This window comes from Pempheris klunzingeri, chromosome 15 (genome assembly GCF_042242105.1).
Source record: "Pempheris klunzingeri isolate RE-2024b chromosome 15, fPemKlu1.hap1, whole genome shotgun sequence".
Lineage (NCBI taxonomy): Eukaryota > Metazoa > Chordata > Actinopteri > Acropomatiformes > Pempheridae > Pempheris > Pempheris klunzingeri.
The window spans coordinates 11,418,578-11,552,527 of NC_092026.1; the positions used below are offsets into that span (position 1 = coordinate 11,418,578).

Below are 133,950 nucleotides of genomic sequence, written 5' to 3' on the forward strand. Positions count from 1 at the left end.
GTTCCGGTTGTCAAATGAGCCCATAATACTATTAATGAATAAAAGAAATTGCCACAACAAAGTCAGTCATACTCCAACCTAGATGTTTTGGGCATTCAGCCTCCGGAGGGTTGAAAAGTACTTGTAAAATATGTGTTGCTTCATAGTAGCTGTGTCACAATAGATTTCAATGGTCATAAGTTAAATTTAACTTACAGTGATTAAACTTATATATACAGAGGTAGACACCAGCTTTAAAAGACAGTTATCACCTTTATAAAATAGGTAAAAAAAAAAAAAAAAGGTACAAAAACAGCAGTTCCTCCCCAGGCTAACATCTAGAGGGAGCAACTGAAGCACAGAGTGGAAATTACCCTTCTGCTTTCTTTATCCCCCAGTGAATTGGATGATTTTAACTGCAGGATCACTACAAGAAATAACACTATCCATAAAACATATATTGCTCACTATTGAGGTTCAGTGTTTAGTTTCTTCAGCCTTGTAAAAACATGGGAATACTGTGTCTTATGGTCCATAAAAAAAAAGGAAAAGTACAGTTTACTAAAGCAAAGTTTGATTCTTTTATTCTGCCACATCATAATTTATCATTCTATACAGGATAAGAGAAAACAGTGTTGTGAAATTCCCATTTAAGTCAGAGACTGTACAGTAGTGTAGTTATTAATCATCACAGTCTGACCCAGTTGGTCCGCTTATATATTTACATACATAAGATTGTAATAAAACTAAAGAGAGTGCTGGCATATGTACTTGACATGTTTTACATAATCTATCTGTTCACACAAGCCTTTCCTATAAATTTCATTTAAAAGAAATTCCATCAATCACTGAAGTCTTGTTGTAAATCTACAGTAAACAAATTTGTGCGCTCATTTCTGCCCTTCAGCTCTTTGTCTGCGGATCAGATCAGAGTAAAGTCCTCCTTTGCTCAGCAGCTCCAAGTGAGTCCCGGCCTTGAAAGGAAAGAGGAAGCTGTTAGATGTAATTAAGACTTATATTACACAGTCAGTACATTGAAATGGAAACGACCAATACACCTGTATGAAGCCAATTCCTTTCAGCGCTCCTTTGAACTTACAAGGTAGTCCAATAAATTAGCCGAGACTTTTAACGGGAGATAAGAGCACCTTAATTTCTCTCAATACTCTGCTGCCTCACCTCCACAATACGGCCATTGCTCATGACACAGATGAGGTCGGCCCCTTGGATGGTGCTCAGCCGGTGGGCGATGATGAGCACAGTGCGACCCCTTGTGGCCCTGTCCAGAGCCTCCTGCACCACTCGCTCCGACTCTGCGTCTAGGGCGCTGGTGGCCTCATCCAGCACCAGGATGCTAGGGTTCTTGATCAAGGCGCGGGCGATAGCGATGCGCTGTTTCTGGCCACCCGATAACGTCACACCTCGCTCACCTGGGTTTAGAAATCTAGAGCTTAGTATTTAAATGGCACACACCTTTTCATAGGTCTGAATCCCCAAATGAGAGCACATACCAACCACGGTGTTATAGCCGTCTGGGAAACTTGTAATGAAGCGGTGAGCGTTGGCTTGCTTGGCTGCATTAATGACCTCAGCATCTGTGGCACGAGGCAACCCAAAGCGGATGTTCTCCATGATAGATGATCCGAACAAAACTGGCTCCTGCAAAGATACACGTTTATAATTAATACATTTGACTAATTATATCCCTGTTTTCAAAATTGGTTGTGTATTTATGATGAACAAGCTCTACCTGATTGATAAATCCAATGACTTGCCCCCTGAGCCAGGACAGGTCCAGAGTTCGAATGTCAAGTCCGTCCAGCATGATTACACCACTGGTTGGGTCGTAGAAACGCTCCAGCAAAGACGCCACAGTGGACTTTCCTAAAATGTGTTGCAATAATCATTTATAGGGCCATCACATTGTTTACACGTCACACGTTTACAATCAGAATCATTAAAGAAGACGTCACCTCCTCCAGACTCTCCAACGATGGCGATGGTTTTAGAAGGTGGCAGCGTTAAGCAGAACTTATTCAAGATCTGATGGCCAGGTCTTGTTGGATAACTATTAATACACAAAAATAAAAAAAACAGACAGAATCCTCTGATATTTATGTTCTGTGAATGTCTAGAATTGTCAAGAAATCTACTTTTGATTTGAATTAACCTGAATGAAATGTTCATGAAATCCACTCTTCCTGTCAGGGAATTGTACGGGATGCGTCCTCCTCCAGACAGTGGTATGGTCGGCTTCAAAGACAGGTATTCAAAAACCCGGGCCCCAGAGCTCAGTCCTCTCACCATCTGTAGCAAATGTTGTGATTTATAGCTTGATTTCTCACTATATATTATTTCACATTCCTACATGTGCACACACAATAGATGAAGTATTTACTCACCTGTCCAAAAAGGATAGAGATACTGGCCAATGACCTGAGCATAAAAATGATGAGTGAGTGAGTGATCCCCTAACATTAGCTACATTTAAACTAATACAATTCATTGTAAATGGTAATAAAGATAGACAGATATTGTGCAGCAAGTTGTGTCGTTTACCTCTGAACAGTCTGGGAGGCAACCAGGAAAGACATGAGGTCTCCAGGGGATATTTCATTGTTTGAAATTAAAGTCCCTCCAGCGAAAATAGTTCCTAGGACAATGCCTGTATTAACAGAAGACAACACAAAAACATTACTGTGCTGGATATCGTGAGACGCAGTGCCAGTCCGACGTTGTGTTTATCAGTCGCTAAAACACACTCACAGTTAAGGGCAATGTTCGACAGTCCTTGAAAAACTGCGATTCCAGCACCAAGATTTTCATTCATTTCACACGATTTGTCAACCTCATATCCATATAACCTGGAGCCCAAAGAAAAAGGTTTTGGAAAGTAAAGCATATTATCTCTGACATACAGGATACCATGTCTCTAAGTCCTATGGCTGTTAGAATATCAGCATATACTCTCACTTACTGGAGCTCCCTCTCTTCCATCGCAAAAGCTTTCACTGTCCGCACGTTGCCAAGTGCCTCATCTGCCACTCCAGTTGCTTTTGCTACCTTAAATTAAACACAGACAAAATGAAGTCAAGACACAGCCAGACAGTACATGGATTTCATTGTGTCTCAAACTGTACATGCTGTACAGTCAGATACTTTAGGTGAACAGGTTGAGTTTTCTGTGTAATAACATACTTATGCTTCATGGTAGCTGCGCAAAGATTGAGAGAGAACAACAGTCACTTCTGACTTCTTCACTTCTGCTTATTTGGTGTATTAATGACATATCTGTCTGTTTGTACGTCAGTCCTCAAAATTATGAGGATCAGAGTAGGAGGCAAGAAGAAGCTGCAAAGAAACAGCATCTTAACTTTTATGAGGACATGGCATTTGAAAACAGAGATATATATATATATATATATCTATATCTATATATATATATAGTGCTTAAAGAGGAAGATACAGGAACAATATGTGTGCCACCTTCCTTACAAAGGTCTGTTTTGCTCATATCTACGGCTTTTTGAGATTATGGATCTTGTTATATTGCAGCTTCTCTGATGTGGCAATAAAGCCCAAGCTGCGTACAAGACGTGCAGTAAATAAATATTCTGAGCAAAAAAAAAACAACATTCAGGATCACCTGTTCTTGAGCCAAACGAGATAGTTTGCGGAGAAATGAGCCAAGCAGAGCCCCGCCTCCCACTAGACAGGGGAGGACCACTACCGTCAGACCTGTGAGTTTGGGGGAGATGACGTAGAGGGAGACGAAACATCCAACTGTCTGTGTAACACTCCGCAGACCCTGTAAATATGCAACAACAACAAAAAAAAGGAATTACAAGGCTAAACCTATTTACAATATTACTCACACACAAATACAGCACTTTATACCTGAGAGATGACCAGTTTAAAGGATGACTTGAACTCCTGAATGTCAGCAGTCAAACGGTTCACCAGCTGCCCGGTTTTATTGGCATCGAAGAAAGCCACATCTTGCCTGAGACAAAGCGGACAATGTTAACAGCGCTCATTAGACTGCAGATGCAGTCCAGCCTGGTGACCGTTGCTCTCACTGTATCCATGCATTTACATTTTCTGCTTTGCTCTATGACTGGGTAATATGTACCTGAGTAAGGATGCAAAAAGGGTCTTCCTCATGTCTGCTGCCACTCTCTCCCCCACCCTTGAGAGCAGGATGATGTAGCCACTTGTCAGCAGGCCCTGCACAAAGGATAATCATTCACCTTTTCATAATGAATAATGAACTTGAGATCTGCAAGCGATAACTGAATGGGCCAAATTATTGAAGATTAAAATACAGTTAAAATTCACGATGTAATTCAATATGAAAACGCGCTTACTAACAGCCTCAAAAGTGGTGTTATCATTGAGGTGAACAACACTTCCATGACATAGTTTGAGAAAAATATAGTATAACAGCCCTCATAAAGATGGTAGTTATTTAAGAGCTGCTGTGGAATGCATTTTATTGGCCAGCTGTTGCTTTTTTGTGTCCGTCCCCTGCATTTCTTGTCAGGTAACTGATACTTTGCAAATCACTGGTATAATAAGTTAAGTTAGAACATTTATATTTCTTGTGTACTTACTTGGACAGCATACAAACCGAGCAATTTCAGCGCAGGACCTTTTATCTCTTGGACATAATTCCTAGTATGATCTCTCAAGTAAGATGCCACAACATTCACCAGATCCCCAAGCATCAAAGGGATTTGAATATTCAAGATGGCGGCACCAAAAGCAAGCTGAAAAGAAAAACAATCAGTTCAGTTGATCAGAGTAAATTACATGTTGTCACATCCAAGTTTATTTTAGAAACACTGACGTACCACAACCGCTCCGATGAGAGCAAACAGTTGCGGTTTGACAAATTCCCACAGGATATGCCATTTGAATTCAGGTGCAGGGTCCTTGGCTACAACTTCCACCGGGATGTTGTTATTCACATCTGCCTCGCAGTAAGCTACATGGCAAAACAGCCTTGCAGAGACAGCGAGAACTGCTGGTCCCAGGATGAACTTCAGGGCCACTCCCGGAGGGCTGGATGTTCGGGGGGTGGACTGGCGGACAGCTCTCTGAGTGAGGCTCCACATACGACTGACAGCATTTCCAGGCTGCTGTGAGGAGCCCTGCGCAGTAGATCCTTGGGATGAGTACCACCTGGATGTGACAAAAGAATATCAATAATTTTAGGCATCCAATAAGCTATAATTAAAGCCTTATGAAGGTAATGTAACAAAGACTATATATTTTAGGCTGTGTACGTTCAGATTTAGCTGAATTAAGGCTGCAACCTGTATTCGGCTGATGATTACGTCCCCTGTTAACTATTATGAATTAATAACTTCTCCATCTTACATTGCCTCACATGCAGCATGAACAGACGCGATGACTACAGACCAATAACTCTTCACATTTAAAAAACTGGAGCAGCCAGATATTTGGCCATTTTTGCTTGGAAACAATTAAAACAAATACTGATCAAAATTCATACATCTGATGTTTTGTCAGTGTTGCACTCTGGACCTGAGGAAACATTATTTCACTTTAATGTTCTTTTGCAGTTGAAAAGGCAAATCAACTTAAGCATGAGCATTGGTACCTAATTTTCTGTTGATCTAATCGATTGATCAAATGAAAAACACATATACACTAGTACATACCACTGTACCTATCTATTTATATCTGAACACATGAGGAACAACCAGCTGTACTGTAGGCCAAGCTCGTCAGTGTTGGTTATCTAACATATGGCTTATGTAGCAGATACAGGTCGGCTGTCATTAGCTAAACAAGGTACCAGGTCACTTTACCCTACCGTGAAAGTTTCCACAAGTCTGCTGTGTTATTGCACCGCGGGTATAACGACAGTGACCGCACTGGAGCAGTGATGCTTGCTCTACAACACAGTAACTGAAGCATGTTTAATGTTTATTTCACTGATAGCAGGCTCGTCAGGTTAAAATGATCGTTAAGCTCTATAATAATCCACCAACAGCCTGTAGGCTGCCATGTTGACTCTGACCCAGAGTGCATTTCTGTAGCTACAGAGAAGCTCGTGCTTACTGTGAATATTGGTTTGTGACAACAGTGTGCGGGTTTATTTCACAGCCAGCAGTAAAGTGGTGAATTTTGAGTCATTTGTGCAACACTGTTAATACGAAACACGACAAAAATCGGACTTTATTTGGGAAAAACTCGAGAGAACTACAATTAATGCCCGGAAATGACGTCGAGTGAAACCAGAAATGACGTCAATGACGTTTTTGTTGACATTTGTTTGTGAAAGACAAAAACGGTGGACACACACGCACACATATATAGATACATTAACACACACACACGGAGGATAGTGTGTTTTTGGAAACCACCTAACGGACCTCCAACCAGACTGAAGACTACGGTGTCGTGAGTAAAGCACAGCTGCGCGTATCAAACGAGCCTCGTCCAAGATTGGACTGTAAAGCAAAAGAAGATCAACATCAGGACCAAGTCGGGAACAAAACAAACCGTGTCACCCCGGACTACACGAGAGGCTGAATCATTCACAGGCTAAACAGCCAGCAGCCACTTCACTTAGGTTACCTAGTCTGCTACGAAGGTACCGAACATTTACTAATTAATCTGCCGGGGATTTGTGTACTTTAATTCTTCGCTGTTACCTTGAATATTACGTGTTACCATGGTAGTGTAGGGTTACACGAGCCTTGTCCGTCAGACTAGCCAGTTAGCATGCTAATGCTAGTAGTAGCTAACCTTATCTGAGCTGCTGTCTCAGGATGTACTGAGTCTACGGGGCTGCACTCGTTTCGGACAGTGTTTACAAGTATATCAGTCAGTCGGGAGTGACATTAAGAATGTGAAGCACAATGGCCAACTTTGAAGCTTACCAGGAGTATCAGAGAATTGAGGACTTTGAGGAGGACTCGCCACCAGGGGAGGAGGATTTACTGGTGCATGTGCCAGAAGGCCTGAAAGGTAAACATGTCATTGCTACTAATAGGTAAATGGTCTATTTTATAGTTGCACATTGAAGATCTTTTAGCTAATAATTAAGTTGAAACAAACTAGCTCAAAGTGATCTAAGGTCTCTAGCTATTTAATTCTTTCATTTATGTTCCAGATTCATGGCACCATATCAAGAACCTGGATAACTTCTTCACAAGGATATCCTTTAAATTACTGTTTTGTTAAATAACAGGTTTCATGCAAAGTGTGTTGTCATTGCATATGTCACTGGCATCAAGCCATAATGACACACAAACTGATTAAGATGCATGTCAGTAGTTGTATTTAGAATCTGCTGAATTACGCAATGTTTACTTCTTCACTGACACATGTTTTTACAGTGTTACTGCAGGGATCAAGTGGGAAACTGAATTGTGTTTGTGATATCTTGTTTCTCTTGTTTGTGCTTAATCAAGGTACTTTCAGTGTCAAAGTATAAGGTCGTGTTTCATGTTTTCAGTTAATGTTATTTTAGATTTTCCTTAACCGGCCTGTCCACATCTACCATTTTCATCAAAAGAATGGCTTTGCTTGTATGATGCTGTCAGAGTTCTTTGAACTTGTGTAAGTATGAAATGGTTTAAAACACAGATTTCAGATGCTCTGAAGACATCATGAGATATAGTAATGTGTTGATAATTAACAGCTTCAGGCAGATTTTGCAGTTCCAACAGGATGCTTGTTTTCTGTAAGACTTGGGCCTCCTTTACGTCGCTGGTCATTTTTCTTGTTGTTATGACAGTGTGCCTCAGGCTTCAGCATGAACAGGTTCAGCCAGATGAGTGCAACAACATCTGTAGTTAAAGCTCATGAAATCATTTCTCCAGCACACTGGATTATTGCTTTATTTATTTTTTACTTTATTGCTATTATTATCATCACTTACTTGGTACAACATCATTTCTCCTGGTGAAATTTATTCTGTTAGTCTTAATCCTGACACCAGGCAAACATGTTTATTTTCTGGTCCTGTCGCCTGAGATCCTTCTTGGCTTCTGACCCAGTATGCCATCACTGTTATTTGGTCCTGGTCTTGTGTCTGTTTGAATCTGGCTACAGCTGACTAATTATTAAGGGGCCCTTTCAACCATCAGCACAGAAAATGTGTCCTTATAACAACAACCCAGAACAAACCGCAACCTGTCAACATATTTAATAAGGGAACTGCAATTGATCTGTCCTAACCACACTATTAATCACTTGTCAGTATATGCAGAATGCACTGTCTGGCGTGATGGTTATAGATTAAATATAGTCACATATGTCAATATTATGTCAATATTAATCTCCTTTGTTGCTAATATTTTGGGTTTTCTTGTCTTCTTTTTTTCATCTCATCCTAACAGTCAGTTTTTGTTTGTTGTCACATTCACAACGTTTCTCGTCAACTGCGTGGAGTATGATGTGCTGTTTGCCAATCGAGCAGTCAACCACACCGGGCCGGGCCAGAACCCCTTGGACAGGAACAAAGTCACTCTTCCAGATGCCATCCTTCCCAGCCAACAGTGCACTCAGAGGTAATCATGTTCAGTACAGTATAATGGAGAGCTTGAGTGTGTTTTTCCCTATTGAGGAAGAAAATTAATGGAAAAGTCAAGGTGAATTAATTGAAAAGGCTATACATTCACATAAAGTGATGTGCCTGGCCTCCCGTTCCAGCCAGTTTGATTAGATACTTTGTTCTCAGGCAGACATGGTCTTGGTTATTATTAGAGCCCGTTTAGAGACAGGCCTTCAGAGGGATTTAATTTGTCTGGCTTAATACAGTTGTAATCAGCCTTTCAGACTTCATTTCTTATTGGATAGTGTCAGATGTGGCTGCAGACTGCAAGATACAGTCACATTCACAGAGAAGGAGTATGGAACAGTAGCCAACTTAGCTGTACACTGTGGGTTTCTTTATTTACCCCAGAAAATCATGAGAACTCTCTTGTAATTTGTAATGGTATGAAATGACTCTTTAAGCTCTTTTATTAACTTTCAGTTTCCATTGCTTGTTTTTATTCTTAAAAAAGTGTCCCAAAAGAATCAACATTAACACACATCCAATATATAACAATATTATGCTATATTTTTAGATTTCATTTTTTAAGACATCCGCCAAAATAAAAGTTAATTATTGTGGAAAAAGGTCTTAATGTCTGTGGTAATAGCAGATTATCAGTCAGTATTAAAAGTTGGATATGTTGGATATCTTATTTTCATGTTTGCTTTTAAATACAGGTGACTTGTCATTCTAGGAAATGTATTTTTTTCTCAGTTTTGTTGTTTATTACAAAGTGGAATTTGCAGCTTCGAGTTGCAACATTCCTGCAAGTGATAGTTACATGGAGGAGGGTATTTGTGTACGGTGCTCAGACTGGTTCAGGGAACAGGACAATGTAATTGATAGCTTTGCTGAGGTAAAACTGGCCCCCTGAAATACTGACAAAGTCGCCTGGGCCAACCACATGACACCACACTAGCTGGCTGTGAAGGGACAGACCTCCCCCTACACACCCCCACCCAACAGCATGTTGTCATATTTTTTGCCCAAGATGTGGCCTAGCCCCTCCTTGTTTTCTCCAGCTAGTCTAATAGTCCCTGTCATAAATTTGTTCCTGATTCTGACTGTGGCTCAATAGTCATTTATATCAAAGTCAACGATGTGCAACCACATGGAATTCTAATTTGGGAACAGCTTGTCCCACCATTGGGAACATCTCTGTCCTCCTCTCTAATTTCCCTTTTAAAGCTAGATGCTTGTCCTGAAAACATGCTAATATTTTGCTATTTATATTTATGAAAACAAACGAATGTAGAAATAACATAAAAGAGCGTCAACAATTGCACCGATATTGGCTAATGTATTTTTTATAAATGTGTGTTACTAATGCCCAGTGTGCTCTGAGTTGTGACACATAATACTCAGTTTATTCATCTATTAAACTGTGGTTACTGTGAGTTTAGTAGATTACAACATACACTGAGAACGACAGTTGCTCATTTCAAGGTAACTTCATTGCATGTTGAATACTGAATAAAGGGTCCATTTTCACAGTGTCATTAGAGAATAGGAGGTCACATGCGTGCCTCTGAATATTCACTATAGACAGATTACATTTTACATAAATTTCCCAGGAAGTCTCAGATTTCAAATTGGCTTCTCCCTTAACCACTCTGTCAGGTTGATTATATGCTTTTTCATTTGCGATCTTTCCCCTCCCTTCCGAACATCATGTTTGTCGAGTCGAGGCTCTTTCTGTAAATGTCCTTACGTGTCTGAAAGCAGCTGTAACTAACGTCCACGTAGTCAGCCATGTCTCAAAGACAAAAATCCATGACTTGAACAGATGCAACATATAATGCTAGCGATATCTGAAAAAGGTTTTTGTTTCTGTTTAGGATTCAAGAGAACAGCTGGATTATATTCCTTCTCATCATGGCAGCCATCTTCTGGATCTATCGACTTGTTAAAGTCTTTTGCAATGTTCTGAGCTACTGGGAGATCAGGCAGTTCTACATCAAAGCATTGAAGATCAGAATGGTGAGTGTTACACCTGGATACCTTATCATTATATACAGCAAAAAGTAATTCAAATCATGTTGTGTCAAACGTCTTAATGACATGACAACAGAAATACATCAAATGATGCGTTGTCATGTGTTGTCATGTGTTTTCTCTGAGGTATTAGCCAGTTTACTCTGTGCTCCTTGCCTTCTTGTCCCAGGATGAACTATGCAACTTCACATGGCAGGAAGTCCAGGATCGGCTCATCAGCCTGCAACGAGAGCAGCAAATGTGCATACACAAGAAAGAGCTGACAGAACTGGACATCTATCACCGCATCCTGCGATTCAAGAACTACATGGTGGCCATGATAAACAAGTCACTGCTGCCAGTGCAGCTGCAGCTCCCCCTGCTGGGCAATGTGGTGTTTCTCACCCAGGGGCTCAAATACAACTTTGAGCTCATCCTCTTCTGGGGGCCTGGCTCTCTGTTTCAGAATAAGTGGAACCTGCACCCCAAGTACAAGCGGAGTGGAAACCGCCTGGAGCTCGCACAGCAGCTTAGTAGAGTCATCCTGATGATGGGTTTGGCCAACTTGCTACTGTGTCCCTTCATCCTCGTGTGGCAGGTCCTCTACGCTTTCTTCAGCTATACCGAAGTGATCCGCAGAGAACCTGGAAGCCTGGGTGCACGACGCTGGTCCCTGTATGGTCGTTTATATCTGCGACACTTCAACGAGCTGGACCATGAGCTGCACGGACGTTTAGGCCGTGGCTACAAACCCACTTCCAAATACATGAACTCCTTTACATCACCACTGCTGACTGTGTTTGCTAAGAACGTTGCCTTCTTCTCAGGCTCAGTATTGGCTGTGCTCATTGCACTGACAGTCTACGATGAGGATGTTCTGACAGTGCAGCACATCCTGACAGCTATCACGGTGCTGGGGGTGGTGATTACTATCACCAGGTGAGTGTTCAGAGCAGCTTTTTTTCCTGGAGCCATTCCAGGATCACTGTCAGTGGGTATAAAACTTTAGGAAGTTGTCTGTACTTGTTAGTCTTGCGGTTGATTTTATGTTATAAAGGCAAATGTAGACGATGTTAGATTATGATTCGCAATTGTTTTTATTTTATTAATTCATTTCTGTCTTTTCAGACAGGTTGTAGAGTAAAGTTAATTGTAAAGGAAACTATACATCCTGCTATCAACATTTTAAGGGCATTATTATCCCCTAATCAGTCACAGATTTTCAGTCAAAAATCAAGCTATACTGTACAAAACTGTTACGTTTTCCTGATTCATCTCATATGCATTGGTATAGTTGGGAAATGTACAAATTTTGAACCTGTCCTACACCAGGTCCTTCATCCCAGATGAGCATATGGTGTGGTGTCCAGAACAGCTGCTGCAGTGCATGCTGGCACACATTCACTACATGCCAGACCACTGGAGGGGCTATGCTAACAAGAGTGAGACCCGCGACGAGGTGGCGCAGCTGTTCCAGTACAAAGCGGTGAGGAGTGGAGAGACTCTGCAGATAAGAACACATTTGTCACAGTCAGACTAATGTTATGGATGAGTTTCAGTCGTGATTGATGAAGTTTTTAATGTAGCGCCAGGTCAATGATTAGATGCTGTCACACTGGATACAGTCCATTGGCAGAATCGCTGGATTTACTGAAGCATTTTGGCAGCTTTTTCAGAATATGAATATTTAAAATGTGAGAATTTATGATTAGTATTATTTCTGTCCAAATCAGGTGTTCATCCTGGAGGAGCTGCTCAGTCCTATTGTCACACCCTTCATTCTCATCTTCCTCCTGAGGAATAAGTCTCTTGAGATCATTGACTTCTTCAGGAATTTCACTGTGGAGGTGGTCGGGGTTGGAGACATCTGTTCCTTTGCACAGATGGACATCAGACGTCATGGAAACCCAACAGTAAGACTTGCTCCTTCCATTATATTGGGTTCAAGCCAATCAATTCATTAGCTTTTATCCAACTGGAGAGACTATGACCCTCAATGAGCAAAGGTCAAGTCTAATGTTGCGATGTTGCTTGAATTGATATATATCTTAACACGTTTTTTGCAGTGGATGTCAGAAGGCCAGACGGAGGCTTCTGTATACCAACAAGCTGAAAATGGCAAGACAGAGTTGTCTCTCATGCATTTCACCATTAAGAACCCACGCTGGCAGCCGCCTCAGGAGAGCTCAGTGTTTATCAGCCATCTAAAGGAAAAGGTGCAGCATGATGCACAGGGCGGCCCCTCCACCCAGCTGCTGCTCTCTGAGGCTCCTCTCTGCACCTCTCTGCAGTCCAATGAGTCTGCCAGTGGGGTGAGAATCCCTGACTATCACACAATTGCCTTGTACCACACATTAAGTATAAAAGTCATGTAAATACTGGAAGATGTATTTACTCAGCTGATATAAGAATCAGTAATACATTTTCTCAAAAGACTACATTTTATCTCCTTTACTTAGTTGCTCTGTATTGATGCATGTTGTTGTTTCCAGCCTGATAATCTGTTGGCTAGTGTCCTGGCCCACCCCATTCTAACTGCATCCGGACTGCAAGGGCGAGACCATCGCTTCATCCCACCAAGCACCGCCGCTTCTGCTGCTGCCAGTGTCCTGGCGTCTTTGTCCACCTCCCAACTCGCACATACCAGCCGCGGCCGCTCGCATGGCCTCCTGCCCTCCTCCGTCCACCCCGAGAGCACCATGTATCGCAGTGATCGCACCATCATTGACAGGTAGTCACCACACATTACATTTTCTTTTACTGCATTATTTACATACTGTAGCTATTAGAAATTGATAAATAAGGCTTGTTATCAACTTTGGTTAAACTGTTTCTCTTTCAGTATGACTAACAGTGACTCTCGCATCCGGAGCAATACACTACACTCAGAGTTTGCATCAGCAGAGATGAGTCTCCATGCCATCTACATGCATGAGGTAACTTCCTGACCATGAAGTGCAGCCTACAGTTGACATTAATATATCTGTCCTTTTCTCTGCTGTGTGCTTGCAATTTAAAGTGATACACCCCAGATTGTATTTTTTGCAGTATTAGACTAAAACCTTTGTTGTTTGGTCCCTGCTGCTGCCGTCGTCAGCTTGAATTCATGTTGGTTACAAGACATCCCAGTGGTGATCAGTTTTTAAGATGAAAAAAGCATTCTCTTTCAAGTCCCCATGTCTGGAGTGTAATCGTGATACACTTGTGTGGGGGATACAGCCCACAATAAGTAGAAAGTATCGAATTAAATGTGAATGCACTTAAATTTGAGTTCAAAGACTGCAAGGTATTCCGTGGCCTTATTTTTAAAAATATTTAAAAGTTAAACAGCGAAGTGATGCTGGGGTGAGCAGGTTCTTCACTCTACTTTTAGAAGAAAACAGCTGGCTCTAGCTTCAAGCTGTCTCTCAAACTATCGCAAGAAATTTGCAGTCTCAACAAAGCTAGTCTCTGATTTAGCCATGACCCCGAACATTCACACCTCGGCCGAACCCGTGTTTGACATAGTAACAATAACCATGAAAGGGAACAGTGACATCGGGCATAGCTGTGTTTCTATGGAAGCTTCTTATAGTAGCCAAATGCTGCTCCTTACAGCATGTTCACTTTGTTATAATCAGGCAAAGGAAAAGGAGAAAGGAGAAGAGCTAAATGGCAGCAGAGGAGGCATGGAGGTAAATAAGAAAGGATCAACTTCAAATATCAGCAGCATGAAGTAGTTTACCAGATCAACTCATGTTGACTCTTGTGGACTTAGTGGACAGAGAGGGAGAAAGAAGGAGTAAAGGAAGCAAGAGAAAGGGCAGGGACATGTGACTTGGAGGTGGTGAGTGAGAGTAGTTTTATTTTTGGAAACTCTTATAGAATACAATGGAGTAAAAGTCTATCATTACTCTTTGGCCACTTCATATAGCTCAATAGACGCATAACCCAATAGATGGTATGAGATGACCTACCACAGGCAGCTTATTACCAAAACTTAGGTGTGAGTTAAGGCATTGGGGGAATGTGAAAAACATCATCTCAAATTGCATTACTTGGATAAACAATCTTGTTTACAGAACTTTTAATGCAGTTTGACACTTGAGGATGTGCTGTAGCCTTGTATTGGCAAACATGCTGTACTGTACAGCTGTGTAGCTGTGGCTAGCCATCATTAGCTACATATACTGTTGTGGTGACAGCCCGAAGAAACACATTAAACATTCATCATTTCAGTGTTTCCCCTAGGATGGAGTTGCAGCAGCAGGAGGTAATGCCCTGCTGGGAGGTTTCTGTGTGTCTGTCGGCACCAGAAGGGCTCTTGAGGCTTAAGTACATACAGTACATTTGTGGACAGTAATGAGTAGGGGAAATCTGAAATAATTCATATTTAAAAAAAAAAAAAAATGAAATCTCTGTATGTGGGATCGACTCAAAATAAACAGTGCCCAGGTTCATTGTAAGGAAGGAACATTTTATCCAGTGCTATAGTTTGGTTCTTGTTTGTCTTTTTAAGATTCTGGAGAACAATAGAGCTCTGTCATATAGAGGAATACGATTCATCAGGATTCTTACACGTTTCTACAAAGATGCATGTGATGTAGATGTCCTCTGAAAAATGAGGAGTGGGAGGATTTCAGTAATGGGACTTCTATTCTGCTGTAGTAGAGTCCTACTATTGAATAATCAAAGGGGAAACACTGATTTTAAGTCTTTGATCATAACTGCTAAACATTTGGCGTAACATTACTTAGAAACAAAAATCGTAGCTGATTTAAATGGTCAGTTTAGCTGCTAAGTTTCTAAAAATGTCTCCTGCTACAGTTGGTATATATTTGATATTGCTGTTGGGTGCAGTTAGCACTTTTCTGTACGTGTTCCACACTATTTTGACAACTGCTTGTCTCTGCAGCTCCACCAGCAGAGCTCCCATCCGCAGAGAAGTTCAGGGCAGTGGCAGAACCCAGTGCCAATGAGAGATCTACACACAAACACTGGTAAAAGGAAAATATTGATTTTTGAAGAACCTTGCAAGTGACTTTCACTGTGTAGTTCAGTTTAACTTATAGTGATTTCTTTTTTTAAAGATGATATTTAAACATTTTGATGTGTAACACCGAATCAAATTATGTGTGTAATACAGAAGGTTGCCTTTGGTCCTGAAATCATGGATGTGACCTAAATCTGCAGCACTTTATTACACACTCCAGTCAGATCAACAGCTACAAGCGGAGCCATAAAGTGTTTTAAATTAGATTAGAATTGATTTTTGAAGCCATTATGCCTGCTTTATTAAGTATTGTCTTTATACCACATGGGAATGTAGTACAGAAATTAAGCTGCCATCGACAGCTTGGCAAGCAACATAACTTAGCATGAGTGCAGATATGAAGCTCCTTGCAACTTCTTACACGTTTCAAGTCTGTTTAAGTGGATTTTTCATGTAAAACATTACAGCATGATTCAAAAAATGTAAAGCATATGTACATGATTTGTAGAAAATTGGCTTAAATATGCAGAAAAACTGGTAATGTCCTAAAATTGGAGGTAGGACAAGACTGAAAAACGCAAATCATTTTGATTCCTTGGATGAATTCCTTGTATTGATTAGACTCTGACTTGACTCTGTATCAACACTCTTATCAGGTTTCCAGGCACATAGTGGCCTTGGTTCCAGTATTTCCATGCCCACCCCTGTCCACCTTGGCGGGTGGCAAGAGGAGGAGGAGGAGGAGAATGAAGATGATCAGGAGATCAACAGTGGATCTACTCCAAAACCAGGCACTGGGAGTAGTTGTTGAAGTGCCTTATGTCATAAGGTATATGCTCTCTTTTAAACTGTGTATAGGACACATGTCACTGATCTATGCTTTGTGGTTCTGTATCCTGTGACATACTTATTTGCTGAACCTAACTAACGATGGCCTTTTATCCTACAAGGGATACATCGCCATGATAATTTCTCCTTCTCTTTTTTTTTATAGAGTTTACATTTTACTTTCTTCTATGAACATTGTGGCCTTAGATGATCTTCGTGGAGAATTTAGCATGGACCTTTAAAACACCATTCAGCGTTTGTTGTAGGAGGGGCTCATTTAATAACCACTGTCTCTGCACCTCCACGCCTCATCCTGTCACATCAGGCAGACTATGGCATCAGGGAAACCATACGTCTTCCGTCCGTTTCACCCTGATTTTTATTTTATTTTTTTTCATAAACTTGTACAGACAAAAATACTGTGTGTCGAGAGAGACAGAGAGACGATGGAGTGTATTCATAGGATCACCATGTGATGGTGGGTGTGTCTAATTGTATTGTGGAATGCGAAAGGCTCATCACCACTTCTGCTGATCCCAATTCATGCACAATTCGTGTATTTGTGCATCACAAAGTTTTACAGCGCGAGTCTAATTGAAGTTTCTCACAGGAGTGGTGTCTTGATCTGTGCTACAAAGGCTGCATGAACAATTTTGATCACCTGAATTCAATATTTCAAGTTGTGCTGTTTGACCCTGGTGATTTGTAAATACACTTGTACGTCTTACTTTTCTTTTAATAGTCCATATTTTTTACTACCAGGTCCGATCCTTGATACAAAGTATTGGTATGATAAAGAGCTGGCTGTACAGTAGCTGTACTACTAAAACACCATTTGTACCTGGCAAAAGCCCCGTACACATGCTTTGATGCTGCTGTCTGTGTTTAGTTGTCCTAAATACAGATTATATTCAGTATTAATATTTCCACAGCTGATGTATCAAGACATTACTATTTCTCAAAAACAGGACTGAAAACATGGTCCCCAAATACACTTGGCATCTAAATCTGATGCAGATATAAGATTTTTAAGTCTATTTAAGCTGGACACAAAGTCAGCTTTATGCCTTAACATCAATATAAAAACATATGTATTCAAATCCTAGTTTTCCGTAATACCTCAGTGGTGGTGAAGAAAAACTTATACTCCAATCAATACCTCTACAGTGTATTTGCTCTGGTGTAAATATATACATATATATGTATGTGTATGTGTGTGTGTGTGTATGTGTATGTGTATATATATATATATATATATACACACACACACACACACACAGTGCATAAAGGTTTCTTTGCAGTGTACAGATGCATCTTTTAACTGCATTTAGATTTTAATGGCAGGTGTAAATGGAATCTGTTTCATTTTCTGTACTTATTTCATAGCCAGCAGGCGTTTTGAGTCGAGCATCGATGTCCCAGAGGAATCTTTTTTTTTTTTTTTTTGGGTTTTAAGAACAAAACAGGGTGGTTTTGCTTCTCCAAATCTTTGTTGTGCACATTAACATCTTTGTTTGTGTCCCTTTTCCAAAATGCTCACATAAAAAGGGCTGATTTCAGTGAAGACTTTCAAAGTAAGAGCGCGAGGAGAAAAAAAGCTTTTCCACAATCGGCATCATTTGTTAGATTTATTTATTACATGCCCCCCCCCCCCAAATATTTAATTAATGTATGTATATAACTTATTTGAAAAACATTTGAATATTTTGTCAAATAATTTACTTCCACAAAAGCTTTTGATCTTGTTAGTGATGTTAATGAAAGAAATGGCACATGCCCCCCCCCCCACTAAAAGTAGCTTAAAAAATGATTTTGAATATCTAATAAAAAGATTTTACTAATGCAAAGAAAACATGTCCAGCTGCATGATGTTGAATGTGATTTACACTTAAAATAAACTGGGACTAAATCTGCTTGTTGATGCAGTGCACATAATATCTTTTTTTTTTACCCCCCTTTTTTTTATTGCTTTCTACATACAGTAGATCACAGAAATGTAGATCTCATCCTCCACGACTGCAAGACCTCAGAGGGTGCAAATGTGCTTCTGCCCTCTTGTGTGTTTAGGAACTATTACATATTCTTTGTGAGCGTGTCTGTGGAGGGAATCTGTTTAGACGCCTGTGTGATTATGCTAACATGAACTCAGAATTTTTGCACTGATAGAAAAAAAAAAGCATTTAAAAAAAAAAAAAAAATGTGCATATTTACAGTACTTGCAACAGTTGCATTTTAGAAAAGGCAGGTCTCAAAAGGGACACTGACTCAGTCTCCATCCTGAATGACCTCCTCTCGTTTGCATCTAAGCATCAGCATGTATTGTATCATCATTGTCCACAGCAGACCACCTGGAAACACTGTGGCCAATCACATAAAATAAGGTTGTTCTTACCTCTGGTCAGTAAACATTCGCCCTGTAGGGGTTGACACGTGTCTCTGTCACACTGTTAAATATGCTTACGTGGGTGTTGTGGTCACTGGCCATGTGTGCAGTGAGTTTATGTTGTAGAGACACTGGAGCTCAGCTTTGTGCACAGAGTTGATTTCTTTTGACAGTCTCCACATTTACACCTCACTTCAATGTTTGTTGTTTTTATTTGAAGCAGTGCCTTGGTATTAAGGATTAGTACTTGCTCTTAATAGAAGCCACTTCGTGTTAATTATAAGATTTTACTTTCACAGATTTAGCAGCACACACAATGTACAGTATTTTGTTTTGGTGAGTCATCGTGTATAGCATCAAGTATGTAGTGAAGCTGTGGATGTGACTTGTAAGATGAGTTGCAAACTGATCTTGTGTCAGTCTGTTGTGTCTGACAGCACACTTCTTCCTATCATGGTGTCTATATTTGCACTGTCCTCAATATGTTATGGAAGCAGGAGTATGCCTTGTAATTGGCGGTGTCATCATGGCCAACCTTCTCATCATACTATGGTTTCTTATCCACTCCTCACCAGTCTAAGAATCACAGTGACTGGAACAAGGTGCTAAGTTTTCATCCTGAAATGTTGAATATGTTTTAAGACCTGTTTTGTTTGTTGTTACATAGGTTTGTCTGTTTGTTTTAGTTCTGTAAATTAAGAAACGCTAGCTGAAAAATGAAACATGCCAAAAGAACTTGTTTCCGGCACAGCTTTACAATACATGTGTTTTCTGTGAGTGAGTAGAGAGGCAAATTTATTTTGAGTGTATTTAATCATTTCATGTGTGGTTGATTATATGATGCTAATTTGAAATAAAAATATATTTTAATTTTCTCTCTGTTTTGTATTGCTGTTGCTAGATCACAGTGTGAGCTTGTGAGATTACGAAAAACGTTTTTTTTATATATTATAACGTGGTGTTTATTTAACTTGGCTCAGTGTCAGACTGTTAGCCCAGCATTTTGATCCAGAGTTAGACATCCTCATAATTATCTCATTCTTTAAGCATGCAGTATTTGCCAACATGTCAGTTAGCTGTTCTTAGTATGTTAACACGCCAACTACAGGCAAATGCTTCGACCTGTGCTAGCATACATTCAGTCAAAAACACTATCACTCTAAGTGTGTCTGAGGCTGATAAAGTAGAGCCTGACAGGCCGAGTCTGAGATGTCCTAGAATGGTCACTGACCTGAGGACGCCCACTTCTGTGCAGAGACTAAATAAACCCAAGGATACTTAAAGCCTCTTTGTGTGTGACATTAAACTGACTCCTAGTGGTAGTATGAAAAAAGACACTATGGAAGCAATGCAAGGTGCAATGATTGTGTAACATGGACAAGGGGACAAAACAGACAACCGTCAATGGGAAAAAAAAACTCTTAGTCCACCTTGCGTTTAGGTGCAGGTCTATTCAGAACACATTCGCACTTTTTAAACTTGTCTGCTTTCATGCTGTGTGTCTCCTCTGCTCCCCTCCCCTTCCTGCTTGCTCAGTCGCTCACTGTCTCTTTCTCAGATCCTATAATCAGCTGATCCCTCTCACAGTTTAGACCAATCTTTGGTATGAACACCAAATATGAGGCCATTTGTGTTGACTGGTAGTGCAAGGAAACTGTAAATCTTGAGGTAATCATGGTGAACTTTCTGTTAAACCCCCTCATTGTAATATTTTGAAAAGGTCATTTTAGTTGACAAATGTTTTGTTTGATTACATTTTGTGGGTCAGAACCGTTAAGGTGACTTTTGTTTGTTCATTTGCTCTGTGTTACCCCTGTTGTCCTATTTAGTACATTGTCAGTACTGTAAATGCTGTCCACATTGTAAATAAACACATTGTTCTATTTTGAGACACACTATTTTGTCTCATCTTGTTTTTTTCTAGCTGGTTGTTCTCATTGCTGAAGCTCCCACTGAGCATTTTAGGGACATAAACGCCATCTGCTGTTCGTTCCTGGCTATGTGTCCTTGGTGCGACCGACACTTGCCTCACTTGTCATCTGCTAATGTTCTTTTGAGGTAACACCCATGTGTTTCGTCTGTAAACATGATACAACCGTGACCTTTTTCATGAAATGGCTACGAGGTCATTTGGAAGGCCGTGTAGGTCAGATATTGGAGAGTGTCCATTGCAGCCATTTTGTGAAAAGTGTCTCATCCTAAAGAAATGTTTCACTCGGGACGTTATCCAACTCTATAGCTGCTGAAAACATAGCCAGGTGCTCTGTGCCTGTCTTCTGCTCTCTGCTAAATTGTGCTCCAGGTGCCATGAAGGGTTAGCTGCTGGCTGAGAGTGACTTCTGGATGATTACCAAACACTGTGGAAATACCACGATGTGATTTGATGCTACTGACCGATTGGACGTCAAGAATGTAAGAGCAGAAAGAGCAAAGGAGGGGAGGGGGGGGACAAACAATTGGAGGTAATTAAATGTAACATCATGTAAAACATTCTTTTATTTTCCCCACATAGTACACATTAAGGATCTAAGAGGTTTGTATGAATGTGGAACAGAGATGGACAAAAACGTTATCTATTAATCTTTTTTGACCTTCTTTTTCTCAGTGTACTTTCAGGAGTATGGAAACCAAACACAGTAGCCAGAAGAAGATGAAGCAGAGGCAAGCAGCAACAGAGGATTACTGTCTGCTAGAGTTTCGGGAAGTTTAAATCAGGATCCAGACGACCTGCTGCTGTCAGTCATTGGCAACGGGGGGAAAGCCCAGTCTGGAAGACCAAGAAAATACCACGGGCGCCAAAGAATAGGGAAGAAAGGGGTAAGACTTGCTACCCCTTGTTTCAAGACACTATAAGCATTAAATAGAAGAATTACAGGCACATGTTTAAATCTGTGATACAATGGATACAACCTCAGGATTGCTGTGTCATGCTGAATGATTGCTGAAATGTCTTCCTCATTGTGAAGATGTCATGGGAGAAACATTCAATGCATTACTGTATTTTAAGCTTCTGTATTATATGAAGTCATACCTTAATTATGGGCTTGACCAGCTGGGCAAAGCAGCTGTCAGCATGGTGATTGTGCAGTACAGTGTGCCACAAGCCGAGGGGCAAGTTCAAGCAATCCCTCAGCTTACCCCAATCATATTTACATTCAGTCAAAATGTACAGCAGGATTAGCACAAACTGTACGCATGTGAATAACGTGAATTTTCTGGTCTTACTCAGAAATATACTCTTCACAGGAAAATGGACAGAGGCCGAGGAGACAAACTGAGCAGTGAGCCAAAAGACGATGACTGTGGACTTAGAAATAATGCATTATTATTGCTTAGAAGATGAGAGACAGATCGTCTCTCACTGCATGCTGGTGTGACTCTGCACACTACTGCGAGTGAAAGTACATAAAGGTTTTGCATTAAAAAAAAAAAAACATTCATCTACCTCCTTGGACAAAGGGTCAGTTTGATAAAGTCTGGACCATAACTAACATTTAGGACACATGTCCAGAAACTAAGGAATTCAGAAAAAAAAAAAAATAATAATACTTTTAAAAAAACCTGTGTCTCCTCTGTGTTTTATTATGTGGAGAAGTTAATTGAATAAATCAAAAATGAAAAATCCAAACATAACATTTTGCCTTTCTTTTTGGGGTCTGGTCAAGGTGCCCAGAGGGGATTTGACCTCATGACTACAATATATAACTGAGGCTAAAGCAGAAGAAAATCAGCCATGATGAAATTAAGAAATGGTGGTTCATTGATGCATAATTATTAGTAGGCCCGTCAAATGTGACTTACTTACATTTCACTAGTGGTAACATCACTCACATTACAAGTAAAAGCCCTGAAAATGTTACTTAAGTAAAAGTACGCAAGTACAATCAGGAACATGTACGTTCCCTTTGACTGTTATACTATTATGTATCATGTCATTAGATTATTTCTTTCTCATGTGTCATGTAAAAGCAGGATTTCACTGTTGTATTTTGAGCTATTTGGCATCTGACTGCATCTAATGAAATAAAGTGCCATCACAATTCCCCCGAGCCTTGGGTGACACCTTCACAACGCTACACATAAAAACCTCATAATTATCAAAAACAAAACTTTTTCAAACAATTATAAAGAAAAGCAGCAGCAGATCTTTTGATGTGTGAGGCTGGAGCCATAAAATGTTTCTGCATGACAAACCTTCCTCTGCATTCTCCTCCTCTACATTGTCATATAGACTATTTGTAAAAGTGTATGTATTTAGTTGAGTATGTAGTAACTGAAGCTGTCTAATGAATTTACTTAAGTAAAAAAAGTACAATATTTCTGTTTCTTTTAGAGGAATAAAATGAAACTACTAAAGTAAAGTACCTCAGATGTGTGTTTAGGTGAGGCCCAGGTATAAAGGTGTCCTACTTAGTAAAGTCACACCCCTCCACCACCACCTGTGGCTCAGAATAATGCTGCTACTGAAGGCTTCCCCCCCTCTCTGCAGCTTTGGAGGTAAAATTCAGTATTATGAGTTGTTTACGACCCAGCTGTAGTGAGTGTGCAGCCTGCTGCGGCCAGTGTGCTCACCAGCAGGCTATCTCCTATCTCCACAGTAAATGACAAGTCTATTTTGGAAAGGAGGCTGCGCCAAAAGAGGCATGTCAGCTATTTGGCATCATGAGGTACCGCAGAAGAAAGGAAAAATAGGTCCAGTCAACCGCCCACCGCGGGAGACTGGGGGATGTTCCGCCATCCTGGATTTACAACCATTTCAAGGATATCTGAGCACAAAGAAGACATTTTTGGAGGGATTTCCAAACCCCGGAGCAGGCTACCATCCGGAAGTCTTGACGGCCGGCTGAGGTTTTATCCCACATGATTCAGCGGCTGTTTTAGTGGCTGAAGACTCAAGGTGAAAAAGTTAAGCTAGGCTAATGAATGATAACAGCATTAACGCCACATGTTACTTTAATGGTTATACCAAGAACTTGACCGAAGTTGTGGCAGCTTTTTTTTTTTAATTAATGTTTAAATTAGTGTGGGTAAACAAATACTAAACTTTTCCACCTGTGGCGGTAAAATTAGTTTGGAGCTAGCGTTAGCTAACCTAGCTAGCAGTTTGAGCCTAATGTGGATTATAACTGTGTTTGCTCCAGTTTCCGCAGTTTTACAAACCGCGAATTACTGATTGAATTGCAGCATAATTTTGAAAGGGGTTTAAGTCAGTTTACGGGAAACGGACTGAGTGGGAAATTAAGAGTGTTTGTTGAGTGGGAGCTTTATCTAACAGCTGATGTCCCGGTCGCTTCTACAAATGGCAATGGACAGAGACGGGGTCTGACAGCTGAGGTTATTTTTGGGACAGGCAGTTCAAGCGACAGAGGTGACAAAGCTGGCAAATGTCAGTCTTTGAAAGGCACATATCTGCTCCGTTTGACCTTGTTACAGGGGAATTCAGTTGTTGTTGTTGTTGTTGTTGTGTTCATTAAACTGACGTCCTATTAAACAGGCTGCGTGGCGTGGAGCTGATGAGTAAATAAAAGGGTTAATGAATGTCTGCAGGGACAGGACAGGTGTGTGTTGACTGGCACTTGCTGTGACTGTCAGCCATAAATATGCCCTTCTGAACTGTGGATTTATGTCTATTTTCACAGCATAACATATTTATTGAGGACACTTAAATTGTCCCACAACTCTTTGGGTGCATTTGACAGGTTTCCTTGTGATTGAATGTGTGGTCCAAAAATAATTAAAAAAGAAAAAATGAAATAACTGAACCATCCTTTGTGTTAATATAGCTGTGTTTTTACAGCTCAGCAGAAACTTGACTTGTTTTTCCTAAACATTCATTAGCTTCATTATAAAACTATTATGTATCACTTCAGGATTGTTCCCAAATTAGTGACTGGACCATTATTTTAGTGTTTGGTAACTAATAGTAAGCATTGTCAAACTACAGCTTGATGTTTTTCCTGCTATAAAACTCATCAGAATCAGAAAAACGAAATTGAAATAAAAACAGCAGCTCTCATGGGCAAAACAACGAAAAGGTGCAAAACAGACAGAATAACATACATATAGATATATATCTATATATATCTATATATATCATAATATATATCAGAAGGATTTAAACTAATGTGACCCCGTCTGTTCACTGTGTTGTGTATTATGCCTTGTAAGCGCCATCTTGGTACCATTTTGTAATATTCATCTTTCTTTTGATGACAGGAACAAAAATAAAGATGGATCAAAACTTATTTGGAGGAGCCCCCAGGTTTCTCACCCGTCCAAAGGCATTCTCTGCATGTGTAGGCAAGGATGCCACGCTGAGCTGCACCATCGTGGGCAGCCCCACTCCACTGATCACCTGGGAAAAGGACAAGCTGAAGCTGACATCAGGGGGACGCTTCAAAACCGTGGACGATGGAGATGTGTACCGCCTGACCATCTATGACTTAACATTGGAGGACAATGGACAGTACATGTGCCGGGCCAAAAACAATGTTGGGGAAGCTTACGCTGCTGTAACCGTCAAAGTGGCCCTGCCAACAGAGATGAGTCAGAGGGCCCCTGTTTTCATGGTTAAGCCTACCTCTATACGTGTCTGTTTGGGAGGTGATGCTCTTTTCCACTGCCGGGTTGTAGCTTACCCTGAGGCCAACTTTGATTGGGAGAAAGATGGGCGCTACCTGGGGGAGAGTAACCGCATCAAGATTGTTTCCGACAGTGTCGGCAGCACCTTAAAGATCCAAAGTGTACGTAACCTGGATAGCGGCACCTACACCTGCAGGGCCCAAAACACTGTTGGCCGTGCACACGCTGCCGCAGCTCTTGTTGTAGACGCCCAGGACTCCCGCCACCTGGCTGCAGACAAGAACACCTCCCTCCTGTCACACCTACAAAAGCGCAAAGAGGAAATGAAGAAGGACATCTCGATCTATCGCACGGAAGAAAGCAGCTCTTCTGTTTCTTCCTCCTCCAAGGCCAATATCAGAGATGGTTTGACTTCTTTGAGTCTGGAACACGAGCTGAGGGCATCTGCGCTGGCAAAGCTGCCCAAAGGTGTATTCACCCGTACCTGCACGGTGACTGAAGGCAAACACGCCAAACTCAGCTGCTTTGTGACGGGTCACCCGAAACCCCACATCATCTGGAGGAAGGATGGGACAAACATCAGCGAGGGTCGCAGGCATGTCATTTATGAGGACCAAGCTGAGAACTTCATCCTCAAGATCCTGTACTGCAAGCAGACTGATAATGGTCTCTACACCTGCAATGCTACCAATATGGCTGGGCAGACCTACAGTGCTGTGTTGGTAACAGTCAAAGGTAAGATGCTTAAGAAAATGCTACATACAGTGCAGTGATCAATTTGATCTATAGATTTAAGAGAATCCTCTACAAGTAAGCTATCATTAGAGACATAAATGCATAAATTATCCGTACCATATGACATTTACAGGATACTTCAAGTAAGGGTTAAAGGATAAGGCTGGCATGCTTAAATTTTCCTCTTGATATTGAGAAATCCTATGAAAACAAACAGTATACTGTACTAGTCTGTGTCTTAATACTTTCCAACCTCTTTACCATGTCTGTGGCACCCACTCCCAAGAACTCAAGCCAACTGGTTCCCACTGAAAGCATAAATCTAGCCATACAAATAGCTCACAAATACTGTATATATTATACAGGCTAGGTAATTTCCTAAAACAGCAGGGAACAATAAATTGGAGCAAATAGTCATTCGTCATAGTCATTTTTTGGGGAGCTGAAAATTAATACACATTTGGTGCTCTAGTGAGTATTTATAATACCAGGATGGTGTATTTGTAATTTACTCAAAATAAACTGCAGTGCCTATATTCATTGCAATGAAGAAGCAGGTCTCTGAATGTAGCAGTGTGGCTCATGTATGTGTTTTAAATAGCAATACTAATAGAGGTATATGGCACAGAGGAATAGGCTTTATATCTGTAAATTAAACTCTTTGTAGGCAACTGCAACAACTGAACTGAAGCCTCTTTTAAACGTCTCAAAATGTGTGTGGCTTTTCACAAGGTTGAATTCTGGCTCATCCTCTGCAGGAGGGTGTTGTGTTGCATCTATTTTCTGCTGGTGATGAGTAGTTCACAGTTGCTAAGATGGACACTCACTTACTGGAGCACTTTGGCACCACTGAAAGTGTGACTTCCCTTAGGAATAAAATGGTCCTGGGGGATGAAATTGTAAAGTTATGTTCATTTATGTTGGTTGTTGATCTCTGATCAGTGCGATAACGAGGGCTGATGATCGTTGGTGCAGAAAGATGGGTACTTCTGATGTTTGCCATGCAGTTCATTAGTTTTCTGGATTTAAAGGGACAGTTTGCAAAGGAACTCTTAGTGGTTGCATTACCATTTATCAATTTTACAACAAATACACAAAATTACATTAAAAAGTAACCGTAACGGTAATGGTAACAACTAACAACCCCTTCTTCCTATGTAGTTTGGCTGTAGACCAAAACACAGAGACTTTGTAGAAAACATTAAATCAATGGTAGATTGGTAGACTGTATTTCTGAATCTACTGAAAGCTTCTGAGACTGGTTTAACTTCTCCTCTAATTCACCAACGCTATGCTAATGATACAGTTGTCTTTGTATACGTGAAGATAAAGTTGCATCAAAACATTTAGCTGTAATGGGAGAAGTTACCACATAGCTAGTTCAATCCTGCCTGCAGCTTAACATTCAGTCAGCATGTTCTTTTCAAAATTACCAACCTCAGTACTAGATCCAGACATCACGGTCTCTGGGGAAAAAAAAACGTAACCTTCACATCACTGTTGACCCAAATGTTCATGGCACATGAAAGAAATGTTTCAAGGAATGTTAGATTCAATCTGGCAAATTTCAAATGCACAAGAAACTGCAAGTCCACTAATGCAGCCAAATTGTTCATCAGTACAATGATCCTCCAACACATCACGTGCTGTCTGACAAGTTGGAGACATGTCAAGAAAACCACGCTAAAGACAATAGAATCCTTGTATGAACAAACATTGAAAATCGTGTCTCGTCTTCAAGGTATTACACAATATGGTTCCTCCATCGCTCTTCACTTACACGCTGCCTCTCAGGCTCAGTGTATAATATCCACTCTTCGCAGGACTAACATTGTGCTATCATACTATTCGTTGATTGTTTTCATGACTTTTTCTTAATTTTGTGTGCCGTAAAAGCTGTTTTTCTTGTCTCTATGTAGTGCAGGCTCTGTTTGTATCTGTGCATTTTCACTGCTTTTATCGTGATTGTATTTTTAATGCTTCTAGTCTTAATATTTATGCTTTCAACTGTCGCTTGCCCGGGTTCCACAGATGAAAATTAGCCATTAGAAAATTTGCAAATAAAGTAATAAACTAAGCTAAGCAAATACAGTCCTGGGTCCTGCCAGGAAGGTCAGCCAGTCACATTCCTGCAAAGATAAACCATGAAAACACCTCTAAGGAATAAATTACTTAACTATTAAGTTAATGTGTAGTATGTGCTGGTATGTTCTTATCAAACCTCTGACTGAATTACAAGCTAAGGTTCACTTTTGGAGCCACTCTGTATCTCACCAACTTTGATACTCTGTAGTGCATGGCAAGTGCCTTTGTGCAACCTGATACAATACAGTATTAGTAATAAAATTCAACTGCCAAGCTGAAAACGGCTCATTTATGGTTTGGATGGTACATTACAGGAAAAGTTGAAACTATTACATTTATTCTACGTAGATACTTTGAGTGATTTACTGAACCCAGTGGAGTTTGCCCATAACTCAAAGTGGAGTTCCACACGTTTCAACACTTGATTCCTAAAGTTAAAACTGTTGGCTTGGATATGGATACTCTTTGAAACTATAACCCTCATTTGTGGTGCAGAGGGCAGCAAGAAAACTGAGAAGGTCTATCTTGTAGGGGAAATGTACAAAATGTACTCTGAAACCTCCATTGAAACAGTGGGTGTGGTAACTATAGAAACTATTTTATTCTACATACAATCATATCTAAGTGTTGCTTGGTTGCTATATTGTCAGAAATTCAGTCTAAAGAATATACAATCATTTAATGATTTTAGAGCTTTTTGCGTCCTAAAATGTGGCTGAATAGCCAAGTCTCAAATATTGGAAGCTTAAGTTTCCTTTAACACACCACACAAAAATTTACACAGATTAAATATTAAATGTAATAGATCATACATGTATAACAGCTGAGATCACGGGAAAATTGATGTTGAAAGTTTGGAAAATGGAGGACAGTATTGTAAAGTAAATCCTGCAATTTGTAGACTGACATATGCAAAAACAATAAGTTTGTATAACCTGAACATTCTGTTATTTTGCATTGTGTCAGAGCCTAAGGTGCCATTCAAGAGGAAGCTGCAGGATGTGGAGGTACAGGAGAAAATGTCAGCCCTGCTGATGTGTGAGGTGCCTTTGAGTGCCACCCAGGCCAGCTGGTTCATGGAGGAAACGCGGCTGGAGCAAAATTCCAAATTTCGCATGGAGGAGGAAGGCACCCAGCGTCGTCTCACCATACACAACGTCACCACCAACGATGATGGTGTTTATATCTGCGAGATGAAAGAGGGCAGCCGTACGGTGGCAGAGCTCACCGTCCTGGGTATGGTTGACACTTTTCTGTCTTTTCTTGTTAGATATTATGTGACGGCATTAGAATGCTACTATCAGGAGTAATTAATGTGACCTGAAATACTGCTAAAAGTTAGGAAATGATGAAGGCGTGTCTTCATGTAACATCTTCTTCCTCTCACATGCCAGGCAACATTACGAAGAAGCTTCCCCGGAGGACGGTAGTTCCTGTCAGTGACACTGTCATCTTCTGTGTGGAGCTGGAGCATCCATGCCCGGATGCCTACTGGACCCGCAATGGCGAGAAGCTGAAGGAAGATTCCCGTATTTCCATTGCCTGTATGCTCAGACAGTACACTCTCACAATTAGAGATTGCCAGGCAGATGACTCAGGAGAAGTGGCCTTTGTGGCTGGAGACTGCAAGACCTCCACTCGATTCTCTGTCACTGGTAAGGATGACGCCTGGTTCAAAGGCAAATTTATTGCATTGAAAAAATCACTCATCTGATCATACAAACAACACGATCATCACCCTTTCTGCTCTAGCTGCAAGGAAACATCCCCCTGATCCCCCAGTCGATGCTGTGGTGCAGAACAAGACTGACTCATCCATCACCATTCAGTGGTCCCCTCCCGACAGTGACCGCCCTGTGCCCATCAAGGGCTACATTGTGGAGAGGAGGAAGGTTGGCTCTAAGACGTGGCAGAGGATCAATACTGGAGAGGCCGGTGTTTCAACAGAGATCACCATCTCCAACTTCACAGAAGAAGCCAGCTACCAATTCCGTATCTCTGCTATGAATGACTTTGGCCAGAGTCCCTACCTGGAGGTACCTGGAAGCTTCTACCTTGGTAAGGCTGATGTCTCTGGGACATTTATTTCATCGATATGTGCTGTTGTAATGTGCAATTTGTTGCTCTTTTCTCATGCCTGGTTTGTCTCTTGTTTCCAGAACCCCTCGCTGAAATCAGGAAAGGCCTGATGAACAGCGCCGCAATCGCTGGCGAGGAGTTCTCTATCTCTGTGGAGCTGTCCTCTGTTTGCTCTGGCTTCTGGTCTCTTAATGGCCGCCTCCTGCGCAGTGGAGCCGACTACCTCATCACCAGGTCGAAGAACACACACACTCTGCTCATCCATTTCGTCACCATGGAAATGAATGGTGCTGAAATCAAGTTTGTGGGTGGAGGCTCGCAAAGCACTTGCACCCTGTCCGTGAAGGGTACGCGCTCATAGCCAGTGAAACTATCAATCATATTGATATATTGTCGTACATTTGCTTTTCTGCATTAAAAGTTTGTAGATTGTTTTTGCCTTGTTTTTGCCTTGAAGGCCATTGGTATTTACTGTATGTTTGTGAGAAGCGAATCAATAATGCCTTTTTACCTGACAACTGTATCTGTAGTTCCTTCTGTGAAGTTCACCAACAAGTCAGACACGGTGGAGGTGGTGATCTGCAGTGCCCAAGCCACCGCTCAGCTGACTGCTGAGTTGTCGGATTACGATGCACAGGTTTGTGATGGGAACACATATCATTTCCACCTTTACTTTTAGCTTTCACAGATAAGTTTAATGTACCATGAACATGACAATTCAGATTTTTTTGATAAAGCATTGCATTGTTCTCAGCTACTTTTAGAAACAGAGGAAGAATATTGGAATTGGTTTAATATGATATAAAATATAATTTAATAATAATGATTGAACATTCAAGCTTTCTTTTAATCTTCACTTTGTGTCTGTTCTGTTTTTTGTTTGTCTCTTTAGGTGGTTTGGATGAGGAATGGGCGGGAGGTAAAAATTGGAAAGAAGTATGAATACGTGATCGTCGACCGCAAGAGGATCCTGCTGGTACACAATGTTACAGAGGAAGATGTGGGCGTCTATGAGTGTGCTTTAGCTGAGGACCGAATGTCCCTGCAACTCTCTCTTAAAGGTGCGCTATTACAATCACTGCTATCACAGAACAAAGTCAACAATCTGTCTGATGATTTCCGAATGGGAACTGGGCTCAGCTCGTGGAACAAGTACCACCGCATAATACACACAGATTGTCTCAGACCATGTGATATGGTGAAATGTGACCTGCTCTGATGGCTGCTAGCATGTGCCCATGAGCCATCAAACAGAGGAAAGAGCCATCTGTCATCATGCTGTCAACTCCAGTGTGACTCTGCTACCCCAGCTTGTGCTCTTCTTACACATGAGTTGCTATCATAATAAATCTAAAGATATAGATTTTCAAAGGGATTTCAATTCATGTCAAAATGATGCTACATGTACTACTCCCTAACTCTGTAAAACAAACAAACAAACAAATGGACAAATAATGAATTAAAAAGTCATGGTTCTGTTTCCATCTCTTTTTCTCTAAGATGAACCTGCCAAGTTTCTGAACAAAGCCAGAGGTCCCATGGGATTGTCATCGTCCCTTAAAGGAGATCTCGAGCTGACCTGCGAGGTGTCTCCTGCCAGCGCGGTCGTCGTGTGGAGAAAAGATCAAGTTGAGATAATTGAGGACCAAAGAGTTACCATCATCTCCAAAGGGACTCAACGGAAACTCATCATCAAGAATGCCAAGAAAAGTGACGAAGGACATTATTCCTGTGAGACAGCAGCAGACAAAGTTGCATTCCATGTCAAGATAAAAGGTGGGACTGCATGATGCGTTTGTAGTGCTTTTCAACACTTTACTGCACATCACAAATATACATTTCCTCACTTTTTTTTTCTCCTCAGAAACTCAAGCCCTAGCTGTCTTCTCCAACAAGGAGTCAATCCAGAAGGAGGTGAAAGCCACTCTCTCCCAGAAAGCCACTCTTAGTTGCAATGTTTCAGACAGCAAGACAGAGGTGAAATGGTACAAAGACGGCAAGTTGTTGGTATCCAGTAAGACGATATACTCAGAGGTAAAAGGTAGTACACGTCAGCTGGTGATTGAAAAGGTGGAGAGGAGCGATGCTGGAGAATATACATGTGAAGCTGGAGGGGATAAGCTGGTCTTCAAGATATCTGTGTCAGGTAGGACTGGTTAATGTATATATAGAATTAAATATTTTTTTTAAGTTTTACACAATTAATATACATAGTGTCTGTGTCTTAAGGGTTTGGTGAAGGTTATTTGCTATACATTTAACTGTCTTTGTACATCACATTTATAGTATGTAGTACCAGTATTGTGATTTTAAATATCCCAAGAAGAGTTGATGAGGTTTGCCTGGGAAAGTAAATAATACAAATTTGGAATAAGTGTCTATTCAGTCAATGGTTACTGAATTTAACTTACCCATAACTAGGCTCTATTTCTCATTTTTATCCTCAGAGGCCCAGTCAGCCTTCTTCAACAAGGAGTCAGTCCAGAAGGAGGTGAAAGCCACTCTCTCCCAGAAAGCCTCTCTGAGCTGTGAGGTTTCCGATTCCAAGACAGAGGTGAAATGGTACAAAGATGGTAAGCTGCTGACTTCCAGCAAGACAGTCCACACCGAGTCGAAAGGCAAGACTCGCCAGCTGGTGATAGACAGCGTGGAGAAGAAAGATGCTGGAGAGTACATCTGTGAGGCTGGGGCTGACAAACTGGCTTTTAAGATACAGGTGGCAGGTAAGGGAGGGTAGGATTTTGAAAATGATAACATGACTTATTGGGTGCTTATTCATAAGCTCTGAATGAATAGCATCTAATATTTTCCCTGTCGTGTCTCAACCATCAGAGGCCCAGTCAGTCTTCTTCAGCAAGGAGTCAGTCCAGAAGGAGGTGAAAGCCACTCTCTCGCAGAAAGCCACCCTGAGCTGCGAGGTTTCCGATTCCAAGACAGAGGTGAAATGGTACAAGGATGGCAAGCTGCTCACTTCCAGCAAGACAATACATACAGAGTCAAAGGGCAAGAGTCGCCAGCTGGTGATAGAAAGCATGGAGAAGAAAGATGCTGGAGAGTATATGTGTGAGGCTGCAACTGAGAAGCTGGTCTTCAAACTCCAGGTGGCCGGTAAGGCTGGCGACTGAATGGCTTAAAGGATTTGATTTTGATTGATGTACTTAAAAGGAATTGCAGGTGTTAACATACCAATGGACATTATGGTTTCCTCACCAGACACACAGGTCCAGCCTGCCTTCTTCAACAAGGAGTCAGTCCAGAAGGAGGTGAAAGCCACTCTCTCCCAGAAAGCCACCCTGAGCTGCGAGGTAGCTGATACCAAGACAGAGGTGAAATGGTACAAGGATGGCAAACTGCTCACCACCAGCAAAACAATACACATGGACTCAAAGGGCAAGGGTCGGCAGCTGGTGATAGACAGCATGGAGAAGAAGGATGCTGGAGAGTATATGTGTGAGGCTGGGACTGAGAAGCTGGTCTTTAAATTACATGTGGAAGGTAAGGAGAATGCAGTGTGTTTGACGATATTCAATCATACCTGTAGTTGTTACTTGTTACTCCTTCAAAAAAACTTGTAAGACATTAAATCTGCTGTAGATGCATTCTGTTTAAAACTCATACAAGGGCAATTGATTGTAATACACATAAAAGAAAACACAAAGTCTTTAAACATATTTGTAAAGGCTTGTCACTATTTCTGATTATATAATGCTTCAAAACAACAGTTCGATTAAAAAAAAACACTAACATCTTACATTCAAGTCATGTCACAAAGTTTTTATGAAGAGGTTAAAATTACATTTGCTGTGTGAAACTGGTTTATATTTTGTGTTTTCTATTTGTGTCTGTGGTCTCCTCTGGTTTGCAGTTGTGAATGTTAAAATGAATTTCGACTGCATTGTTGGTTGCTTCAGTTGTCACATATTTTGCGTGCTTTGCTTGAACATTTATGGTCCATATTGACTTGGAGTCTCATATTATTAAATGACAATTGAAATTATTTGAATATTTTGAGTGTTGTCACTTGTATGCACAACAAAGCTTCATGCTTTGATTTCTTGCATTTGTTTGCTGGCGCAGCACAGGTGTCTTTTGGTCTTTTTCTTTCTGAATGAGTTGTGCCTCTTGCGCCAATTTGCTTTTGCTTTGTGACAGCAAAGTGCAGCATTGTGTCTCCTTAAATTTGACATCCTGTAATGGAGTTTACTGCTCTGTGCACTGCGTCTGTAAGGCTTGGTTGCGTTTCTCCACCAGATGCTAAGCAGTGTCTGTGCTGGGGAGTCAAGTGAAGTCTTTTTTAGTACGAGTAATTGTACTTCCACCACACTCCTTTACAGTTACTTCTACAGACGTCCGGGCTATATCTGCTTTCCTCAACAAAGAGTCTGTCCAGAGGGAAGTGAAAGCTACTCTCTCCCAGAAAGCCACCCTGAGCTGTGAGGTAGTTGATAACAAGACAGAGGTGAAATGGTACAAGGATGGCAAACTGCTAATTTCCAGCAGAGCAGTTCACATGGAGTCAAAGGACAAGATTCGTCAACTGGTAATCGACAGGGTAGAGAAGAAAGATGCTGGAGAATACACCTGCGAAGTTGGAACTGAAAAATTGGCATTTAAAGTACAGGTGACAGGTATGAAGAATCAGAGGGAACAGTTCATGTGATTTGTGCACATTTTAAGTTTGAATGTTTCAAAAAGGAAGAAAAAAAGTAGACCAAAAACAGCTACAGTGGAGAATTGATTTTTTTACTTTTGCTTAACTGCTGTCCTGGATTGAATTGTGAATGTTGTAAGATGTTGGTATCACAGATATTTGCCTTGTTGTTTGTGATTTTTTTCGTTGTTTTCATTTATGTAGCTACACAATACAGGTTGCTGGTCTTGGCTGCAATTTGTCCACTGTTTTTAGGAGTTATATTAAAGTGAAGGTGGGGAAATGCAATGACGTTTTCATTATAACTTTTGCAGAGATCCAACCCAAGTCAGCCTTCTCCAACAAGGAGTCAGTCCAGAAGGAGGTGAAAGCCACTCTCTCCCAGAAAGCCTCTCTGAGCTGTGAAGTAGCCGATTCCAAGACAGAGGTGAAATGGTACAAAGATGGCAAGCTGCTGACTTCCAGCAAGACAGTCCACACCGAGTCGAAAGGCAAGACTCGCCAGCTGGTGATAGACAGTGTGGAGAAGAAAGATGCTGGAGAGTACATCTGTGAGGCTGGGGCTGACAAACTGGCTTTTAAGATACAGGTGGCAGGTAGGAGGAATAAGATGGCACTAGTATTTCTGAGCATGATAATTTGGATTTGTCTAATTGGTTTTGTAGCACTGCGAGTTGTGTGACCTCAGTCGTGTTCCCCTGTCAGTCATTAAGTCTCTTCATTGCTGTTGAAAGGTTTTAGCTATCTCCATACAGTCTAGGTTGACTAATATGTCATTAGCTGACATCAGCTGTTTCATTTGCTCTGCAGAAGCCCCAGCTGGCTTCTCTAACAAGGAGTCGGTCCAGAAGGAGGTGAAAGCCACTCTCTCCCAGAAAGCCACTCTGAGCTGTGAGGTTTCTGATTCCAAGACAGAGGTGAAATGGTACAAAGATGGCAAGCTGCTGACTTCTAGCAAAACAGTCCACACCGAGTTGAAGGGAAGTGTTCGTCAACTGGTGATAGAAAAAATGGAGAAGAAAGATGCTGGCGAATACACATGTGTGGCTGGAACAGAGAAGCTGGTATTTAAGCTGCAGGTGACAGGTAAAATATAATACAAATTAGATCAATTTCACCACAAGATTGATAATTCCCTCAATAAAGCACTAAAAAGATGCCCATACTTCTCTTTAGATGCAGCTGTCAAGTTCCAGAAGAAATCTGTCAAGGATACCTGTATTGTTCAAGCAAGTGAGAACATTGTTTTGACCACTGAGCTGACGACAGAGAGCGGCAGTGTGAAGTGGTTTAGAGATGGCGTGGAGCTGAAGGAGAGCAGCAAGTATGAAATGAAAAAAGATGGCCTTTCTCGTACCTTGATAGTAAAATCCACTGAATCCAAAGACAGTGGCTTGTACTCCTGTGAAACCGCTGGTGACAAACTGGAGTTCAAAGTTCAAGTCAAAGGCAAGTGACGGAATAGTTTAAAGGTGATAATTGCAATGAAGACCTCTTAAGAATCAAGATTTTGTTTTGATGTCTAACTCCAGTGTTTTCATTTCAGATTCCGCTTTGAAGTTTGTTGTTCCTTTGAAACCTGCTGCAGTGGAGTTGGGAGGTACACTTAGCCTGGTGTGTGAATTAAATCAAGACTCAGGGGATGTTGTCTGGCAACGTGATCGTCGGGAAATTAAACCCGGTGGCAGGTACTGTGTCAGAACAGATGGTGCCAAGCGGGTTCTCACAGTGACTGGCATGACTAAAGAAGATGAGGGAGAATACAGCTGTGAATGTAGAAATGACAAAACCTCTGCTAAAGTCTCCGCAAAAGGTAATGAATCATTTAGATAAACTGGAAAAATACAGTTTGAGGGGAGACAATTTTTTTTCCATACTGTTTGGTTTCATTTGAGTGATTCATTCGTTCCAGAACCCAGGGCCGTGAGGCTGACCACTAAACTTAACAATGTGGCCGCAATGGAGGGAAAAGACGCCATTTTTAAGTGCACTGTCACTCCAGCGGACGCCACCGTGAGATGGTTCCACAACAGTATACCCGTTACTGCTGGGCCCAAGTATAGAATTGAGCATGGTGGCAACAGTCACTCACTCACCATCACCTCTGTTACCCAAAAAGATGCTGGTGAGATTAGTGTTGACGCAGAAGGCAAAAACTGCAAAGCTGCTCTACAAGTACAACGTAAGAACATGCATTTCTCCTTATAATATTTATTTTAAGTATGTTAAGTAATGTAATTGGTTAATTAACTCTGATATTTCTTTGCACCCCAATTAGATGAGCCAGTGACATTTAAGAAAAAGCTAGAAAACCTGACAGTGGAAGAGCAGAGTGAAGTAAAACTGGAGGTGGAGCTCAGTAAGCCATCAGATGAAGTGAGGTGGATGAAGAACAGTGTAGTGCTGCAGCCTGCAGGAAACATGGAGATCCGTGTTGACAAAGCTAAGCAGGCTCTGGTCTTCAAGAGTGTGACTTATGCTGACCGGGGCATCTACTCCTGTGAAACTCTGGATGACAAAACCCAGGCCAAACTCACCGTGGAGAGTAAGACTGATCCACAAGCTCACATTTAAAATTACAATGTATATTATTTAAGAACATCAATCTTAACTCTAGAAAAAGAATGCGATTCTCCAGTATTGTATGCTTGAATATACATTTTGAGTTACAAGCGAGGAAACCTTGCATGATAACACTCAAACATTTCCTCCTCCCTCCTTCAGTGAAGAAGATCCATGTAACAAAGGGCCTTACAGAAACCAAGGCACATGAGACAGAGACTGTAACTCTGGAGGTAGAACTCAGCCAAGATGATGTTGAGGGCTCCTGGACCAGGGACGGAGCTAAGTTGAAGTCTGGGGCGAACTGCCGAATCACGTCTTTGGGAAAGAAGCACGCCTTAACGTTGTCCAATCTCAAGAAGGAGGATGCAGGAACTATTGCCTTCCAAGCAGAAGGAGTCCATACTTCTGGTAAACTGATTGTCACAGGTAAGGGCTGCTTCCTGTTAGTCAATCGGTCACAAGCGTTTCGCCCTATTAAAAATGTAATGGGTGCAGTCACATTTTTACCAACACATGTTGATCCTACAGAACCTCCTGCTATGATCTCCAAACCCATTATGGATGTCAGTGTCCCTGACAAGGACAAGGTTACTTTTGAGTGTGAAGTATCCAGAACAAATGCAGATGTTAAATGGTTCAAGGTGAGAAATAATGTTGATTTTATTATTGTGTTCAGAGTAGAATAGTAGGAAGTGTGCAGTACATGTAACATATGGTCAACCTGCAGGATGACGTTGAACTGAAACCAGGAAAGAACTTTGGCATCCATTGCTTGGGCCGAAAGCGCACTTTGGTCATCAACAAATGCACCCCTGAAGATGCAGGCTCTTACATCTGTCGCACTACTGATGATAACACTTCCGCCAAGCTCACAGTTCATGGTAATTATTAGTCATCTCATGATGCACACGGATCAGTCGGGTACCATTATTTAGGATGCAATATATAATAATTATATATAAGAATTCCTGGCATATAGAAACATCTGACAAATATTTTCCCTGCAGCCAGAGAAATTAAGATTATTAAGAAGTTGGAGGATGTGGAGGTGATGGAGAAGGAGAGCGCTGCATTTGTCTGTGAAATCTCCCACGATGAAGTGGACTGCCAGTGGTACAGAGGCAGCATCAAAGTCAAAGCTGGTGACAACATCAAGTTGAGACAAGAGGGTGAGGTGTCTAAGAAATTAGTCAACCAATGTGATTCAACTGCCTGTATGTTCACGCAATGTTACATACAGGGTTTACCAGAATAATGATTATCACTAAAAATGAGATTTTATTACTACAAGCTATCTATGTCTTATTCCAGGCAGAACCTATGTACTGCTGTTTAAGTCTGTCACCCCAGAAGATGTGGGTGAGATTAAATTCACAGCTGAGAAGGCCTCTTCAACTGCAAAACTTAAAGTGAAAGGTAAAGACGTCTGTGTTATGTGCTGAAATCACGTAACATTATACACTGTATATTGTCGCATGGGTTAGCTAACCATTCTGTTACAATGCTCAGATGTGGTTGCAGATGGATCGTTTCTTTTTATTACGACAAAAGCTGTCACACACTTGCTGATAATCTGGATCGTTTTATAAACTGACCCCAACATTTCTACTGGTTTGATGAACCAAATTTCATGGGTCACTCTAAAGTAAGGTTTTAAGCACAGTTTCATCATTCTGACAATATTGTCAAGACAGAATAATCCACTTGCAACTTACATTGACATTGTTATGCCTCATTGAGGCCTGATGGCAAAGGAAACACAACTAGCTGAGGTTGAGGATTATTTTTAAGGGGTTTTGTCATAGCTTTCTCTCTTGATTGAATGTAGGCCTATGCAATGATCTACAGTGAATGCATCAATGGTCCAGTGTTTTTAAAAAAAATTTTTTTTTACATTTTGGGGTCATTTGAAGATTGGAACAGTACGAGAAAAAAACTGTCAAATTGTGTTAGAGCCACAAATTCTGTGACAGATTCGATAGCATACTTTGCTTTCAGTTGACCATAAATTGCTCCAAGCTGCATCAACATGCCCATTTTTTCTTGTTTCTATGTCAGTGTCCTGCTGTTGGCAATCAAACGGGGACTGACATATAAACAATGTAGTGTCATTAAAAGATACTTGATATCTGCTTTAGCTTTTGCAAAAATGTTGGAACTGACATCAAAAGCATTAATGTTCCATTATATATCATCCCTATTTGCTTTGGCTATACCATAATTCAGTTACGAACATTGCCTGTCCTATAGTGCGCTTAGGCAAAGGCTACGGCAAGGCCTTGGCATTGATAGCCGTTAATCTTCCTTTGTGGCACACATGGTAGTTTTCATTGATCCAGTGTTATTGTTACTGTAGAGCTGCCTGTCAAGTTTGTGAAGAAACTCAGGGATAAAATAGCGATGTATAAGCATCGTGGTCATCTCGAATGCCAAGTGTCACGTGCCAGCGCAAAGGTGAAGTGGTACAAGAACAAGGTGGAGATCAAACCCAGCAAGAAGTACGAGATCAAAAGTGAAGACGTGTACCGAAAACTCACCATCAACGATGTGGACGAGGGTGACGAAGACACGTATACCTGTGACGCCACTGATGACAAGACATCCTGTAAACTGCTTGTGGAAGGTAACACGATGAAGGATGACAGGTCGATTGTAAGTTTAGTGACAGGTTTTTCTGTAGGGCATTTGAGAACTACTCAAAAAACAAGCCATCAGACTCGTAGTCAATGAGGTATCTGTCTATATGTCTGTCTGTCTGTCTATCTAGTTATCTATCTGAAATGATCAACTTTACATACTTTAGGAAATCTGGGAACATTATGTTGATTCATTTCTTGGTCAAACTTGACCTACTGTATGAATTAACATACTAATTAGTATTTAGAATTATTTGTGCAAAAGAAATTTGCAAAAGTTCACTGCAGGTGAAGCAGCCCACGCTTAGGATATGCGCTTGCTTCACCAGGAGCCCAGAAACATTTGCCATTGCCCACAGAGGCTAAATCATGATCACCAATGGTTTCCCAAATTGGGTGCATATTAAAGTTAATAGATGAATAATAGGCGTTTCTCACAGAGGACATTTGGACATGTCACAGTAGTGTGTAAATAGTACATTTCATAATGACTTAATTCCATAATTTTGCATGCTGGCTCATTGTCACATTGCCGTGGCTTACACAGACATTTCAAAAGAATTGAGCTATCAATAATTTATGAATAACACTAGTGCTTTTCTACTGTGATAAATCTAACTGTATGCTACATTTCTACCTTAAAAAGTGCAACAAAACGCTCAGGCAGGGAAATGGGATGTCCAATCAGCATGTACATTCATTGTGTTGTTACGTAATGATGTATTTATACTAATTCATTAGTAATGAATGTAATACATGTTTTTGCTTATTTATTGTATCATTTCAAACACATTACTATAAGTAGATTACCATGTTAGGGTTAGGGTTAGTGTGGGTAATATCCTTATTGCTTCCTTACTTGCTGTTGCTTCTAAAAGAATCCACAAGACCCTAAACACAGTTCATATTTGAGTTTTAACACTGGCAGCGACAACCGTACAGGTGGTAGTGTAGATTTTAGCCCATTAACCACACAGTCTGTAAACTAGAGCTTGACTCATAAAGTCAATGGTTCAGAAATCTAAACTGGATATGAAGTAATTTTAAAAACAATGTCTCCCATACATAGTTTGTCCACCAGAGAGTGCTAACAAGTCTATTTTTCAACTGTAAAATGTAAAGGTGTGTATCTGGGTCTTTTATTGAAAAAAGAAAAGAAAGGGGATCTGTGTTAAGATAATTTGTTTATATTATATGTTTATGTAAAGAATGAAAGTGTTAACGGATCTGACCCGTAGTGCAGCATATGGCAGTAATGTAAAGAAAATTGAGTCTTTTAAAAAAGGCTTAACCATTGGTCCTTCACAATAAATCAAGATAGAGTTTATTTTATGGAATCATCATCACTGATGTCTAATCAGGACAATTCTGTTTTCATGACCCCTCCAGAGCAGTCCATCAGCATTGTGCGGGAGCTTAGTTCAGTAGAAGTCACAGAACCTTTTGCAGCTGTTTTTGAAGTTGAAGTCAGTATGGAACTGGTGAAACCTCCCATATGGACTCTGAATGGAGTTGCTGTGCAAGAGAGTGCCGATGTTGAAATGGAGAAAGAGGGCACTATGCACCGTCTCACCTTCAAAAAGACCAAAGCATCGATGACCGGACCTGTGCAGTTTACAGCTGGGAAGAGCAAGTCTTTAGCCCAGCTCACAGTCAAAGGTAAATGTGTTGAGTCACGGTTGTACAGACGTTGGCCTCAGTACTTTGTGTATTGTGATACCATTGTAGCTAAATGTATTCAAGTACTTTCAATTGAGTCTAATCACATACTCTTCCTCACATTTAGAGCGCCCGCTTGAGATTGCAGAACCCATCAAAGATGTGAAGGCGAAAGAGAAAAGCTCAGCCATACTCTCCTGCAAATTCTCAGCCTCCCCCAAAGACGTCAAGTGGTTCAAAGGTCAGGTGTCTTTGGCAGCGTCAGATAAGTGTAACATGAAACAAGATGCTACAAGGGCTCAGCTTACCATTCAAAGGTTGACTGAGGAAGACAGTGGAGAGTACCGCTGTTTGTCGGGACCTGCTGAGACCAAAGGCACACTTACTGTTGAAGGTACTGTATGGATCACACAAAATACAGAAATAGTGCATTATCCTCCACATAAAACAACTCTTTTAGGATGGTTCTGGACTGAAGTGGTCTCGAATTATAACTGCCTTGTTTCTTCTGTGCAGTGCGTGAAATTAACATCACCAAGCATTTGGCAGACACAGAGGTTGATGAAGACAACGATGCAGTGTTCACATGTGAGATTAACTATGCTGATGAAGAGACACAGTGGTTCTTGAATGATAAGGTGCTCTTCACTAATGAAGTAAACACCATCAGTCATCAAGGCAAGGTTCACATGCTCACGCTGAAGAACTTGGCACCCCAGGATGGGGGGACTATCACCTTTCAAGTCCGCAAGGTGAAAGAGTCAGTAACACTTAAGGTCAAAGGTAAGAACTGTCACACAATATGTCAACGAGCAAACAAAACTAAATCACTTTATGAATTCGTGATCATACTCTAATGGAGGCATTTGATCATGAGTCACAGCCACCCCTACCCCCTACCATACTTTGAAACTATGGTGGCATTTGGTCTGCTGCTGTCAATGTGGCTTACTCCACCCAAAACATGAGAACATAACCATAAGTCATTCTGTACTTTCTCCATTCGCCATTCAGAGAAGCGTGCTGTGTTCCTCAAGTCTCTAGATGATGTCATTGGAGAGGAGAAAGGCATGATAACTCTGACTTGTGAGGCATCTAAACCCAGAGTTTCTCCCACATGGAAAAAAGAAGGTAAAGTCTTGAGGGCTGGACCAAAGTATGAGCTCCTTCACACAGGCAAGTCTTTGGGACTGATCATCAAGGATGCGACCAAAGAAGATGCTGGGGAGTATAGCTGTGACCTCGGAACTGAGGTTTCTAAAGCAAAGGTCACTGTAAGAGGTTGGTGCTGCTGTTTGAGATGTACCGTTTTACGGTGTTAGGCTTCATACATATGGTCTTGTTTGATGTCGTCATCATCAACTTGTGCTCTCTGTCCTAAATTTAGAGATTGGCATTGGAATTACCAAATGGCTGAAGTCAGCTGAAGTAAATGAGGGAGAGGCATGTAGCTTTGAGTGCATCTTATCTCGTGAGAGCACAGAAGAGTGTTCCTGGACTCTTAATGGCCAGACTGTAACAAATGGAGGCCGCTTCAACATCACCAGTAAAGGACGCAAGTACATGCTGACCATTAAGGATGTCACTCCTGCTGATGCTGGAGAGGTGGTCTTCAACATCAAAGACCTGAGCTCTAAAACAACATTAACAGTTGAAGGTAAACTATATATCTATTATGAGAGGCCTGGACAAAAAAATAGTATGTTATGAAAATGAACATGTTGTCGTCCCTTGTTGCAGGAAAAGCTTCATCTGTGTCGAGAGGACTACAGAATGTTAGTGCTGTTCAAGGGGAAGATGCTGTGTTTACCTGTGAGGTGACGCATCAAAGTTCCACCGTTAAGTGGGCCAAGGAAGGCAAAGCCATCAAAAAGAGCCAGAAGTACGACATCAGCCAAGTGGATAAGGTCATGACGCTGACCATCCACAGTGTCTCTGCTCAAGACTCTGGAGAGTACAGTTGTGAAGTTGTTGGAGGTGCCACCACCAGAGCGAAGCTGGAAATTAAGGGTATGACTGAAACATTCTATGTATAATATGTAATATGATATGTATTTTCTGTACCCACATCCACATGATATCTTTGGCAGCATAAGAGCACTTAAGAGATGTATCTACTGCAGCAGTTATTTAGAAATTGTCGTAAAAAGCTAATCTTTACTAAATATAGAACCAGTTATTGGATAATCTTGTTTTCTCAAACTGTAGATTAATCCTACATGCATTTCACACTGTGCCTAAAACTGTAAAAAGGTTGTTTTCTTTTCACAGAGCCCATCCATAAATTCACTAAAGCGCTGAAGGACAGCCAAGCAGAGGAGAAGAGCTCTGTGACCTTACAGTGTGAGACTGCACAAACCCCATCCACTGTGATATGGCTTAAAGGTCACACGGAGCTCAAGCCCGGAGGCAGATATGAGATGTCCCACAAGGAGGGGGTCTTAACTCTCACCATCAAACTCCTGGAGGAGAAAGACACCGATATCTACACTTGTGACGTGGGCACTGCCAAGAGCATGGCCAAGGTGACAGTCAACGGTAAGAACTTCTGTATGTATATAAGTTCGGGGTAAGTGTTTGTCTTGCTGAGCTGATTATCCTTCTGAACTCTGTCTGAAGAGGAGATATTTGAATATCAAGTGTCTTATCCTTGGAAGACACAAGTAACGGTGTAGTGTGAACAATGATAGTTACTGGTAAGTAATTATTACTTAGCATTGCTAGCTATTTTTATTTTGTTTTATCAAGAAAATGTGTTAACATTCACGTTCTATTAGTATGGACCCTCGATATCTGACATCTGAAACTGATTATTTTGAAGGATTAACCCAATTCCACTGTTAGTGTATGAGTTTCATGTTGGCTTTGCTCATAATTTGGTTTGGTTTTGCATTCAAGGCCAGTCGGTGGTTATGGTGGAAAAACCACAGGATGTTACCTGTTTCGAAGGGGAATCTGCTACTTTTGTTTGCCGTGTCAGTCCTGCTGCTCTGCCTCATGTACAGTGGTGCTTAGATCATACCCCCCTGCAGCCAAGCCCCTTTAATGATATTCGCGTTTTAGAGGAGGGTCTCTACTTGCTCACTGTAAGAGAGCTAACTCCCAGAGACTCTGGCACCATCTCTGTGGTTGCAGGGGATCAAAAAGTGTACGCATCCTTGGTTGTCAAAGGTAACCGAGACTGCCCACAGAGTCGCGTTCAAATCTGCCTGCTGTGTAGATTTGTCATAAATACCATAGATTAGACTGAATTGTTAGTGAATGCTGAATGCTGTGTTTCCCTGATGGATAGTTTTCATTTGTTTTCAGTGTTTTGCATTGTGAGTGTATTACTGGAGGATGTGCTTTGCTCTTGTGTTGAGCACTGTTATATCTTTGCTGTCTTGCAGTTTGTATGATTGCACACCCACAAGTTGTGAACGACACCCATCAGCATGTGCAAATTTTCCAAAGTGACCTGTTCCTAAATGCATTGTCTTGTTATGCAAGGACTGCACACTATATAAACAATTGTTTACTTTGTTGGTTATTCTTTGTGCATTTCAAAAAGGATTTGATTCTGTAGTAATTTATTGAGAGAGTTTGCTTTTGCTTTTAGATAAAGTGCACTGTTGTATGTAAAGTTTCATCCAAAGGAACATCAGCACATCTGTCGGCTAATGTTGGAAGACTGGAGCACGACAACTCACATCATCTTCGCCTTAATCATTTCCCATTTTCCATCCCTCACTTTCCAACAAAATTCAGCACCCTCTTTTATATAATCAAGCCACTGTTCGTTTTATTTTAGCCCTGCCTGCCACTTTTAAAGAGAAGCTGAAGAACCAGGAGAAAAACAAAGGGGAGGCTGTGACACTTTGCTGCAAGCTATCAAAACCGGCAGCCGAAGTTCAGTGGAAGAAAGGCTCAGAAATTCTCAAAGCTGGAGAGAAGTATGAGATGAAGCAGAAGGAGACCTCTTGTGAGCTTCAGATTAAGAATTTGAAGGTTGAAGATAGTGGAGAGTATTCATGTGTATGTGGGGATCAGAAGACATCTGCAGCTGTTAAAGTCAATGGTATGGATTCATGAAGTCACAAAGTTTTGTTTATGTTGTATTTCCCAAAGAAGTTCCACATCTGGTGTGTTTTGTTTAAAGCTATTTCATCTGAATTTGACAAGTAATAAAAACTTGGTTGTACAGCATTGCCGCCGACTTTCATACAGAAGTTGGAAAGCCAGGAGGCCGAGGAGGGAGCCAGTGTTACTTTGCTCTGTGAGCTCTCTGAAACTGGAGCCCCGGTGGAGTGGAAGAAAGGAGCACAGGTCCTGAAGTCTGGAGAAAAGTACCAGATGAAGCAGAAGGCCTCTGTGAATGAACTCCTGATCAGCAAAGTGATGCCAGAAGACAGTGGAGACTACAGCTGTGTGTGTGGAGACCAGAAGACCACAGCCAGCCTCAATATTAAGGGTAGGAAGGGGATTTTCAAAGAGCCAGTCCGAGTAACGTGTTAAAAAACAATTATAGAACAACTTTTTATATGTACTTTTTTATACACGCTTGTTTTGGAGTCTGAATGTAATCATGTATTGTAAATTGTCAGCATTTGTTTTGGTTTGTCTTTTGGTTGCTTTATATATATTTTTGTATTTTTTATGTAACGGCATGCAACTGACCGATAACCACCTAATAAATGCTCAGCCCAACCAGTGACCTTCAAACAGAAGCTTCAGAGCCAGGAGGCCGAGGAGGGAGCCAGTGTTACTTTGCATTGTGAGATCTCTAAAGCCGGAGCCCCGGTGGAGTGGAAGAAGGGAGCACAGGTCCTGAAGTCTGGAGAAAAGTACCAGATGAAGCAGAAGGCCTCTGTGAATGAACTCCTGATCAGCAAAGTGGTGCCAGAAGACAGTGGAGACTACAGCTGTATGTGTGGAGACCAGAAGACCACAGCCAGCCTCAATATTAAGGGTAGGAAGAGGATTTTCAGAGAGCTAGTCTGATTAACTTTTTTTAAAGAAATGTATAACATAACTTTTTGTATGTAGATGGTTAGACATTTTTTGGTTTTGGAGTCGGTGTGTCACTGTTTGTTTTGTGTATTTTGTTTGTTTTATATTTCATGCCATGGCATGCAACTGGTTACTAACCAACTAATAAATGCTCAGCCCAACCAGTGACCTTCAAACAGAAGCTTCAGAGCCAGGAGGCCGAGGAGGGAGCAGACATTATTCTCCAATGTGAGATCTCTAAAGCTGGAGTCCCGGTGGAGTGGAAGAAGGGAGCACAGGTCCTGAAGTCTGGAGAAAAGTACCAGATGAAGCAGAAGGCCTCTGTGAATGAACTCCTGATCAGCAAAGTGATGCCAGAAGACAGTGGAGACTACAGCTGTGTGTGTGGAGACCAGAAGACCACAGCTAGCCTCAATATTAAGGGTAGGAAGGGGATTTATAAGGAGTCAGTCTTTGTAGCGTTTCTGAAAAAATGTATGGAGCAACTTTTTGTGTGTACATATTTAGACACATTTGTTTTATAATCAGTGTGTCACTGTTTGTTTTGTGTGTTTTATATTTCATGCCATGGCATGCAACTGGTTACTAACCACCTAATAAATGCTCAGCCCAACCAGTGACCTTCAAACAGAAGCTTCAGAGCCAGGAGGCCGAGGAGGGAGCCAGTGTTACTCTGCATTGTGAGATCTCTAAAGCTGGAGTCCCAGTGGAGTGGAAGAAGGGAGCACAGGTCCTGAAGTCTGGAGAAAAGTACCAGATGAAGCAGAAGGCCTCTGTGAATGAACTCCTGATCAGCAAAGTGGTGCCAGAAGACAGTGGAGACTACAGTTGTGTGTGTGGAGACCAGAAGACCACAGCTAGCCTCAATATTAAGGGTAGGAAGGGGATTTTCAAAGAGCCAGTCTGAGTAACGTGTTAAAAAATAATTATAGAACAACTTTTTATATGTACTTATTTATACACGCTTGTTTAGGAATCTGAATGTAATCATGTATTGTAAATTGTCAGCATTTGTTTTGGTTTGTCTTTTGGTTGCTTTATATATATTTTTGTATTTTTTATGTAACGGCATGCAACTGACCGATAACCACCTAATAAATGCTCAGCCCAACCAGTGACCTTCAAACAGAAGCTTCAGAGCCAGGAGGCCGAGGAGGGAGCCAGTGTTACTTTGCATTGTGAGATCTCTAAAGCCGGAGCCCCGGTGGAGTGGAAGAAGGGAGCACAGGTCCTGAAGTCTGGAGAAAAGTACCAGATGAAGCAGAAGGCCTCTGTGAATGAACTCCTGATCAGCAAAGTGGTGCCAGAAGACAGTGGAGACTACAGCTGTGTGTGTGGAGACCAGAAGACCACAGCCAGCCTCAATATTAAGGGTAGGAAGGGGATTTTCAAAGAGCCAGTCTGATTAACTTTTTGTATGTACATGTTTTGACATTTTTTTGTTTTGGAGTCGGTGTGTCACTTTTTTTTTTTTTGTGTATTTTGTTTGTTTTATATTTCATGCCATGGCATGCAACTGGTTACTAACCACCTGATAAATGCTCAGCCCAACCAGTGACCTTCAAACAGAAGCTTCAGAGCCAGGAGGCCGAGGAGGGAGCAGACATTATTCTCCAATGTGAGATCTCTAAAGCCGGAGTCCCGGTGGAGTGGAAGAAGGGAGCACAGGTCCTGAAGTCTGGAGAAAAGTACCAGATGAAGCAGAAGGCCTCTGTGAATGAACTCCTGATCAGCAAAGTGATGCCAGAAGACAGTGGAGACTACAGCTGTGTGTGTGGAGACCAGAAGACCACAGCCAGCCTCAATATTAAGGGTAGGAGGATTTGTGATGTAAACCTACAGTGTATTAAGATGTGTCTTTGTAAATTAGAAAAATATGTTATGTGGTCTTACATATTGTCTATCTTTGTCCCTACAGAAGATTTCGTGTTCACACTTAATCATAGACTTTATAGATTTATACTGAACTTTGTATCACACTTTGATTTTGTTTGGCTGAAGCACTTGTATAGAAGCACAGTTCTGTTGCTGTCTGTGTGTTTTTTTTGTGTGTTATTTTGTTTGCTTGCACATAAATTGTCAGCATTCTTTGTGGGTGTCCAACATCAGATTCATCAGGTGCTTCTCTCACATTTATGTGGTGGATTAATAGGTTAGATGTCTTTCCCTGGATGGCTTGAAGTTTGACCTTTTCTTCAAGGGACTTTTCATCTCTTTTTCTTTTTTCTTTTTTTTTTTGCACCGTCCTCTTTTTTCACACCACAGTTTGTCATTTTAGCAGACCTTGCTTTTCTATGTCTTTTGTTATGTTTTTGTTTTTTATCAGTAAGAGTGTTCATACATAGTACATTATCATTATTATATATCATTATTTAATCAGACAAGACAAGTGGATTTTACTCATGTTGCATTGTAGTTATCAACTGTATTTAATGGTGCTTGCTGATTTCAGAAATTGTTTACATTTATATGCTGTGAGCCATTTTGTCTGGTGATATTTCAATTTTAGTTATTTTAGTAAAATACTTTAGATGATGAAGTATGTTACAACATTATAAGTCCAAATTGTTTCCTCTTAGCTGTGAAGCTTTCAGCTTCTCCCTCGACTACTAAACTGGAATCTAAGAGGCAGGAGACCAAAGAAACAGTGGAAGGTATGAAAGGAAGATGGTAATGTGCTGGCCTGACTTTCAGCTTTATGTCCTCTGTCTAACTTGATAATGTCCTTTGTGTTGCCGTGTGCATCCTGCCCTTAAATTGGGCCTGTTCCTTTTGGCCTATATAGGTTATGATAAATGTATTCTGTTGGCTTCACTTCTTCCTAGTTTACCAGATATTCTCGGTTCTCGGTTGCATTCTTGATTGTGTTTGGCAATTTTTATGTTGGTCTTTTTCGTCAGTGTTGTATTGCACTATATGTAGCATAAACAGCTTGTTTAAAGAATAGAAAGAAGAAATAAGAATGCTTGTGTTTGTGCCAACTTGTGCTTCCTGTTTTCGGCTGAAATTTACACGTACATAATGTGTGTGGCACGATTCACTGTCAGTTACATTGTATTTGCGTGGTTTGAGATGACTGGAGGTATTTGTGGCTGTTATACAGGCTGTGCTCAGGTGTTTGTATAAACTGTAAGTCTGACAATGTGACTGGTCGCAGCCGTTATACTTTATGCAGCATTTCTATGTCCACATCATATTTGCATTCCAGCCAAGACGCACGAAGCTCCATCCATAGCTGCTAAAGACAAGGACAAGAAGCAAGAGATAAATGAGACAGTAGAAGGTAATTCTCTAAAGATTCTCAGCTGTGCTCGGTTATTTAGCCCATATGCATTTGTAATTAATGACTACGTGCAATGCATCGCTTTGTTAAGACAAAAGTGAGAAACACATTAAGCTATCGAGTACTTAACACTGTCCATCCACGTCTTGGCTGCTGATTGGTGTTATCAGACAGAAAGTTGTGTTGTCATGAACTGGCTTACATTGTGTGCTGTTACTTCAAGGAATTGCATAAAGGCTAAATATGGTTTTACCCTACCTTTATATTTCTGACGTAACCTGCACTTTTTTATCTGGCTGCTGGAAAATGTATATTCACCTCTCAAATGTCATGATACGTGTAATTTTTGGGGCTGATGCCACTATTGTAAAGAAAAAAATCATTGCTTCTATCTCAACATCTTTGGATTTCTGTGGTGTCTGGCTTACTTTGTTGCATGGAGGCTGACTTATTGGTATGGAGACATGTTACATGTAGCAGGTGCTATTTAAATTGTTGGTCCAATGTTGTTTTTTCATAGCTGTGACACTGCCAACTACCGAACACACTCCTAAACAGCAGCTCCTCAAACAGGAGATTCAGAGAGATTTACGAGAAGTGGGAGGTGAAGGTAATGAGACACATTCGCATGGTTTTCATGGGATACTGTGAGCGTGATTGTCATTTGTTGTTTTCCACGTGTTATGTAAAGCTTGTCAAAAAACCCACTTAAAAAGAAGGAAAAAAAGGGAAAATATGGAAGGAGTACACAGTTCAGTTTGGTTTTACTTGTCTGTGTAATAAGTCATGTTGCCTGGTGAATGTAAAAAACCTACAAAGAAGGTGTTTTTTGTCGTCTTGTTAGCCCTCGTGGTTGCTGCTGTTTTGTCAGTTAAAGTTTGTGGCAAATACTGTATTTTGTCCACTTGTATGTTGAATGTCCAACTTTTTGATGCTTTATGTTTATGGCACTGATCTGTGTTGGATTACTGATAATGATTTGCTTGTAGCTTTATTGATTTTGATATTGATTTGACACAGGACCTTTATTAATATGCCCAGTTGTACACTAGTGACAGCAGACTGGGCGTAGTGGGTCATATGTGTGCTTTACTGGCTTTGGTTGTCTTTTGTCATCAGGTAGTAGAACTCATCACTGTAATATTGTGAGGGTAATGTTGTGTTTTGTCCCAGTTGAAAAGACTGCTGCTGGAATAGCAGCAAAACCAGATACACAGAGGACCAACGAACCAGTAGAAGGTATGCAAAGATTTTTGCTCTTTATTGGCCTTGTGCTTCTCCATTGTGTCCTGCCACATCATGTCTTTGTGCTGCCAAAGGGAGGTGCTCTATCTCTACTGATGATGTTTATTTTCTATGGTGTATCAAGCATGTTGTATGTTTGGCTGTTGTGCTGCTGTCAGAGGCGGGCAATGAAAGAAAATAATTTGAAGTTAAATAAATTTTTAAGATTAGGTTAATAGAATGTCACAGTGTGAATAGAGGGAGAGATGGTATAATATTGAGTTATATTGGTTGTTTGTGTATTACTGCCTGGCTCTGGCTGCTAAGGGATGTGTTTTAACTGTCCTGGCACAACACTTCCGTGTGTTTCCTTTTGTAAAATGTTTGTGCTTCTTGTGGTTTTTTAAAGACAAATAGAGGTTTGCTAGGAGCTATCAATTTACAGGTGATAATTGTCAACAGTGGTCATGTTATTCAAACATGTTGGTTTGGGAGATGTACTGTATGTTGTTGTTCATGACTCTGTGCTTAGGCTTCAGTCTGTATGTTGGTGTGACATGTGGTGCATTTCTTTTAAAAGCTCCATTCATAGGTCAAGGTGATCATATTGTGTATAGTGAATCGTATAATTGTGTAAGATGTTGCTTAAGTATAGTGTGAGCACTCGGCAAACGACTCTAGAAATGAGATTTGTGGCCGCTGGCTCTGTAGGTGCCATGTTTCACGTATAATCAGGCTTAAATGTTGTATCACAGCAGAGAGGCCACCAAACGCTCCAGCAGCTGTGACAGTAGATTCTACAGACTCCAAAAAAGAGGTGGAAGGTATGAACTCATATTTACATTACCTAACTATTCGTGACACTATTTTATATCGGAAATGCACTCATCCATGTTGGTGTTGGATGCCTCTGTGCTACTGTTGTCTTTGCACTTTTCTTGTTGCACATTGCATGAATATATGTATCATCCGGACAATGATGTGAAGAGCCTTTGCCATTGTGAGTTTGAGACAAATGGAAATCAAGTGTTGATGTCTTTGTGTTGTCTTGGACATTGTGGCCCCTAAAACTCATCTGGCGCATTGCTTTTGATTTGCTGTCTTGTTCAGTTTGTTGGTGAAGATTTCTAGTTCATATAAGTTGAATTAAAACCCACATTATATGTCTACATATAGCTTCACTTGCAGCAAAGAACTCACCAGCATTGGTAGTGACCTCCACAGTTGAACCTGAGAAGCAGGGATCCAAAAAAGTTGAAGGTATGTGGCGAGTGTGAATGGGATTCTGATATATTCAGTTGGTTTCTCGTACTTTGGGGTTTTGGCAAAGCACATGCTATGATAGCGTATGCTCCACATCCTGTTATGTTGTTATGTTGTGACAGAACATCTTTGTGTCAGTTTGGCCCTCTTGTTGGCTGGTAAGATGGAAATTGCGCATTCGCAGTTGCATTTAGCTGGAATCGGTCACTCCGGTGTCGGTGTTTTTTGTGCAGTTTGCGAGTTCTGCTTGTTGCTGAATTCATCTTAAATTCCACTGTTATTCTTGCATTTGTGTTTATCACAGTTGTCATTTATCACACCTGTAGAGGTTGAAAAGCCTGCTGTTTCTGAAGTCATCCTAAAGTCAGAGCCTACAAAACTGAATATCAAAGTGAAAAAAACGTGGTAGAAGTTTCGCAGCACCCGCATATTATTTATTCCCCTCAATTTTGTCATGTTTTCTACGTGGAGTATTGTATGCCATGTTTGGCTTCTTGTTGCTCACTTTGAATTAACTTGTGAATGGCAGATTTCATCTATTCTGGGTTGTTGTTGTCTCCAGATTGGAAAAATAATGAGTCATGTGTGAAAGAATTGATAAATGGCTGGCTGTGTGAGAGGGAGAAGGGATCATTGGCTATGCATCAGTGTTGTTGTGTGTGTATGTGCGTGTGTATGTATTATAGCAGCCATACATTTAGCTTTTTTTTTAAATATTTTTGTGATAAATCATATGGTTAGTGAGGTATGGTAAAGACATGTTTTTTACACCACTTTTTACTACAGTCCTCATGTGGCGTCTAATTTGAAAACCTGCAAGTTACGATACACATCAACACCACTATGCATCTAATTGATTCAATCCCCAGTTCTTCCAGTCGTAGTCATTCGAGAGCTGCAGAGCCAGGAGGCTGAGGAGGGAGGTAGCGTCACTCTGCACTGTGAGCTTTCTAAACCTGGACTCCCCGTCGAGTGGAAAAAGGAAACTCAAGTCCTGAGTTGTGGAGAAAAGCACCAAATGAAACAAAAAGGATTCAATTACGAGCTGCAGATCTTCGATGTGAGACCTGGAGACACAGGAAGCTACTCATGCTGTTCAGAGGACACAATAAGCTCAGCCTCTCTTGTAGTAAATGGTAGGAGGGAGACCATGTTGTGGCCTCATTCTGTCCTCTGCCATCAAGTCTTTCATTTCATTTTCTAATCCACTTCTCCTTCATCTGACTATACTTCTTTCACCTTTCTTGAACTTGTACTATAGATGAAAATCTGGTGATTTTTTTATTTTTTTTTCCCCATTCATCAGCTGCACCAGTTATTTTCACACAAGAGCTGGAAAGCCAAACGGCTGATGAGGGCGACAGTGTAACCCTGCACTGTGAGCTTTCTAAACCTGGTGTTGCTTTGGAGTGGAGGAAAGGAGAACTTGGCCTTTGTCCTTGTGCCAAGTACGAGATTAGACAGACAGGACACCAGGCTACATTAGTAATCCATGATGTAGACCCAGAGGATTGTGGAAGTTACTCGTGCGACACTGGCGACCGTCAAAGCACTGCACAATTAGCTGTGAAGGGTATGCTTGTTAAAACCTGTTGTTGGTAGTGGAGATACTTGACACTTGTGTAAAAGTCTCCTCACTGTAATAATTACATGTCAGTTTATCTTGGTTTTATACATTATTGTGTAATGGAAGCCACAAATTAATTTTAATTAAACTTAAGCTATCATAGACTGTCATCAATAATGGACAGATACATTTCAGATTTGACACTGATGAATAAGACGTCAGAGATTTGAATATGTGTTACTCACTTCCACTTCTGCTACTTTTTTAAATTAACACAGCAGTTTTGTGTGCGCGGCGGGTTCTAAATTGTGCCGGCCTTCTCTCTTTTTTTTATTTTTTATTTTATCTCCTCTTTTCCTCCCCTGCAGCCCAGCCTGTCCTTTTCAAAACTCAGCTGCAGGACCTTGAAAGGCAGGCTGGGGAGAGCGCTAGGCTTCGCTGTGAGATCACAAAGCCGGGAGCCAGCGTGGTCTGGAGGTGCGCTGACGGGGTGTTGGCATCCAGCAGCAAGTATCACCTGAAACAGGAAGGGACTGTAGTGGAGCTTGTTATCTATAAGCTGCAGGGAGCTGACTCAGGAGAATACTCGTGTGATACAGGCAGCCAGAGGACTTCAGCTGTCCTCACTGTGCAGGGTAGGAGCTTTCTGTTTAAGACTGTCCTTTTCATTCACCCCCTGGAGTCTTTCTGCGTGACCTCACTCCCAACACTTGAGCATGACGTGAATCAACTTTTCATCTGGAGATCCTGTCTTCGGTCTCCATGGCTGCATTTTAAGTGTTCAAGTATTGTTTCTCATCCCACGTGTGTTCTTGCTTTGCGATTCACTTTTTTTCAAAGCACTTGTAGTTATTCACAAAAACACTTTTCTCACTGATCTCACCTCATCATCTCTGGTTCTCTTCACAGATATTAACACACCCCATGCTGTTTTTCTTCACTATGTACTCACAATAACAGCTCACCAAAACTCTATATATTAAATCACATTTTGATCACAGTCTGCATAACTTATCTTTTTCAAGCACATGCTCACTTCTGACAACAAATCCTTTTCTGCTGAAATGTATTTGTAAAACAGAGGTCGAGATAAACATACTGAAATTCTTGGAGAGCTGCGTCGTATTCGAGGGGGAAGATGTCCGCTTTGAGTGTCTGGTTTCTTGTGAGGACGCACTTCTGGCCCAGTGGAAACTCCAGGATGTCCCACTACAGAATAATGAAATGAACCTGATCAAGACCGAGGGCCGGTTACACAGCCTCACACTCAGAGGAGTCACCCCTGCTGACTCAGGAACGGTCACTTTCTCAGTGGGTAACCACACTTCCACCGCCTCTCTTACAGTCAGAGGTAAGGGAAATATTATGCATTTCATCTCTTGCAACGAAAATGAATACTTGCCATTTTCCTTCTATAATAACATTTGTACTTCTTCAGTCCACTTGTCTGTATCTTCTTCAGATCTTCTTCTTCTTCCCTCCTCCACCTCAAAATTCTTATAAATAAGCCTCACAAAGTCACAAACATCTCAAACCATGAATGCTTGTGACTTTGTGAGGCTTTTTTATCTTAACTTTCTTTGAACTTTAAACTGGATTGTTATCCAGTAATCTCACTTTAGCTTTTGTATAAAATGTGCACTTCACTGCATATTATGTCATATTTCCACAGTGTATGCATGTTCACTCCTCTTCCCACTGAACTTAAACTAACATTTCCCTTTTTATTTTTCATTTTAATATTTAAACAACACATCATTAGATTTCCTTCTAATTCTTGGTTACGTTACAGCAAGTTTTCTGCACTGTACAATTTCATGGCTGTTGTTTTTTTTTTTACAGTACACTATGCTTTTTTCAGGATTGAGATTCTGTATTTTTATGGCGTTTAAGACATGGACAGATGTAGTCATAACTTTCAGATTCGAGTCCCGCCGGCAAAACCTTCCTCTCATTTCCTGTCACCGTTATACTGTCCTCTCTCTATAAAGGGGTAAAAATCACCCACAAAAAACGAAGAAAAATACTTCTGATTGTCATAAGTGTATTTGAGTGTATTTTGTACCACTCTCAAAGTCCTCTGTTAAATGCAGCTCAAAGACAAACAGTAAACAGAATGGCTGTTTAATGATGCACCATACTCCATTGTATTTTTTAACAGCCAAATCATTTGTCCACAAATATGTGATGTGATTAATATGTTCGCTGTTTTTTCTGATAAAGTTTATCAGTGTTTTTACATCAAATTTTGAAATGGACTGAGTGTATATCATCCAGTCACATTCAGTTCTTTTTCATGCTCTCTTTTAAGCTTCTTGAAAGTAAATAATTGGTAGAATAATGAGTGCAGATTATGGTGTTTTCGAGTACAGTGTGTTTTGTGGTGGCCGCGTTTATTCACGACAATTTTGAGATCAGTCAGCCTAATTAATAATGGTCTTTCTGGCAGCCGCACCTGTAGTGTTCAAGAAGGAGCTGGAAAGTCAAGAGGCCATTGAAGGAGACAAGGCCACCCTGTCCTGTGAGACATCCAGCCCTACTTGCAAGGTGACCTGGTTGAAGGACTCATCAGTGCTCACCCACGGGGAGAAGTACACTATCGAGCAGAGATTAACCACTCAAGTCCTGGTCATACACAAGCTGAATGTGAAGGATAGTGGAGAATACACCTGCAATACAGGGGACAAAAGAAGTACTGCCTCCTTGACTGTGAAAGGTAACAGAGCACAGCTTCATCACATCTGTCTCTTGTCTCCTCTTGTCTTCATCCCTCCTGAAGTTCATTTTACATTCATCCATCCCATTAACAAGTCCCGGATCACATCTTCTACTCACCATCTATTTCTCTTGGATTTCATATTCTCTTGAGTTGAGGAAATGTGTGTGATGTCTTTATTGGCATGTAGTTTGACTTTTACTTAATTATCTGATTATGGCTAAACTGTGTTTTTCCTTTATATGTTATGAGTCATCAAATTACAGATATAGTGAATGGACTGTAATGAAAGTTTGTTCAGTTTGTAGTATTTGATCTAGTTTAGTATGCTCTGAAAGTCTTGTACTATAGAAGATCGCCTGTTAATTGTCATTAGAATGGTCCATGCCAGAGTACGACATCCAATTTCCAACATAATGCATTAAGTTTTAAGTAAGCATTATGAGAGTCTTGGTCATGGATATACCTTCTAACTGATGACCTCTGGAGGCTCTGCTGAGATCTGGTCACTGATCTCCCATCATCCCATTCACCCTCAGAGCATGTGCGCATCCTCCGAGAACTCTGCGACATCACTGTGATCACTGGGCAGGACGCTGTCTTTGAGGTTGAGTTGTCACACTCAGGCGTGTCAAACGGAGAATGGTGGCTTGGAGACAACCTCCTCCAAAACAACGATCTGAATCAAATGAGTGTCCAGGGCAGAGTGCACCGTTTGGTCCTGAAGATGGTAACCACAGATGAATCAGGGGATGTTGCCTTCGTAGTGGGAGAAGAGAAGAGTGTCGCCTGCCTTCTGGTGGAGGAGAAACCCAAAGGTAAAGGAGTTGTGGTCACTAGAGATTTGTTACCACGCACATCCACCCCCATTGACCATCAAACAGCTTTGCTTGGCAAATGGAAATCTGCTGGCACCATCATCATCATCAACATCATAGCTCTTAGTTGTGTATTGCTTTATGTGCATGTAATGCTATAAAAAGATATGCCATCAAGTGCTAACACAAATATTGTAACGGAAGGAGATTAACTACTAATTATAAGTGCCTCTCGAAGATGGCTTGTTTTTAATACTTTGCTTATCAAATGTTATACTTTTATAGAGTAGTTTGTTTGATTGACTTCACTTTAGTTACATTTCTGATGAAACTGTCAGATCTTTATTCACTAGACACTAGAATTTGTGATAGCATACTGTATAATAGTCACTGCATGCATGCATGCATGTGCTCATACTTATAGCTTTAAAATTATTTATGCCAGGGATGTAAAGGAAAGAAAAAGGAAAAGGCTGCATATAAATTCTACTATCGTTGAATCTAGTTTCGCGTTTCCCATATTTACAGTGCTAATACTAGAGAAGCCACACAACACGGTGGCATTAGAGGGTGAAACTGTCACTCTGGCCTGCACCATCTCCGACCCCAGGGCCACTGTCACCTGGATCAGAAACAACGTGGCCATCCGAGCAGGTCTCAAGTATGACCTTAGGAACGACGGAGCATTCCACCAGCTTCGTATCCACAGCCTGGTGCCTGACGACTCAGGAGCGTACACATGTGACACTGGAGATGCACAATGTGACGTCACCTTGACTGTGGAAGGTAAAGAAAGATGCCCCCCTCTAGGAAAAAAAAAAAATATCTCTCTTGTTCATCAGATTCAAGAATGTGGACCAACATTGGATTGAAATAAACAGCTGAAATGTTCTTGAACCTCCCTCAACCACACACTCAGTCATGGCATCACTGTGCATCGGCAAAACATTTTTCTAAACTCCCCCAGAGATGTTTGTCTTGTCATCTCAACTATCTGATGCCAGACTTTCTATCTTACGTCTGATGCCAAACTTTCCTGTTTTAAATTTTCACCAGGAGCCCCAGCGTTCTTCCACAAAGAGCTCAAGAACCAGGACGCCACAGAGGGTGATGATATTACCCTGCACTGTGAGCTGTCCAAGCCAGGTGTTCGTGTTGAGTGGAGGAAAGGAGGCATGGTCCTCCAGCCCAGTAAGAGGTATGAGATGAGGCAGGAAGGGTGCATCCAAGAGCTCTGTATTTTTAACCTGGGGCCTGAAGACAGTGGCTACTACACCTGTGATGCAGGAGACCAGCTCACTACAGCGTCTTTGGCAGTGCAAGGTAGCCTACCTCAATACTGTTTGCGTCTGTCCTCAAGGCTTAAGGCTAGTTAGTTTAATTCTGGCTGTATTCTATAATTTATTCTTACAAATACAATAGTAGGTTTGTTTTCTATCCTACGTCTTTGTAAACTGTGATGTTGCATGGTGTCATTTTTCCATCTGTCTTGTATAATATAATGCTGATCATCAGTAAGTTAGAGGCTCAGTGTATACGTATGTGTATTTTTCAGTGAAAGAAGTCAGCATTGTGTGTGGTCTTAAGACCACCGACGTCTTTGTTGGGGAATGGGCAACCTTCTCCTGCCAGCTGTCTGGTAGGGCACCTGGCAAGGTGCAGTGGTGGCTGGATGGCACCTTGCTGGAGGACAGCCCCTTTAGTGACATAGGGCTGAACCAGGGGCACATCCACACACTCACCTTAAAGAACCTGGCCACAGATGACTCTGGCACTGTCATGTTCAAAGCTGGCAGCTTAACATCGACAGCCAAGCTCTTAGTCAAAGGTATCACGTCATTATCAGTAGAGACTGAGATAAGCAGTATCTTAGTCTTTTTTTAGACCCTGCAGAATGTTTATTCTACACTTGTCTTACAAACACAAGTGTAGAATGTTACAAACACAACATTTGGAGCTTATTTTAAATCCAAAATTGTGTTGTTGGAGGAGGTACGGGACACTGAACTGTACCAAATGTCCTCTGTTTTCTACTTAATTATTTGCAGTGATGTTTTCTGCAGGGTTCCATAGAAAGTTTGAAGTTTGTGAATAGATCAATAGTAGATATTTTTACGATTAAGTGCTTCATCATGCATGAGCAGCATTGTTTCTCATTTCATCAGTCATAATAATGAAAGCAGAGATGGCTGTATGCTTTGATACAACCTAAACATACAACTGGGTGCAGCACCACAGTAAAGTTTTATTAGAGTGGGGCGGAGTAACATCTACACTTAAATATCTAAAACTGTCAGATGTGCCAGTGATAATTTTCAGTGGAAGTGAAACTGAAAAAAATATATATTTAGGCAAATTTTATATCTGCTCTGGTCTTGGATTCTTTTTGAATCCCTCCTGTTCGTTGTATGTTGGGCTGCTGAAATGGAAAATCATTGATAATCACGATTATGTTGATCACTGTGGAGATCATGATTATGTAACTCTTTAACCACCTTTGGGAACAAAGTAGCTTTCAGCTCTTGGACATTTTAAAGGTGCCTCTGTTGCACTGTAAAGTGGTTACTGTTGCCTCATAGCAAGAATTTTCTGGGTCCCAATCTGCTACTGTTACTGTACTGCGGCTTATCAGTGATAGCATTAGCAACCTCACAAGAACAGAAAATGACTATTACATTGCTGGCTACAAAGCTTGAGCTATAAATAGTCACTCGCTCATCAACTGTTGTCTTTTGTCTGTCGGATTTTGTTGCTCTCTATAAAGTATGACAGCTGAGTCTAGCTCTAATGTTGAGGCTAGCGGTCCTTGTGTTGCTGCTTTTTCACTGACGTCTCTGACGTCTCTGTGCTGTTCAGTTTATATGAACCAATGTCCTTTGGTTCATATAAAATGCGTTTTACATTCAGCCCATGTCTCGACCTGTTCAGAATTTCCTTCCTTTTTTTACCCAAAACAAAATCTGCCAGAAATAAATGGGGAGGCACACTGCATCACAACTGACTTGATTCCATTTGACTTTTCTTGAAAGTGTTTCAGAATCGGGGTATAGCATTTACCCCGATTCTGCAGCACTTATTGGAGGTACATTAATGGATTATGGATGACTGTACCAGTGAATGATTGTGCCAGTTGCATCACTGGCAGATCGTCAGCATTTGCACATTGCCGGCTTAATTTCTGATACTGATGAATACTGCAAAGTGTTATTATTGTTATTGGAAACATCTGTTAAAAAGATACAATGACATTTTTTTAGTGAATCCCCTTTTAACTACGCAGTAACCACAGTGTTGGGGAAGAGGAGATTGGTTGATCACAACACACTGGAAACATACATCTGTGATTTGGTATCAAGTTGTTGATTTAGACTATATACTGTCAAGTATCAGGTGTTCAGGAGCCAAAAGCATGATCGTGATTATTATATGGTTAAAAGTGCAGCCCTAAGAGTATGTGGCCCTTGCTAATGTAAATGATGATTATACAAATTTGGTGATTACATGTAGTAGGTTTGGTTTTGATGATATTGAGTTTTGATCCAAGTTTTATTGTAGAGTTTGTGAACCACTGAATACAGAAATGTGGTGTTAGTAAAGTGCTGCTCCACCCATCCATGCAGGCCGGCTGCTGTTTAATACTTATGTTCCATTTACCCCCACTATCCCATCTCACCAAGCCCTACCCCTAACCTTCAAGCATTAAAACCTCTAACCCCCCCTACGCCTGCCTTATGAGTTTGGCATTTCATCCACTTATCACCCCCTCCTCTCTCATCAGCTGCCAGTACTTCTCAGACCTTGATTGCGACCATTACCCTGAGCCTTGACGGTTGGGCTTTTTGACCTCCTCTTCATTTTGACAGCTCATATCGGTCATTACAGTGCTCACAGTGGGCATTAAAGTACCATGGCACATACAATTTGTACTGGAAAAACATTAAAAACACAATAATATTACTCACATACGAACATCACTGTTTTGGGGGGTTATAAAGCCCAGATGTCACTTGGCATGTTCTGCACTTTTCCTTATATTTAATGGCCAAGCCCTGACCATATGACCCTTGACCCCATCATCAGATCCCACAGTTGAAGTGGTGTGCGAGATGGAGGACCTTTGGGTGGGTGAAAACCAGCCGGCTGAGTTCATCTGCCAGTACTCAAGGCCGGTCAAAGCTCAGTGGAAGAAAGACGGGCAGCCATTGCAGCCTGATGGCCGAAGGGTGGTAGTGGAGCAGGACTGGAATGTGGCTCGCTTATACATTAGCTGTGTGTCCTCTGAGGACAAGGGCTCATACTCCTGTGAGGCAGGGGGGACCTGCGTAGTCGCTTCACTTCATGTGGAAGGTGAGCTTCCCTCCACATGGATAGAGCACCAACCTTTAGGTCTCTTTTGCTCTCTCATATATCACAGTTATGTGGCCAAATAAACTGATCAGTTGCTGATCATCACAGAGTTTATGCCCTTTGTTGATAAACCCCAAATTATTTGACTTCCTAAACATTGCAGTCTTTGTAAAATCTTTTTTGATGGTGCTGTCTTTCTTTTCTTCATTCTGTCCATTTGTTTGCTATAGCCAAATCCATTGACATTGTCCAGGGCCTGGAGAATATAGAAACCTTTGATGGAGGTGAAGCGCTGTTTGAGTGTGCCCTCTCTCGTCCTGAGAGCAAAGATGCCCACTGGCTTCTTGATGGCAAACCAGTGAAAGAATCCCCCAACGCTGAGTTAGTGTCATTTGAGAGCGGTCGTCGTCATCTGCTCCTGCTGAAAGAGCTGCGCATTAATGACAGCTGCACGGTGACCTTCAAAGCCGGTACAGCGTCCACATCTGCCCAACTTTCTGTTAAAGGTGAGTTAAAGTTAGCATAATTTTGAGTCATGGATGGTAATATAATATACTAACACAGACAAAATTCTGCATTTCATTCTGTGGATTTCCTCTCTTAAGGCTGGCAGCTGGACGTCGTGAAGGGTCTGGAGGACAAGGTGGCTGCAGTGGGAGAGAAGGTTGAGTTTTGTGTTGAGCTCACCGAGCCCGTCCCTATGGCAGAAGTAGCCTGGTATGCTAATGGCGTTGAGCTCAAGCCGAGTGACCTCTGGGCTATGAGAGCTGATGGCCGTTCTTATCGCCTTGTCCTGAGACAGGCTCCTCTTCTGCCAAAGCAGGAAATCACATTTGCTGCTAGAGATGCTCTCTCTTTGGCCAAGCTCACCATCATCAGTAAGTGTTTGACAAACAGTACAGCAAGGCGGAAATGCTGTCACTTCTTTATTACTACGTGTCAAAAGTTCTATTCAGAGAAAATCTGAAGAATGCACACATAACTTTAGTTCTCTAAGTTAATGTTTCCATCCCAACAGCCATACCTGATCCACCAGAGGACCCAGAAGTCCTCAGTAAGACCACACAGTCTGTCACCCTCTCTTGGTTCACTCCACTACATGATGGAGGGAGTCCCATTCTGGGCTACAGGGTGGAGATGCGGCTGGTAGACAGTGCCCTCTGGCTTCCATGTCATTCGGAACCTGTGTGCAACACAGAGTTTGTGGTTGAAAATCTTATCCCAGGAAGTGGCTACAGGTTTAGAGTGGCAGGCATCAACAGAGGTGGGACCGGAGAGCCTGTTGAGTTGCCTCAGACTGTGCAGCTTGGTGAGTGGATTTATGCTTTAGGTCAGGAAGTGCTCAGTACTGTTTGGCCGATGTTGTGCTGTTATTTATCCAAAATTCGAACCTTTATTTTGTTGTCATATATAGACAGCTTAACACATATGCTGTGTTCTATAATAATAGCAGTGTAGGCACATTCAGGAGTTTACAGCTATTTGATATGTGTGTTGTTCTCTCATTGTTACACAGAGACACCCACGCAGCCACTGATTTGCCCAGGTAAGACTTTGTTTGTTTGTTGCATATGTTTTTGTATTTATCCTGCAAGTTCTCCTGTGGTTATACACATTTCTCCTTCCCAAACTATATTTAAATAATGTCCATTGTGCAAAGTTGGAATAAGTAGAGTTTTAGTTGACAACATAGTGATATTGAAAACTCCATTGTGGTTGTATTTATAGAGGGTAAACAGGCAGAGACTGAGATACTGGGGCAGCCCAGCCTGCCTCCAGAAGCCGCTGACGAAGGTGATGTCCATGAGCTGTGGGAGGAATCAGCCAAGAAACGGCGCATGAGTCGAGAGCCAACTCTGGACTCCATCTCTGAACAGCCTGAGGAGGACCGTAAAGGGGGTCAAAATAAATCAGAACAGATAGAGGTGAAGGCATCAGAGATAGTGGAAATACAATCAGGCGAAAAGGAGCAGGCCATTGTGTCCAAGAAGCAGACGGAGTCCAACTTGCACATCAGCTCTGAGGATGAGACTGTTTCAGGGGGTTCAACGCTTGTGTCCTACCTCAAGAAGAGCAGCAAGTCTACTGTCACAACGGCCAATGAGACAGAGACTTTGACCACTGACAGGTTCTTTGCACATTTCCGGATGGCAGAGCAGAGAACAGTGCAGCAGACTGAAGTGAAAACAACCACAAGTCAGCAGACCGATAAAACACAGGAGTCTACAGAGGAGACTGGCATCATGGAGATCAGTAAAGAGGATGAGCCTGAGCTGACAGATGCTGCTGTTAAGATTCAAGCTGCCTTCAAAGGCTACAAAGCCCGGAAGGACATGCGCCCTGTCTTTAAAGAGACCTTCAAAGACCAGACCAAAGAGCCTAATGGCACCATACATCTAGAATGTGTGTCAGAAGGTAAACCTGATAAGGTGCAATGGATGAAGGATGGAGAACCACTGACTGATGGCAAGCACCACCATATTGATATCTACAATGATGGCACTTGTTCACTGGTCATCACTGCCATCACCACAAAGGACACTGGGGTTTACACCTGTGAGGTTACCAACAAGTTTGGAGTCACTTCTCACAGTGGTAAAGTCACAGTTGGAACGGCCAGAGAATCATCTGGACGACGGCCACTGACGGTGGGCTACAGTGCCGACAGTGAGGCTGAGAGCTCCTCAGGTAGTGAGATGGATGAGTCACTGAGGCAGGCAAGCAGACGTCTCCGGCGCCTGTTACGCACACGTCTCCCACCAGATGTTGAGGAAGAACCATTTGTCAGCGCAGATGAGGGAGACCTGCCTCCCCCAGATCCTCACTCTTACCGAGAGGATGACACTTACATCTACATTCGCTTTGAGTCATGGACCGAGGCTGATGTTGCCTCAAAGAGATTCCAGGAGATGTTTACAATCCATGGGGTTCCAGTGGAGACCACCATCATGGAGGCGGGGCCTCGAAAAGTGGAGCTGCGAATTAGAAAGATGGGCTACACGCAAGATGGCACACAGACCCCCACACAAGATAGACAGCCTCCTGCATTGATAGCTGGAGCCCCAGGTAAGAAACATATGAGAGATGCTGTTATTTAGCTGTCTGTCCTGTCGGGTGCTTACTATTGTGTTTGTCACTGAAGTCCAACATGTATTTATCTCTCCGATTCAAATATTCTTTCTTACCCAGCTGCCCCAGTCTTCTTGACAGAGCTACAAAGTCAGGATGTTCCAGATGGTTATCCAGTCAGCTTTGACTGTGTTGTGATTGGCAAGCCCTCTCCCACCATTCGCTGGTATAAGGATGGCAAATTACTGGAGGAGAATGACCATTACATGATCAATGAGGACCAGGAGGGCTGCCACCAGCTCATCATTACCACTGTGCTGCCAAAGGACATGGGTGTCTATCGTTGCACAGCTGAAAACAGCAGTGGAATCGCAGCCACTAAGGCTGAACTCAGGGTCGACAGTGAGTAAACACACATGCAGACATTTAATATTAATTATTAATTAATCTTTTCCATTGTATAAAACGAAAATACAGTAATTTCTCCCTATGCTGCAGCAGTATTCTCAATATCACCACACAAGATGATGTGTTTTGAGCAAGTGCATTTTGCAATGTGCATTTCTTATTTTTTCGACTTCCAGCTGCACATAAAACCAACATCTGGATGCAGGCACATTCGTTTTTGAATTGTTCAAAAACACTTTGAGACAAAAGCAACCTGGAGACACTGGTGTAAAAATTAGACGGCTTTGCGTATGCATTGAGTATACAAAAACTCAGACTGATTCTCACACGGCTAGCAAAATTATACAATCACATGCACACTTGGACACACACATTGTGCCTGATTTCAATGCTGTACATCAATCTTCTCCATCAGTGTCTTGCAGCTCAGATTATGACACAGCTGCTGATGCCACTGAGACATCCTCCTACGTCAGTGCCAAGGGCTACATGTCCAGGTGAATTTACCATGAATTGTGTTTTATGGTGTTTACAAATATATTGATAGATACTGAATTCTTGAGGTCTACTGTTGTACTGTCCCTGTCCAGGGAAACTGAGACATTTGAGTCTGTGGCTGAAGATGATCAGCTACCACAAGTTGTGGAGGAGCTTCATGATGTTCATGTCAGTCCAGGCTCACCTATTGCTAAGATGCAGCTCAAAGTAAAGGGTAAGTTTATTAACCAATATCAAGAGATAATTCACCTGACGTAACCACAGAACAGCTGATTGCAAATTGTCTTAAGAAATGAGGTCAACTCACAGATATTTTGTCTGTGATTAAAGAAGGCTCCCTTTTGACTTCCAGGCTTCCCCAAACCCAGAGTGTACTGGTTCAAAGATGGCCACCCTCTGAGACCTTCAGAAAGGATGCTGTTGCTAGCAGAGAGAGACACTCATGGATTGGAGATCCTGGAGGTGAAGAAAGAGGATATGGGGGAGTACTCTGCTTACATCAGCAACGTAGCTGGCTCTGCTTACTCCTCTGGCCGACTGATAGTTCTGAGTATGTATGCAACTGTCTAAGTAGTTGCCTATGCAAAAAGAGCATGAGATACTGTGTTTTAAATTCCTTTGAGATCAAATAGAATGCAGTTAAGGTGTTTACAGATTCAGTAACAACTGTTTTTTTGCAACAGATCCAGGGGAGATTATGCCACAAGATAAAAGAGGTAATTTGACATTTATCCGGTGAACTTGGCAAAGGTACAAATACCTTAGTAGATATAATAATGTGTTATAAGTGACTGCACTTTTGTTTTACACTACACTTCCACAGACCCAAAGGAGCCCCTGGTTCCACCCCGCTTCATTGAAAGGTTCAGCAACAGGAAGGTGAAACAAGGAGCCAGCATCACTCTGTCTGTCAAAGTAGAAGGTTTGTTAACTTTAATTTGGGACCTACAGTAACTTTGCAACATCCTTACAGTTTGTTCCATCTTGTGTTTAAAAACTCTCAATACTCCCCTTTATTTTTCCAGGGTCTCCCACTCCCATGGTCTCCTGGCTAAAGGAAGAATCAGTGGAGGACGTCCTGTGGATCAAGCCTGATACCCGGGGATACAAAATAGCAAGCTCAGGACGCCAGCACAGCCTCATCTTGATGGATGTGGGCACAGAATACACTGGTGCCTACACTTGCATTGCCACTAATAGGGCAGGACAGTCCATCTGCACTGCCCACCTCGAGGTCGATGACAGTAAGGACAGCAAAGTGCTGGGTCACTTTATCCAAAAATAATCAAATTATATTGACAGTTTGTCTCCTGGTTTTGATTGTAATTATATGTACTCCCCCCTTTTTCCTCAAGCACCACAACCAAAGAAAGAGACCAAAGCCTCAGAGTAAGTTTTTCTCTGAGATTTAAGATTTAGAGTGGCACTGCATGTAAAAAAAAACAACAACACATATACAGTACATTTTAAATATGTGAAAATAAAATTTAACATTTAATTCCCCTCAGGGTTCTTGGGATTACAGTTAGTCCTCCAGAGGAGGAGACTAGCAGAGGAAAAGGTGAGACATATCACCTTATACACTGTTATACACTATTTATAGTAACATAAGTAAAGTGTAGTAACAAACACTACAATATTTATGGTGTTCTTTCCTCTTTGTATGTGCCTTTGTAGAGAGTAAAGTACCCTACCTAGGTGAAGTGGGCACAGAGGAATTCCTCATGAAACTCACTTCCCAGATCACTGAAATGGTATCAGCAAAGATTACCCAAGGTAAGTGTATTGTATGGACTATTCTGTCTATTCAAATAAATATTAAATTATTTGATTTTATTTGAAGTAAATTTTAGTAACAGTTTGTGTGCCAATAGCTTATAATACTGGGATATGTTGCTGAATTAATCATTTTAGCTTGGTTACATAGTTTAGGTATTCAGAATGACTGTTCAGTAGATAGCCAATTTATATTAGAATATGAAGGAAAAAAACACAGAGGACGTTTCAGCTCCAGAGGCTAGCAAGGAAGCTAGCTGTCTGTGGGACACTGGCTGTCTGTAAAGGGTAAACACTCTGCATGCACACCTAATGTCCAGCACGGGGTAGCCCTGGTGTGAGACTGTTTAATTCTGTTGCCATCATATATGCAGCAAGCTAACTGTGACCAGGTAACATACTGTAGGTGATTTAAATGTTGTGTCCACAAGTTAAATCACTGCATGTTATTTGTGGTTGGAATAGAAGTATGCAGGTTTCCTATCCCTTTGGTAAATAGTAATTTCACAATACTGCATATAAAACACGCAAACTGCCGTGAAAGGCTTTGCCTAGCTGCTGATGCTAAAGATGCTAAAAGAATACAAACAATTCACGCATTAGGTTGGATGCAGTGCTTCCTTTTAGTGTTTTGTTAGGTTTGGTTAAATTCTGTGAATTCATTCTGATTATTCAAGAATTGTGAAAGTGCTGCTTAATCTGAATGCTTTAGCACTTCAGTTCTTGAATTAGAATTCACTTGTCAACAGTTTTGAGGTTTACACCGAACTTGACAAAGGAGTGCTCCTTTCCTGCTCATATAGTGCTTGTTTTCCAGCATGTTTTGATTTATCCATATGACTTGAAACCTCTCATTTGTTTCATGCAAACATAATTTCTTTACCACATTTACATCCATCGGTATAGCAACCCAACCAATTAAATGCTCATCCAATCATTAATTTGTTATTCAGACAGCTTAAAGAATCATGAAGTGCTCCAGTGGATGAAATCTTGGCCCAAAACTACCAGTATGTATCCCAAGTGCATCAGCCTCACATTTAATATACATTTTTTTTTTTAGCATTAGATGGATCAGCAGATGACTTGTGGAAACAACTATGACTTACATTTCCTTCCTACATACAGGAAAAAATGTGTTATATATTAAGGTGCGGTCACAACAGTTCCCTCTTCCTCTGTGTCTGTGCTCTTGTATACCTCCATATGCATCATGAGTTCTGTCTTTTCAACGTGGATTTCAAAATGATTTTGAAATGACTCTGGCTATAACTTATAGCTGGGATACATGCTCACAGACAGACATGTATGTAAAGAGCTCAGATGATAAGTGTTATCTGTACTGTAGCTTTTTTTTTGCATGTTGACACATTACTAACACAGTCATAGCAAAACAGTTAGAATGAAATGTTTGTTGTGCTTTTTTTCTTCTTCTTCTTGACATCTCAGAAGTGAAATCTAAAATGATATAAAGGGCTAATGCTTTATATGTTTTGAGGAACGTTAAGTAAATAACGCACCAGTAGATGCCAGCAAAAGTCAGTTATTGCTGAAGTTTGACAGTGAGCTGACTGGTCCTGCCTCACCTGAGATCTAAGCTGAGTGGAGATGATACTAATAACGACTACCAAATTCTAGCCAAAAAAAACGCTGTCTTAATCTAGAGCAAAGCGCAGTATGATAACCTTTTTTATGGTGCACAACAATGACAAACTAAGTTTGAAAAACACTTTATTTTAACGGTACATGCTCAAGTCGTTTACACAATTGACCAGTCCTCTTCTGAATCCTCCCTTCGTCCTTGCTGCCCCAGCTTCATTACGCGTACCAGGTGCTGATAGTGATGATGAGACCAAGACACCATCTCCGTCACCTCATCACGGTCGCTCTCGTCCTCCGTCCCTCATCGCTGACTCCTCCTCTGAGTCCGACGAGGGGGATGCTAGGGGAGAGGTGAGATGTAGAAACTGTCATTAATATTTTGTTATCCCAAATAGTTTTATTATAAACGGCAACATTTGTATTGGTCACAGATAATGTGAAATCAGGTATCACTTAAAAATGTAGTCCTGAGTGATACACTAACTGAACAAAACAGCAGAGAGAAAGGATGGACTCCACTTTCACAGTGTCATAGATATTCACCAAAACAGTTTTTGCTTGGTGTAATAATTCATCCTGTTAATACCGGCCATTAAGAGATATTTTTCCCCAGACAGTGTTTCTCTTCTGAACAGCAGTAGAGGGACAGTAACACAAGGAGGGAATTTAGTAATAAATGGAGTGTAAATTTGGAAGATAACTAATTAATCTGGCTAACTCGGACTGCTGAAGCCTTATGTTAACTTTGGAATACATACCTTAAACTCTCTTAATGGCAATTATGAACAGGATCAATGATTACACCAACCCATTTCAGTGTTTGTATCAGGTTGAAAAAATGTGAATGTGAATTCAGTCAAACTGTCTCTAATGTTAGTTCTCTATTCTGGATGAATAAAGGTTAAAAAAAACTTGTACCCAAATGAGAATGATACATAATCTACCGTTAGTTTGACCCGCAGTAACGTGACTTTAGGTTACTTCTGGTCTGTGATCAGGAAGTCTAATGCTAGTATTTGTAACCAAAGCCAAGATTTAATTTGGGAAATTAGAGGAATATTTTTGTGTATTTAAGTGTAAACTAAGCTTGAAGAAACAACTTTACGCGCAGAGCAGTAGGAATGCCAATAAACCCAAGACTGTGCAAGAAGCTCTAAAGCATATTGAATTGCTATAATATTATCAGGACAGTTTGTGTAACCATGTGTGCTGTCATTACAATTTCTATTTTTACAGATGTTTGACATCTACGTAGCTACGGCTGACTACAACCCCACCGTGGCAAGCAAAGAATCCATCTCTTTAAAGGAGGGACAGTATGTTGAGGTGTTGGACTCAGCTCATCCACTCAAATGGTTAGTCCGGACCAAACCCACCAAAACTACACCATCCCGCCAAGGCTGGGTCTCACCTGCCTACCTGGACAAGAAACTCAAAGTATGTCTTTAAACTCCAGCCACGGATCCACCAACATAACATCTTAACTTTTTTCACCGGTAGTAATTCATTGTCTTGAACATTTTAAAAGCGCTAGAAAAAATGTGTATTCTTTCAGCTCTCCGCCGATGCGGGCGACCTCCCAGAGATGAATGTAGAGGAGGTTTCTGAGGGTGAATACAAGAGGAAGCTATTGTAAGTAAAGCATAGCTAGACTCACCAAGCAAATACTGGAACTAAAGGACATAACTTAACCAACTGTTATTTCGTGCCCTTAGCCAACTGATCCAAGACCTGATCAATGGTGAATCGGAGTTCGTAAAAGATGTAGACTTCTTTACCTCGCATCACATGAAGCATGCAGACAGCCCAGATGCACCGCCTGATGTCAGTAGCCAGAAGGACGCCATATTCAGGAACATTGACGATATCAAGTCCTTCCACAGCAAGTAAGCTCAGCTCTTGATAACGTGTCATTTCAAAGGAATCAAGTAAAGAACATCTGTACTCCACATCTGCAGAATATCCTCCTCTGACAAAATTAATAAGACTTTTACTTTTTACATTTACAGTAAGGTTTTCAATGCATTCATGTCTTCATAATCGTTGCTCTCAGGGCATTCCTCCCAAAGTTGAATGACTGTGAAACAGATGATGACATCGCCATGTGCTTCCTGAAGAGCAAGGAGGGCTTTGAGAAGTACGTGCAGTATCTTGTTGGCCAGAGTCAGGCTGAATCTGCTGTCAGTGACAAAACTGTCCACCGCTTCTTCAAGGTAATACCAACCAGCCAAGTTAAAGCTGCAGTGTCTTTGTGTATTATACTTAAATTGGCTAAATGTAATTATTTGAATCTAAAAATCTTCCTTTGATCGCATTGTAGGAGTACACCGAGAAAGTGCAAGCCAGTGCGGACCCTACCGATCCACCTGCACGCAGCATCAACGCCTGCCTCCAACAGCCACTGGACAGGATTCAGAAGTACAAGGCCCTGCTCAAGGTGACAGCTTAGACACTCGACATGCCTGAATTCTTGTGAGGTTCACAATACATGACTTTCCCGTGTAAGGAAACTTTTATTGAAATCTCTTCTCAAACATCTTCAGGAGCTCATTCGAAACAAGGCAAGAAACGGTCAGAACTGCTGCCTACTGGAAGAAGCTTATGCCACGGTGTCTGCACTCCCTCAGCGCTCTGAGAATTCCCACCATGTCTCCATGATCGAGAACTATCCTGCCACTCTGGAAGTATTAGGAGAGCCAATTAGACAGGTAGATGGAGTCGCTGTGGCATTCCTGAGGCATGATTGTGTTAGTTTGATTGTCCCTGTGTGTTGACTTTGTTTCCCCCTTTGAAACCAGGGACCCTTCCAAGTGTGGGAAGGAGCTCCAGGAATCAGAACGTCCTCCAGGGGTCACCACCGCCATGTCTTCCTCTTTAAGAACTACTGTATAATCTGCAAACCCAAGAGAGACAGTAACACCGATACACAAGCATACGTCTTCAAGAACATGATGAAGGTGAAACTTTCAATATAATCGCGCCTTCATCTTTACCGTCATCTCTCCTGATCAGCAGCCTAAACGGTGCTCTTCTCCTCTTTTCTTCATTCTGTTGCAGTTGAATAACATTGATGTGAATGAGACAGTAGAGGGTGATGACCGTGCCTTTGAGATTTGGCATGAACGTGAAGACTCTGTAAGGAAATACACCTTGCAGGCCCGAACTGTTACCATCAAGAACTCGTGGCTGAGAGACCTCAGAGAACTGCAGCAGCGCTACAGCATGCCGGCATGGAGTGAGTGGAGCGCACGCACACACACACGCACGCACACGCACGCACACACACACACACACACACACTTGTACTTCTATCTTTGTGAGGACACCCATTGACTAAATGCATTCTCCAGCCCTTTACCCTAACCTTAATGTAAACCTAATTCTAACCTTAAAACCAAGTCTTAACCCTCAAACGACCCTTTGACGTTGTAAGGACCAGCCAAAATGTCCACTTCCCAAGTGTCCTCACTCTGCTGATAAAATGTGTCTTCTATGTAACAATTACAAGAACACACTTCTTTTTCTCTCTTATCACTCAGAATGTATTTTAACCCTTTAATGCCAAGTGTATCATATTTGATACATACACCTCTACATCAGCAGTGTGATATTTTTTTGTGTTTTGTATTTTATGTTTTGTTTGTGTAAGATAAACAAACTGTGAGCAATACATTGCACAAAAATGCCAGATGTAGCAAAAATGATACCAATTAAAAACATTTTTTTTTTTTTTTTTAATTTGTCAGAAGGTTTCAGTTTCAAAAAATTCTTTCATGGTTCAGGCATTAAAGGGTTAAGACTCTCCCACCTTCAAACACGAGTCATGATTTATCTCTTGTCACAGGTCCTCCTGACTTTGATGAAATTCTGGCAAACTGCACAGCAGAGCTGGGACAGACTGTTAAGCTGGCCTGCAAAGCCACCGGAGTACCCAAACCTGTCATCACTTGGTACAAAGGTACTTCACTGGCACCACGTTTTTTAGTCGTTTTCTCTATCGGACAGTATACAGACTAATCTAACCACTGAGTGACAGACTAACTTCTGTATACAAACAGTATCTGAGGCCAACTGTGTTTGATCAGTGCACTGGTTTACTTGTTGGATGTAGATGGACGTACTGTGGAGGCGGATCCTCATCACATCATCATCGAGGACCCCGACGGTTCTTGCACTCTGATCTTGGATAACATGACAGCAGATGATTCTGGACAGTACATGTGCTTCGCCACAAGCTCAGCTGGCAATGCAAGCACTCTGGGAAAGATCACTGTCCAGGGTAAGGGGCATGCAGTGTGAAAGTGTCCGAACATACTAGGCCAAAATGTAACTCTGTAACAATTAGAAAAGAGTGTTTTTTTTTTCCAGTTCTCTCATCAATAACCTCTATAGTGTCCAGATATTTATTCTATTTTGACATGTTTCTTGCAGTGCCTCCTCGTTTTGTGAATAAAATGAGAAATGCTACATTTGTTGCTGGCGAAGACGCTCAGTTCACCTGCGTCATACAGAGCGCCCCCAGCCCCAAGATCAGGTATGCACACGTCAATGAAATTTGAAATTAGCAGAATAATTTAATCAAATTCAGGAGGTCCTTTGAAATTTCCATTGCCCTGTGTGTTAACCTCCTCTTCTCCTCTCTGTCTGTGTGCAACCGTTTACGGTTAAGGTGGTTCAAGGATGGCAGGCTGCTGACTGACCAGGAAAAGCATCAGACCTACAGCGAGCTCCGTAGTGGGGTTGTGGTCTTGGTAATCAAAAACCCGATAGAAAGAGACCTGGGACACTACGAATGCGAGGTTGGTGAATTTTAAGAGAGCTTATTTAAATCACAAGCTTAATTAAAATTTTATGTAGAAGGCAGAAAAGAACAAACTTTGCCTGTGGCTAGGAAACCTGTCCAGAATAAGAACAATTACTTTAATCTGATCTTTTAATTGTGTTAACTGTGAGTCAGTTGATATCAATTAGCAACAATAAGTCATCTCCAGGACTCTAAAAATATATTCCCTGCTTTTGTCAGCTGTCCAACCGTCTGGGCAGTGCCAAGTGTGCCGCTGATTTAGTTCTGCCCTCCGCTGTGGCTCGCACTGGTGAGCAGACCATCACTGTGGAAGGTAGGAGCACCGACTTTATCCTGACAAAAGACGACTCTCTCTAGACTCTTTCAGGCTTTGAATAACAATCACTTGACTCGTTGTATACTCTCAATATGATTTTATTTCAGTTCCATCTTATTTTGTCTATTTAATCTCATGTATTCTGCTTCCCCCCACAGTTACTGAGCAGGAGACTAGAATACCAAAGAAAACCATCATCATGTAAGTGTGAACAGGCTAAAATGATCCGTGTGCCTGAAGCATGTCTGTTGCCTGATTGGACATCAGCTCGTCCTCTAGATAATTCCTCTGTGCATCACGTCCTCGTTACTTACGATTACGTTGTTTAGACTATAAGAAAAGCTCCAAATCTAACTGTGCCGTTTGTCAACATGGAGAACTGGATTCAAGACAGACGTCCTCCGCAGGTGCTGCCTTTGTGGTACAGATGCACTGAGCCTGATGTGGAGATATTGTTTGCTAAATGATAAAATGGATTTAAAGGCAATAAGGAGCATTTCTGCATGTGTGCGCTTCTCTCTGTGAAGCTTGTTATGTAGTATTTAAAGCCTGCATGCATAGGATTTTATCACAAGGGTGACAAAAGGATGGGCGATCTTCACCAGGACGCCGTCTTCTTTAACCGGCAACTTTATTACTGCAGCTCCTCACACAGGATTTATTTCTGACTCAACACTTGTTATGTTAGAGACACCTAATATGCAGTGCAGCAAGCTTATGGTGGCATGTGTTCGTTTTGGAGTCAGCTCTGTGTCATTTGTACTGCTGGCTTAATGAGGTTCTATCGTTAGTGTGAAAACTGCATGCAGCCTGGTAGTTGGTACAGAAAGTCTCGGTCTACAGCTCTAATAATGTCTATGTTTTTTTTCCAGTGAGGAGACTATAACCACTGTGGTGAAGAACCCACGCATGAGGAGGCATAAGTCCCCCGGCTTGAGTATTTCTGGAGCCCACCGCTCAGAGACTTCTACCCCGGAGCCCCCTACAGCCAGGCTGAGGAGGATGCCCACTCCAAGAAAGACCACCATCCCGACTCTCTATGTGACTGAGCCCCAGGGTGCTGAAGCCAGGGCCATGGAGTCCAAGCCCAGATGGGTGGAGGTAGAGGAGGTCATTGAATACAAGGTCAATAAGTCCCCCAGGCTGCCCAGGAGGAGATGCATCTCACCGGCAGGGTCTGATCGCGTAGCCACTCCCCTCCTGGGTCCCTCCAGACCCAAAAGGTCTCCACCGGAAAACCCAAACGCTAACAATTCCAACAACAAGCTGGTGGAGCAGGCCCAGGCTCAGCTGCAGGGAGACATCAGCAGCCCGCCGCTTTCCTGGGAAGAAGAGGAGGGTAATGGCACCTCTGATTCTGTCTCTGGGATCTCCAGAGAGCCACATGAGCTCTCATCCGTCCTCACTCCAGCTGGAGAGGACGACGACGACAACCCGGATGATGACGAACAAACTGTCATCTTTGAACCCGACGACGAAGATAATGATCACAACTCATTCAGGAAGCAGGAGCCTCAGATCCTGACGGAAGGAGCCCGTGTTCTGACCCTCGAAGACTTGGAGGATTACGTCCCAGAAGAGGGAGAGACCTACGGCTCCTCCAGCACCCACAGCACCGCCGCAGAGAAGCCCTGCGAGATCTCCGTGCTTCAGAGGGAGATCGGCGGCTCCACAGTGGGACAGCCGGTGCTCCTCAACGTGGGGCGGCCCGTCGTGGTGCCGAGGCAGAGGAGCGGTTTCTTCAGTCGCTTCAGGGAGCATCTCTCCGGCAGCCTTTTCTCATCTGCTGTCCCCCAGGCCAGTGGAGCCCGGTCCAGGACAGAAAGGCACGTCCCCATCCAAGTGAGCCACGCAAAGCTGGAAGTGAAGCCTTCATACTGCTCAGAGGTGCAGAGAGTTGAAGGTGGGCAGCAGAGCTTTAAAACCAAAGTGTCGACTCAGACCTACGGCTACACGTCAGTGGGTAATCCAGTCACTCTTCAAATTAGCGATAACCTCTATCAGAACCAGTAGAAACAAGCTATTATAATTTGGTACCACAAACCCTCTTAGTCTTAAATGAGGACGTTTCTGCTTACACGATGAATAAGACATATCCTAACCTCAAGTACATTTACTACATTTGACAAACCATTCCACTTTGAAGCTGCCCCTCAGAAAACAAACTCACCCTCTTTTTCTTGACAAGCGGTTAGAGTCAGATGGTCTCTTCAGACGAGGCGAGTTGGAAAATGTAGGTATAACTTTGTCACTGTGAGAAGGTTTCAGTCCCGAACAGCTGCTACTACTGCTTCATGACACGCAGTACGAGTTGCATAATAGGCCAAGACATTATCGACAAGGAATTATAAGAATAGACATTTTACAGATTAACAATTTGATCGTCTGTTGCAGAGTTGAAAAAACAAAAACGTCACTTAATCGTACCATCACGATCATGACACGCCAATATTAACCGATCCGGTCATTATGAATCAACAAATAGTGACACAATATATTTAGGTATTCATATATTTTTGGTTTCACTTTTGTACATTTCAAGAAATGTTGCACTTTTGCAGCGCCTTGAATTCCTGGAGCAGCAGGTTTCAGAGCTAATGACTATTAATGAGATCATGTCTGTGTTTCCAGTTCTAGTGCTCTAAGTTCCTTTAAATATACAATACTGATTATGTTTAACAGCAGAACTTTGGTGACTGTTAATGTCCACGAGCTGCTGTTTAAAGTTTAAGCGAAGACGTGCGGCCAAATTAGAATCAGTTTGGCAAAGTCAAGCACTCGTTCTCTACTACATCGGTTGTCTGCGAACGATTTGTTGATGAACAGCTTCGAAAAATATGACATTTCTACAAGCATATCCTTAGGTAGGTGAATCAAAAACCTGTTTCACATCAGATAGCTGTATTTGACTGCATTTGCCATTTATTATTATGAAACAGATGTTTCTACCAGTAATTTTGAACTGAATGTTACGCTCAACTTTTTTTTTTTTTTTTAGACGTTTTTGCGTCTGTTAATGCAGTGCTATTACCCACAAATTCACATGGATATTCTTACGTAAGTGATAGAGATTTAGATGAGTGACTGCATGTGTGTATCCCGAGTAACCTGACCTACAATGTTGTATTTGACTGCGATCAAATGTTTGTGTGAAATACTTGAGCTCAAAGAATTTACTACCTTTTCAATGCAATTTTAAAAAGAAGTGACTAGAATACCGAAGCTGCCCCATTGGAGATTTGTGGTGTTTGTGTTGTTTTTAAAAAGGTCTTTTAGTCAGTTAAGAGGATCATGTTATGTATTAAGATTAAAGCACTAACAGATTGTAATTGCTTGTGCTGTACATGTGTAGTTTTTTGGAAACATGTTTGAGTACTCAGTGTTAAATCTGAATTAAATAAATGTACTGCAAATAAGAACTACGGCCGGCCTCTTTCACAGCTCTGATTTATAGTACACATAAAATAATTCTTATTCCAGTATTTTTATTTCAGTTTTAACAGACAAGATAGTGTTACTGCTGGAAATTTAATGGATTTAAGGAATACATAATGACATTTATTCCACCACAGGCACATTATTATAAGAGCGGGTTGAGTGTTAAATGGAACCAGAGCACTGCATGCATCTCAAAGTATGATATAACATTTGCACATGTAAGTACTGTACTTAAATGGACATTTTAAAAATATAAATGGTATTGAAATAAACACAAAATTATCTGCACAAAGGAATGGGTGTTACAAGGTGCCTGGATATATTTGTTTGGGTGTTTTTAAAATCCAAATCAAAAATATTTGACCGTTAACAAAGATGGCTAATAAACATTCTCCTGGTTTTCAAGTAAAAGGAGAGTTCTGTGCTTGATTCTAAATAGTATTTTAAAAAAGGATAAACGTGCCATTTGATTTTCTGTCAAGGTTAAAAAACCTTAAATTTGTTAGGAATCAAAACAGTCCACTGAAATGTTCCTGTACAGGTGAAGCTGAAAACTGATGCCGCTACACAGTATAAAAGTTACATTGTTCTGTTATAACTCCCAAAAATAAAAAAGCTAGATTCTAAAAATCACATTATTAATAGTAAACGTAGGAGTACTACAGTTTTTGCTTTAAGAGACATTTTTTTTAACCTCTGTCTTGAGATTTAATCCTACTAGAACACAATATTTATGGTTATCCAGCAAACCTTTGGAGTTAGCACATTCTGTGGCAATTTACAAAAAAAAAAAAAAGTAAAAGAAGCATTCATCAGCACTGGAATAAATGTATTATTTCAACAGTACAGTTGACTACAGCCGCCATGTTTTCTAGAAATCCGTTATAATTCTGAAGTTTCAGATGAGTTTCCCTCCTGACCTAAACATGTGCAGGGTCCTGAGTGCTGCGTGCAAACTCTCACTATCTGTAAATCTATTTTCACCATCAACGCAGTTTGACTGGTTGCACAAAAACACCCTCAAGTAGCATAACTCGCCGCCTCTAACTAACATGAGATCCAGAAACGAGCCGTTTCGCTTCCTTCAAAAGGCCAGTTCACACACAGGATGGAATGAGTTACGTTACTCCCCGTTTGTGTTAGTCATGGTTGGTGAGAGGACAAATCTGCTAGCAGTAATCTGTGTTCAGACTGCAAACCTGTCACACATCAAGTAAGCATCATATTGGAGTATCTTTTCTTCGTATACATAACAAATATGCAAAGTGCTTCCTGTCAGTTAAAAAAAAAAAAAAAAAAAGTTCCACTTTACAGTATGATATCATTTGGTGAGAACTACTTCTAAACACCATGTAAAACCTACGTGTTTGTGTATCCGCTACGGGACGTCTGAGCTTCACAGACCACCATCTGAGGGAATGCTTTACAACTGGAATGGAGGTCCGTGGTTTTGTGAGGAGTGGCTGGACGTGACGAAAAGGCGCCAGGATGCTACCGTCTCCTACGAAGACATGTTGATTTTCTTGACCTTACTAATTTCCTAGAGAAGGATGGAAAAATAGGTTATAATGCAGGTAGGTAGTTTTGGAAATATAAACAATTTATTATTATAATCATTACAATTATTGACAAAGACATTTAAAGTGAGACTGCAAAATTTTTGCTGAACACTTTGTTACCAATGATATCTGAGGTTAGCAACATTAGCCACCATAAGCTACATAGCAGACGCAGTAAGGCTGTAGCCAGAAACCCCTGAAGGTAGTGAACAGACTATATAGAGTTATAGGAGTGCCATAAAAAAAGAATAAATCTGTAAAAGAATAAAAAAAATAAATGTGGAAATATAAAGAGAAGCAAATAAAAAGCGTAAATAAATAAAATATAAATTTAGCATTTTTTCACATGTATTTGTTTGCTTATTTCTGTATATCTATTTTTTTTAATATTTATTTTTGACATATAAACTATTTTTTCTGTTTGTTTTTTTCAAACTAACTAACACGGACGGTCAAGGAAGAGATGAGATTCAATCTAAACGTTTCAGGAGAGAAGACTTTTAGGGTGAGGACTAACTCGTGTGTTTGGCAAAATTAATGTCAAAATTTGGCTCCTAACTTATAAAGAACAGGACAGTGCTGCTAATGCAAACTCTGATATGTTATCATCCAGGACCAGCTGCCATGCTGAGTGGGGCTTTTTCTTTAGTATATCGTGTAAGTACACACTAAACAATGCAGATAGCTAACGTGCTAACTCTGAGGTAATGCTGGGTTACTGCTGCAGGCACCAAGCAAGTTAGCCAGACATGCTAACATTTGCAGCTTACATTGTAACACAGTGTTTAAATTATTTCCCACACTTTTGCTATTATTTTAGCTTTGGAAACACTAAATTGAAAAAGAAGGAAAAAAAAAAAAAAACACATGACAATGCAAGATCTTTAAATGCCACTCAAGATGTGCCTAGTTACGGTTGTTAAGCTACAACTGCAAAGAAAATCGGTATTAAAATGGGTTTGTTGATGCTAAACTCAAAGCATTAAAGTAGTGTTTTAAAGTGTGTTGGTGGCGTGAGGTCAGTGACTCACCTCAAGAAGAGCACCTTTTAACTGCCCATAAGCATCCTCCAAATTATCGTTGACAATTATGGTATCAAACACACCAGCTTCTTTACCTAGCAGGGGACATGATTATGTTCAGAATTATGTTTTTTAATGTGGTTACATTGTTCCTGAACAAACAAACAATACTTACTGAACTCCATGTCCACCTTGGCTGCATTTAAACGCTTCTGGAGACTCTCCTCGGACTCCGTTTTTCTGTCTCTCAAACGCTTTTCCTGTAAACACAAATCAACAACGGGCCTCAGCGTACAGAAGGCATTCAGAAATATTCGACCAGTTACGGTGTGGTACAAAGCAAACGCAGGCTCACGGGCAGAAGCACGGGATTCAATGGATTGCGTTTCCTTCTGTGCTTACCAGGACCTCCATGGATGGCGGCTGGATGGAGATGTAGATGGGACTGAGGTCCGTCCTTTTGATGTTCCTCACACCCTGCATGTCGACGTCAAGTATACAGATGAGGTTCTTGGTCTGGACGTCCTGCACAGCGGCTTTACTCGTCCCGTACATGTTCCCAGAAAACTCAGCGTTCTCGATGAAATCGCCGTTATCGATCCCCGTCTGCATCGCCTCCCGTGTAACGTAATGGTAGTCTGAACGGACATGTACAGAATTCGGATAAAGAAAGCTGCAATACAGCCGACTCAAATAATGTGATTTACCGTCACAGTGGTCGTGAGAGAGGAGGAGTGTGCTCTACCTTTGCCGTTCTCTTCTCCAGGTCGAGGATTTCTTGTTGTATCTGCGGATTGATACGACATTTATTTGAATCTAGAGCTGAAACAAGTAATTAGTCAGATTTTACTCGCAAGAATTTCACAATGGGTTTACAGCTGCAAATTAGCCATTATTGTCATTGTTTAATGTGTTTATTTTGTGTCCTAAAGCACAAATCGCAGCAAATCCTCACATATGTCCAGCTTCTCAAATGTGAATATTTGTTGCTTTTCTGTTCTATATTATTGTACTACAGTGAATTGTTGCATCTTTTTTTTTTAACAAATTATATAATTATATAAAATTTCAACTTGGGCTTTGGGAAATCGTTAGGAAATTATGAAAATCATTTGTTGCTGCCCTATTTGAATGCAAATTATACAGGTGATATTATGTACTCATGTCTAGATCCACAACACCTAGAAAAACTTAATGTCCTACAGATTTGACTCAATAATAAGCTTCACGACAGGTAGGAACAGCAAAATTTAATTTGAAATCCTTCAGTATAGAGGGACACACTCACGGGAGACGCTGAAGCCAAAGACACTGTCGTATTCTTTCATGAGCTTCTTCAGCAGAGTGCTCTTCCCTGCCCCCGACGGGCCGCTCAACACCACAGGCCTGGGTCCAGCCATAGCTAGAGAGGAGAGGAGAGGAGAGGAGAGGGTGAGGCTTCCATATCCACTGGAAACTCTGTATGAAACTGGAAACTCGTGGCATGAGTCATTACAGGACCAAATCTGTCTGTGCACAAACACGTTGTAATGACAAGCCTCGCTGCGGATTCAACGATAAGCCAGCGAAATAAATCTCCCACAAGAGCAGGGGCCATCAACTGGTTGGCAAGCCGTGAGGTTACCATGGCGCTGTCGAGGAACAGTTACTTGCTAATTGGAGAGCCCTACTCTGCTTGTGACAGCAGGAAAGAGCAGAACAGATAAGAAAGGCTACGTGGAGAAACTGCTGTTAATACAAAAAGGCTTATAATCAATTGAAAACCATCTTTGACTAAATTATTCAGCCATCCACTCGCTGATAAACCTATAAGCACAGATCTTCTAGTAGAAGTCTTTGCAAAATGGATACTTCAGTGTCTTGCCGTCTCTACACTGTGATATTCTACACAGCTTTTCTGTCATTACCAACATTTTTTAGGTAAGCTACTCCGGTAAAGCATGAAGTAAAGCCTGTAATACTCCTCCTTACCTTTCCACAACACACACAGACCTCGAGTGAACAAGGAGGGTGTGACTGTGTGCTGTTGGATTGCGTTCAAGTGCAGGAGGGAGGAGAAAAAAAAAAAAAAAAAAAAAGAGGGCACGGCCATGTTTACACTAGTAGATTTTTTTACAAGCTGATATTACAGTAAAGATTTGTATGAGTTTCATTTCTAGTCAAAACCCTGAGATATAACCCTCCATTCTTAGCTGTGTTTGTATGTTTTTTTTTCTTATAGGAGAAGAAAACAGTATGTGTGTGTGTATATATATATATATATATATATATATATATATATATATATATATATAGATATAGATATATAGATATAGATAGAGGGTGACCATCTGCCAAACACATCTTAGCAACAGGAAACCAGCTGCAGCTGTGCTATTAACTTGCTTAGAAGAACCACAATAAAAAGCATCAATCGTCATGATTTTTGGTTATTGACCTAATAGGTCAATAACCAATAAGACTGGTTGGTAATCAGTCTAAAAATTAGGTATTCTGCATGTTGACTTGCACCAATAAAATATATATTTACACTACTGGTCTAGTCCATCTTTAAAAGCAAAAGCAAAATAACTTGTGCTGGACTTTGGCAAACCTGACATCTTATCTTTTTTTTTAGTCTGCAATAAAATCACAGCTTTATTACTCTTCTTGTCTGCAGACAAACCAGATGCAACGAGGTTGTATTTGCAGGTGCATATGACAAGAGCCATTCTTTTAATTGCCTTGTGGAAGCTTCCCGTGAACGGCAACACGGCCCACTCAAGGAGTAGGAGTTCCCTTTTTAGCGGCCAGAGGAGAAGTGACAACCTGTGAGAGTCCCGTCCTGGAACAGGTCCCACGGCAAACCCTCCACAAAGAGAATTTTCAAATGTTGTCCATGACTTTAGTTGGGCAATTTGAATCAGCTTCCTGTGACCATATGGAAACAACTAGGGCTGCAACAAATTATTATTTTCATTATTTATTATTGTTTCGATTAACAGTTTATCCAATAAACCGGCAGAAAATAATGAAAAGTGTCCACACATTCACAGAGCTCAGGAGGACGTTCATATTGCTTTTCTGTTTGGCCAAAACCAGGAAATAATCCAAAGATATTCAATTTACAGTGACTTATAATGGAAAAAACTGCTTATCTTCACATTTGAGGAGTTGCAACCGGACAATGTTCAGCTTTTTTTCCTTCACATATGACCTGAACGACTGTCATTATCGTAGTTCTTGCTGATTCATTTCCTGTTGATCTTCTACTTGTTCGAGCTCTCAAAACATAGGAAATTTGAGTGCTTTGATCATATAGAGAGCCGATTCTTTACTAAAACTACTGTAATCATTAGGAAGTAAAACATTTTTTTAAAAAACCTCACAAAAGGTTGCTTTTTCATAGATTTACTGCCAAGATTAAAATATGCTCCTCTGAAAAATGCTAATTTGTCCTGGAACAATTGATTAATCAACTAAAATCAATTGATATTGATTTTTAGTATTTTCATTTAAAAAGTAAAAGAATCTATAATAATAATACATTTTATTTGTAGTGCACTTTACATTAGCACATTTTAAAGGACTCTACAGTCTGTGGTGCCCTCAGATGGTCCGGAAGTGAATTCCACAGGCGCGGAGCTGCAGAGCAGAAGGCCTATATAGGTCGATACGTATCTACAGGTTACAACCTTGCCAGTGTAAAGTTTTGTTTTCCATTTCCTAATGTCTCCAATAATTTTGTCACTATCTTGATCACTTTGAGCAATAGGTGGTCATTTATCAGACAATATTTACAGACGATAAAAGTAATCGAATCAATACAACAAAAGCCAATAAACTGACAAACCTACAAGCAGGTGTTCTGTGTTTTGGTTGAGGAAGGATTTTATTTTTTTTTTTTTATAACTCAACTGTTAAAAAAAGATCTAATTTGCGTTACTTATTGACAAAGCCTCTGAAAACACCCACACAAGAGTCCATCTTTTGTGCCTGATGCAGAGCTGCATGACAGGAAATGAAGAACATGTGAGTTTACAGGCTGACGCTGATTGGAAGCTTGACTTTACCTGACCCCATGTGACTGAGATTTGTCTGGAGGAAAATGTAAGTCATGTGAAATTTATCAGGTCTCAGAGGTCAGATAAAGTCTTCCGTTTGAGAGCTGAAACAAATTAACCAATTAGTCGATCAACAAAAAAAGTTATTTAGTTACTTAAAGAAAAAACTGAGCTATTCCTGGTTTCAGCTCTGATTTGTGATTATTTAATACCAGTCTTTGTTTTATATGATGATATATTTAATATGTTTGAACAAAATGATTTATCAGTCCTAATCAGTAATGAAAACAATACTCTGTTGCAGCCCTAGAAAGTACAACATACAGGATGTGGTGCCAAAACAGCAGCATTGTTGGTTCAGTTTATCCTGAAGTGGACGTGATTTATTCGTTCCAACTCATTTTATCTTTAGTCAGTATAAATACATCATACAGACACTGAAGAGTGTCAGTTTCCAACTTTTACTATTATAGACAGAGTGTCACGTGTTTACAAATGTTCCAACAGATAAAAACATCTAGCTCAGGCATTATAAAACGCACTCTGTCTCTAAAATACTGTGATTCTGATTTGCACGGAAATGCTGAATTAAGGTTTTTAAGGATGGTGAACACAAAACAGAACAGCATTTTTGGAAGAAGCGCACGATTGTTTTGTGCAGTGATACAGACGAGTAGGTTGTCGCACATCACATGCAAACTAATTGCCCTTAAAAGTAATGGCTGACATATAGATGCAGGAGTGAATGTGGGCTGTAAAGCACCTCAGCTTTACTCTTCAATATATTAGAGTGTGTAACTCGTAAAATGTCTACATAATGAGCATTTGTACATTTGATCAGTAGGCAATACTAAGCATTTTGAAATATCACTAGAGCTTGTTATACAGTGGCTGACACTGGTTTTTCTTCTTGGTAGAATTACATCTCTACAGCAACCACACTGATGGAAATCTCACTTAAATCTCACTCATGATTAAACTGCAGGTAAGGCTGCATCGGGCAAACTTAACCCTGCTCAGTGAACACAAACAGTCATCTTTCTTCGACTTCCTGTCACACTGGAGGGGATTGAATGGCAGCATTAGCCTCACAGTGATATGGCAGACAGGCCGAACACACGGGAACAACGAGACAATTATCCTCCTTCCTACCTGAAGTTAGCCGGGAAAAATATCTCATGAACATCGGGGTTACGTTAGTCCGAGGCTTTGGGTCCGTCTGTGGAGGATTTTCTCCCTCCTCTGCTCTGAGTCTTTGCTCTCAGAGCCATTAGGGGAAACTGAGCTGCCTACGTCATCACTGCGGGTCAAAACATCAACACGTTACGTCTGCGAGCGGCGACCAAAAAAAAAAAAAAAACTCAGACTATTTTTATTAGCATTAGCCAAAGAAGAATTGAGGATAAACACGCAGCCATTTCAATATATGTATGTAAGTGAGCTGTAGCAGCATTTTGTTCCTCAACAGGTAGACACACGGCCAGACCCTGTTACTGTAGCTTTTAGTTTTTAGGCCGCAGAGTACCGTTAGCTTGCTATTTAGCATCGCCTAGCTTGATATGCTATTCCTCTTGCGCTTTCTGTAAATGTGACGGAGAGTTAGCCACTGGGTTAGTGTCAGTGGTCAAAATAAAACACTACCATCAGGAAACTCGTTGTTCCGATCGACGCAGGGAACGTTAAGTCACAGCAAAGCTCGGCGGATTGGAGTTGATGCTGAAGGCCTGACCAGTCGCGCTGCTCGTGTGCTAATGTGGCTAACATCGGCTGGACTGAGCTAACGGCACGTTGCATCTTCTCCAGGGTCCTCAGGGTAACTGACTGAAAATGTTTGGTTCCTCAAGATCTGGAGGGGTCCGAGGAGGGCAGGACCAGTTCAACTGGGATGACGTGAAGGTCGATAAACACAGAGAAAATTACCTCGGTAAGTTTAAAATAACAAACTCATAAAGACCCCCAAAAATCGGGGAGCTAAGCTAGCTATTACTGCTAGCATTGCTAACGTGCAGTCGTGTCAGATGAAATCACAGTTAAACCACAGACACGGTCTTCGGTGCTCCTTGTGCAGCTTTTCCATACCTTTTGTTGTAGAGTCCCTCATTAGTAGTTAGTAGTCCAGTTTTCTACTCTGCAAACACCAGGTCCCAGCTCTCATTGCTCCCTCTCAGTGAGCATGCACACGCATCCACTCCGCTATTTGAGAGCACACCGCTGCCAGCATGGCTAACATGACCTACGCAGCTCACACCACGGCTGTGACATAAAAGGTTAAATAAAAAAAAAGCCTTTTAAGCGAATTTCATTATTTTCAGGGACGGGATTTGGCGAAAATACATGTTATTGGGTACAAAAAAGAGGCTTATTGTCACCACACATGATGCTGCCTTAGCAGCAGAGGCGTCTTTTTAAATGCGGAAAAATCAGCAGTTGACTGAAATATGTATTTTCGATGCCAGATTTCTTCTTCGTTCATGCATCACATCAAAGGGGAAAGTCTGTTTTCTAACAAAGGTTAATTCGTGCTGTCAGTCAGTATCTACGAGCACTAGCATCATTACAGAGCTGCAATGATTAGTCAGTTTGTAAACCTACAAAAGACTGACTGTATTGGCAATCGATTCATCATTTATCAACCAAAACAAGATTATTTTTATATTGTAATATATTATAAAATATTATTTGGACTGCTGTTTGGATACAATTAGACAGATGATAATATTTACTTGGATTCTCAGAATTTTTTTTTTTCACATTTTATACACCAAAAGCAAATCACTGAATCCAGATAATGAAAATTAATATTGGAGCTCCAGGTCATCATAAGCTTTAAGATTTAAATTTGCATGACACTGGCACTGACACTGACACTGACGTGACTGTGTGCTCAGTGAATTTCTGTTTAGGGTACTGCATCCATGAATTAATTACTTGAATGTAGGGCTCAATGAATCAGAAAATGTTATATGCATAAGTCCAATTAAAATCCTCTTTGCTGCTTTTATAGTACTTAAAAATTTGCACCTTTATTCACTGTCTATAGAGCAGCTCCAGGGGTTGTCTTAGGACTGACGAGCACTGACACGACAGTACAAATCTGAGCTGTACAATACAGTAGAAATGCCACGTAGAACACATCTTTCTCAACTGCTCTCAAGTCTTCTGTCTTTTTTCCAGGGAACTCTTTGATGGCACCAGTGGGGCGATGGCAAAAGGGCAAAGATTTGACATGGTATGCAAAAGACAAAAAAGGAAAAGCCTTGTCCAAAGAGGAGGAACTTGCTGCTGTCAAGGCTGCAGAGCACGAGGCCCTGATGGCTGCCCTGTAGGTGTAATTTGCTATAACAGAAATGGTTAACAAACACAAGTGTGGACCAAGAAATATAGTTAATATATCTTTTTCTTTTGGCTCCATCTAGAGGACACAAGAATATTAAAAGGCAACCAACTGGCCTCACCAAAGAGGTACGTCACTTTTTTTGGTCCTTCTTTCACTGTAAAGCTTGTGAACATTTTTAAAGAACTTCATTAGAAAGCTTGAATGATTTGAATTTGCCCTATTTTGTTACTAGGACCTTGCGGACGTTTGCAGAAGGGAAGAAGCTGATGGTGAAGAGAGAAATGTTGATCGTGTCTCAGGCTTGGGAAGCTCCAGGTGATTTTCTTTACTAAAAACATTGTCAACTTTTGGACCTTTACCCATATAGAAATGCAACCAAGTAAAATGATTCACCAAATTTGAAAGGACGGTACCTATAGCAAACAGAAATGCTGTAATCAACATGGGAAGTCCTGACCACAATTGCCAGCATGAAGTGGTCACCTTCATAATGTCAGAGGGACTTGTTTAAGTATTTCTAAACATTGTCTTTGTTTATTTAATCTCATATGTACATTTCAGAAATGTAAACGTCCACCATTTTGGAGGGTTTCAGTTCAGCATTTTAATGTTTCTAAAGTTGTCTTGAAAATAATATTGTTTGTTTGTTTTAGAGCAAACAACATATAGGTAGGAAAAATGCTAATATCAGTCTCTGTCTTTCACTGTGTTCTGACTTTGTTCTGTTAAAATTCATGAAAATGAAAATGATCAAATGAGTGTTATCATCTACAGTGCGGGGTCGAGGAAAGTGGTGCTCTCCCAAAAGGAAAAGGAAGCAGCTAAAATAGGCTTGCCTGTTTTTACTGTAAGTATTGTTCCCCACTGACAAATGTCACTGAATGTTTTTAAGATTCAGATGTTTATAATGAAGGTAATCTGCAGGCCTTTTGAATATCTTTTGCGGGTAGCTAAGAGACTTGTAGAAGTGACTGTTAAAGGAGTGAGAGTTAATATCACTGGACCTACAACTTGGTGTAAAGATTAAAGAAATGTTTTCCTCACAGCACCACAAAACAGATGCTCGTCCAGAAACTTCAGCAACAAAGACATCACCGAGTGTAGAAAAAGGGGACATGGAACAGAGGTGAGTGTGCATCATTTTAATTACCACCTAAGCTAACTTAATGAGCACGTATGTGATATTTCATTCACAGAAAAATATAAAACACTTCTGGAAAAACTTTGACCCTGTGTTGAATTTCTCTGTAGGCATGGGAGCAAAAAGAAAAAGAAAGAAAAAAAGAGCAAAAAGGAGAAAAAGAAGAAGGAAAAAAAGAAGAAGAGGCAAAGAAGAGACTCGTCCTCCTCGGAGTCGGACGACAACCGAAAGAGGTGGGTTCATTTTCCCCACATAGATCTTTTGGCCATTTTCCGTCACCTGTAATCTGAGGGTGGATACAGTATAATCACACGAACACGGCAAAGTAACTTTAAGAAGACATCTATTTCTAAGCCAAATTTAATTACTCCAGGCTTCACAAGAACTTAATGAGTGCTATTAAAATTTCTGAAAGTATATTGCACATTTGTTCACATTACTGTGTCCACCTTCTGGATACCACCCACCCATGACAGCTTGAGTGCTGTGAAACAAAAGATTTCCTCTGTCAGCACTAGAGGGCACTAAGGCACTGTCCTGCACACAGCACCTTAATAGCACCTTAGTGATAAGTACCCTACTCTTTAAAATTTGGGGTGCATGTACCACAAGACCTCAGATATATGCTGTGAACCGGGTGTGGAGGGGACAGTGTTGACTTCAGTAATCGGTGCTGGTGAGAGGAATCGTAATATAACCCAACATATGATGCTAATGTACAGAGTTCATGATGCAAGTTAAATAAACAGAAAAATGTTCACACAACAGGCTGTTTTTCTCACCTACAGCTGCCATTGGGTGTTTGCTTCTTTTGCCCAGCCTCACAACATCGTACCACGACCCAATCATGGACTGTTTGTTTCCTTTTACCCTTCAGGCAGAGAAAGGACCACCATCATCATAATCCATCATACCATAGTCAGAGTGGAGCCAGACCCCATGACAGCCATTCAAGGGGGGGAGCAAAGGCCGAGCAACAGCCCTCCTACCCCCATCAGCGACAGCAGCGGCATGACACAGACTCCTCTGATGGGGGGTCTCCTGTCCCCCGTAACCCTGTCAGCCACAAGACGGCCCCTGCTGGTGCCACACAAAGCCACAGGCGGCGCCACGACACAGACTCGGACGACTAATGTCCTCCCCACCCCCCCAATTCAAAGACTGGTAACGCAGACAGAGCGCTCTACAGCAGCTTGACTGGACCTGAAGACCTCCTTTACCCTGAACAGCCAAACGGGCTGTGGATGGAGACAGGTCGACATGTCTGACTAACGGGCTCCGGCCTCGTGTTTTAACTTCTTAACCCACTAAGTTGGTCAGTGGTTCAGGGGACGCTGTCTGATGTCTTTTATCTTATTTTGGATTGTGTTTGACCACAAGTGTTTTTTTGGAACATTTTTTGTGGTTAAACCACTAAATATCATATTTTCTGTACTGTAATTTGTAATTTGTTTCGGTTTTATGACAGTTCAAATACTAGGAAAGATAAAATATGGCACTGTTCAGAAAAAGCAGGAAAAACATACATCCCATAATAGTTTGTCTCTGCGGTGCTGTAAACAACAAGCAAAGTAAAAGATGTCAAAAACTGATACAGACTTTATTATCATCCCTCATATAAACATTTCTATTGTAAGGTATCGTACATCTGGCAGCTTTTCAGCAAAGCTGAAACTTTTTAAGGTTGTTGGAAGTTTTGTCATCAGCACAGTAATATTTGCATCTGCATTACAGAGAAAACATTTAAGTATGGAGTAGCTATCTCTTTCAAAATCAAGCAAACATTTGAAAAGTAACAAGTGAATTTCATTTGATATTTTTCTTGAGTTTTCCAAGATGCTCCCTGATACCCTTTTTATGCTTGCACATCTCATCTATCCCACTGTGCCTCTCGCACTACTCAGCAGCTCTGGTCCTTTTCTTTTCTCACTCATGCCAGCGCTCCTTAATCCCTCACCGTTCTAGGTTCAGCTCCCTGACTGGTGCGATACCATTGGAATGCTCTCCACTGGTCATAATAGAGTGTAGTGTTTGCATTTGCCTTGAATTGGTCTGAAAGAGGGTATTCTGCTGGCTGGCACCTGGGGGGTGCACTAAAAAAGAGCAAGGCATTCATAAAGAAGAGTGCAAAAAACCAGGCTGGTCCTTTTATATGGCCGAGTACCGTTAGACCGCCACACACAAACCAAGCTGATGGAGCAGCAGGAGAGGAGGCCACACAAAGCAGCCCTATGAGGGACCCAAGACTCGGACTCCCTCCCCTTCCACCAGCACCATACTCTCCTGCCATGTTTTATAGGCTTGGCTGCATTAACCATAGCAGCCTAATCAACCTGCAAGAATGCTGTCCTAGATTGCCACCCTACACAATGTGAAACAGGGTGTGCTCTCCACATTACTGCTTTAACCCAAACATTGGGTGGTTTACACCACCTAAGGGGCATCACATTTCTCAATGGGTCAAGGGTGACGGCCCCAACAGGTTGCTATGACGCCAGCTTTTGAGCTTGTTAAATTTGAGTATTTTGTCATTGGACCTTTTTTTTTTTTTAATCGATCTGTTAATAAAATAGATAATTGTGTAAACTTTCCCAGTCTCTTTTTGGTTTTTTTTTAAATTGTGTTCAACAGAAAATTGGCACATACTATTGAGAGGCTGCTATCTGAGTAATCACTGTAGTATATTTAAAGCTAGTGTGACTATATGTGCATTTTCAATGGAAGGTCACAAAATAGGTTGAGATTTTCACCCATTTTCTTGCATAGAGTGAAAAAGAATAAAATCAGTTGCAGAAACATGTTTTGTCCAGTCACTTTAATTACAGCGCTTTTCCCTCACAAAACTAAAGTTTTACGTAAAAACAGACACACATAAGAAATGAACATAGTTTTCAAATATTTAGGCAGTTACAAATGGAAAAAAAAACATGTTTAACGCTCCCACACCTTTCACAAAAGAAGCATGAAATTTAGAGGCAACGTGTCTGATGAGAAGGTGTGTGCCAGGCGGCTTCCTGTCTATCACAAGGAAAATGTACTGTCAAGGAAGAAATACAGGCACTACCTTAAAAATGTGGCTGAAACTGATTCTGTACTGCCATCAAACCCCCCCCCCCATTTCCAAAATTTTGATAACTCAGAATTAAAAAAGGCATTGCTAGAGCCTTCAGTGAAGACAGTAGGGTCATTGTAGTGTGCTACTCCTTCAGTAACAAATACCTAACACAGCACACACACAACACGTTACAGTATAGGGCTGTTGAAATAAGTAGTTAGCGGCAATATTTCACATGCAGCTTCATGATGGAAACACCCAGTAAATATGCATGTCCTTTTAAGACCAACCAGACCACATCATGCAGTTTTACTAACAAGTACATGTGGAAAAGCCAGCTCACAATGAACCTGAAACTCAGAAATACAAAAATGCTGACTCATCAGGCCGCCTTCACTAAAAACATAAAGCACATGTGAGATCATCGCAGCAATTCTCAATTCAAGCCAACATAGCGTATAATAAATGCTGGTACATTTCTGCGGCGTCTGTACAAATAGTCAATACCAGTTTACTAAATGGTAACTTTGGGTGCTGGTGCATGGACTCACTGGTTAAAGCAACCATAGTGGTTGCAAGAAGTGCATCAGTGTTTAATGCTGCTTTTTGGAAAATGAAAAGCCCATCATGGATCACTCCCTATAGTAGATGTGACCAGATAATAACGAGTCATGAGATTGCGTTGAGGTCCTGGGGGCCAACATGTGCTGGTAAATTCTTATTCCTTGTCTCCCTTTTCTAATTTAATGCTGACGTGGCTGCCCAACAGCCAGAAAGAGAAATACTCACAGTAGGATTTGTGTGAGAGCAACAAGATGCCCCATAACCAAATATATTTACACTTTCATTGAGTAAAAAAACCTGCAGTTTTACAAGAATAGATGAACTCCTCCACTGGCCTGTAGGCTTGTGATAATAATAGCTGAGGTAAGGGCAGCCTCCAGTACTTTTTTTTTTTGGATAAGGTAACTCAGTTTTGCAGCACCTTAAGAGTGGAGAGCAACATCAGAGACAGGGTGGGGTAGATTAGCTGTGAATAGCAGGCGGTTATTAATGGTTTTTGAGTTGATTGCACAACCAATCCAGTCCTTCATAGAGGCCATCCCCGGTGGTGGCGCAGGTTGCCTGGATGTACCAGTTTCTGTTGCGTAGGTCTTGAAGGCCCATCTTGCTTGTTAGATCAGCTGCGTTCATAGCGTTTGGAAGGTCCTACAAATGATAAACAGTGAGAAAACATTAGAGGCCAACCCTGTGAATGCACCAGTCCAACAAGAAAAACTTGCAGTTTATGATACACACCCATCAAAGTTTTCACTAGTATGTCTTACCTGTTTGTTGGCAAACACTAACAGCACGGCATCACGCAGCTCATCCTCTGCCAACATTCTCATAAGCTCCTCACGAGCCTCCGCACATCGCTCTCTGTCGTTGCTGTCCACAACAAAGATGAGACCTGGGACAGGAGAAAATGGGGAACAAATGAGTTTGTGTGTGATGTGTACTGTATCTTTTAAATACACACCCGTGGAAATTTAGCAAATATTAAAAAACCTATTGTAAAGTAAGTGATTTAAAGCCCACAAATGTCAGGGACTACGTTTTTGACATAACTGAACGTACCCTGTGTGTTCTGGAAGTAATGCCGCCACAGTGGTCGAATTTTGTCTTGACCACCAACATCCCATACTGTGAAATTGATGTTCTTGTACTCTACTGTCTCTACATTAAAACCTGAAGGGAAAAAAATGCACCACATTATAAACACCTTCACTTTAGCATTCTCTTTCAACAGTGATAAGGGCACACAACAAATCTAAACTGGCTTCCTAGAAAAGTATTATTCAGTCTTGTAAATCACATAATAGCCATATAACAGTCCAAAGTAAAACAGTGTTATTTTTCAATGTTTGGCTTACCTATTGTGGGAATAGTAGTCACAATTTCTCCAAGTTTAAGCTTGTACAAAATTGTTGTTTTTCCAGCAGCATCCAGACCCACCATCAGGATCCTCATCTCCTTCTTCCCAAACATATTAAAGATCCGCATAAAGACATTCCCCATGATGGCTGGTGATGGGAAGCGACTTTGGCAGGGGAAAAAAAACTGATCAATTGTTGAAATGGAATGGTATGGGTATGGAAGAAGCATGTGGTTAATAACGAAGTATGATTTTGAGTAGAGTTGAAACGATTAGTCGATTAGGCGATGGACAAATACATTTGCAACATATCTGAGAATTTTTTAAGTAATTTTAAAAGCGAAATTCCAAACAGAACTTAGTTCCAGTTTTAAAAATGTGAGGATTCACTGCTTATCTTTGTGTCATGTTTTATTAAACTGAAACTCTTTGGGTTTTATACAGTTGGTCACACAAAACAAACTACACACTGGCTTGACTACTTTCTGACATTTTGTACACCAAACTATTAACTGATGATCTGCAGAGAGACTGAAATTGATATGACCATTAGTTGGACTCCGTTTGAACCCCACTTGGTGTTGGAATTTCTAGAAGCTGAATTATGGACACAAATAAATCATTTACATGCAGGCTGAGTGAACAGTCACTAGTGTGTTGGAAAAAGTAAAACTTTCCATCTACTAAACATGAAAACCCTGTACAACTTCACACCACTGGGGTCGGGCTGAGTTTTTAAAAAAAAATTATTATTAGGCATTATTTCACAGGTGTTCTGCATCTGTTACATGTGGAGATGTTTAAATCCAACATTTCCACGGCTTTCCCTATTCTGCTCGTCTTCATTACAACCACATATATCAAGTCTGTGGAAATAATGGATTGAAGCAGTCCAATAGCTGAGCTGAACATCCATTTTTCTATCAAATTAACACCCGTGATCGAGAAGGTCGTTTACCAATCCTTATCTATTAAAATCAATCAATCAATCAATCTTTATTTATATAGCGCCAATTCACAACAGCGTTATCTCAAGACGCTTTACATAAAGAGCACTATGTCTGCTGCATGAAGATACAATAGATCTTTAACCCGTTGTACCTGCTTTCCTAATCCAAACCAAGTGTTTAACCGGAAATGAAACATCTTCTTGCTCAGTGTGGTATACATTGACGTTTCTTTCTAAGATTATTAATTTTCATACAAAATGAGGCACTCCGGCTACCTGAAATATAGTTGCAATTTGAGAAGGATCACGAAATTACATGTGACTAGATGTGATTGTGAATGAATGAGGGTGTAACGTCAATCTACGTGTTGCTAAGGTGACACATGTGACTCGTGTTAGGTTATAAATGGCATCTTGTACTAGTAAATATGTTGGCTTCTTCATTTTAGTTTAAACTAGATATTAGGAACCCAGTATTTTCGCAGGTTCTCCAGTGTATTTTGACAGATTACACATTCATGTTTGACAGCTTTCCGAAGTGCAACGCTAATAGTTGCCCGACACGTAAACAAAATCTTTAGCTTGACGTGGAGCGATGCTAACAGTCGTCCGAGCATTTCGTATTTTTTTAACGTTTATTGAAAACCTACTTTTTCAGGATGCAACTATTTTTTCCTCCCAATTTAATAACACAGAAATACGTCCACGAGTTAAAAGATGAGGAAACATCAGATGAAAGCCAGAGTACCCGACTGAGAGAAGTTATTAGCTATTCGGTAAAGTTAGCTCTTAGCAGCAAGTCACTGTTTGTCTGTCGGTCTGTCGTGACTGTCGTAACCGCAGTCACACATAGAATTTTGCTAGCAAACGCGTGGCCTTTTATGTGGCTAAATCAGACGAAAACAACAACAAATTGGATTAATTAAAGTCTCACTTACACTCGAACAGAGTTGATTTGTTTCCTTCCTTCTTCAAGGCGTTTCCTTCCTTAAGAAAATGGCGACGATTTGACACGTCAGAGGTTCCGTTCCTGCATCACTTCCGTGATCGTCAGGTTGGGAGATATCGCCCCTTGTGGCTGAGCGGGGAATTACAGATACGGCCGATGGTCTCCACTGTTAAGTATCTGGTTATTGTCTTGATGTGACCCGCATGTTTAGCATTTATTAACAGTGTATAAACACACACACACAAAAGTATTTATGCACAGAAGCACGTTTTTGATGTTTATTATTGTTTTTGTCAACAATTATAATTACGACTACTACTGCTTGTAGTATCTATAGTTTAATGATTAATAACACGGTATAACTTAGCTGTAATCACATTCAGTGATATATGACTACAACAAATCCTCATAGTGTGCTATAAAGCATTTATTGTTCATACACATGTACAAATTATTGGGTGAGTTTAAAATTGTTTAGAAATGTGTTCTAAATTCATGAGGGCATGTTGAGCTTGAAGGTCAATTCTTGACCTTGACAATAGTAGTTTGACACAGCAATCTTTAACTCCAGGTCCAATTATCCTTATAAGGTTCATCCTGGAGCTTTCAGTTGCATCTTATGGTCCTCATGACTCACTTGTTCTGGCGGGTGAGGATGTATTTATGAAAAAAAACAAACTTAATTAAGATAATTGTTTGCTGTTATAGATCAGCTATGGATGCGGGAGATATTACAGTTTTGCTTGCAACCATAATATGGTGTTTTATGGTGTGTTTGAACTTGTTGAATAAATATCATAACCCCACAATAGTGCTGTTTTAATTAGCAACAAAAAACTTAACAGCATACATAATTTCAGCTGAGAAAATGTTCTAGTTTGACTTCATGTGATGAACTTAGACAAACAGGTTCTCTAACTTCCACTTCCTTTTGATCCACGACCAGGCCATTAAGAAAAAATCCAACCACGTTATTGTTAAACCAGTTGAATTTTAACCAGGGTCAACTATGCCTGCTACCCCCAGCAGAGGGGGTAGCAGGAGGGGAGAAGGGCAGGAGAGAGCAGCAGGAGGGAGCAGGGTCTATAGGTGGTGATGGACCACACAGTGGCGGCTCATAATGCTGTCTCACTCCGCCGCCATAATTTGTGGTTTTGCCCTGCCAAATGCCTGAGAGATCCCTTTCAGCATATTTTCACAGCAACTGCTGTGTTCTTTTTATGTGTGTGCGGATATGTTTACTGAGCAGCAGTTGTCTAGATTCTTCCAGATTCACACATTTAACTCAATATGAAATAGTTGCACATTTTAAATCAGTCTCAGAATCAAACATAGAATTGTTTCAAATCCTGATTTATTCTAACAAAACCACCAACATCTGCAAAATGTTCTCTCTTTACCTTCTTTTTGTTTTGCACTTACTGTTCAAACTCAAAGAGTTTCATTCAAACAATAAGGGAAGTGGCTCTTACAGCATTTTGCCAAAACGTATACTACAAATTGTTTCAATTTCAGAAATGTGACAGTCTCTAAAAAGAGAAAACCTTGTTCATGAACCAAAGTTTTCATAAAGACTCTGGTGACCCTTCGTGAATGCCGTCAGCTAATTATATTCTTTTCTTTGATATATGAGGATATTAGAAAAATAGCCAAAAATGGCCCGTTCCCTACTCCCTACCCCTCTATTTCTGGTGCCCTTGTTTGGACCACACCCATCTCTGAACTTGGCCTTCATTGTGATCTTAACTACACACCTGCAAAGTCTTGTGACTACATCTTGCACAGCTGTGACACTATTGCGTTGAGAAACGGACGTCAGACAGATGTCAGACAGACAGGCATATAAACACCTATAAGACGTCAAAGCAGTTCCCACTACATTAGATGTCTCCAGGACCACATTTTGCCATGATGACACACACACATACAAACTTGCGAGGTGAAAACAATACAAAACCAACCACACACTGTTGCAGCTGGTAAACACAAATTTAAAAAAAGATGTGACAGTTTCTCAGTAATAGAAAAGGTAACATTTTGGAGAACACATAGGTGGTGTGTTTATTTGTGTTTACACCATCTGGACTTGCAGTAAGTGTGTCTCTTGCTTTTTAGGAATGAAGACCAATATGTACCGTCTGTCACTAGCTGTGGTCATTTTTTAGTAAATTAAACATTTGCCAAAGTTTGCTCTGAGCTGACAAATCTGGAAAGTCAAATTTGCATAATAAAGCTTCCACTCTCCCCACTGTACTGTTGTTTAGATTATCTGAAGAAAATGCATTTTCCAAAATGATGATATCTAACATCATGCCAAGATGGTCCGATGTGTCATTTAAAAAACAAGGTTATGAGCGTTATGTTATGACCTCAACACTGGAACTGTCGAGCATCTTTACTTTAATATGAGTGACTTTCCTTTGAGTTTTAAGTTGGACCAGCAGCAGAAAAAACATAAAACAGTGTGGAACAAGGTTGTCAACTGTGCACTGTTCTGTAAATCCTCAATGCAAAATACTACAAATGGAAAAGCTTGGGGAAAAAACTCCCTCATTATCTTCTTTATAATAGTCAAAGCACAGATGCAGGTGCAAGAACAGAGATCAGGGCAAACATGCGCAGTGAAACCTGTCAAAATCATATTTTATTACTGTTGTGTCTTCTGCTGCAGCCAATTCACACATCTGGACTCTGAAATGATCCATTTGCTGGAATATTATACCTGCAGGCTACATATGTATTCATTACTGTCTACTAAGATGTCTGATTCAAATGAGGTAATATTTGATTGATGAATTGCACCGTTTATGGTGCCCAGTCCATATGTGGGCTTGGAGGACACTAGTCAGCAATGACAGCCGGCATGGCCACATGACAAACCATAATATACACTTCCACAAATTATAAAGGAGAACATTTCTAAACATTCAAAAAAATCTTGCTATAAATAAATATCCTCATTAAAAAGCCAACTCAACACCTTCAGACAACCAAAAGAGTCAGATGTCATGAAATTCATCCTCAGAAACATCAAGATTACAAAAAACATATAAACGCAGCTCTTCAGGAAAACCTTCATATCTGCCTACATCAGCTGCCAGTGGTAAGGTAGCTGCTGTTAAAAGTGCATATATACGGACCTCTGTCCTCTCTTTAAACTAAATGTAAATATAAAGTTCTGTGAGGATCTTTTTTAATTTGCACCTTGTTTCTGAGCTCTGGCGTCTTCCAAATCTCCACCTTCCATTGTTCCTTGTGAATCTCTGGCAACTATATTTGGATTTCACTGCAAATTTTTCCTGAAGATTTCATGTAAATCAGAGAGAGAAAATAGTGCAGAAACCTCTCTTGACCAAGGATAATGTGCTTTATCCTGGTTGAAGATCGTTTTGGTCAGTCTTTCCTCTAGCAACTGGATAAGATGAATTCACAGCCATTCAACTAGTTTACATTTCTACTTGACTAGACATGACTCCCATCCCGTGTCCCCGTCAGTTGCTCACTTTGCACATTTATGCACCCTGAAAAAGCATGACTCTGGATAGCATTACAGTTGGGGGCGCCCTCAAAACCCCACACTGCTGCAGCATAAAATAAAACTGAGCCAGCCATTCAATCATTAAGTTGAAAAACCAAGGTCAGGACACAGTTTCATCACAGATCATAATGCTCTTCCTGCTGACTATGCCAATGCTTTTCTTTCAATTTGTCTTGGTTTTGTTTTCAATTTCATTGTAGACAAAACCAAGATATTTACAAGAAGTGGTGTACTTTCAGGGCATTGATCCAGACTGAAATATATGGCTGCTCTGCTCTATTCACTTTGCTTTCTAAATTGTCTAATCAAATAAGTGTCCATTTACACACACACACATGTATGTATGTATGTATGTATGTATGTATGTATGTATGTATGTATGTATGTATGTACAACTAAGACAATGTCATCAGCATACAACCGAGTAGTAAAGTTCATATTGTCAGTCAATATGCTTGGATCAGCCGGCATCATGAAAAGAAATTATTATGTCTGTAACTAAGGATAACCTTACTCTAATATTTTACTCTAATAAATACAATAATAAGTGCAAGTTAAGCCATAACTCATTTAATTACTGTTATGGCTGTTATTCCAATATGGCTATTTTTCTCTGTAATACTTCTTCACAACAACTTTACCCCTTATAGAAATGGGAATTATTATTTTCATTTAGCAAACAGTATCTAGAATCATCTAGAAATTCAGTCAAGGTCTCCCCATGTTTGCACTTGCACCACAAATAGAAACAAGAGTCCACATCAGCGATGCACATCAGAGACAATATATGGCTTAAGAAATCTGTGTCTCAACCCCATTTTGAGGTTTATGGCGACAAATAGCAACAGATTATGATAAAAGGATATTGTGACCCTCAGTGCTCAAAAGGTAAACAGAGATTTTGATCATATGCTTTAATCAGTGCTCTTAACAAAAATACCAACACCACCAGAGGCTTTAACAGTTCTCCTGTGAGCAATGCAATTATAACTAAACCATGTAAATCCAATCAATTCGATTGAATCTGCTGGATAAATGAGCTTCGTTCAGAGAAATGAAATCTGGCTTTGGGGGATGAAGCAGTGCTGTTCTGAGTTTACAGTTTGTTGAGGTCTGTCCGTTAATATTCAAATGAACTAACAGAAACTGCTCCGCAATCACAGGCTGGGCATGTTCTCCTCTTAGTAACTGGATTATCTTAAAATGTATCTCCAAATGTAGCTGACCTCTCTTTTCATTTCAGCGGGACATTAACAAAAGATCAAATAAGCAGAATTTTTTTGGGTTGACATTATAATAATACACATTTACAACATACCATGAGGTGCGGCGAAGGTACAGTAAAGATTGTAGAGGAAGAGCTAAATCCACCTTTCCATGCTCCACTGGCAATCACAGCAATAATATCCATTTGAAGGGCTTTCCTCTTTCCTTCTTTCTCCTTTTCAGCTTTATATCTCACTAGATACTGACAGTTGTGATGTGTGAACAGAAGACTAGAAAAGGGACAGTAGGGGGTGTATATATCACACACTCACCCCCTCAAAGCACACACACAAACACACAAACAAATTCTGTACACACTTAACAACTTTCTCACACACATTCACAAACATGCGCAGACACAGACACGCTTTTTTTTTGTTAAATCCCTTCTTTATTTGTGTCAAATGTGTCCCCAGAACACCTAACCCCACCTCGGGGCCACAGCCCCCGAAGGGACATCGACATTAGAAGTGACCCCTTTTTCTACATGTAAAATATGCATTCTAGGCAATACATACAGACTACATTATCACCTGAGAGGCGTTATCCACATCGCTGAGTCAGTCATGCTCAAATCAAAGTAAATTTATGGCTGGTGAGGCTCATCTACAGTTTGTGAATGGAGACAAACAGGCTTCGCAGTAGGAAGTGGGTAAGGATCTCAGTAGGGGCCTTACTCCCCTCTGAGACGAGGCCTAGCAAGGATAAAAACGCTCAGTAAGGGGCTTGGGAACGCTGATCTGGTGTGTGCGTGCGTGTGTGTGTGTGTGTGACAGTGAGAGAATATGTGTGTGTTTGCATATGTGTATATGCACAAGAGAGAAGTGTTATGTGGTGTTTTTCGAGCCTTCATATAATGTTAAAGACCTTATTTTAGATGTATGGTTTGCGTATACGGTGTGGGGTTTCAATAATCATAACAATCATGATAATAGACCCGCATTATGAAATGGCCCATGGGCAACCAATAGACTGTTGTTTGAATTGTACAAAGGGGCTGGTTCTGGGCTAAGCAGTGCTGGAACTCGGATGGACAGGCATGGGATGCCTCCCTCTGCGTCTCATGTACTGGATTATAGGTCGGGCAAAATCCCAAAGGAGGTGTGACGCAGGAAACAAGCCGAACATTATTACAACGAACAGCATCGTTGCCATGAGAGGATCCATGCTGGCTTCATCCATTGGCAACAAGTGCCACTGGGCACTCTACCCCACGCCTCTCTCAGTAGGGGGCGCTACAGAGAGAAACAGGCAAGGGCAAAAGGATAAATGTGCACCAGTGTTGGCTGCCAATCACCTTTGTATGGCGATTGTCGGCAGGCTGAAAAGGTCGCTGAGGGGATTTACATAACATTTTGCACTCCGCCCTGGTTACATGCGGAAATGTTAGAATCCTCATTGAGTTATTACTTGATGAAGACTATTATGTATTTTGACAGCACAGTTTATGGAAACAAAAGCAACCAGGTGATCTAGTTGAATGACAATGAAGAGTATGAACTGCATAGAGCATTAAAGATGTTCATAAGTCAGGTCTCTGTCTATTTTTTGCATTTATCAGATGCTTCCAAGAATAATAATGATAATAAAAAACTTCATCCTTGATGCCACAAATGATCTTAAACTGTGACCAATTGTGTTACTGTACATGTTATATAATTCAAATAGCAGTTTTAATTGATGTGACCTTTTCACACCTCCAGTGATGACCGGTCCAGAATATGTAGGAGCCACTGGTGTCAATGGGAGACGTTCTGGGACATCCGTGACAGATGGTTAAGAAAAGCTCTTCAAGGACGTACTTCCTCAAAAAGGACATGGGGGCCTCTGGCATGGGAGAAGGAAGTATCAAGAATGGGAATCGCTTGCTTGCATGGTGAGGGTATACTGGCAAGGTGTGAGGGTGCACATAGAACGCTACGTCCATGCCAGGGAACGGGATTTCCGGGTAAGCGATGACTTGGTTAGACGTGAGGGCCCTTTAAATCACCATTTCACCACCTTGTATGAACTTAAAGGACATTTGGACCTGTTTAATATTTGATGCTTCATCAGCTATTCTGTCTTTGAAACTTGCTTCAAGCGTCCACATGGGCTATGACGAGCCATTGCAAGATGAAACAATAGTGAGGATAAAGGTATTTCTTTGAAAGACTTTTTTGTTTCCCTCAGTGGGTTGGTTTGAAGTTGATTCATGTTTGCTATGTACACAGGTTTTTAAGGGTTGTCCCACCCCTGTTCCCTGTTTTAAATCCAGCTATATCCCATCGGAGGAGGAATCAAAGATTAAAGTGTGAACCTGTTGCACCTTGGGGTAGATAATTGGTTGGAATGCACAGCATGTCGAAGCAGGGCCTTGAGGACAACCAGCACCAACCAAAACCTGTGGCATCAAAACCAGGTAGGTGTCCAGATTTGGCATTTGGGATTTTTTACTTGTCATGTTGATGCCAAATGATTTGTAACATTGTCACATCTTGTTTCTTTAACATGCAGGCATCCATGACATTGACAAGTTGATTGTAAGTGGCCCTGTGGGCCCTTTAGAGAGTGACAGGCCTAACATGCTCCCAAGGTGGTCTTGGTAGGGTGTTTTTTATTGCTACTGACAGCTGATCTCACTTAGTTATGTAAGCCCCTCGAAGATAATCCCTAAGTGATTGAATAATGAATTTGGAACCTTTTTGAACATTGCATACATGTGTTTGCACCACACCAAAAAACAGTGAGAATTTTGAGATGTGATCTTTCCTCCTTGATATTGTGGTATTTTGTTAACACCAACAATGTTAATAAAGATATTTAACATGAAAGCAGTGTCATCAACCTACTGTTTTGTTGGTCTTAGTTTTGATAGAGAGAACTTCTTTGTGCGTTCAGTGTGTGTGTTGCTCGATGGCGCACCTGTCTGCCTTGAGGCTGGAAAGGCTACAGCCTCTCATTTCTGGTTGGAACTCGTGTGGTAATGCATTAGAGGGCTTGTCATTGTACTTTATTGAAGGCCTCTGACAAGCTATTTGACACCCCTGACAGGGTCAGAGGTGTCAACCTGCTCAGACTGACAGGGAGATGGACACATAAAGGCACAGGCGAATTAGGTTGCTACTCGAGTCAATTGCAGGTTGTAGCCCTGGGGCTACTCTGCCAATAAAGCCCGGATGTAGTGACGCTTGATGCATATACAGAAAGCAGGAGAAATGTAGATCACTATTAGATATTCTAACCATACGTAGCTTATCTTTGCATTCTGTATTTTTCCTCTTCAAGATATTTTCCTTATTTGCATTTGGTTTCTATTGAAGACAGACAATAACTTCTGTAGAGCTATTACATGTCTTTGGGAGATCCATATCGGAAAAATCTGCACGGTGAATGGATAATGCCAGTTGAATGTGATGCTTTACACACCTCTCAAATGCATTTTGTACATGTCCAGATCAATTATGGAAACATATATGCAGGCAGCAAACTGGAAATGGTTCTAAATCTTCACAAAGGGATAATTATGCTCATTATGTCACACTATATTGAGTATTGTGTGTACACTTGCATGTAAATATGTGAAGAGCTATGGGCTTGTAAGGGCCAGAAAACAGCAAACAATTTAGCTGAAATTGCACAGATGGAAATAATGGCACAATGAATTCTAAAGTCTCAAATCCTTGTTAAGACCCTCCATCTTTCAAACTAAACTAGATCACACCAAGAATCTCCTATCCCTTTATCCTGTTTAGATCCTCTAATCCCTCAGCCATTTTCCATTCTTTCTCTTTCTCTCATTTCAAATGGCAACTGTTTGGTTGTCCGGCATTGGAACGTTGAGAATTTGTCCTCTTGGTGAAAGGAAAGTAACTATATTGAAGAAAGGAAGAACAGCTTGACAGAGCCAAGAATGCTACGGATCTCTTTAAGTCCCATAATGAGATGTTTTCTCCGCTCTGAGCTTGTATTGACATGGAGACTAATGATTTCCACAAAGTAATAGATTGAGAGAGTAATGCGCAGGGGTGGGAAAGACAACACAAAGTGATTTAAGTCGTAGAGTAGCCAAGATGCTCAGTGCCTCTCTTTGTATGGGATGTGAAGAGTCTTAATGATATTACTTCTCTGAAGCAGACACACGCGGAAGCATTATTGCAGAGTTTGCATGCATCTTCGTTGCGAATGTGGAACTTGTTAACTATAAATATAGCAGAAAGCACGTCCGTCTTGATCACTATAAAATACAAAAACAGTTATGTGCACTCAAGAATTGCTAAGAGATTTCAAAAAGAGGACAGGACATGTATAAAACTTTCCTGGGGTCCGAGACCTTCCAATTAGGGACTAATGTTATCTATATTAACCCTTCGCCCCTTCCCTGACTTAGCTTTATTGAGGGAAGGGCAAGGGGGTTGGGGTTGCCTCAATAAAAACAGCACTAAAAAGCAATTACAGTGCTGTGAAGAATGGGACTTGTCAGTAATTTGCTGTCTAAAACCGAGGAGATTGCAGGTCTGGGGCCGATTGGAATTCTGAGCCTGCAGTGCAGTGTGGGAAAAGCAGTGGGAAGGCAAGCACCACCCTTTGTGAGGTAATTACTGGAACTACCAGAGGCCAGCGCCAGTCCCTGCTAATGATAACCCCACTTCTCTCCCCTGCTAGCCACCTTGTAATTGATATAGCCAATCTCAGTCACTCAGGACATGTGCACAATAATGAAGACGAATTTTGGGATGCATCTTTTTTCTGCCTTCATTTTGGCTGTCCACCCACAAGCTGATGTTTTCGATAACAGAGAATGCAACCTTAAAAAAACGGTTGGTATATTTGAGAATACATAGATTTAGTAATAGAGTTGTTTCCTAGTTGAGCTACTGTATGGAAACCAAACAGGAAATTGGAATAGAATAGAAAAATGGAGGGTGTTTGTAGGTATTTATTGTTTTTTTTGTGTTGATCAATTTGCACACAGGTTGTGTTACTTGCAGTGTTAGTTGTAACAAAAGAGCTCTTTCACAAGTTTTATTTTTGCCACCACTGCAACTGACTGGCTGACTGAATTTACATTTTCATTTTTCATTTTGGGGCAAGGCCCTACATGGTCTCACCTCATCACAGATTTCTAAACTCCTGCATCCATATTCCACCTCTAGGCCACTCAGATCAGCCGACAAAGGTCTGTTATTCATACCCTGCTCCTTTTGCCATCAGGACCCCTTCCTTCTGCAGCTGCCTGCCCCCTCTGTTAGATCAGCTGAATTTGTTAACCATTTCAAAAAACTTCTCAAAACCCATTTTTACTGACTTCCCCTCCCTTTTGTACACTGATGTACATCTATGTTTGTTTTTCTGTGTCTCTGTAGCCATGATGCAGGGTGATATAAATAAAATCTTACTTACTTACTTGACTAATTTGACAACCACACTGAAATCACCAGACCTATATTTTGCTGTGCTGACCCATTATATAAGGACCTCTTTCCATTGCTCCTGAAGGGAAATTTGTAAGGGGTACATAAGATGACAGAAGAGCAAACATGTTAACAATCATACATCAGCATTTTTTAGAAATTTCAGTTTATACTACAACACAAAATCTTGCATTTTGATTTTTATCTACTCTACATTTGAAATGAGATGGATGTTCAGTGATAATTTTGAGCCTAGGCCTTATTTCCCATGTATTTGCAAAAAAAAATTCCAGTGAGTGCTTCATTGTGGTTTTGCTGCACTTCAAACTGGCTTAAGATGTAAAGTCTCACTAAGGGCACAAAGAAGTTGCAAACAGGCCCTGTCTGTAGGCAACTGAAACTTACTTGCTCATCCTACCTGCTGAACCGCTTTGAGCTACAGCAAGGTGAAAAGGTGACTAATGAGTGATCATGTCAGCCTCCTCCTCCCCACTACAACCCCAGCCCACATTGATCTGGATGATGACCCCTTGTCAACCCCCAGGCTCGCCCCCCCCCCCCCCCCCCCCCCCCCCCCCCACCCTCCACCATCACCATCAGACCACATCTTACAGCAACATACCTGAACACAGTGGGCTCCCCTGAAAAACTCTTCCTTAACCTGAAGACTCAGAAGAGTCAGTCAAACGCACACACATGCACATGCAAACACACACCTGTGGACTGTGTAGTGCATTAGTATGTCTCCCATATCACCCCCTCCATCCCTTCCCTCCTTGTTATCTCCCCAGTCTGACTAATGTTCTCTTGTAAGTACAGAGGTGGCAAAATTCCTTTGTTGCCTTCAACAATACAAACAGGCACTTCAAAAGGGGATAAGGCTGCTTTACAGGTGTCACATCTCTTCTGATGATGGCTGTCCTCTTTAGAAATCTAGCAGATAACCCATCATCCTCATTCAAGGCAGGTGACATACTTCGCACGTTCCCCTCCCTGGCTGTAAAAGAGAAAACATAATGCCATGATTGCTACAGATGTTACAGATGTTTCAACACAGCCATTACAGAAAGGTTTATTTTGTATGAGTGCATAGAGCTATCTGTGGAAGATTATTTTGTCTGCCTATCGAGTCCATTTTTTCCAGTTTATCCAAAACTGGCAAAAAGGTGATTAGTATTGTGTGATAAACAACACGTTGGTGAATCTTAAGTTAGAATTTAGTGGCTGAAGTGTTGGATGAAGGTGTGAGTGCTGGCAGGGTCTATTTATCTAGAAAATAGAAGTGAGAAATATTATCACTTACAGGCCATATAAAAACAGGGCTGATAAGGCAAAATAATATCATTTTAGCATTGTAAGGGTGCAAATACAGTAATCGCATACGTCAGTTTCTCAAATTAGACTGGCAGTATACCAGGGCTTTTAATAATCTTCTGATTTCGATGTGTTAAATGTGTTAAAGACATGTACTGAATCCAAGCGAGTGATCTCATTTCAGACAGAGGAACACATAGACATCAAAAGACAGACTTCAAAGTCAGTTACATAATGAAATGCCCACACACTGCATGCCTCTGGTCCAGTTTTGGCCCATCACCTTTGCTGTGTATGACCTATAAACAAGAAAAGCTTTGAGAATCACACTCTTTAAAGCCTGTGCTCACACACATTTCATGTTGCAGTGTTGACCATTAGAGCAGCTGAGTCTGATAAATCATAGTTTTACATTAAAATTTAAAAGGATCAAACTTTTACACACAGATGAAGTGTCAAATTGAACATACAAGGTGTCAATAATCATCCCAGCTGGCATGTTTGTTATCAACAATTATAATGTTTGATTGAACATCAAAAGGCCTCAGGAAGAGCAAAACAGAAGCTGGCTGTAACCAAAGTGTGACTTCTGTGGGAGTATTTGCATCATGTCATTTGAGTGTGGGCCTTTGCACCACTCCACTGTATATATGTCGCTCCAGTCTGCCCCACAACAACACAGCTTTATTGAAATGCATGTAGTGGTCTCTTGTGAATGTCAGGGTGAAACTCAGGACATAAAATAAAAAGAGGACGCTGATTGCAATTAGGCCTATTGTCTCCCATTTATATGGTTATTGGGTGGTACCTCTTGCAGTCTGGTCGTGTCGAAGTTCTCACAGTCAGGATGCCATCTCTCTCACTGGAGCTGCCGTAGCCTCCTCTGGCAACTATCTGCTAACAATGTTCATCTCACTTGGGTGACAAAGCTGCAAGGTGGGTCTGGCTGAAGGGAAGGGCCCATTTCCTTCAGCCAAAAGACAGCGTTGCTGCAGGGCCGGAGTTTCTGTCCATCCTGTGATCTGTTTCATGTGTTGTACTTGTTTTCTCCCATTCAGATGGTGTGAAAAGTGTCAAAGGTCGAGGTGTGGAATGAGCTGCAGACAGCCTCCCAGTCACTAAACCAAACCTGAACCTGGCTGGCTCCCAGGAGTTCATACACAACAGAGTCTTCAACAAGTCTTCATTCATTTCCCATCATGAGGCAGGCTTTAAATGCCATAGCATTTTTATGTATGTCTGGGAAAATAAGTACGCCCAAGTAATGAGTTTCAGTCGTAGGACAAACTGTGAAAGACGGCTTAAAATATAGTTTGATGTGGGGGTGGGCAGACTAATGAATCCACATGAATGAGAACGGAAGGGTATCACTTTTTGTGGTGCTTCCACTCTGGAGGGGGTGTGTATCAATCTTTCTGTGAGATAATGGGGTTAGATAGCAGTGAGACCTGGCCTCTGGTGGTGACATTGTTGAAGGGCTGAAAGACTATCAGGGGTCCAGTGGCTGAGCCGGAGCACTGGTGGGCTCTATTCACATCCAACCCCTAATCTATCTTGAGATCAGGTCTTTCTCTTCAACAAAGCTCCATCTATTTCTAAACTCTTATCACTGAGATTTTTTTTCTGTTATTGTTTCTCCAAAAAGCACAGCTGGCTCCTGCAGTCTCTCAAAGGAATCAAATTATTAGTCCAGCTTTATTTTCTTCTTCTTTCATTCAATGACATAACCCATGTTTGGGCATTATGGACTAAATCTATTAGTCTTCATGAATGTAGCTCATATTTTAAGAGTGTGACTAGATTCTGATTAGATTTTTCATTTTGTGCTAAAGAAATCGGTGGAAGTCACCAATCTATGTTAGGCTGTAATAGTGTGTGAGGTATCTATGTGTCTGTATTATCCATTCAACCTACAAGCTCACCTACATGATTGTCAATGAAAAAGGTTCTTAGTTTGTTGACCTTTCTGTAAAGTGATTGAGATATTTTCTGTGACTGAGTTGCCATCAGCTGAACCTTGATTCAGCACTACATGTCCCTTAAGTCAACATCATCTAAATCGGTAAAATGTAGCACATGAAGGGATTTCTTACTTTCTTACTGGATGCCAGCTGATGCCAGATGATATGAAATTGTGTTGTCTGAATTCAAGATACAACACAAGCAATTCTCTGATGCATACAGATTTAAGGGACATTGATTGTGAACATCAAAAACAACAACTTCACTTTAGCTCATCTACTATTATCACTTATTGCTACAGGTATCGTACCACGTAGGGCTCTCCTGGATCTTTGGGATCACCACAACCGGGTACCATTAGTTTACACTCTTCCAAAGCTGATTTTGACCAATGCAAATCTATCATTCATAATTCCATTTCAGCACATAATCCTCATGTGCACAAAAATAGCAAACATTGCATCATTATACATATTTGTGTCCTCTTTAGGAAAGCATAGATTAGAGTGGCTTTCCAGTCAGAAATGTTTTTAAAGAATCCCAACTGTCTTGTATGTGTCTTTTTCTTTAATCAATTAAAACAAATTTCAATCAAATTGACCAATCAATCAATCAATCAATCAATCAATCAATCAATCAATCATCAAAGTCTATATTGATGAGGCCTGTGTTGTTTTAAAAGAGCTTGTTTTCAAGATTCAAGATTCAAGATGTTTATTGTCATATGCACAGAAAACAACAGTTACACTGTACAATGAAATTCTTACTCTGCAGGTACCCCTATCATCTATCTAGTAGACTATGACAAACTATGACACTATAACAATACAAACTAAGCTAGTTATAACACTCTAAAATAAGGGTCTAAATAAATAAATTCAATAAAGTCAGCAGTTCATTGTCTGAGGCAGGGTAAGATGTACAGTTCAGACGTACTGGCCATTGATTCATCTTTGGCGATATTATATATTTCTTTGCACTCAGGATTCACCGCAACCAAAAAAACAATTTATTAAATGAAAAATTCAGTCATACACAACAGAACAACAGTTTGGTTGTTTATTTTGCTTTATTTTGGTGTTACAGAGTTAACTTTAGATATCTACTACAGACAGTAGGACAAATGATACCTGTGTGCAGTCGGTGAAAAAAAACACATGAGGTAAAAAGGCTACAGTGTTATGAGTCCAACACTGTTTCAAAAACAAAAGTATTTCTGCAAATATATACTTTTACTTACTAATATGTACATAGCATGAAATAAATAATTATAAAAAAACATCCAATTTTAGGAATCCATAAAAATGCGAAAACTAGTTTGTACAAAACTTTGGATTTAAAGACTTAACAAAAAATTAGAACATAAGCAAATTGTCCACACAAGCAATGAATCACATATAAAGTGTAGAGTCATAAAAGCACAGTAACAGACTTTGTAGTGATAATGGTTGGTGTGTAGTTTATTAAAGATTACTTAAAATGTGAAACTTGTTATGGCTGCTTATTGTTGTTTTCAGTCAGGATGACAAGTAATATGGGGAAGTACCATGGGTGGGCAGTTTTGATTAAAATCTGAGAACTATACATGCCTGAGACGTAGCATTACATTGGCTGTAAACAACAATTCATGAGTGGCATCTCACCATGGTCGAGGCGATCGGTGATGGCACGCACAATTTTTCATAAACATTATGTTATTTGTCTAGACGTCTTGTCTCAGCTCTCAGTAGTGTTTCACTTTCCAAATAAATAAATACTGTATTGTATTTCTTCTCAAATTTAGGGAGAGCAACATGAATCATTTTCGCTCCAATGTTTAGCATGACTACAATACCAAAGGCAACTAAAATAACATAAACTCTATTTTGATCTATTTGGTTAAAATGGGAATTACTGTATGCAAGAATTAGTTGAAACTTCACATTTTTCCAAACTATATATATATATAATAGATTTCTTTCACAGAAAGAGTCAATACATGCCAGAATACACGTACAACACAAATAGACCTAACGACCTAAACATACACGGACACACACATACACACAAACACACACGCACACGAACACACACACACACACACACATACACACAAATATTATCTTTACTTAGCAGCATTAAGATAAGGGAAGCATTGATAGTTTCAGTGATGCTGCTTGCTGTTTAGTTTGGGGAACAAGAAGCCACAGCTGAGAATCATCACATGCACAGGTTTTGGTCATTATTTTACCACGACTGCATATTACACTGCATTACACAGAGGTTATATGATACAGCTTAGTTTGCAGTTTGTTTGCCATTTGTGTTTTATTTTACCAGGGTGTACAGAGGTTACCTCTGTTTCATCATATATCAAAATAAAAGAATATAAAATGTCTGTAAATGAAAAAAATATATAGTGGGGGTATCCCGTTTATAAATAACAGCTTTGCCCACATCCAGTCACATGAGACATTGCTAATACTGATAAAAAAGAGGAGAACATGCTTCATATTTCTCAATGGGACACAAGTGCTGACCTTTCAGATTTGTTTACAGCTCTCTGGACCGCCGCAGACTTACAGGGGTTTTTCTTTTCTTGTCTTTGGTCATAACTTTTGATGTTGTTTCAAAGCATTGTTACTCTTAACAAAAAGCCTCCAGTTTTTTCAGGTGTTTCAGGAAATGTGCAGACCGTGTACTTTCTTGTTCTGTTGATGTTCAATTAATGTGGCTCATGTCTACTCTCAAGATAAAATTAGTTATTTAAAGCAGATATTAACTTGTTAGCTTAAGAAGTTGAGAATATGTAAACACATTGCAGCATAATAACTACATTCACTCAGGTGCAAGTGCATTCTTACCCAAACATCAGTAACACATTAACACTACAGATAAAAAAAAACTCATTCATACAATGATAATGTTAGTTTTCAGATATACACACACACTTATAATGTTGAGGAGGAGAATGCATGCTGTTGAGTGTCTGATCATGTAAAGTGTTCATAATTTTTTGTGGCAATAACAAATGATGACTAAACACTGAAGAAACTGTGACATTGTTTTCCCCACAGACATGAAAGCATTGGCAGTGCTGTACTATTCTCAACAAAAGTAACTACTTGTAACACAGAAAAAAAATCACCAATATGGTGTTTGTCAATTAGCCAACAGTTCTCCTTTCCTACGTCAGTACATGAAAACTCTTTCGTCATCGCTACAGATATCAACAGTGTTGTCATCGTCGCCATCATCAGGGTTCATGTAGATGATGTCATCATCTAATCAACCGTTTCAGTTGACTGAGGCAGAGACTGGCTCTTTTTAGGCATCACAGCACAAAACACAAAGCCGTTATGTCTGACACTGGAGTCCATGGACAGGTCAAACAGCTTCACAGTCTCTCATGTTTTGTAGATAAGTTACTGCATTTGTTCTTCTGCCTGCTGAAGTCTTTAAATTTTGGTGAGAAAAGAATCAGACATCCTTATTTGCAGGTATGCACATCATAGACTCTCACACACTCCTGACAGCTGACATAGCAGCACCAGTGGAAAATACAGTGACACTTCTCCTTTCTCTTCTCAGTCCTGGTGTTGTGACCTCTGCCACAGCAGAGGAGGTCACACCCGTCTATGCCATGGGATGTCAGGTTGCAGATGCGATCACGGGTGCCAAAGGAGCCGGTCTCGGGATTGGGGTCACAGAAGTTGGGTGAGATTTCATAGTAAACCAGGTCGTGGTCTGTTGGGGGTTTGAAGTAGTTGTACTTGGGTCTCAGGGTCTCTACCCATCCGCGGGACTCCTTGTGTTTCTCCACCACCATCTCTGATGCACTGTCATACTTATCCTTCATGTAGTCACCAATAACGCGGAAGTCAGGCTGAGACCACCAGCACGTCTTGACTTCACAGCTGCCTGAAAGCCCATGGCACTTACATTTCAGGAACATGTTGTCGTTGAGCGACTAAGGATAAAAAAATGTGTGTTAATTGAACATCTGACAGTAGAAAAAAATGCTACAACACAATCAGCAAAAAGAGCTTTTAGAAACCTTACCATTCTTCCTGCCTCATTGTTGTGCCGGTTCATGGCTGAGCGGGCATCAGGGCGATTCTCCCTCGCGTCAGCAAACTCCCGGGACACCATGCTCCCAAACTCCACATCCTCGCTGCAGCCACCCCACTTCCATCCCTCACCAGGGGGGCCCTTGTGGCGTGTGTCACATCCGCAGATGGTAGCTGAACCCTCAGCGCAGGCACGGGTCACTGCAAATGCCACTCCCGCCGAGGCAATAGCATGAACAAATGCTGACTCTCGAGTGGCTGTAAAGGGAAATTCAGATGTATGTAAGACATAGAGCTCTGGAAAAATACTCTGAAGCAACATCCTGCAGAGACACATCTCTGCAGAAGCAAATGATCATGAATTGTCACATAAGTAATGAGTTTCTGATGCTAATAATTATTTTCAGGATTAAAGTTACGGAGAAGTTGTAGCTAGAATTGTGAGATAATGTAGATCACCACTGGTTTATATGGATATCTGCTTGTGTTTGGTCTTGTATGATTGTATAAGCAAATATTTCTCAACCCAAAAGCCAACAAAACATTATGACTACACAAACTATACTTAATGACTACACAAACTATACATACTGTAGAATCCATTACATTGTTCCCTACATGTGTGTAGGTCATTCCTAACAAGGTGTACCAGTGTTAATTTAGCACAGACATCAATCGTCCTGGCTCTGAATAAAGCCAGCAAGGCCTCTGTGCCTCTGTCTGACATAGCTAAGTGATGACTCAGAGGGATCAGGATCTTCCAGAGAGATGAGAGGAAGAGACAAGTCTGACAGGCCTATAATTAAGAGACTCAATTAAGCTTTTGAAAGGTTAGGAAACTGCCTCACACTATGGGGACAAATCATAGACACAATATGGATAAGGGACTGTGTCCAGATATGAACAACACTTAAATGTTATACAAGGGGAGATATTTATTTATTTTTTCAAAATTCCCTTCTTTAAGTTAACTTTAACTTTTATTATGGCAGGGGAGTTACTTTGGATGTATACCCTTCTACAGTCTTATGCAATCACAAGGAAAGACACAATAAGAACAAGATAAAGAACGTAGAAACACCTGGTGTAAATATGAAATAAACACACAAAGAGTAAAGAAATGGACAGAAAAGGTTAAAGATCAATAGTGAAATTCAGGATTGTCTGTGCATGTGTGTGTTTGTGTGTGTTAGAGGGATAGATAAAGAGGCAGTTCATGCTTCTGTCTAAAGAACAAGACGACAGAAGGAAAGAAAGAAAAGACAGAAGGGAGGAGTATAAAACTAAAGGGAGTAGGAGCTCCTCCCTTATAGCAGGTTCCAACCAGTTTGTGGACTAAAGGGCATTAGAAACAATGATGCAAGAGAAAAGGTCTACTGGCATCCTTCACCACCCACTTCATACTACCACTGTATATGCACAAGGTTACTAATGTTCACAATACATCTGCACTTCTGCTCTACTTCCTTGAGTCCCGCTGACTATATCCACCAAAGATCATTATCATATTATTTTCTTTGTAATCAAGGCAACTGAAGGCAATGAGATGTAAATCATAGTATGAGGATAGTGTCTAGGGGAATAAATAATCATCACCAAGCATCATCTAAAATTGACAGATTGTGAGCTTCATGCTCTTAACTTCGGAGTTATGATTGAGGTGAAGTCTATGTCCAAAGTGTTAGACCTATATCAATATAAAACGTAAAGATATTTATAACATTAATTACATTTGGGTTGCTATTGGATTCTTTTCTGCTAAACAAGAATGTATTGTCAACATAGAAATTATATTTAATTTGATGTGTCAGTGTTGATCATTATCTATGAAAAGTGTGAAGAAATAAATGTGGACCCAAAGCGGATCCCTGGGGAACTGCTTTGGAAACGAGACATTCTGCGTGACTGGCAATGATGCTGCAGAGCATAAGGGGGTGAAGGAGTTAAAATGGAAAAGGAAAAGAGGATTATCTTGGTGTAGAATGAGCAAAGGAGAAAGATCAGGCAAATTAAATGTGTCCTGGACTGTCTGTGTGTGAGTGGATGGGCTAACGTAGAAAAAAAACATTAAGTAGGTCTCTGAGGTCACAGACGTCTTGTGACAGCCCCTCACTCTTTAATAAAGTGTGTTGGTTTCACACAGGGAATATAAACATGAACAAATTGTAGTTTAGTACATGATCACTATGATTGGCGTTGATTCATCAGATAATAGGCTAACTGCATTCATGCATATAAATGTCTGTGCCAAGCAATGGTGATGCTGTGCACTAACCAAAGCTATTCTTTTTATCTGCCAAAATCTCTACTCTACTCTAACCACTCAATAAAAAACAAAATACCGCCACTGTTGACTAATACCTGATGCTTTCTCATGTGGGGATTCTTGAATGCTTAATTTTGAATTCTTCAATCATTGGGTCTCTCTCTTAATTAAAGAGTTTGGTCTATGCCTGTTCTTTATTGACAGCATCTTGAGATAACACTTGTTATGAAATGGTGCTATATGAATACAATTTTGATTGATAAAAAGATTGATTGATTGATTGATTTTTTTTAATTTTTTTAATCAAACTACTGCTTCATTGCCATGCTTGGTGTTATTCGGGTGCTACATACACCTTTAATAGCATTTACTTCACCTGGAAACACCAGTGTCTACATGTTGCACAGCTTTCTCTGGTTTTACGACCAATTTATGGTATTTCAGGACACTTTTACTCCATTCCACTTCGACAATGCTCCTCCACCAAACTTTGCCAGACCCTGGCAGGCCAAGTGGTCCCTACAACCTGCTGGGGGGTTGAATCCCCTATTGTGCTGCCACTGTCACGCTGTGTTAGTCCCACAATGGCCCCAGATATTTTATATGAAATTTGCCCTAGCCAGTGATTAGTGGGGACCAAGTTAAGTCATAGCAACAGAGAACTATGCATTGGCTGGACCCTGCTTGTCGGCAGACGGGGAAATCCCTATTCAAATGGTTTAATAAAACAATCTAAAGGGCGTGTGAATGGGGAAAAGCACTTTTTCTCCTGCTTAATCTCATGGTTGCGAAGATATTGTGCTCTGAGCAGTGCCCAGCAGGGAGTGGGGCTAAGGTCCCCCCATCAACTCCATTTACCACACCCCTTCTCTCTTTCTTGCCCAGAGTTAATGATATACTGGTGCGCTAGCCTCCCTCCCCCAGCATGGAGAGACATACGTCTCATGAAAAGCCGAGACCTCTTAGCTCATCCTAAATAGTTACACTTTCTCATCCTCAGGTCATAGGTCGCAACCCACATCCCATGACCTTTTCCACCTTAATTTTGGTGGGACCTAATGATTTAGGTTAATTTATTTGGTGGATTTCCTGGTATATTAGATACGTTAGATAAGATAGAGGTACAACAGAATGAAACTTTTCAATCCAAATGCTTTACATATTACATAACTGGAGTTTCCTATGAGACTTTAATGGTTTCATGTAGAATAGTAATAGTGCATGTCTATACCTGTGTGGGTGGTAACACCTGTGAAATTGTGACTGTCCACTCTCTGCAGCAAAGTTGCCCTCACTAATTCTATCATATGACTCATAAACTGGAGCCTGATTATACTCATATAGTTAGGTAGGTGTTCTGTAAATACCAAGAATGCCGAAACAGCTCTGGGATCGGCTCTGTGGACTAAGAACACCTGCGCAGCTTTCTATTACCTTTCATCACAGGCAAATTCCAGCAGTGCATGTTTTGACACTTTAGTTAATGTAAATTAATGAGTGCTGACGCAGACATAGCCTAGAGGTAGGGCTCGTGATTTGGGGTGTGGAGTGAGAGAGAAACACTGAGAGAATATCAGGCCATGTGTTAAGGAAAGAGAACATGCACAAAGAAGAAGCACGAGTCCATTTTAAAGGCAGAAGTAACTTAACTCTTTTATGTTTTGGTACATGAGGTTGGGTATGAGTATGCGTGACAGTGTGCGTTTAGATGGATGAATGTTTGTGTGTGGTCATGCCAATGTATGATCACATTTGGCATGCTTATTCATATTTATTTGAAAGGAGGTTGTGTAAGTGATTAAAGCATTTTCCTGCAAGCAGGAACTGTAAAATATTTTCTATGCAGTCCTCACATTCTTTTAGCTCTCAGCTCAATCTGAAGATTTCTCCCTAATGGTGCTTGTCTTTCACTCTTGTAGTATTCTGCTTAATCCGCCTCTGTAAAACAAACTTCTAATGTCCTCTGTGAAGGTGAGGAGGACATGGGGAGTGATGGGCTAACTGATAGGAACTAAGCCTCTGAAGCCTATAAAGGCACCTACTCTTCCTTTCAGCTTCGGCCCCCAAAAAGGCAGGAGGAAACCGACACACCACAGTCTGAATCGCAGACAAACAGACACCAGTGAGGACAATGGCCCCGTTGCACAGACAAACACCAGCATCAATCAAATCCAATGAAATGGAAGCCCTCTCCTACTAAGCCCTATCAAAGGCCTGTGAGCCCCTGAGTCACTCTCCTTGGCCTCTGACAAAGGCACTTAATCCAGCCACTTTGACCTCTCACATTATTAAGGGCCTCAGTGACCTTAATCCAATCAAAATGATTCACTAAAGCCCAGTAGCTACCTCCTCTCTTCACTCCATACCCCTACAATTTAGGCCTGGGAGGGGTGGCAATGGGAGCGATGTGGTGGCATTTTATACCACAATAGGGCTCAGATTGAGAACCCCTATCGTTAGCCACCTACTTGAGCTCAAGCCTCTTCGATCAACTGGCTCAGGAGTTTATTAAAAGCAGTTGCCCTGACTAACCTCCAACCCCGAGTGTCTTTTGCAAACTAGGTGACAGGACGGCTACTACTCAACTTGTCATACAACTATCAATCTAATTTTAAGTTCAGAATCAAACTATTTCACATATGTAAAAAAAAAAAAAAACATCCTCTACACTCTACACTCAATTTGTGTATTGTACAGTGGGGATTTCTGCAGTCTGAGCCTTTAATTAGACCAGAATTGGCACACGCCTGAAACTCGTCATACATCATCAGGGAATCTATTTGGAAAATGAACTTTGGAAAACTCCATAACTTTGTTTAAAGTCTTGTGTAACGGCTCTTCAGAGGATTGTACAGCAGAACAATCACAGGGGATTCCCTCCTAAAGAAAACTCCAACAAGACAGAACTCACTTGTCTTAATTGTGTGCATTATTTCATGGATACAGGCTGTTCAGAGCTTGTTCAGCCTAAAGTCTATTTAAACAAGGATATAAAAGAGCACAGTGAAAGATGCACGCAGGGAGTGCAGCTTTTCTAATGCAAATATGAGATGCAGAGGATATAGAATTGTAATGGCAGAGTTAATCAGCACAAATATACAATAAGTCACTTTCATTTTTTTCAGTTTTAACCTTTTTGAAGGTGGTTTAAGGAGCTAAGAACTTCTAAGAATTTAGGAGAGGGCATTGAGAGCAGAAATATAGAAACATAATTTGGGGGCAGTAGAGGCAGACAGCATCACAAAAATAAAAGTAGTGTAGTGTGGGTGTAAGGTAGAATATTTCTGTAGAACATTTGTGTTGTTGTTATAATTGTCATAGCTTTGACTTCTGTGAATCACAATTATGATCCAAGTAAACAGGAATGGTGCCAAATTAATGCACCAGGAATCTTTCAGGGGAGCTGAAACTCGAATGTTGTTGACCTGTGCTTGAGGTACACTGACAGACTCTTTGCATGAAGAAATAGTAGCAAAGACTGGTCATGTGTGCAACTATGAGGATGTTAAGGAGACCACACTGCACATAGTATCAAAATCCACACGAATGTGCTTGCTGTGGGACATTACCTTTGTCTAACACTGGCCCAAAAATGGCCAGATTGTCTTTGACCGTGGTGCAGTTCCAGCGGCGGCCTCTGAACTGGTGCTGGCACTCCTGGATGCCAATCTTCACCCCCTCAGCTACGCTGGGCATGATTTCCACGTAGTTCCGGCAGAAACGCAGCTGCTTGGGAACCAGACCTGGGATGCTGCCACAGAGGATAGGTTGAGTGCCCAGTGATGAGTACTGGTGGCCCACTGCTAGTGACCTACAAGAAGAGGGGAAGTCAGCATTGTCAGTGCATGTCTTTATGTTATTAATTTAGCACCATTCAAGTGGGAGACTAATTTCCCTCTCCAGGTGCGGTGTAATTTTACGTCTGAGTATTGTTTGATTGTGTGTGTTTACTTGCTGTATCCGATGCTACCATTAACCATCAATCCTTTATCCCTTCAACTACCCTCTCTGCTGACACCTGGCCTTTGTGTGCACCGAAATTGCAGCCCTGCTACCACAGAAGCAGGCAATGTTTCTGTCTAAGATGAAAGTCCACAATGCATCTAGAGGTCTTCATAGACCTTAAGCTGACAACTTGGAAAACTACACCTTGTTATTAACTGTCCGCACACTTAACAGGCCTTCAGCTAATAAGAGTGCAAACCCCACATTGAAACTTCAGAGAGTGTATTAAGTGTAACACAAAACCCAACCCCCCCTTTTCCTTTGAGGAAGGTATTCTGGGATACAACAAGTGCAAACTTGGTTCACTGATTACATCTCTCTGTCTCGCTCCCTTTATTGCTTTCTCTCTGTCTTTCTGTCTTTATTTACTGTGTCCTCTCAATTAAGACTTTTAGTAACCAGTAATCATACAAGTGGGATATCTGTTGTGTTTTTTTCTTGGTATGTAAATTAGCCAGTTTAAGACACATTTTGCTGTACTGTGCTTATACATGACCCTTACACAGAGATATGGGTCAGATATATTTTAACATCACAGAAAGCCTTATTGGCTTATTCCATGCATATAAAGGTGGATAATGGCTTTAATGTGCGTGTTAAGCTCTTTATTAAAGGACATATATAATGGTTGCTTGAGCATTTATGTAATTTAGATAAACTAATACTATTTTTTCTATTACTGCATGACCTGCTGACCTGAGATGTTCAGTTTTTATTGAAGTGTCACCAAAATCAATATTTTGACTACTTGATTATTTAATAGCAGAGTTCCTATTATCTTTGGCAAATGCTCTGCAGAGTAGCTACAAAGTAGCTTGTTGGCAAGCCAGACAAGTCTTCATTTCACCTCAACTGTCTATTAAAGACCAAACATTGGCAGCAGCATTCTGCTGATACTCCCCTGAGTGATATGGGCTTGATAGCAGTTACTGTAACTTTTGCACAAAGGCAGAGCCTGAGCAGGTGTGCACACTTTTGCCGCTCAGTTAGCTCACTATCCGCTGACCTGTTCATGGTTGTTCAAGGACTAATTGCTGATCACAACAAGATTACCAAAAATCCTGACATTGGCCTCAGGCTACTTTCTTTAAAACCTCACAGCCCACGGAAGGATCTCCTGACCCCTGGCTGACAACTTCTGGTGACCTTGAATACCTCAATTATAAGTCTGAAGTCATTTTCAATATTACTCGTTAATGTTTTTCGTCAGTTGTGGAGGTGTGTGTGAGCCATCGACTGAGCTGGTGAGTGAACCTCTGTTATATCCCCCAAGCAAATGTCAGAGTTATGTGTCACGAGGGTTATAACACAATATCTCGCCTAATTTCTATAGACGAGACCGTTCTAGTTAATCATAAATGAGACATCCAGTAAGCGAGCAATGGCAAGTTGACATTTGTGTGCAATTTGTCTGCAACATCCATCGGTAAACAAGGGCACTCCTATTACAAACTGACACCTCTTTGGCCCTTGTCAGTCCATATACCCTGAAGCACATCATTCCCAGCAGAAACCTGAGTCCACATCCCAAACTAGTGCAGACTTTTGGTTTGCCACTAACACGGACAACAAACAGAGCTGAAATGCTAAGAAAACCATGTACAGCAATTCATCATTCAAGCGCTGCAGGCCTGCATTTTTTATTTTAGTGGTTGTTCCCTGTTAGTCTGGTCTTGAAACTCTTCTGCTTCCTTTTCCTCCACAGAAAAAAAAGTGGTGTGTCTGAGTTTTCCATGACATTTTCATCAACTCCATCATTAACAAAGACAGTTGCGTAAGTGAATGAGCACCAAATGCATCTCAACGGCAGGAAACAGCACAAAATAAAGCTCATATTAGCTCTTATGAAGGTAGGAATAAGAGCTGAGTTTCCTCTTGGTCAGATTCTGTGATGAGCCTTATTACACTTGCATGCATGCATTTCTGGTGGGCCATCTACCTGAAACCATTTCACACAAAACCATCATGAGTCAATGTGCTTAGGTTGCTCCACTCACTGTGTCTGTCTCAGCGGGGCTGAGTAATCCATGCCACCTCTTCCTGTGTTAGGAAATGGCCTGAGAGAGGAGGCAGGGCATGTTCCACCAGGGATGATTTATAATCTTTTAAAGACGCTATTGCATAAAGAGCAGTGTAGTTGGAAACCAGCTCTAAGAAAAATTTAAACAGAAATTTTGAGTGCTCTTGCCTTCAATTTTTCAAATTCCTACTTAATCCACGTATTTTAAATCCATGTATCCTCCTGACATCAAGAAACAGATATTCATTGTAAGAAAAGGATTCACCAACACTGCTTAAGTCGATGTTGTCAATTGAACACTTTAGTGAAAACTCTTATGAATAAAATACTTAAGCAAAACATATATCACATTAAATTTTTGTCTCAGTGCAGACTTTCCCCCTATCATCTAAGCGTATCCAGCACAGGTTTAATGCATATTTCAGCAAGCCCAAGCAGGGTACCTTAGAATTACCACTTTACTCGTGGGCCCTGAGGCCTTGGAGCCGACTTTGACATCAAGAGAATATGTTTGGGAAAAGGAATGTGCGGCAAGCTTTCACCTCCAGGTATTTATCTTCTAAGGTGGGGTGGACTAGGGAAGGGGGTGGTGGGGTGGCGGGTGTAGCCAGGCTATGTCATGGCAGGTCGAGAAGAGACAGACATGAACCTGTCTTAAAGCATATCCCTACTCCCAGAGACTGCTGTGGCACAGAGGCTGAGTGTGATGCAGCTCTGATGGCCACTTGAAGCCAACTTCAGCAGAGTCTGTCAGCGAAACATCACAGGTTGCTTTTCACAGAAGCGATGGCTCTCAGATAGCTGACATGCTGTTTGAGACAATGCAGGCATATTGAGTGTAATCCAAAAGGAACCTCGCTATTTGACTTGGGATGAGTTGCCATGACACAAAAAAATACATCAGTGGTCTTGCAAAGAAAAGCATTACGTCAAGAATGTTTAACTCAAAGTGTCTTCATGTGCTACTTCTGCAGTCAAACACTGTTTGTTGATTGATGGGAGTTATCCAGCAAAGTTGCTCCTGTTACGTTTATCTTTTTGCTTCTTTAGTTATGCTCAAAGGCCTGACCCACCCGCCAAAATCAAACCATCATCACAGAAGTTAGTTCTCGACTTGCTGCTTTTGTTATGACAGAATGGAAACCTGCCTTTCATTGTGTCATTCATAACTGGCACCACAAAGAAGAACTAACAAAAACAAAAAAAAGCTCTTATGGAGGCCGTTCCTTGCCAACGTGCACATGGACTTTACTTGTAAAGCACCTTTCTAGTTTTTCTACTTTCCCTCCTCAAATTTCACTGTAACACTACATTCACATTCACTCATTCATACACTGATGGACAGTTGCCAATTTGCCATCAGGAGGAAGCTAATCATTCAAACACACACTCACAGGTTGAAGCTTCGGGCTCAGCGTCTTGCCCAAGAACACTTTGACATGTGGACTGGAGGAGCCAGGGATTAAACTGCTGATTCTGTGGTTGGTGCTCCACCTCTGAGTCACAGCTGCCACCAATGTGTGTCAAATGAGCAGGGTTACAACAAGGCATTGTACACACTGGCATCCAATAAAAAAAAGTTAAAAACATGCTCATATCTGATGATAAAACACATGTCATTGAAAGAAACATACTGAACATCAAGTGAGCTGGTAAACCATTCATTTTTGGTCAGTTTCTCTTTCCACCTCTCAGTCCAGAGGACCGCTGTTACATCAGGATTTCCCTCCAGCTGTGCGTGTAATTAGTTTCTCATCAGTATTACCACCAGGGGACCCATTAAGGGAAGTAGATCAGGGTAGAACCAAAACCTAAGCAACCTTAAATATTGAAAGATTTATTATAAACCATACACCATTTGTTTGTTCTGCACTAAAAAAAGGTATTTGTGATTTTTGTGTGTAGCTGCATGAACACTGAACAGCTTCAGAAGAAGAAAATAGTGCGAATAAGCATCACTCATAAGTTTTGTAAAATAGAAGGAATAATTGGGCTACTGCAGCATTAATTAACTATCTCATTAGTGCATGCTCTGCAACGACTCTGTGCTTCGTGTGTGACCACGGGGGGAAAGAAAATGCAAGACAGAAAGTGTTGTGAGTCTTTAATGCTGCAGAAGTGCAGCATTATTCCATGGTGGACTGAGTTATGCATACCCAGATATCGTTACAGCTGATACTGCTACTGCACCTCAAACCGTGGAGAATTTGGTATATTGACATCAAGCCCTCAGTTATGCTTAGTTAAAAATGAAAGAAGGGTCTGAAAAAAGTCAATGATCTTATTTCTAATGTTGTCCAGATTTTTTCTAATAGAGTTATTATCAATAATATCAGTTACAAAAAGAATATATATGTAGTATGTGCTACATTATCAGTTTGTCTCAAGCATGGAGGTTAAACCCAGGGCAAGATTTCAAACTTCATCTGTGCCACTTTGACACCCCCCTACACACACACACGCACACGCACACGAATGTGACGCTCACGCACACTCACGCACACACACACACACACTTTCAAGCACACAAACTTTGCACCTGCTGCAACCTGGATATGAAAGTTGCTCTCAGTCAAATTGCATCGTTCATGCTGCAAATATCGGGCTCAGAAACACAGAATTGAGACAGAAGCGTGTTTTTTCTTCACTTAATTTTGGTTTCCACGATGTTCTGTTCTGGAGTTTTGGAGTTTTTAAGTGAAAAACTTCATTTACTCACGTGTGTTTGTATCTCTCTGAATTACACTCCTCTGGCTATCTCAAGCCACCTTTTGCAACCTCAGACAGTTAACACTCATAGCAGACGTCTGAAAATTAAACTGGAGCAACTTTTCCCCCCCCCCATCAGTGCACCTAAATGTTCCGCTGCTGTCAGAGAGCGAAATCAGATCTATAGACTCTCAAACACACACACACACAAACACACACACACACATACACACACACAGAGGTGAATCACCACATCGCCTTCTTTACTTTTTTTAAAAAAAACATGCCGCCGTTTGTTCGGGATATAATGAAAATCAAACTTACCACCAGATGGGATAACTTGCCATGACATGCGTCAGCCCACAGAGCAGCAGGAAACATCCAAGGTATATCATCCTTAAAGTTTCGCAAAACTTCTCCAGCAGAAAAGCCTACATGCGCGCTCACACGCGCACTGAGAATTTAACTGGAAAAACAAAAAAAACGAACAAATCTGCTCTGATGGATTTTTATTTCTATCCTAAAAAAAAAAAAAGGAAAACCTGAGGGGGAATCTATCCTTCGCGACTACTCGTGGCAGAACTCGGGAGCCAAATATTAAAAGTTAAAAGCTGCTTGCTTTTTTAGGACCCAATCAGCAGGTATTGCCAAAGGGGGAATTCTGATGATATGTTCCCTCTGTTGCCTAGTCAGGCAGTTTGAACTCAGACAGCAGAAAGAGCTAATTTTAAGATGTGTTTTAGTGCTCATTGAGAATTGGTCGCATTAGCATGCAGTGTGTGTGATATATAATGTTGTTTAAAGGACAGAGGGAGGGTCTGAGGGGTTTTAAATAGACATCGGAACCCCTGTGGATTGCGTAGCTATAACAACCTGTCCGGATTTCACTCCCTGGCTTGAAGCTTCTAAAATGCAGAAATAAATATGTGTGAATTGCTTGAGACCATTATTAAGGTCTGTGGTCCTTTATTTGTGTCTGTTTGCCATGAAGGTAAAATTAGAGGTTGAGAAGTTTTTTTTTTTTCCTGCGGACTGATGGATCCACAATGAACTGAGTAGAACTAGAATAAACTGCTATTAGATTCTCACAAATAATTCCTTAATAGTTTGCATTCATTTATTTTTTTTCCCACATGTGAAACAGAAACTAAAATCTACGGCGTTCTGTCACCACACTGCCTGTTCTTTTAAACTATATTTGAGATTGTAAAACGGCCAAACAAAAAAAAAAAAACCCCGGTGATGATAATGTTTTTATCATTATAAATTAGACGGTAAACACTACAGTAACTGTGCTGCGTTCACAGCTCAAGCAGCCTTACTTTAAAGCTGCCTGCATGATGAGCTGCCAGACTTTTTCCAAGGAAAATATTCGATAAAATTGGCCGCAACACGGAGTTTAAATGGCAGACTGACTGTTTTCCTTCCTCAGTGTCAAGTGGCTGTTGATAGCTGATCGCTCCTCTCTATTTACAGGCACTGATGCCTACCTGATGATTCAGGAAACCATCCTAGTTGTGCAACATCAGTGACTAACAGGGTGACAGCGAACAAAAGCACAATTTCTAAATTTAACACTTGTATGGTGCTCAGGTCTGTGGGACCCGTTTTCTCTTTTTTTTGTCAGGAGAAAAATGATACGATTAATTATTTTTTTGTTGGAAAAAAATTTCTTTTGATAAAAGAACATGAAGACAGATGAAATCCCTCAAACCGTACAAGGGTTAACCAAAGAAATTAAATCAATTGAATTGCCGCCCTTTCTTTAAAACTGAATCTTTCCAAGATTATTTTCTATATGTTTTAGTTAACACTAAAATCACTACTGTTGTTTAGACGACTATGCAGTAATGATAATAATAATAGGTATTATTAGTGATAGGGGAGCTTAAAATGTGTATATTAATGAAGCTTTCCCACATATTGCTATTTAAGACAGTCAGCTGATGCATTTAGCAGCATGGATTAGATTAATAACAAACTGCTCAAAGCAGTGAGCCTCTCTGCAATTTCTGCAGCTAATATTAAAACAGAAACGAATTAGAATACAAATATTTAGGTTTAATGATCGGATTAAACTTTTCCCTGAGCTTTTGAGCTACTTCATCAGTTGTAGCTAATCTGGACACCTTCATCTAAATGAATAATCACAGTGTACCAGTGTTTCTTTACCATTTACACTTCTATTTTTATGATATCCAGACAGTGAAATGTGGGCCAATTAGCACTGCTGCAACACAATCCTCCCTGATTCTTTAATTTTATTCTTCACTTCTGGTTATTACAGTCATCCAACAGTTTACTCTGTCAAAGCCACTGTTATCTAATTTCCACAAAGGGTCATGTGTGATTAACTTTAATGAGTCGCCTGGAGGAGCCGAAACGGGGACACATGTCCTCAAGCCTCTGCAGGCAGCGGGGAAGGTGACGTGTCAGCGCCATCTAGTGGAGATTATAATGCACTGCAGCGAGGATAAAAACTGGGTGCATTTAAGATAAGATATAAGATAAGATATTTATTTATTGATCCCTCAGTGGGGAAACTTTGCTGTTACAGCAGCTCAAAGGGACAGACAAAAAAATAAAAGCACACAGTTAAGAATTAGAAAAATTAAATAGCAGAATATTATATATATAATTTATATATAATTTACTCAACAACTGCAGGCCTACTCGGGTGCAACTTTGAAGTATTTTTACCGTGATGGGGTACTTCCATTTTCCATTTCATTTCAGTACTGCACTGTTCGTATTCGACAGCTAAACCTAAAATCACTTTGTAAATATGATTGGTGTAGATTTAACTGCCTAACATTATTCAAAGTAGTCCAAGTTAGACCACCCAGATCAGATACAGCAATAAAATGCTGCTTGCAGGTTTATGCATCAATAATAATAATATCCAATATAGAGAACATCTAATAAGATTACTCTGTTGCTGCATAACAGTAGGACTTTGATAGCCAACTTTAATTACGTTTTATTGATTATGCTTGTGTACTTCCAATGCTACTACTGATACCACCAGTGCTGCTTTTAGTACCGCTTTTACATTTACTCATATTTTCATGATGATTACTAATAATCCCCATAACCATTATCATCAAGTAAATATTTGTTCCTGATTCATTCAGACTAAATGACCAAACTTCCATACATGCACTGAATTATTACAGAGCTGCACATGGAGCCGGAGGGTTTGGGCAGCTGCAGAGGGAGAAATCTGGAAGAACTGAGCCTCTTTTTCTCCTCAGTACCTGTCAGCACTGAAACAGAGGCCAAGTCAGTGAGGGTGTTAAATAAAAATGCGATGCCTGCTTATGTCAACTGGATGTAGATCATGCAGTTCAGTTAGTAAGTGCTAAAATGTGTGTAAAATGTTTACATACCAAAAAAAATCAATCTTGTTTTATAGAAAGTGGCCACACAGTGAATGCACTTTCCATAGCGATGTTTTCAGCAAACTGTAAGCTGTAACTGGTTAATTTCATCTCCATCAACACGTTTCCCTCACCAAGCCTGTCTCTGCAGTCCATCCATTCAGGTTTTCCCCCGAGCAAACAGAAGGACATCATGGCACCTCTGTGTGCCCACGGTGACCTCACTGTGATGGTGATGTCATTTAGCAAAGTGCCGTTAGCAGCGAGTCATGTCCGACAAGTGAGTCTTGTCATTGCTCTGCATCATAGGCCTCAGTCAGACTCCTTCTGCTTGACATAACACAGCTACACCAACATCATGTGAAAATACTGAACTAATCACAATTTCATTACTTCACTGAGTTTTCCATGAATATTTTCCTGATGTGCCGTGAAGCTGTTAATGCTCATTTGTGCATTCAAGTGTCCTAATAAGATGCAACAAACAAAGAAAAGCTCATTAAACTACAGCGTCTCCGCATAACAACTTAAGATCTTTGCTTGTGTACAAATGCAACGACACCACTAGATGTCAGCATTGTAATGGGATTACAATATCTATTGTCGCCACTGTACTCTAAAATAGAAAAAAAATCTCAATTTGAAGCACATGTGGTCCATACATAATGTGTATATATATATTTGCATCTTTAAGCAATTATTTGTTCCGCACTTTCAAACAGAGGCGACTCAACTATGTATATAGTTTAATCTAGCAAGGAAATGCATTGTAATATTTAAAAACACAATAAAAACAAAGAATAAACAAGTTACAACTGAAATAAGTTGAACTGAAATACAAATGCAATGAATAAATGTATATGAGCAAAATAAAATGCAATTACAAAAAGCTAATAGACCAGAAATACACACACTGCAGTTAAAGTCAAGTTAATTCACTTTGTCCTTTCCAATGGATACAGATTCACATTTTCACGTTACTTTTATGTTTATGATGCGTTGAGTTGCAGGCTTAATAAATCTAATATAGAGACAGATTTGTTCTGCAGTGGATTATCTTAAGAAGGAATCGGGTGAATAAACTTTGAAAAAAAGTGTAATCAGTTTTTCAAACCATTTAGTTCAAGCAAACATGAAAGAAAACTAAACAAAATGCAGGCTGAGCATGACCATCAAAAACAAACTCACATTTAGAGTGATTACAGTTAGAGACAGAACAGACGACTAAAAGCAGAGCAGCAGCACTTGTAAAGAACAAAACTTCCTCCTGTGTAATTCTGTCTGAGTTGCAACACTTCCAAGGGAAAGGGAGGAGAGTTGTGCCTCAGTAAGTATGACACACCCCAAAAGCTCACACCTGGAAACAACTCATCACTTTCCCTTGTTCTTCTCCGCTCTGGTCTCCAGACATGGGAAACAAAGCAAAGGGTCTGCCTCTGCTTTGACTTTATCTTCAGGATGGGCATTACCACAGGCGTTGACATCCCTATCTCGCCTGCAATACAGGGTGTAAAAAGCCTTCTGATAAGAGAAATCATGGGAGACGACGTCCAAATCTGAATGTAAGCTGTCTTTGTTGTCTCTGAGGTCAGATGTTGCTTTTCACTTTCTGACCCAGTTGAGATTTAAGACTGGCGTGTTAAATAACGCTGTTCCTCACCATCACTAAAACGCCTGTTGAGGCTTGAATAGATATTACTGGATTACTGATAGATACAGGCAGCTACATAGAAAACCCCAAGTGCTTTCCAAGAGACTGAATTTTGGAGATCCAGGAAGCAAGGCTGGATACATAATGACTGGAGGACTTAAAAGGACTTGATAACTCCCGAATAACCTCTGATTTAACTGAAAAAAGGTATGAGTTAATTTGAATTAGAAAAGAAGAAGATCTGAGAATTGTCCATATAAAATTGGACATGATGCTTTTTAAGTACTTGACCCAAGGGTTGCATGTAGATAGGGAATAGTGAATGGCCGTGGATTGATCCTTGTGGTACTCCATAAGTTTAACTAAAGATTTACAGTTTGCCCTAGCGACACTATGTTCTTTCACAGAGTTAAAACACATCTAAAACAGTTCCAATTACTTACCCAATGCTTGAGACCTTCAGTTAAAATCAAGTGGTCAACTACACCAAAAGCTGCAGAAAGATCTAAAAGCAATAAAACAGATGTCTGGTTTGGTTCTACCCCTTTAATTTAGGAGAAGTCACAACTAATATCAGCCACGAGAAGCAAATAGATGCACCTGAAGGCCTAAAATCATTGTGTGCATGTGTAGCCTGTCAAGTCTCATTTTGTCTACAGCCGAAGCCTTAAACAGTCTGTGGTGGGAGCTTTTGGTCACAAGGTTTCTCCTCGGAGGGACTCAGATAGTTGAGTTAGCGCTGAGGTCACACATTAAGCCAGCAGCATGAAGCTCCAGGGGCCAGAAAACAAGAAGAGACAACGCAGCTTTAATTACAGGAACAGCCCTGCATGTCATATCAGGGTGCAATGTTTTCTATTAACTGTGTGTGTGTGAGAGAGAGAGAGAGAGAGAGAAAGAGAGTGAGAGAGAGAGAGAGAGAGAGTCCATTTCTCCACTTTTTTTTTCCAGTCTCGTCTCCTTTTCTGGTCTTTTCCACACAATGACACTTTTTCTTCGGGTCATCCCAGGTCGCAATCAGCAGAGAGGGAGGCTGCGCTGACTGCAGCTGCTCAGCTGGACTCTGTCTTGTTTCATTAACGCTAGGCAAAGCAGATCATACCATTCCATCAACACCACCTGCTGGTCAAGAGCACGACCCATTCACTATACGTCTACCATATCGTCCATCTTCGCACAGAAACCTGTACTTTCCTGGCTCGAACTCCTCACTTGTCACTACTTTTTTTCTCACTGTTGAGACTGTGCTGTGTCATTGTAGATGCTTTCTCCACTGAAACCAAGTGAGCCTGCATGAATGGCCGTGCTTGTTCAAGGGCAAATAGAAAACTGCGATTCTGTAAACACCAGTCAAGCAGGGTGTTTCACAGGTTGCTGGGAAACCAAAGAGTGGATCATATCATGTGGCTTTGGCAATAAAAAAAAAACTAGTAGACTGTGGTTTGATATTAATGTCAGGTATTAATGTCATTGTTTGCAAGACAGGAAATGCAATTAATGCTTGAATGAGCAAAGCTGTTGGCTGCCAATGGGATGAAAATGTCAATAAAACCGACTACAAGATGCCTTTGGAAAGATAATTTCTTTGATGTCACAAATGTTAAGAATTTGGAAGATCATGTTTACCACAACCAACCAGTTCACCTTGTATTAAAGCTTTTCCACCCACAGTTACACAGCAGCAGCTGAGATGAGCCTACTTAAACACTTTCAAGAATGGACAAGCCGCCACATGCTCACATACAATTTGGCTCAAGTGTGTCATAACACTTCACAGGAAAATGTGCATGGACCATAGGTTACATGCCACAAATGAAGCACTGGGATTAAGTTCCACTGTGGTGTTTTTCTGATAGTAAGGTGCTCCTTTTTTAAACGGCAGCTACTGTTTTGGTTTCTGCACACAAGGTAAATCCAGGAGACTGTATTGAGCAAGAGCTCCGTAAGCTTCTAATCTCTGAGGACACCTTCTCAGTGGCAGACTTTCTTAATTTAGTTACTTTCAGTTGGCAGTTGTGAAAAGTTTTTTTCCTCCTTGCTTTGCTTTAACTGCCTTTAAAATGTAGTGATTAGCAATAACTCATTTTCTCTCTGAGATGTTATCAATCCAAGTCAGAGGGTTGACAGTCGTTTTACTGGGGTTTCAAAAACAGCAGCTACCTCTCCAGCCTCTGAGGATGGACTTTTCCTGAATCCTGAGAACTGCTGCACATGGTGCACCCGACGCCTGAAACAGCAGAGTGGCGCAGACGCACCGTCAGCCTCCAAACCTAAGCCACAAATTATGTCTGGTACATGGAAAAGATCATGTGGCCCTGCAGCGGAGTAGGGGTGGTGAGAACCAGGAGTTTGGTGGTAACTGGGTTGGGATTGGACGGATACGATTTACATTCCTCTCCAGGGATGTGATATCAAGACAAGGTCAGACCAAGGCTAATACATAAGACTCTGAGGAGAGGGAGGAGGAATCTAATCTTTACTCAAAATGGCTTTTTTATGTAGAATACAATACCATATTTCATGTTAACTTTCGAGAGATTCGAGACACAATCTGTCTTACATTTTATTAACTATCTACATCTTTCTAGATCTCTTTTTCTAATGTATATAAACATGCTGCAGATGCATTGCACAAAGTGTTTGTCAAAAATATAATATGTACATTGAGATGTCTTGAATGCATTTAAAGAAATTGCTCCTTTCAAGGAAATACCTCAAACTCCATCAACATCCCATAGCACATTCCATCTCATTTGAATAGCCGGTCCACAGACTAACCTCAATGCCCAGAGGAACCTCATTGTAATTGCAAAGAAATGTAACACTGCAGGCTAACACTCTAATCTGGACTGAGTATTCTAGTCACACTTGGAGCTGAAACAAAGTTGACTTTTCTACACCATTACTTAAGGGTGACTTTCTCATGAATATCTGATATGACTATTTTCAGGACGATGCATGATATTCACACCAAAAATGCGTTTTGTTCATTTATATGTGCATGTTAGCTTCTGAGAGAGAATCAGCGGAGGGTAAGGTAGTATCTCCAGCAGCAAGGAGGGAAACATTTCCTGACAGCCTGAAGAGATTAGTGTCCATTACCAAACAAATTTCTGCTACCACCTACAACACTTATGACAGCCCTCAGTTCAACCCTCATAGGAGCCCTGGTAAAAAAAAAACCACACGCTTTTGTCCTCATGGCCATGTTCCCTCGACACCAGAATGAAACAAGCTCTGTTTTCTTGGTTGCCTGGTCTGAGAAGAGGGGGCGAGTGTGTTTTAAGAAGGGTGTGGGAATCAATTATCCTACTCAAGAGACATGCAGGACCAGTGGGTATTGCTTGGGATTAGTGTCCATTCTTGTCATGTACTGACAAACCCTCCCGCTGATCTCTTTAAAACCAGGTGTTATTAAGAAGGAAGGCCCTTACTGGGGGCCTATAGGCTTTTGAATAACTGCCCTTTAGGAATGACTGACAGGCTTATAATGTTAAAAAAAAAAAAAAAAGCGCATTCCTGTGCGTTCATGTGCTCACCTGTGTGAATTCTCAAATGATATTGAGCATGTGGTGAAAGTGAAATCATGCACACAGCAATTCACAAGACTTGCAACCGTAGATGCGACTGCTTTGGTAAATGCTTTTATGAAGGTGTGTGTCTGTCATCTTCCATGAAACAGTAAAGAGGCATTTTGTTCAAATTCTATCTATCTATCTATCTATCTATCTATCTATCTATCTATCTATCTATCTATCTATCTATCTATCTATCTATCTATCTATCTATCTATCTATCTATCTATCTATCTATCTATCTATCTATCTATCTGCTGGCTGTGGCCTAACAGTCAACATGCAGATTGACAGTGATATCAGTCTTCTCATTTTACTGTCTGCCACAAAGCGAATAAGCAAATTTTCCAAAATGTCAAACTTTTTCTTCTTAACAGCCATAAGTGAAGTGAGCCGTCATGTTCACTCATACTCAAATAACCCACCATGCAAAAGCTGCGTAACTGGTGATCTGTTGACAGGAGTGATCAAGAGAGATCCAGTATCATGTGAAACACGCAACCGTAATTATCAGTCTTGCTCACTTTAATCTCTAATTTGAGGCGCTATTTTGTTTACACACAATAAGTAGAAACTTGGCTCTGTGAAGGCACTTGGCCCATCTGTCGCTGTTTGTGATCTGCGGGGAACGGGCTGGATATTGTTTGAGATTGGGAATGAATAGACTTCATCCCGAATCCTGGCAGGAGCACTCCCCAGGTGTAGCTGAGAAAACCTGGAGCCTTCCCAAGTTCAGATACCTCTCTGTCTTTATGTGCCAGAAATGAAGGTGTGTGCGGACACAAAAGATGTCAGGTGGTAGCTGAGCCATTGAAAGGTGTTTACACAGGAGTTAAGTAGGGTTGTCCCTCACTAAAGACATACTCAGCTGGCACACAGTCGGTGGATATTATTTACAAATCAAGAGGTCAAGGTAGTCAACAAATTTGTAATACTGCTGTCAAGCTTGAGAATAAACCTGTAAATGCTGCTGTCACGCCAGTGAAATATTCCTGGGAGTCATTGCTTTAAATACATTGAAATGT

At 40.9% G+C, this 133,950-nt stretch overlaps 7 protein-coding genes and 1 long non-coding RNA gene across 11 annotated transcripts; 4 read left to right on the top strand and 4 right to left on the bottom strand.

Moving 5' to 3' along the window:
* Nucleotides 1-556: 556 nt before the first annotated feature.
* Nucleotides 557-6,007, bottom strand: abcb8 (ATP-binding cassette, sub-family B (MDR/TAP), member 8). The gene is made up of 16 exons (XM_070844398.1): nt 5,822-6,007; nt 4,833-5,163; nt 4,593-4,748; nt 4,112-4,206; nt 3,877-3,982; nt 3,626-3,787; nt 2,957-3,042; nt 2,746-2,843; nt 2,539-2,644; nt 2,382-2,415; nt 2,150-2,286; nt 1,953-2,047; nt 1,730-1,863; nt 1,491-1,638; nt 1,159-1,409; nt 557-953 (listed from the first exon to the last, which is right to left on the bottom strand). Exons 1-16 carry the CDS (start codon nt 5,923-5,925, stop codon nt 870-872), a joined length of 2,127 nt encoding a protein of 708 aa, XP_070700499.1. The 5' UTR covers nt 5,926-6,007; the 3' UTR covers nt 557-869.
* Nucleotides 6,008-6,311: 304 nt separating this feature from the next.
* atg9b (autophagy related 9B) lies at nt 6,312-16,904 on the top strand. 2 transcript variants are annotated; one of them, XM_070844397.1, is made up of 13 exons: nt 6,312-6,981; nt 7,127-7,170; nt 7,511-7,575; nt 8,358-8,528; nt 10,396-10,537; nt 10,722-11,470; nt 11,864-12,017; nt 12,265-12,444; nt 12,598-12,843; nt 13,024-13,262; nt 13,374-13,467; nt 15,426-15,510; nt 16,160-16,904. In XM_070844397.1, the coding sequence occupies exons 1-13, from the start codon at nt 6,873-6,875 to the stop codon at nt 16,312-16,314; spliced, it is 2,433 nt and encodes an 810-aa protein (XP_070700498.1). In that variant the 5' UTR covers nt 6,312-6,872; the 3' UTR covers nt 16,315-16,904. The 2 variants fall into 2 exon arrangements, with proteins under 2 accessions (XP_070700498.1, XP_070700497.1); XM_070844396.1 differs by lacking the exons at nt 6,312-6,981; nt 7,127-7,170 and having other exon boundaries at nt 7,492-7,575; nt 16,160-16,332; nt 16,498-16,904.
* Nucleotides 16,905-16,947: 43 nt separating this feature from the next.
* LOC139213774 (uncharacterized) lies at nt 16,948-19,589 on the top strand. The gene is made up of 2 exons (XR_011585452.1): nt 16,948-17,567; nt 17,612-19,589. It is a non-coding gene; the product is annotated as an uncharacterized lncRNA (long non-coding RNA).
* A 5,355-nt stretch (nt 19,590-24,944) lies between these two features.
* obscnb (obscurin, cytoskeletal calmodulin and titin-interacting RhoGEF b) lies at nt 24,945-77,715 on the top strand. Its single transcript, XM_070844534.1, has 84 exons — nt 24,945-26,031; nt 29,083-29,352; nt 29,511-29,771; nt 29,869-30,174; nt 30,276-30,542; nt 30,726-30,832; nt 31,088-31,256; nt 31,696-31,971; nt 32,060-32,341; nt 32,643-32,918; nt 33,028-33,303; nt 33,409-33,690; nt 34,542-34,823; nt 35,161-35,442; nt 35,657-35,932; nt 36,023-36,295; nt 36,393-36,659; nt 36,759-37,028; nt 37,125-37,391; nt 37,571-37,837; nt 37,940-38,052; nt 38,139-38,292; nt 38,419-38,580; nt 38,723-38,827; nt 39,768-40,034; nt 41,437-41,706; nt 41,834-42,100; nt 42,223-42,489; nt 42,721-42,987; nt 43,094-43,363; nt 43,447-43,716; nt 43,978-44,244; nt 45,890-46,156; nt 46,388-46,654; nt 46,852-47,118; nt 47,304-47,570; nt 47,802-48,068; nt 48,242-48,508; nt 49,275-49,349; nt 49,904-49,978; nt 50,499-50,588; nt 51,152-51,217; nt 51,958-52,026; nt 52,379-52,462; nt 53,772-54,038; nt 54,401-54,667; nt 55,114-55,383; nt 56,482-56,748; nt 57,288-57,566; nt 58,095-58,352; nt 58,623-58,889; nt 59,122-59,394; nt 61,647-61,913; nt 62,144-62,419; nt 62,519-62,791; nt 62,932-63,243; nt 63,642-64,979; nt 65,103-65,384; nt 65,806-65,887; nt 65,981-66,102; nt 66,241-66,438; nt 66,572-66,604; nt 66,712-66,810; nt 66,914-67,132; nt 67,244-67,277; nt 67,397-67,449; nt 67,566-67,664; nt 68,618-68,674; nt 69,478-69,617; nt 70,503-70,703; nt 70,822-70,898; nt 70,982-71,152; nt 71,320-71,479; nt 71,587-71,703; nt 71,810-71,974; nt 72,065-72,223; nt 72,324-72,501; nt 73,111-73,224; nt 73,378-73,545; nt 73,698-73,800; nt 73,936-74,065; nt 74,290-74,383; nt 74,545-74,587; nt 75,259-77,715. The coding sequence occupies exons 1-84, from the start codon at nt 24,945-24,947 to the stop codon at nt 76,397-76,399; spliced, it is 19,836 nt and encodes a 6,611-aa protein (XP_070700635.1). The 3' UTR covers nt 76,400-77,715.
* Nucleotides 77,716-77,854: 139 nt separating this feature from the next.
* On the bottom strand, nt 77,855-85,709 carry guk1a (guanylate kinase 1a). Its single transcript, XM_070844537.1, has 7 exons — nt 85,601-85,709; nt 81,694-81,807; nt 81,151-81,192; nt 80,808-81,043; nt 80,581-80,665; nt 80,415-80,500; nt 77,855-79,364 (listed from the first exon to the last, which is right to left on the bottom strand). The coding sequence occupies exons 1-7, from the start codon at nt 85,632-85,634 to the stop codon at nt 79,326-79,328; spliced, it is 636 nt and encodes a 211-aa protein (XP_070700638.1). The 5' UTR covers nt 85,635-85,709; the 3' UTR covers nt 77,855-79,325.
* Nucleotides 85,710-85,774: 65 nt separating this feature from the next.
* On the top strand, nt 85,775-91,516 carry c15h1orf35 (chromosome 15 C1orf35 homolog). 2 transcript variants are annotated; one of them, XM_070844535.1, is made up of 9 exons: nt 85,775-85,880; nt 86,252-86,372; nt 87,623-87,770; nt 87,865-87,910; nt 88,018-88,100; nt 88,560-88,632; nt 88,832-88,911; nt 89,037-89,159; nt 89,804-91,516. In XM_070844535.1, the coding sequence occupies exons 2-9, from the start codon at nt 86,276-86,278 to the stop codon at nt 90,057-90,059; spliced, it is 906 nt and encodes a 301-aa protein (XP_070700636.1). In that variant the 5' UTR covers nt 85,775-85,880; nt 86,252-86,275; the 3' UTR covers nt 90,060-91,516. The 2 variants fall into 2 exon arrangements, with proteins under 2 accessions (XP_070700636.1, XP_070700637.1); XM_070844536.1 differs by having other exon boundaries at nt 86,261-86,372.
* A 216-nt stretch (nt 91,517-91,732) lies between these two features.
* arf1 (ADP-ribosylation factor 1) lies at nt 91,733-95,846 on the bottom strand. 2 transcript variants are annotated; one of them, XM_070844539.1, is made up of 5 exons: nt 95,787-95,820; nt 93,898-94,064; nt 93,602-93,712; nt 93,310-93,434; nt 91,733-93,190 (listed from the first exon to the last, which is right to left on the bottom strand). In XM_070844539.1, exons 2-5 carry the CDS (start codon nt 94,040-94,042, stop codon nt 93,032-93,034), a joined length of 540 nt encoding a protein of 179 aa, XP_070700640.1. In that variant the 5' UTR covers nt 94,043-94,064; nt 95,787-95,820; the 3' UTR covers nt 91,733-93,031. The 2 variants fall into 2 exon arrangements, with proteins under 2 accessions (XP_070700640.1, XP_070700639.1); XM_070844538.1 differs by having other exon boundaries at nt 91,734-93,190; nt 93,898-94,084; nt 95,783-95,846.
* A 16,893-nt stretch (nt 95,847-112,739) lies between these two features.
* On the bottom strand, nt 112,740-124,714 carry wnt3a (wingless-type MMTV integration site family, member 3A). Its single transcript, XM_070844548.1, has 4 exons — nt 124,644-124,714; nt 119,155-119,396; nt 113,312-113,577; nt 112,740-113,219 (listed from the first exon to the last, which is right to left on the bottom strand). Exons 1-4 carry the CDS (start codon nt 124,712-124,714, stop codon nt 112,740-112,742), a joined length of 1,059 nt encoding a protein of 352 aa, XP_070700649.1.
* Nucleotides 124,715-133,950: the final 9,236 nt, after the last annotated feature.

Excerpts from the sequence above, each read along its gene's own strand:
- arf1 (XM_070844539.1), bottom strand. The coding sequence starts at position 94,042 with ATGGGGAATGTCTTTATGCGGATCTTTAATATGTTTGGGAAGAAGGAG. Across the intron at positions 93,435-93,601 it reads TTACTTCCAGAACACACAGG|GTCTCATCTTTGTTGTGGAC; the intron begins GTACGTTCAGTT and ends CTCCTGTCCCAG. Across the intron at positions 93,191-93,309 it reads TAGTGTTTGCCAACAAACAG|GACCTTCCAAACGCTATGAA; the intron begins GTAAGACATACT and ends TATCATTTGTAG.
- wnt3a (XM_070844548.1), bottom strand. The coding sequence starts at position 124,714 with ATGATATACCTTGGATGTTTCCTGCTGCTCTGTGGGCTGACGCATGTC. Across the intron at positions 119,397-124,643 it reads GCAAGTTATCCCATCTGGTG|GTCACTAGCAGTGGGCCACC; the intron begins GTAAGTTTGATT and ends CTCTTCTTGTAG. Across the intron at positions 113,578-119,154 it reads TGGGCCAGTGTTAGACAAAG|CCACTCGAGAGTCAGCATTT; the intron begins GTAATGTCCCAC and ends TTCCCTTTACAG.
- obscnb (XM_070844534.1), top strand. The coding sequence starts at position 24,945 with ATGGATCAAAACTTATTTGGAGGAGCCCCCAGGTTTCTCACCCGTCCA. Across the intron at positions 40,035-41,436 it reads CTGTAAACTGCTTGTGGAAG|AGCAGTCCATCAGCATTGTG; the intron begins GTAACACGATGA and ends TGACCCCTCCAG. Across the intron at positions 71,704-71,809 it reads AGTACAAGGCCCTGCTCAAG|GAGCTCATTCGAAACAAGGC; the intron begins GTGACAGCTTAG and ends AAACATCTTCAG.
- c15h1orf35 (XM_070844535.1), top strand. The coding sequence starts at position 86,276 with ATGTTTGGTTCCTCAAGATCTGGAGGGGTCCGAGGAGGGCAGGACCAG. Across the intron at positions 88,101-88,559 it reads TCAGGCTTGGGAAGCTCCAG|TGCGGGGTCGAGGAAAGTGG; the intron begins GTGATTTTCTTT and ends TATCATCTACAG. Across the intron at positions 88,912-89,036 it reads AAAGGGGACATGGAACAGAG|GCATGGGAGCAAAAAGAAAA; the intron begins GTGAGTGTGCAT and ends ATTTCTCTGTAG.
- abcb8 (XM_070844398.1), bottom strand. The coding sequence starts at position 5,925 with ATGCTTCAGTTACTGTGTTGTAGAGCAAGCATCACTGCTCCAGTGCGG. Across the intron at positions 2,416-2,538 it reads GCCTCCCAGACTGTTCAGAG|GTCATTGGCCAGTATCTCTA; the intron begins GTAAACGACACA and ends TTTTATGCTCAG. Across the intron at positions 2,048-2,149 it reads TTCATGAACATTTCATTCAG|TTATCCAACAAGACCTGGCC; the intron begins GTTAATTCAAAT and ends GTGTATTAATAG.
- guk1a (XM_070844537.1), bottom strand. The coding sequence starts at position 85,634 with ATGTTCATGAGATATTTTTCCCGGCTAACTTCAG. Across the intron at positions 81,193-81,693 it reads CTTTGGCTTCAGCGTCTCCC|ATACAACAAGAAATCCTCGA; the intron begins GTGAGTGTGTCC and ends ATCAATCCGCAG. Across the intron at positions 79,365-80,414 it reads TAAAAGGTGCTCTTCTTGAG|GAAATTAGTAAGGTCAAGAA; the intron begins GTGAGTCACTGA and ends ATCCTTCTCTAG.
- atg9b (XM_070844397.1), top strand. The coding sequence starts at position 6,873 with ATGGCCAACTTTGAAGCTTACCAGGAGTATCAGAGAATTGAGGACTTT. Across the intron at positions 7,576-8,357 it reads TCAGAGTTCTTTGAACTTGT|TCAGTTTTTGTTTGTTGTCA; the intron begins GTAAGTATGAAA and ends TCATCCTAACAG. Across the intron at positions 13,468-15,425 it reads ATGCCATCTACATGCATGAG|CTCCACCAGCAGAGCTCCCA; the intron begins GTAACTTCCTGA and ends TTGTCTCTGCAG.